Below are 144,179 nucleotides of genomic sequence, written 5' to 3' on the forward strand. Positions count from 1 at the left end.
TTAGTTGAGTTGATAAGTACATTTCGATTTAGTGTGGCTATATTTTACTTTCTGAATCAAAATTTAGGTTTATCGTGGAGATTTTAAAAGCTTCCGTGATTTTCCTTATGCTATTCCTGGAATGTTTAGGAATTCAGTGGTGATCGGTTTTGTGATTAAGCCTGGTGCTGTGAAAGATGTGTTCGAAGGGTAAGACTGCAGAATATGGGCTGCTTAGAAGGAATGCGGTTCCTAATTTTTTGGTAAGGTATTGAAGTAAGTATTCGAGTAAAGTAAGTTGGAAAGTGCGGAAAAAAAATTTTATTTGAAAAAAAATGGAAAATACATGTCCAGGCTAGATGCTTTTCGAAGCGGTGAAACGATCGAGAAAGCGACATTGTTTCGCACGTTCCTGCATGGAAATAAAGAAAATGGTAAGGAAATCAATAATGTAATTTAACAGAACATAGGAAAAAGTAATAAAAGTAGAAAAAGTAAAAAAAAGTAAGGCTATCTGTGCAGTTTCACGCGATGCCGTTGAACTTTATCCTTACTGCGGATAAACGTATCTCACTGCATTTAAAAGTTTCGAAAACCTGTCGCTTATCGCACAACACTTGAGCACACGGGAAAAAGCTCGTTAATTTAATGCCGGATGGCTACTTTGTCACGTTAGACTACCTTGGTTTTGTATTTATGCTAATGAAACCTAACCTAACAGACCTAACCTAACCTTATAGGCATTCCTCGTGAAAATAAATGAAAGCAACTGTTTTTAAAGAATATGACGTCGTAACACAAGACAAATGCTTATCGCACAACAATTGAGCACATGGGAAAAAGGTTGTTAATTTAATGCCCGATGCCTACGTTGTCACGTTAGACTATCTTTGTTTTGTATTTATGCTAATGAAACCTAACCTAACAGACCTAACCTAACCTTGTAGGCATTCCTCGTGAAAAGAAATGAAAGGAACTGTTTGTAAAAATATGACGTCGGAACACAAGGGGCCAAACTGTTGTGCGGAGAGGAAAACCCCGAAACAAATGAAAGCAACTGTTCGTAAAGAATATGGACGCGAACGAATTGACAAATGCATTGCTTTTAGTACCAGGAAAAACATTTTTACGCGTAATAATATAATAGTAATCGTAAAAGGAACACCGGAAAATGGATGTAGAAGGTACGTACTTTCAGGGGATATAAATTTTGTTCGTCTATTTAGAGGAAAACAGCAGCCCATGTTCTGCAGTGAGACCGATATCTCATTATAAAACTTTCACATGCGTCGGTTTCCTTCTACTCGTATATTGATTAAATACCATCCTCTAAGAAGTCTCAAAGCACACAGGTTGAGTTTGATCATTCTAAGCAAAAGTAGAAACTCTACATATTTTATAAGTGTGTGTGTGTGTAATTTAAATTCGTGTAGAATGAAATTTAAGTTTAGTTGGAAAATAAATCCTTCTTGTATCCTACAAATGAAGTTTGGCTGCATACATGGATAGTTATTGTTTTAATGGAAATCCTAGACATATTTACAACATTTTGAAATAGTAAATGATTTTTAATTAATGCCAGTAAGAAGAAGACAATGTGCAAGTTCAACGTTGTAGAATCAAACAAAAAGAACTTATATGGTCAATGTCAGAACGTTATAAATTCTTACAGTTTGACATTATGTGGCTAATTCTGCCTCTATATTTGCGTACGATGAAGTTTCATTGTAACTCCACAGTACAATATATATTTTTTTATAAATGTGCTGCGTTACGGGTAGTTTGTTATTTTAGTGCAAGGGGGAGATATTTCGATTCTATTATTGTTCATCTCATTGCATATCACGTGCATTGCAATTATGAAACTCCAAGGTAAATATTAGAAAAATCCTGAAATCAATTACAATAATGATCCATTAAGTAAGATGTTTAGTGTTAGAATTAAAATCATGTTTCTCGTCTTCGAATTTTACGAAAACCAGAATATGACCCAATATCATATACCGGGTGTCCGAGAAGTCTTTGTATTAAAACAAAAATTAACTGTATCCGCTATATGCAACATAGACATGAAAAAATAGTACCAAAATGTTCGAAAACTATTCAAGTTTTTTTTGTTTCAGATTTCTGTACCGTTGCAGTAGTGTAGCAGTGCCAGTGTCCAGCAAACCGGAAATGTACACAAATCAGAAAAAGGCTGAGTGTGTCCTGTGGTTTCACGAGAGCAGGTCACAAAAAACAGTGCAGAGACAGTTTCAAACATCGTGCGTATCTGGGGTAAAGAGCCCCCTCATGAGGTGAGGAAGTCGACCATGGGCAACCCGAAGGTGAACGTTTGGTGCGCGCTGCTGCATGACAGAATAATCGAACCATTCTTTTTCTGTGAGGAGACCGTAACATCTGGAGGGTATCTCGACATGTTGCAATTGTTTGCTGTTCCTCAATTGCTAGAATACCACCCAGATGTTATCTTTCAACAAGACGGTGGACCGCCACATTGGAGTCTGGAGGTTCGTTCCTACCTTGAACAGACATTTCCTGGAAAATGGATTGGTCGAGATGGACCGACGGCGTGGCCTGAACGATCTCCAGACATAACCCCTTTAGATTTTTTCTATGGAGTTGTGAAAGACAATGTCTACAGAACTCCTGCATCCGATCTTGCAACTCTGCAACAACGGATAACCCAAGTCATCACATCAATCCCTCCTTTGATGTTGGCTAATGCACGGCGAAAAGTTGAATTTCGACTAGATGTACTCCGTGCTACCAAGGGTGCTCACGTGGAGATTTATTGATTTCTTTCCTATTGCCAATAAAACTTGAATAGTTTTCGAACATTTTGGTACCATTTTTTCATGTCTATGTTGCATATAGCGGATACAGTTAATTTTTGTTTTCATACAAAGACTTCTCGGACACCCGGTATGTTTAGTAAATGTATAAGAAATTAGAATATTTTTCTAGATATTTCCTTTGGACAATCCAAGACTAGACTCCACAATTTTAATTATTCCTTTTTTAACTTATTACATTCCAATGAAAAAAGTCGATTTGCTTTACAAGTATCGAGCTCAAACATCGATATGCGTATTAATAGATAGTTCCTCACTGTTCGAGTACGTTGTCCTTCCCCGAAAGATGGCTCTGCTTGTACTGGGTATAAATAGTGTGTGGTTTGTAAGGCCTTAGAAAAGTGTTCGCACAAGTCAATGGAGAATATACTGAGTGTCCCATCCTGTAATAGATAATCCTTGATATTACCCTCAATATACACATACACAGTTCAGTTACATCTACTGAAATCTCTTAAATGTGCCCTAACATAGCCGTATATGGAGGGTTTAACGGTCCAAACACCTGCCACTGATGTCATAAATATTTCCCATTAAGTGAATCATCGAATCAACATTTCATCAAATCACTATAACACCTGAGATCATGTTGAAAATATAACATAATTCAAAATTGGTCCACAGGCATAATGAATGGTGTTGTTGTTTTCCTGAACAATTGAAGGGCTCGGGTGTAAAACATAGTAAGTGAAATTTTGGTAATCTTTGAGTTACAAACTAAAATGTGCCATGCTTCAATTTAATTTTCGAGTGAAATTGCCATGTCATAGAATTTGCATTGGACTCAGTGAAACCTTCTGAAATTGGTAAACACAACACGAAAACAATTTATCTACAGTTTAGTTTCTAATAACTTTTTCCTTAAGGAACTCAGAAATGACCAAAATGTCACATGTTACCATGTTTTACATCCGACCCCTTCAATTGTTTTATTTCATTCAAATCTTCAGAATAACGTTATCAGAATTCATTATGTTAAAAATAAAATGTAACAATGTAACTGCGACATGTTTTCAAATAAACTACAAAACCCACAGATATACTTTAATATATAATTTTAAAAAATTGATACTAAACCTAAATGTGTATAATGACGAATAATATTGTAATTGTTAATAGAATCAGTGCAATCCAACGGCGAGATATTTACAAAGTAACATTCCATTAATTTGCAACTCTTTAGACAAAAATAATGTAATTATTAACCGGTTTCCTGTTAGTCAATAATATCTATATTCAAATAGTTATTATTAATATTACAGTTATTCTGAGTTTACTATCTTGGGACTTCTGAAAGTTGAAGCCCGTTCATTATTTCCCTATAAATACAGCCGTGCTCTCAAGTCAAATATATGCACTTGCACAGACTATAAGACTTCATCAAAGTGGTCCAAATATATTGAAATAATTTATAACTTTAAAGCTTACGAATAGAAAGAGAAGGAATGCATTAAGATGGAACAAACCTTTACCAGAAGCACTGGGGCCTAATACATTTGTGACAAATGCTACACGAATACTGGCTTTCAAATGTTAATATAACTCGATGCCTTGACAATTGGTAAACCATTCACACATACATAGACTATAAGAATGACGTAGCCTGTGACATATTTTTCAAGTTAAGATTTCTTCTTACCGTGAACGTTGACCTTATTTCAGAGTCGTTCGTAATTAGAAGACTTTATAAATTAAAATATTCATATTTAGGATAGACCGATGTCTGTGTTCACCCGCTGTTGATTTGCGCAATACCTTTACACGTGTATGAGCTGTTAACGCTTGGGCGTACGTGAAATGGGCATGAGGGGGACGTAACTCAACGGGTCAACCAGCCTGCTCCTTCTCTGTTTCTCCAACAAGTTCTGTTATCTTGCAAAACAAATTACACACCATTAATTGTAATAAAATAAACATATGAAGACTTCCATGCGTTTTGCATTAATTGAGTTGGTGTTTTAAGTCCACTTTATGCACAGTAAGGCTTATTGGGACTGGACCTAGAGTTTAAGGTGTGGTCCGGAACACTATGTGCCTCCACCGGGTATCGAACCCGGGACCTCTTGATTACAAGGCGACGACGCTACCATTACGCCATCGGGGAGGACCTTTTGCATGTGTTTTATTTATGTTTCTGGCACATAATATAAGTGTTCATATATTTATATTATAACAACAAATACAAAAAGATGGAACAAAACAACGAAATCTCCTGGTGGAATTAGAAATGAGTAGTGGTAACGTTGTCGGCTTTTAATCAAGTGGTTCCGGGTTCGATACCCGTTGGGGGCACATAGTGGTTCGGATCCTACTTTAAACTAGGTTGCGATTAGCATTTGTGTGCATAAAGTGGACCTATAAACAAAACTAAAAAAAAAATAGAAATGACGCATTGCAATAGGGTAAGGACGGGGCAAACGGACACCCTAAGGATATATTGCAAAATAACTATCAAATTGTTTATTGAAAAAATACAATTATGGTCGATACAGAAAGTGTGAACATTGAGTTAACAAATAGTACAATGTATAATTCAAAATAATGAACGTTGGCTTCCAAATTGTTAAATGAATCAGTGTGTGTAGCAGTGTCCGTTTGCCCCACCATCGCGGGGCAAACGGACATGTGAGAGGGGCAAATGGACACTAGCTCATTTATGAACTGTCATCATTCTCACAAGAAGAACACACAAAGTATGGGTCATTTCCATTCGCAGCGCACTTTAAGTGGAACCAGACAGAACACCCTAAGCACTGCACCCAGTGTTGACCCTGCTTGTACACAACGTTGCCTACACGGCACACATCTTTTGCGGTGCGTTTAACATGCTTTCCCATTCTTGTTGTTTGATTTGCTGCAGTCAGTTTTTTTCTCTTTGAGGCGATCGATGAAAGAAGGATCCGTTAATAAGTGCAATTCTTCCGTTTTTCGTTTCCTGTTCGAGGTCCCAGAATTTGATGGCAAGGGGTTGAGTTCTTGAAAACTTCCTTGGGATGAGGCATCATCGTCTGTCGCTAAAGGTTCTGGTGATCGCTGATCTTGACCATTCACTTCATGGACAGTTCCAGGAATAAATGCGTGCTCAGGCAGGCGTTGTGGATTAAATGGATGTATCCCTCACGCATGAAACCCATTTACTGCATTCTCCACTGTGGCCGCACGATTCCAAGCCTCTGCAAAAATGCCACCAAAGTCCACTTTATTGATACCTTTCCCCGGATTTCTTGAACGTAAACTCTACAGCCGTCGTTGTAAAATGTTTTAAGTGGCCCAAAGAACGAAACGTCGAGCGGCTGACGTTTGTGTGTGCTGTGTGGAGGTAAACACAGAAGGTACATGTCATTGGCTAATGCCTTCTCCAGAGTTGGTGGATCTGAACAATGAGATCCGTGTCCATTAAGAATGATCACTACAGGACCAGGGGTTTTGACACTAATGAAATGGTCCATAAAATGAGCAAACTCTTCCCATTGCATGTAGCCACTATCCGAAAGAACTATTTGCGTCTAAGGAGACATGCCAATTTCATAGTTCTCATTATATCTTTGACCCTTCATGATAACAAAAGGAGGCACATACTGGCCAGTTGCAGATACACATGCCATAACACTTACTGTTTCTCCCTTTTCACAAGTCGTTTGGCTCACGACTTCCCTTTTGCCCCGCATTGATATGACTAGTTTTGGTTTGTAGATCCGTTGCAAGCCTGTCTCGTCACAGTTGTACGATGGCAGGTTTGTTCCACATATTGTGTTCGTCTAGCAACTTTGATAAATTATTGTAAACTATGTTAACATTTGCTTTAGATAGTCATTTAGCGCGAGCATATGACAGAGCCTCTGCAACACGCAAGCTGAGTTCCTTGTGACGAGCTAAAAATCCTTGTATCCAGTTCTTCCCTGCCATTTGTAGATCATTAAAGGAATGTGGCACACCATTTGTAAATGCATACCGATATACCAAACTGCGGAGTTCCTTATAGGTCAAACCATATCATATAAAATCAAGTTTCAGAAGGTGCTCCACCAGTTGTACCTCCACTGCATTTGAAAGCTTAGTGTGCTGGACAAATTTCGGAATTTGCACGTTGCTACCCACCCGTCTCCGTAAAGTGTTCCGAGGAACAGACAATGTTATTTCGGCTGTAGCTAGAGGCATGCCATCTTGTACTGCTTTAACAGCCCTCTGCATATTCTCATCTGTCCAGGAACAGCGGTCTGTGGTTCGTTCACGATGTCGCACCATCCTGTAACAAGGACACATTATTTTAGAAAAGCATACATCTGAAGGATAATACATGCATTACATACAATTCACACGTGCCCTTTCGATTTTGAGTCAAATGTAGATTAGTTGCTGAATTACATAATACCTTATAGTATTTAAATGATATGCACTTTATGCATGTCCGTTTGCCCCAACACAAGCCTGTTCGTTCGCCCCGCCTGTAGCCTTGGGCTTTACATTTTCGAAAAAGCTCACCACATGACAGCAGCATGTTGACACAGGCTGTGTATGTCGAGGAAGCAATGCCGTACCCACACTACAAAGCGCAACTTTGGCGGGACCACCATAATCCACGCAATCCTTATGTTCCGCACACAGATTCTTACTGTTTAGGTTTTTGCTAGTACAATTATCCTTACCTGGTCAGGTTTTACGGCTGGATTGGCGTTCTTCTTCAAGATTTCAACCCATGTTCGACACACCTTCTCGCCAATGTTCTGCTTCATACCACAACGCCAACCGATGCACTGTTGCAAACTTCAACGCCAAATTATTCTAATTTTCCTTAGGGACTGTCCGTTTGCCCCAGTGTCCGTTTGCCCCAGTGTCCGTTTGCCCCGTCCTTACCTATAAGGTGTATGCTCTAAATTTAGCATAGAACGAAGCCTAGCTGCCCTGCCTTAGGAGATTCCACGAATATTCTTTCACCTTAGCATCCAGAGAAGACACATAAACAGAGTTGTCAAATTTATCTTTCTCCCACGTTACAATTATTCAAGTTAACAATTTAAGCGTCTTAAAGTAACTGTCAAAGTAACTGTTGATATCGTTACTTCAATTACATAGAAGTAACTCTGTTGAACTTACTGCTTCTTTCTATTGCAAGCAGTTAGTTACAGTTAGAATTCTACAAAACATGTAACTGTTACTTTCAGTTATTGGTAATATTTGATTTGACGTGTATGCTCACAGCGTGCTCGATGATCCAGCGCGTTAAGTGGTCGGCTTTAATATCGGCACAGTTCCCTGCTTTGAGTCCCGACCTGGTCATTGGTGTTCTTTGTGAATGTCAATCCATTCACTCATTCTCATCGTCGCGATTAGTCAAAAGTAGCAGAAAACAACGCTAAATAAACAAGGGCATATTTATTGAGCCCAGGGGCTCAGAACCCTCCTGAAAGACTTAAGTACTAAAATTAAATAATGAAATTGTACTTGTAATAGTATTTGTTCTTATAATCGATGGTTATGTATTCCCACCGAACTTACACGAAGGCAATTACTACGAGGGACGTTCATAAAGTAATAATGTCAATATAGAATACTACAGGGTGAACTTGATGTTCTGGATTCCTTCGGCCTTGGTCTATGGCATGGTTCAGCATCTGCAAATGATAAGTAATTATCACTTTCATATGCCCATAACTTCCTTATCATTAAAGTTTTCATAAATCTGATTTCACCACTGAATTCCTGGCGAAATTCTAGCCCAAAACGACACCCCACATGCCCCCTTCCTATTTAGAGAAATGAAGTTGGATCCAAGGTGGCGGTCACCAAGATGGCGGACGTTGTCATGACATGCACCAAAGAGTTTCCCCCTAGGCCTAACATATTACTACCATGACCAATTGCAGCAATCTACACCCCATTTCCTTTTATAAGGGGTAGTCAGGGACTTTTGACAAAACACTAGCCTTTGCGAATGCATCAGCCTTTCTTCACATAAACTTCACCCAGAGTGATACACTTCTCCCATCGATGTACCAACTTTCGGACGCCGTTGTTGTAGAAGTCCTGTGTCTGGCTATCCAGGAAGTCATTCACCGCAGAAATGACGTCATCGTTACCATTGAAATACTTCCCACTCATGGGATTCAATTTACGGAAAGAGTAAGAAGTCACTCGGTAAAAGATCTGGGAAATAAAGAGGGTGAGGGTGAATTTTGAAACATAAAGTGCCTGCATGAGTCACTGTCTCCTGAGTAGAATGGGCGGGGGCGTTATCGTGGAGAAGCTGCACTCCTTTCGTCAGCACTATGTTATGCATTACATTATGTTAAATACTGACCAAAATTAATGTTCACTTCCCTTTCGATGGCTGCAATGGTAAAATGACGGGCTGTGAGAACGAGGGACTCCACTTTCTTCACAATTCCGGGTCCTTCACCTTGCAGACAAGTTCATCGTGGATATATTTTGCAATTTTTCCTTTCAAAAATAAAAAGCGAATCACACATCGAACTTGAGCTGGCTCCACGTGCGGCGCCATCTTAGTTTTCTGGCCCTCTAGCAGTGTTCCGCAGTACTACTACGCACGGAATGTGTACCAATCCGAAAGCTTAAAGACCAGAAGGTCTTTGCACAACAGTGCAAACTTACAAATAAATGGCACAATTTATTACTTTATTAACGTCCCTCGTATATTAGGTCACACGGCTTTGAATGTTTGAATGAGAGCACCAAAGAATATGTATGTGGTTATGTGTTTAAACTTTAAAGTAATGTTTCAAATAGTGTACGTACATTAATTAGAGACACTCTGGATATAGTCTGGTTGAGGCAATAAAGTGCCGAAAGTTTCTGCTCCAGAATTTCATCGCAGGGTACCCTCGTAAACAGACTTTAATATTTCGAGACCGAGAATCATGCTGGAAAATCGAGATGACTGATTGATTGATTTGGTTTATTTTTCTTCGCTTTTCGATCACCTTTGGCTAATCACGTACATGAGGATGAGTGATGATAAGGCCAATCAGGCAAACGAAGTAGACTTGAAATAAAATTTTGATTCACATTATTGTTAAATTGTGAACTCTTATTTATTTGATTTTGTTCACTAAGCTAATGGGAAACGTTTAGGCCCGTTAAATCTTAAACTTTTAGTTTCCTTTTATCGTAGATGACTGTCACTCTTTTGCATCCACGTCACGCTACGAGACTCACTACGGTTTTTCAAAAATAGATGACGTCTTACGACATAAGTTAAAGTATGGTGACCCACCTTTCTGACACCGCCTTGGAGAAAAAAAAACGCAAGACATGTTGAGTGAGCGTTTAAAAGAGAATGTTCAAAACACTGGAGCCGCTTGGAGAAAGCGAACGGCATCTGGAGAAAAATATGCCCGAGGCTGTTACATAATCAACATCGGCGTTGAAGAACGGGGTTTTGGAGGGGGCAAGAGCAAACACACCAGAGCCCAATATTCGGGCATTATGGTCAAAGGAAAGTGGTTGTAAGACATTCACGGACCGTGGAGCGTCGTTCAATAGGTCAAGGTGTGACTCTCCCGGGTAGACTTAGTCTTCTCTTCCTATAGACTGGGTTCTTGTCTATCCACTCATTTGAAGACTGTTGTGTGAAGATTGTTGACTGAATTAGAAACGATGCACTGGAAACTATCTGTAATAGTGATTATAGTGGCGTCTTTCAGTAGTTTTACTGAAGGAGATAGTGGTAAGTGATCTCTTTTACACTATTCTTCAATTATTGTACGAGGGTGTATCAAAAAGGAACAGGACCAATAGCATAATTTTAAGACTATGGTCTATCATCATTATCGATCTCCGTGGCCGAGTGGTTATCAGAGCGCGATACGATGATAGGGGTCCCGATTCGAATCCCGGCTTTGGCCTGGGTGTTCCTTGTGAGTGTCCCTTCATCATATCACCGCATCCTCTACTTCGCGATTAGCCAAAAAGGGCAGTAAAACCAAATTAATCAAGGGGTCACAGCTTACACACCAATATTTTAGAGTAGATTTATAGTGAAGTTCATCTTTTAATGTTTTTCTACTTTAATTTTATCTCCAGTTGTGGAAATGAAATTATTACTTTGTCTATTCATTAACTTGTTGCTATACGCAGTTGTTAAAGTAGTGTGTTACAAAACCAGACGCCTTTTGTGCGATTCCCAAGTTTGACATTCGTGTTAAATTGTCTTTTCTAAATATATATGTTTCGACTTAATATTCATCGTCATCGTCGCGATTTAGGAAAGTTAGAAAGAAACTAATCAACCAAAAATATATCAGTAGCAACAGTGAATCTGTGAAGCGTTGTTCCATGCATGAGAATAAAACCCCGTTTTGGAGGGCTTGTAGCATCGGAACGAGGTCTCAACACGTTATGACAACACCCAAATTTCAACTTCACCTCCACGTAGTACACCCTGAACTGCATTGTTGCAGACCAACGAGGCTCGTCTTGCCGTCTTGTGTCTATCCTTATGAACTGGGTGCTCCTTTAAAGCCTCAGCTTTTAAGTAAGTTAGGGTATAAATTTTGTTTGATTCACTGATTTGGATTATTTTACTTCGCTTTTCCGCCACTTTTGGCTAATCGCGAAGATGATGTTGAGTGACGATATGATGAAATTTATCAAGGGACACTCACATAGAACACTCATGCCCTGGCCGGGATTCGAACCCGGGACTCCTGGCGTCGTAGCGCGTTGTGATAATCACTCGGTCACGGAGGTAGGCGACTAGAATATAAAGTTTTTATACTCAGAGGAATTGATGACTGTAACAGTTTTAAAAATTGTGTGAGACAGTTTATGGCAGACATTTTATTTTCTTGTTAGGACCTTGTCCTTAAATTAGTTTTAGTTAAACGAATGATCTCCGTATTACGGGACGGGCAAAATAGCCTATGTGCCCATAATAAAGTAAAATAGCTTTCCAAATTTTGACTCCAACGTTCAATCCACTTGTCAAAGCAGTAATTCTTTGACAGTCTGTTTAGCAAACCCGAAACAACGTTGTTGAACTCACTGTCTGATTGAAATGGTGTTCACGATGCCCTTTTACCACAGCCTTTTCAATGGCATCAGTGTAGTAATGCGCAGTGACTAGATTGTTTACGAGCTACATGATCATAAACGATTCGAATTTCGTCAAACAGAAACCTGATTTCCACGCTCTGCTGTAGCTTCAAATCCATGCTGAGATCTTGAAACACATCCTAACAGAATGGCTGCCTCTCGCCAACTGAGTAGTTCCAGAACAGTGGCGCTTCTCTCGTCACGTCATTCAAGGTCACGCGTCCATGTAACAACTGACGAACGCAATCGCGCGCCGATTAAACAGAATAAAATTAGTCCCGTTCTTTATCGATACACCCTCGTAAGAAAAAAGTGAATGTGCTTGTGGTTTCTGGGAAATAGTTCATTTCTTCTGTGTTACGTAGTTCTGGTGTTATAATGCTCTACTACAGTTCGTAATATAAGTTTTTTTTTTCTAAATTTAGAGATGAAAGGGGGCCCGTTTCGCGTATTGTCGCTTCAGTGTTAGGGAGATTTCACATCCATGCGATGCGTGTCGCGTGTCATTTCAAGAATTTTACTTAGCGAATTGTACATCGTGTCGCGCTGCTACGGTGTGAAAACGTTGATATTCATCGGTTAATTTCAAAGTGAGACGTGCGACGTGTCGTTTGTCGCCTCGATCTGAAAGTTGCGTTAGATGCTACAAATTCAATGCAATCTAGGACCTTGAAGGCAGCTTTCATAGATCTTTCATACCGAAGCGACAAGCAACGCATGAATCTTGAAAGCCATCCTTCAGAAATAAATGCAACTTTTCAAACCGAAACGACACAGCAACCGGCACGTGTCGCTTGGAACTTCCCTCAGTACCGTCTCTTAGTCTGTTGTTATCCCAAGCGTCGTGAATGCTCTATTCTATACGGAAGGTGTCCGTGTCACTTGTCGCTTCGGCGTGAAATCTCCGTGTCGCTTCGATCTGAAAACTCCCTCGGACGTAATTGACAAGCTACACGGGTCCCTCCAGCCTATTGTAAAAAAACATTCACTGCGCCTGCGCGACCAGCAGACCGAGGCGGCAGCGACAAGCCACAAGCGTCACTTGGATATGAAAGGTTAAGGTTGCTTTTATTTCCGAAGCTTCGTTTCCAAGTGACACGTGTAGCTTGCCGCTTGTCATATCGGTCTGAAACCCCCCCGCAAACTGGGACCGCAAGTACGCCGCTGCTGTGTCTAATACTTGTTGCATAAGTATGCATTTAGCTTTACGAGCAGCTTATTTATACAGCTTCCACAAAAGGAACAAAACAAGTCATTGCCTCCGTTTAGGTCTTGAATGGTATGTACATTGTTTTCTTTTCTTTCGAGTATTATGCACAGGGTCTGTTACGCGGTGTCTTATGTAAATGATCATGACGGCACGTACGCAACAGGAATGTTTGTCGCTTATGCCTCTTTGAATTGCAAATACTACCCGGAGGAGCAGCCGTTCAATGAGCGATGATGTAAGAACTAAACACACGTGCATCATTTACCGTTTGTAGTGAATTAAGCATTTCCCTTGGGTTAACAACACCTGAGAATATAGGTATAAAAGGGGAGTGGTAACTAGAAATCCAGAGGTGCAAGCAGGATGCGAAATCCCGGAGGGGACAGGGGAGATCTTTTGTTTTAACAACAATATAAACAATGGGAGTCGAATATTCTTTACTGGAATAATATCGAAAACATACAAAAAGAACGGACAACAAAGAACCTAATCTCTAAGAACACTGAACCCCAGCAATCTCCAGAACAAGGAAATTAGTCCGACTTGTTATTTCTTCTCTATTTCTCATCGTCTTCGTCAGCTACCGCAAAGTGTATAAATATATTAATAAAACACGTAATAGCATTGAGATGTGAATTTTATGTAGCAAACTATTATCTTCATAATGTCTTTTAATTTTTGCTCCTCCACCTCAGTCGGTAACGCGTCTGACTACCATGCTAAAGGTCCCGGGTTCGATCCCCGGCCGGTTCAAATCTGGGAACTTTTCTAACGGTGGAAGCGGCCCCGGCGCCCACCCAGCGTCGAATAACATGGGTACCTGGGGGAAACCCTGGGGGGCAAAGGCGGTCAGGGGCGTGATGCTGATCACATCACCCCCACTCACGACCGGATCAAGAAAGTGTGGGGCGTTACCCCCACACCCACTATACGCCTTCATGGCGTGGTGCTAAGCACAGGGGAACACTTTACCTTTCTTTACCTTCACCCTTAGTCACACAAATCATTGTTCATATCATTCATAGTATCTAAAAATCTTCAATTTGTAATCGAATTTTGAGTGATGGACAGTCGATATAGTATATTGTATATTTTATTATATAATTGATTATTTAATAATTGACACACATTTAGCTTCTGTTGAGTTGAGTTGGTATTTTAAGTCCACTTTATGCAGTGATTTCGCACCCTGGGTGCAAGGGTTATTTGTTCCATCATACATTTAATCAGCTCATCAAGCATTCTCATCGTCGCGATTATCTCAAGAGCTAGAAAAGCAATGTAAAATTACCGAAAGCATAAAATTCTCCCTATCATACCGTCTTGTGTTGGAGTTACAAAGATTTTGACTGTCGTTCAGAAATTTTCAATGATGGCGCAATGGTAACGTCGCTCTGTAATCAAGAAGTCCCGGGTTCGATCCGCGGTGGAGGTACATTGCACAGTGGTTCGGATCCAACTTTAAGCTGTAGATCCACTCTCCATTAGCATATCAATGCATCAAGTGGATTTAAAAAAAGATCAATAACAATCTTTTCAATACTACAAAGGCAAGGAAGATAATACTTGTAACTAACGTTTAGTAAATAAAATAAATAAATATACATTTAACAAAAGCAAACATGAGTACATCATGTATCAGAAATATCGAGGTAAGTGGGTGAAGTCTAAGTGGTTACTTCGTTCAATTATGATTGGTGGAATGATGCCTTGTACGAAGCTGTTATTGATATTGATATTGATATGTTGTTTGAAGTCCACTTTATGCACAGTTAGGCTAATCGCGACTGGACCTACAGTTTAAAGTGGGATCCGAACCACTTGTGCCTTCACCGGGTATCGAACCCGGGACTCCTTGATTACAAGGCGACGGCACGAAGGTGTTGGACACGAAGAATGTAAATATATATGTTCTCTAACAGCTTGAACATAACTCCTACATAAACAAAAATAATCTTACATTTCGATACAAAACGTTCTGTGTTCGAATCGTGGTCAGTGAATTGGCGTTTTCATTTACCGCAATCCGAGTTATCCGAGTGTAAACTATATCCACATCCAAAATAGATCCGAGCTTGAATCTCGTTGCACTCGAATTATAAATGTTGGGTTGAATATCTGGATCCTGGATTCGATATCTGTTGCCGGAAACCTAAAACCCGAATTCGATATATTAAGCATGAATGTTGGATCGTATATCCGAGTCCTGAAAGAATCCTGGATCGATATCCGAATCCTTGATCCGATATCCTAATTCCAAATCCCGGATCGTTATCCGAATCCTGAATCCTGATCCGATGTCAGAAACCAGAAACCTGACACCTGGTTCAGATATCTGAATCCTGGATTCGATATGCGAATCTTCCACATATCTTTGTCTCCTTTGTTGCTGTTCTTTCGTCTGTTCCACCACTCATCAACATCGTTACGAATCGTCTGCGAGAGGTAGAAAAATGAAGTAAAATAAAGAGAACAAGAATGTATGCTTCTTTCAAAACACTAAGCTCATTTGCCTAGTGGTTACCATGTGGCGACCAATAAGAATTATGTCCTAGATTTGATTCAGTGAAAAAAAGATAAAATTAGCAGGCCAGAAAATAGAAATTGTTCTTTCTCAGTCGAAACATAGCATAAGAAACCTGAAATTTGAAAAAACAACATTCCAATTAACACTAAAGCCTAGATGCACGGTTACATGAACGTAGCGAAATAAAGAGATGAATATTAACAATGAGAAAGGTAACGCAATGGACAAAACATACAGGAAATGAAAGGAGGGTACAGCATAAATAAGTTCCAAGGGAACCGTCGTCCAAGTTTCGTTGGAATGTTCCAACCGCTCCTGGCAATAGGTCGTCCGAGCCTTAAACGGATATTTAATAACTTCACACTCATAATAACACAATCGTCGAATGATTTCGCAACTAAAAACTATTCAGAAGCACTGACGACAGTTCCGAAAGGGCTGATCACTTTATGTAACGTCCCAAATTATGTAACTTTCAACAGCAGACTAGCACAGTAAACTGGATTGTAAAAATGCATTTGTTCTAAATGTTCTTTCACTTATTCTTGCTTTCATTGTGTTCTTAATTCCGATAAATTATCTGCAAGTCAAACGGGGGCAAAATGATCAAAGCCTAAAAAAATACCATGTGCTTCCTGTACCCTCAATACCGAACCGTACCCAGGACTTTTTATTCTTGGATTCGAATCCGGGACCCCTGGTGTTCTAGTGCGCTGTGCTGAGCACTCCGCCACATAGGTAGATTGGAAGAGAAGATACGACATGTTGGAGTATTAGATATGGCCACCAACGCTATTGCAGCTAGAGCTAACTGTGCAATTGTAGAGTTGCAATATTATGGTCCAAAGTTACGAAAACAATTCAACTCGTCGGTATCATACTCTGTGCTCAGAAATGATTTTTTAGCAGGCAATTTCTTCCTCACTAAGGCATATCAATGATACGATTTAAAAAGTCAGATCTAAGTCAGTAAGCACAGTTACATTTTGTATGTGCAACAATTTTGCATATAGCTGTACAATGATTCACAATCATTTCACGGGAATTACTGTGTATTGCTAGACGGGAAGTTAACTCTGAAAATAAGTTGTAATATATTACGTACGAACTCCATAACGGTAAAAAACCTCTTGATTTACCTATTAGTACCAACAGTACCCAGTTACTTACCAGGTCTACGACTTGACACTTCCCCCACTTGACAAAGCATACCCAGAAACCAGTTTTCAACCTCACTTCAGCTAAAAAGTCAAATATCTTACTTGTACGCATGCAACAGCCTGTTGTCTGGTTAAGTCACAGGAGGTTTTAGATAATGAAAGCGAACTTTCTAGTGGAAAAACAGAACTTATCGTATCTTATGAATTCTAATGCACGAAACTTTAATTTGGCTAACACCACTGTTGTTAATAAATGCGACTTGGTCGTTTGTTACTAAAGATTCGTAAACATTACACCTATACACATGGGGGTCCGCATCACTTTTTCTAGGGAGGGGTAAGCAATGTAATTTTTCTTCAAGGGGGGCAAAGGATGCATAATAGTTTCCATAATAGTGATGTCCCCTCAAGAAACGCTATTTCAGTCTGAAATTATCATTTTCCTTCAACGCCCTTATAACAATTAAAATAAATTATTGTGACTGAAATGAAATTATGTGTTAATTTTAGGTGTACATTCATTTTCCATAGAGGAGAGCCCCCTTGCCCTCCTTTCTGACGTCCATGCCTACACGTGCTATAGATGTACTTTTGATGCATCAAAATACACAGAAATGCATCAAAGAATCAGGACATTATAATTTCCAGGAAACCGAAAGTACACTTTCAACACTTTTAAGTTACACTTTAAACGTTCTGTTCACGTTCACAATTAATTCGCAGCACATACTAAGTATCTTCTCTCAACCGACCAAAACAAATTGTTAAAATTGCTTTGCATTCACTCGTCTATTTCACTGCATTTCATGAAAACCTGTAGACCATATAATTTAATGAGCACTATAAAACATAGATGGCACTATTACACATTGATTTTAAAATAGTTACTTTGCTGTAATTCTTGGATAAACAACAATTTGCTTCTTTCAGATTTTAATGCCATTTGAAACTTTACGTATCATAAAAAGCGAAGGGTTTAATCTAGTGGTAACTTTAAAACGTCCTCAGCCACTTTGTTCATAAATGTGCAATTATTATTAAATTATTTGTTTATTTACTCTACGGTAGATGAAGTCATCAAATAAAGCTGGTTAAGTATTAATTCTTTACGTCTTTTGGAATTAGACAAATAGTAGAATCGGAAAAAAATCTTGGATAATGTCCACAACAAGAAAAAAAAATGAATTTTCCAAAGTACTTTTCGGGTTACTGAAAAGAAATTTGTCTAAAATGTATTTCTGAATATTTAAATTCGTCGAAGCGTTTTCATCTGTATCCTTGCATTATTGGGATATACATAGTGAAGAGGGAGATTAATGTTTGAGTTCTTAAGTTCACTTTATGCACAGATAAGGTTAATCGATACTGGAGCTACAGTTTAAAGTGAGATCCGAACCAATATTTGCCTGCATCGAGATCGAACACGGGACCCCTTGTTTAGAAGGCGACAGCATTACCTCTACGCCATCGGTTCACTAATTGATTGGCTTACTTAACTTTCTGCCATTTTGGGATAATCGCGACCATGGGAATAAATAGTAATGAGATTTTGCGAATGGAGGGACAATATCACAACACAATACAAACTCCACAGGAGAGGATTATACTGACTGTCGGTCCAGGCACCACAGAGCCTCTTTGGCCTAGAACATGAAGTCACCAGGATGTAGGGTGAAAGCGAGGTTGATTTTGGGGTGTTTTCATTGTTGAAGGTCCAGGAACCCATACAATATAATGGGTTCTACTGGATTCCGAAACAGGACCGGAATCTTTTTTCTCGCACAATTTAAATTCGGTCCAAGTTGTGTATTGTTTCACTTCAATACCGAACTTGGACCCTATTTAAACTGATTCGGACAAAAAGGTTCCTGGATCGAATTGAAATACTTTACAGATTAAAAGGTTCTTTACGGTCCAGAACCCATTTACGCTTGCTGATTTTCTCTCCTGGACCGGAATTGAATTTATTTAAAATTCCTGGACCTTTAACAACCCTGTATATACGTAGTGGCTCTAATATAGGGGCGGTTGGTTGTGGCTAGAACTAGGGGTGCCCATCCCCCCAAGGCCTATGACGCACTCCCCCCAAAAGGTACAACATTCGCCCCCCCCCCCTTTGTGCCGAATTATTTACTCAAATTATTTTGGTCAGAAAAAAATTGCCGAACAATATAATACAGACATATTTAAGCAATATATGTTTACTTTATGAATTTTAGGCTCACTTTCATGTTTGCTAACGTAAAACGTGCAAAACTGCTCACTCTCACTGCCATTGTTAGTGTACTGAGCCGTATTCTTAACAGTTTTTCTGCTCGACTAACCTTGTATTAATGCGAACAGCACGTCCGCCCCCCTTTCTAAACCGATTCTAAAGGCATAAGATGTGGCAGTGGTGGCGATTGGATTCCAAAACTAGGAGAGCAAGGTGTCAAAACTGGAGGGCTGGGCAAGGACAATTTACTTTCCCTTGGCAGATAAAGTTTAGCATAGTGCCGGAGCAAAAGTGCAAAACGTGGGGAGGGCAATTGCCCCCCCTAATCGCCACCACTGAGAGGTGGTGTTACATTTCAACCCCATCGCCGCGATCACCACAGGTAGGTAGAGAAACTGTACATAATAACCATAACTAAAAATCAATAACAAGTCAATCAAACGAAACGATCCCCCGCCATTTTTTTGTGACGCAGGCGTGTCATGAATCCCCCCCTGTGGGCACCCCTGGCTAGAACTAGTAGACTGAAGAAAGAGAAATTAATAGAAAGTGATATAAAAGGAAAGAAAGGAAGAAAGAGAGAAACAAGAAAGTAAATAAGAAGAGAGATAACAAGATAAACAGAAGAACGAATAGCCCCAGATACATCATATTAACTTCCCGTGAATCAACATGCAGAAAATTCCCTTAAGATGTACAGCCTCATTCAAAACTATGTTGCGCTTACATATGGTCACAAGGGGAGGCTATAGGGGAGGGAAGGGATGTCTAGGGAGCCATTCAAAGTTTTTATATATATATTTTTAACCATAACAAAATCAGAACAAGCGACGGAGAAATTTACACTTGGCAGAGGTAAGAGAAGAAGGAATGCATACAAGGTGTTCCTCGACTCTTGTCTCGATTGAAGATGTTTCAAGTAACGAAATAAGCCCTAGATACTTCCTTTGGGGAAGTTACCATGTGAAAATAAGTATCGCCATTCAATTCTGTACACACTGCTGAAATATTGTTTTCACTAAGACATAACTGAAATAACCTTAAATACACTAAACTTTTAAAATCAGAAATCCAAACTACGAATCAATCAATCAATCTATCTATCTATCTATCTATCTATCTATATATATATATATATATATATATATATCGATCAATCAATCAATCAATCAATCTCTATATATATATATAAATGGATGTATGTGTGTGTGTGGGTGTGTGTTGGGTGTGTGTAGTCTTTAAATATAAACTAAATTATATTTTCTTTGTTTCCTTATTTCAAAATTTGTAGGATCCAAACCACAATCCTGCCTAGTGCGCCAAAATATCTAGCTACGGGTCTGGACAACCTGACAATATTTCTTCCACATGGCGGCGCCACAGGATTTCAATCAATAATTCCAAATAACACATTCCGCCATTTGAATCTTACACTTCTTCTTGCAGATAATGTGGAGTCCGTTAGCAGGACGGTAAGAGAAGCCAATATCCATGACGTCAATGTCCACGTGTCCATTGTCCCACCTCGATTACCGAGGCCAAGGATCTTCGGAAGGCTTGGTGGGGGACGTCGCATAGCCATAGGCCCCCGCAGGGACCAGAAGAGAAGGCAACTGGTCTGCTACGGTGAGTACAACCGTGAAATATTCTACCGTCAAAATTTAGCAATCGTTTTCCTTTATGTAAATTATAATATTTTATTTTGAATAAAGATAGATAATGATTATATTTGTACGGTCAATAAATAACCTAATTAATACCTTGAAAAAGCGAAATAAAATGACAGTGCGATGAAATTTATGGGATATGTAGGCGAGGCTGGGGTACGCCACATGTCTGCGAGACGAGTTCCAGACCGCGTCGCTAGGTGGCAGCACTGGCAGGGTAGGGAGGTTGTGTATGTGCAATTTGCCTCCAAGGCGCCAGTCAGTCATTCAGTGAGGTCACAGTGTCAGGTGCCACAAAAGAGGTTCAGCGATCCGTGATATAGTTTTTTGACGGCAGAAGGCAACACAATAGTGAAGGTGTACATGAACAGTAGTGTATGCTGTATGCCGAGCTCGGTTGCACTCTGGTTTAGTCTAATCCCCCGACACTCCCGTATGAGGTCATCAACAGCAGAAATGGACTCATCCGTAATGGCATACTCCCCTGCGTTGTTGAGGCACCTGACACTGTGAACGCCATGACTCACCACACTGAAAGACTGACTGGCGCCTTGGAGGCAAATTACACATACACAACCTCCCTTTCCTGCCAGTGCTGCAACCTAGCGACACGGTCTGGAACTCGTCTCGCAGACATGTGGCGTACCCCAGCCTGGCCTACATATCCCATAAGTTTCATCGCTCTGTCCCTTTATTTCGCTTTTTCACGGCATTAATCCGGTTATGTATTGACCGTACCAAATAAATTACTGTTACGTCCACCATAAATGTGCATTTTTAGTGATTTGGGATGGAAATGTAATGTTGAATGTAACATAGTGTGATATGAAAGATAACAGCTCCCCCCACAAGGAATCGAACCATGGACGCATTGATTAACCACGTTGTACCCTAATTTGGGACGTCTTTTGGATTCCCTTACCCTATTACCCGATAATGGATTGTTCAAGTAAACTGAAAGAGGTTATAACTAGGTGTTTTTGTGTTTTTGAAGATCAGTGATTTATTTACAACCTTAGTGATAATGAAGTTCGACCAGTCACAAATATAGGAGTGCGTTGTGAAAGAAGGAGAACACATGCATATGCTGAACATATTTTATTCAGCAGGCTACATGGAACAAAGGAAAACATAAATTTCCGCTGCAATGCAGCAATGTATGGTGTCCACACAAAATAAAACATTTTCGTCCATCTACACGTGACATTGAAGTTCGACCACTGTTAGAGGGGATCCTGTTTACCATGGTGTGACGCCGCCAAGTCGGCGAATAACTGTGGCAATGCGTCGGGGCATGCTGCGGACGAGTCGTTCAAGGTATTCCACATCGATGCGGTGCCATTCCTCCTGCAGGCAGGGGATAAGAGCAGCCACTGTCGTGGGTCCCCTCTGTTGCACACGTCGCTTAAGAACACGCCACACATTCTCAATGGGCGAGAGGTCGGGACTCGATGGTGGCCATGGCAGAGTTCGCACGTGATGGCGAGTCAACCATTCTCTTGTCAGCCGCGCTGTATGAGGCCTGGCATTGTCGTGTTGAAAGATGAGACGCCGCCTGTGGAACAGGTGCCTTCGCACTGTGGGAAGATGCCGCTCCAGTATGCGTGTATAGGCGTGTGCATTCACAATGCCCTCACAGATGTGTAGTGGGCCAACCCCAGATGCCGTCATGCATCCCCATACCATCACTGACGCAGGTTTCTGTACCCGACGTGCATAACGTTTTGCTTCATTCTGTTCCTCCTTCCGACAAATGACTGTTTTCCGTATTTTCCCGTACACAACATTGAAAATGGATTCGTCCGTCCACAAAACCCTGTTCCACTGCCGAAATGTCCATCCCCGGTACATTCGTGCCCACCGTAGTCGATTGCCTTTGTTCAACATGGAAAGGAAGGGTTTACGTTTCGCCTTGTACACTCGGTAACCGCATCGCTGTAGGTAACGGCGAATGGTTCTGGTTGACACTTCAATGTGAAAGCGTTCTCGAGTCCACAGTCGTAATTCGGCCACAGAAACATGATTGTTGGTCTGGATATAGCGGCTAAATATCCGTAGGTCACGCACGCTCAGCAGGCGTTTTCGACCGGGGGCCTTACCTGGCTCTGTAGTACCCGTATTTTGGTGGTGTTTGATGATGCAGTGGACGGTTGACTTGGGTAAGTTCAGTTGGCGCCCTATTTCCCGTTCACTGGGTCCATCCCGTTGCAACTCCACCACTCTTCTCCTCACGGTGTTGTCAATAGGTTTGCCCCTGGCCATGGTGATGATGCACTGCGGTTCCTCGGTGCACAGCACGCGCTTATATACGGCGGACTCCCTTATCGTGTCCGTGACGTCATGCTTCCGTCGAATGCGCCACTATCTGGAATTTTTCCGTATGGGTCTGGTGCCTGGTCGAAGTTCAATGTCACGCGTATAGTTCCCCGATTTCGTTCTTTACGTGACCTTGGGTGCAACATGCTGGGATCACGATTCTTGCCTGCTCACACGCCTCCTCTTACACACATGCGTCACTTCTGCGGGTCACCCACTCCACCGCCTATGCCTCTGTGCATTTAATCACGTATTCCTTTCTGGTCGAACTTCACTGTCACCAAGGTTGTAATTATCGCTATTATTTCCCCCAAAATTCGCGTTTCTTATGTTAACACATTTCCTGCCATATATACCTCCATCGGGCTTTTAAACTAGTATTGTAAATTGTAAGTCACATGGCCAAAGCCTGTCCGTGACGTTGAGAAACTATTTTTGAGAAAGATTATTTCCCCACTATTTCTCGCTCGACAAATACCGATGTTGCGGCTCCCGTCTGAGGGTAGGTGCGCACTTGATCACCGCCAGAATCTCGCTACGCTCGGTGATGCAAAACTTTCCGATAGAAGGTGAACAATAGTGGGATATATCCATTTACACTTGGTTTCATGTAGTTGTCGTAATTTATCTATGTGTAACAACCACCATAGTCTTTTGGGGAGATAAAATGTTCGCTAAACGTGCACAGTAAACACTCGTAAATGTGGTACATTTTTATTTTTTTAAGCCTAAAATATAAGAGTGTTGGATTTTCGCAGTATTTTTCATTGTATAAGCATAAAATGTGTTCAAATTCGCGATTTTGAAAGGATAAAAGTGTGTTCAGTACATGCCATTGCACATTCATAAAGACTTTTTGTAGAAATTAACATTTTTCTGTGTTTGCGAGGAATCAAGGTCCCTAGTTATAACTAAATAATATTAATTTTTCACTTGCAGATGTCATTGGATGCTTCCACACCGCGAGGAACAGGGTGCTACCCGACCCTCCGGACTATCTGGACACCAACTTCCTGCTCTTCACCCCTTCCAACCGGGACGCACCCCAGACACTCGAGTACGACAGGTGGGAGAGCCTCAACGAGAGCAACTTCGACCCGAGCAGACCCACCAAGTTCATCATCCACGGGTACCGCTCCTCACCGGTAAACCACAAGCCACTCAAGATGAAGGACATCTTCCTGGATATGGTACGTTATGCATATTCTCTGACTTGCAGGCTAGACAAGTAAATTGGTTCTGCTACAGTACTTGATGTACTCTACCCATAGGCTTGCCTTCGAGTAATTACATTGGCCGCCAGTCCAATTGGCAGCTCTATCTGCCAATCGTCTTCCAGATCGAGTGCGCGTGGGTGACGTCAGTTGTGGAGTGTAAGCTGTACGAAGAACATCGTCTGTCCTGCAGCAACGTTGCCAAGCGTAATCCTGGTCTGTGCTTCTGTGTTAAGCGTCTTGTACACGATCAAATTAATCATGAACAAGTCGTTGAAATGAACGCAATTGAAAGTCGTTGAACAGCGTTCCTATTGGAAATCTTGAATGGTCTGAAATTGCTCATGTACACGATCAAAGAAAAATTGGACAAGTTCACATTTGACGAAAACGTGGCACTGTGTACGCATGGAAATAAATAAACAAGAGTAGTGATTAGCCGTAACAGAGGTAATTTTATTCCCAAAGGAAGATGTAGGACATATTAGAAACTCGAAAGAAGTCTGATATAGATGTATTTTCTCGAGTCCGCTTTAAACTGAAGCATTTCCTTCAACATTTTTGCTAGTATAAATGCTAAGTAAATGCTTCAAAAAGAAGTACGATACGTTCGATAGTACGTACTTTACACGAAAGCATTTCATGGAACATTTCGGCTTTTGCGATTACAAGGTATGATACATACAGCACGAAAGGCACATCGAGTTACACCATCTATGGTGAGTGCACGATGTTTACAATTGAAAAAAACTAAAATATTCTTCCATGTGTGTACAGTAAACGCTGTAAAGTATGTATATAATCAGCGCCATTCTTTTGTTCCTAAAACCATTTAATACGAAGCGTTATTCCTCTCAGTTGAATAGTTATCGTCTTTTAAAAATGTGAAGTGATGCATTGTTTACTTCTCACGCGGCCGCCATTACATCTGCATTCGTGACCTAGAGGTCGCTTTTCGATAATCGATTTCAATAGCATGTGTTCTGATTGGTCGAGAGTCAGGCTTGGATCGTGCTAATTAGAACCATTACTAAATATAAATTCTTTGACCGAACCTTGGATCCAATGAGAAAAATAGCTTTGTCTCTGACGTCATTTCCTTTTAAGCGTTCAATTCAAGGACTTGTTCGTGATTCATTTGATCGTGTACAATCGCTTTAAAATAACATACAATGAGCCAATATCCTGCGTTTACAACAGAAGGAGGGAGGAAGCTAAATTCAAAAAGTAAATTTGGCAACATAAGGTGTTTTCGAAGCTATAGGTGGACATCTTCGATGTCTCCTCACTCCCGCCCGACGACCATGTTCTGAGGTCAAGTTGTGTGCCAATAACGCCCAGACAAACTGGAAAGAAATGTGGAAATACACGAGCCATGAAGTACTTACACACAAAGCGTGTCACAGTTAATTGAGCACAAAAAGGGTACAAGTAACAGTATAGCAATCTATGGAACCCGTTTACAATCTTCCCGTCAAGAAACAACTTTCTCGATCGATAGAGTAAAGTTTGGAAATACTTTTATTGCATGCGTGATGTCAGCCAGTTGAGGGTTGTTTTTTTTTGCACTGTAGGGAATATGGCGAAACATCAGCCTATACAAGATTTCATTCTGACTCACTTACTCATCAACACGCAGACTATGGACCTAGAAATATGGACGTTCAGAGGATGACCATACGTCCCGTTTTGACCGGGACCGTCCCGTTTCAGGGGCGTGTATTGGTCGTACCGTCCGTATTATTAAAAAAACCACTATTTCTCCCGTTTTATAAAAGTTTAGGAGTTTACTTGAAAACCAAGTCTACATTTGAAAGACCTTTCATTCTAAAACAAATATGTCTTGTAGAATTTGTTATTTATAAAACAGTGAATATTCATTCAGTTTCTTAGGGCCTTTTCGATGTGTGTGGTAGCGTCGTCGCCTTGTAATCAAGGGGTCCCGCGTTCGATACCCGGTGGAGGCACATAGTGTTTCGGATCCCACTTTAAACTGTACGTCCAGTCTCGATTAGGCTTACTGTGCATAAAGTGGACTTAAAACACCAAATCAACCAACCAACCATCATGCAGTTTCTTCACGAATTTCAACAAGAATTTAAATTTGCTGCGTTTTGACACAAACTCAAAAGAAACATCTCGCGTTGTGTGTCTGATATATATGGTAAGGTTTTCGGGGAGATTTATTAAACGATTTATGAAGAATAAAGCTGCTCTCAAGAAGATTGGTTCTTCTACTAAATACTTCTGGCATTACTCAACTTAAACATCCTTTAATAAATAATAAAAATATGTTAACAATAACAATAATTTTAAGATTAGGCCTAACAGATTTTTCAGGAAAGGTGGGAGGTAAACTGTTCTCCTTGGGATGTCCCGTTTTTGGGTCAAAATAATATGGTCACCCTATACGTTCATATTATGGTCACCCTATACGTTCGGGGGTATCTTCTTCTTATGACCAACTAAAAAGAGGTTTTGCGAACTTCATATTCCCTATCCCCATATGGAGGATAGGGTGTTATTTAATGAAAAAAAGAAAGAAAGAAAGAAATTACAGCCCGAAGTTTGGATCTAGAAACCTGCAAGTTAAGGGAGTATTATCCTGTAATGAAGTAAGAACCCAATAAGGAGAGTATTCCGAAGTTCATTCCCCAAAATGGGCGGGGAAGGGTGTTAAAATGTTTATTATTGTCATACTTTACTGAAAACACTGGGCCTATACTCTATCCCGGGAATCTCTAGAGCAAGGTCGCGCACAACGGTAGCGAAGGGGAGAAAGCAAGTAGGCGGAGCGAAGGATTACACGCTGCCCCCTTCCCCCCACGCTATCCAGTTCCCCTGCACATGTTCATTGGTCGAACTCCCTCAAGTCACTACTTGCTCAGACTTGCTTTCGTCCGCTCGCTGCAGAGATTGCCGGGACAGAGTATAGAAACACGAAAATAATTATATTTTGTGACGTTCACAAGTCGATCATTTGCACGATTACATTTCGTTCATAAATATTTAAAACTAAAACGCGAAGGTGAAGATACAACTTCTATGGGTCTATTCTATTAGTGAAATAACTGAGCAATATGCAGTTCACTATTACCTATATTTCAATTTTTTTTCACACACATTACCACATAATGACTATTGATTCTCGTTGCTATAGCAACGTTAGAATTCCAAATATCTCGTTTATACAGCGTATAGTGCAATGAATAACATAAAACATAATTAACGTTGTACAAAGTAATAATTATACATTTTTTTGAACCGTTAATATAAAGTGATTTGTATAATATGAAATTAATAATTTCAATAAACATATAATTAATTATATTGTGAGGATCCACAGGACCGTCACAACATTCCCCTCCTCCGGGAAAATGAAAACTACGAAACAGCAAGGAGGAGTTTTCATTTAAAAATCAGTCAGATGTTTATCAACATAACTAAAACAAAGTTACAAATGCACAATATTATCTGACATTCGATAACAATGTGCACATAAACAGATTTGTGTCTAACAGGTAATAATAAGAAATCAGACCATAATAGAACATTCAATTGTACAGTGGGATCCATGAGTATTACCGTGCAAATTGTCCATCACCGTGTTCGTGCACTTTATTTGACCCAATAAGAGCTTCAAGAATTAAAAGAAAACTCAAAACAAGCTGTTGACAACTTCTGCACCAGCATACATAAAAATCCATTGCTTAAAAACACGTAGGATCTAAGAGAAAAATTAATCAAAATAGTCATGGACAATTTGCAGGGCAATACTCATGGATCCCACTGTACAAAATAATAAACAGAATGGTTTCATTTTTCCAGTACTCTCATAAATTTAATTTTCAGACAAGAGTTGATTCTTCTTTTCTTCCGAACAGTTAAACACTCGAAGATTTGAAAAGTTCACCTTGTCATAATATTGCTGGTTCATTGTGTAAAGAATTGCATTATTGTCCTTAATTTCCTTGACAAAGAATGGCCCCATATACAAGTTAAACAATTTATGAATATGGCTGTTAATTTTAGAACTAACTTGCCTATTTTTTATCATAACCAAATCTCCTGTTTGAAGTTTGATCGAGTTCAATGCATTCTTAATCTTTCTACTTCTTCTAAATTGTCTAGTCCTGATTTCTGCTAAAAACAATTTGCGTTTCCATGGGAAAGATTTAATTTGTTCTGGCCAGCCGATTTCTTCAAATATTGAGTCCTTCATACCTTCATGTAAGAAAAGTTCACTAGGAGATACTCCGGTAACTGAAGAGCATGAATGATTTAATAACTGAATAATAGAATTTATTTTTGGATACCAACTGGTGTGATTATCATTGCAGAATAATCGCAGTAACCTAACAATATCCTTATTGTACCTCTCAATAGGATTAGATTTCGGATTGTATGTAGTGGTAGTAATATGCTTAATTTTCCTTGAATCCATGTAGGCTTTCCACTCATTTGATGTAAATTGGCTTCCACAATCTGATAATAATACATTACATGCAGGGTAATGTTTAAAATATTGTTCTTCAAAACGACTGATAATTTCCCTGGCAGTCGCCTTTCTTAACGGATAAATCATAACAAACTTTGACATAACGTCTACAATTGTGAAGAGATATTCATATGTACGTGATCTTGGTAATTTTCCGATTAAATCAATAGAGAGGAAATCGTGAGGTCGGTGAGAAACGACGTGATATTCATCTCTCCGCAACGGCCGACATACAATCTTTGTTCGTGCACATTCTAAGCAATCTTTCAGGTAATTTCTAATTGATTTTCTCATGTACGGCCAAAAATATGCCCTTCTACAAGATGCTAAAACCTTCTGATAACCAAAATGTCCATTTAAATCATGCATTTTGTGCAATACCAAAGGTATAAGCTCACGTGGCACTACAAGTTCACAAATTTCATCTGAATTGGGTTTATAAAAAATAATTTTGTTGTGAAGAAGATACTTTGAAAAGTCTTTATCAGTTGTACTATCTTCCAGGTGAGAAATTATATTATTGCATTTTTCATCTGCTCGTTGAGCTTTTAACCAAATAGAAAAGGTATCATCTTGTGAATCTTCCACAATTACTTGATTGATATATAATTTATCATCAAGTGCAGAATAAGTAGTACAAGGCGGAAATCTGCTCAACGTAATCAGCAATATTATTCGAAACTCCTGTAACATGATATAACGTGAAATCAAAACACTGCAGTTTGAGAGCCCATCTCGTAAGACGAGAATTAAGTGATTGTGCAGTTTTAAGCCAAGACAACGACTTATGATCTGAATATAAGTTGAAATCAGTTATATAGCAAATTTCTCTAAAGCAAACAATATAGCTAAACATTCCAAATCGTGTGTACTATATGTAATCTCTGCTCCTTTAAGAGCACGACTGCCATATTGTATGACACGAATTTCATCATTATCAACTTGCCAAAGTACACAACCCAATCCTTTCTGGCTTGCTTCAACAGAAACACAAAACCTCAACTCAAAGTCGGGTTGACTCAATGCTGGTGCTGAAATTAGAGCATTCTTTAATAACAAGAAAGCTTCTTGACACTGAGGTGTCCAATAAAATGGCACATTCTTGCGTAAAAGATGATGTAATGGACTAGCGATATCTGAAAATCCCTGTATAAAACAATTCCTGCAATTTGCCAGTCCTAAAAATTTGCGAAGTGACTTTTTGTTTTGAGGAACAGGAAACTGTAGAATAGCTGAATCTTTATCATGATCAACCTTAATCTCGGAACCAGACACCACATGACCCAAAAACTTAATTTCCGTTTGGAAAAATTTGCATTTGGCAAATTTTATGTACATGTTCGTCTTCTGCAATGTCTTTAGAACATAATCAAGATGTTCAAAATGTTTCACTATTGTTGGGCTAAATATTAAAATGTCATCCACATATATCATTAGAAATGAATGAGTCTCTGGTCCAAACACCTTATTCATTCTTTCAACAAAAACAGAAACAGCTGATCTTATACCAAATGGCAAGTAACAAAACACGTGCTGTCGTCCTCGATACGAAAAAGCTGTGTACTTATATGAGTCGGGCGTAAGTGGTATTTGAAAATATCCACAGGAGAGATCAATCGAAGAAAAATATCTTGCACCCTTAAAATGTTGAAGTAGCTCGTTTATAGGTTCAACATGGGTAAGTGGTAAAATTACATGTTGGTTTAGGCGACGAAAATCTACTACTGGACGCCACTCACCGTTAGATTTTGGAACGATATGTACTGGGTTTAAATAAGGCGAAGACATCTCTTTAATTATTCCCCAGGACTTCCATTTCTCTAGTTCCTTTTCTAACGCTGCTCTTTTGGCAAACGGTACCGGATATATAGGTGCCTTGATTGGTTCCTTTGTGTCTAGTTCAATTTGATAAGGTTCTACGAATGCAGATCGGGGTCGATCAGAAAACAAACCTATGATATTCTATTATTAGATTCTCAAGCTGAGACTGCTGCTCCGTGTTGAGTGATTCACACGACCGCACCTTCGTTGTGATCTGATCCAGAGAAACGACAAGTAAATTTTCTGCTTCTTTGACTATAGTAACTTCCTGCATCTGGCAGCGATCCCTATCAGTTGTGATTTTGCTAGAGTTAAATGGCTGAACCAATTCGGAACCAGTAGACGCCATCAAACTAATTTCGTTTCTTCTAAAATCGAGTACAGCTTTGTATTGCCTTAAAAATTGTATTCCGAGAATTAATTCAGCATGCAGTTGCTTCAATACAAACATCTCCAAAGAAAAACTTCCGAGTTCATTGAAATACTTATAATCTTCCGACCAGCAACACGAAACTTCTGATGTCCTGCAAACGGCAATAACTTAAGTTGATCCACTGTATCCAGTTTGGCACTCGGAATAATTAATTTTATACTGCACCATAATTCATAACTGACTAAATTACACTGACTTCCACTGCCGATGACACACTGTAAGGTAATACCGCAAACTGTTCCTGTGATCAAAGGTTGATCGGTAATAGGAGTAGGTATACCAGTATCATTTAAAATCCAAGTAGGTTCATCTTCGTACCAATCTAATTGAAAAAATATTGAAAGTGGAAAACAATGATCAACTTCAGATAAAACGGAATTACTTAATACAGCATACTGACAAGTTGTGCCTATATTATCACTATGATTTAGACGGACCCTCCATTATGTTAGTGCGAGCAAACTGGTCCACGTTCACCCGCGACGTTCGTTTAATGTTGCTTCAGGGACAGAAGAAATTAACTGTTTACAAGAAGTTTCTCTTGGATCGAAAGATGGAGCATTTTCATTTAATGGAGTATTCTCCACTGCAGTTGCATTGCAACTGTTTCCCGTTGACAACTGAGAAGACGAATATCCGCAATTGGCACATACACTGCATGGTTGGAATGAGTGGAAATTATTGTTAGAGAATAAGAGTTAGGACGAGTGTAAATTGCTGTTGTTCTTGCTCGTTTCTGGCATTGAAACTGTTGCTCATAAATCTACCATTATTGTTGCAGTATCGTGAGCTTTGTGGACTTCTATTTTGCCGGAAATTTTGAGTTCCTGCACCATTACGCCTGTAACGATTATATGGTCTGTTAGTTAGGTTAGGTTTCCCAAAATTATTATTTCTACTAAATATCATCGTCTTCTGGCTGGAGTTTGATTGTTGGTTTTCAGCAACAAATGGAACATCTGTACGTGGAATCTTAATTCTTTTATTTTCATCGCTAGAAGAAACAAAATGAACACTATCATTAGGTCTTTACGTCTTGAACCTTGATTTCCATTAGGTTCATCATCTATCACAAACGATGAACTTTTAGCAACACTTTGAACTCTCAGTTTTGCCCTTGCATTATTATTGTCGGTAAAAACTTTTAGAATTATTCCCATCATGTCGGAAATTTTTTTCACGTACATTATCATGAACATTAAAACCCTTGTTTGATCTTGAATTCACTAAATCCAACCTCTTTAGTAAAGCAATTACATCATCCATTTTAACTAATCTAGCAGCTAATATTGTTTGTGCAATAGATGTGGGCAACTGATTGATTAAAATATCAATAACTTCTGCATCATTCGGACGATCAACTAAATTATAATATGCTGAATGCGTACGAATAGCAAAAACTTCCATACTACTCGTCGATTTAGGATCATATTTACGACTTCTCAATTCAGATAATTGAGCCTGAGTTAACGAATAAGACGTGTAGTGATTCAGAAATTCGTCAACAAACTGTTTGTACGATGTAAATGAATCGACATGAGTATTATACCAACCTTCTGCAGGTCCTTGAAAACAATTAGTAATACATTCCAGCCTTTCCATGTCAGGAACTTGCAGTAAGTCTAAGTAGGACGTTAAAGTTTTAATAAACTTACGTGGGCTTGATTTTTCAGGATCTCCAGAATATTTAGGAAGAACAGTAAGTTCATTCAATCTAACCAACCGTCGAGGTTCTTGAGTAAGCGAACGCATACAATTGTCAGGATAATCACATCGATGATTTTGCGGATTTGCTGACTTTTGGTTTACTTGCCTCTTTCTTTCCTGACCAGAACCATCAGAATATAAAGAACGGGTTAATTGGCAAAACTTGTTAGTATTACTAGTTCTCACCCGATTATTCCTAGAACGTTTGTGTCTTTGTGAAGCAATTCGATTGTGTTCATCATCAGAAACATTACACGCTGAAGAATCAGATGATTTAGGAGAGGCTAGGTTCCGTGCAGGAATAACAGGTTGACAGTTACTATTCACATGAGAACTGTAAACTTGTACAGGATTACTTGATTCAACATTAGTCGAAATATTAGATGTTAACTTAGTAATATTTTCCTCACATGCTTCCACGCGCTTAGTTATTTCGTCCTTGCTCACAACGGCTTCAAGTCTTTGAACTTGCCGAGACAACCCTGAAACATTGTTCTGCCATTCTGTAATCTGATCATTCAATCCAGCAAGTTTATCAGAATTCTCTGTACAGGTAGTGTTGACTTCCTCGATTTTCTCTGTTAGTCCTTGCACTTCTGTTTCTATTTCCTGATGCAATGAACGTGTTGCTGAATTTGCAAGACTCGGCAACTTCAGCTAATTCCTTTCCTAACGATGTACTCAATTCGTGGAAGTCAAGCTTGAGTAGTTGCTGTGAATTTTGAATTTCCTGTTGAGATTCCCTGATTTTTGTAAACTCAAGCTGATGAAACTCTTGAGTTTGCCTCATTTTTGTAAACTCAAGCTGTTGAGACTCTTGAGTTTGCCTCATAGAATCTTGAATTTGCCTCATTTTTGTAAACTCAAGCTGTTGAGACTCTTGAGTTTGCCTCATAGAAGTTTGAGTTTCCCTAATTTTTGTAAATTCCATTTGTTGTGACTCGCTGATTTTTCTTAACTCTGCCAGCAGATCAAACATTTGAAAAGGAACATTAGTTTGCCCCGTTGACGTCTCTGCCAACACAGAAGGACGAATGTCAATTTCTTGAACATTTTCTTGACTTCTTTTCCATTGCACGAAAGCTTCAATACGGAACGGATCATAAGATGGATCACAATCTGTACAGAAATAATTTTCATTTAACTGGTATAACTCCCAATGCTTATCGGACAAACCCAAACATTGTAAATGATACCAATGGCCACAATTTTCACAAGCTACCAACCTTTCCTTAACGGGATCTTTGCAGCACTTCACCATATTCATGGCACCATTCTTATTTTGTGATTCATCAGGTTCATCACCACAATTGATAGATCAAGCTGTAAGACTTGTTTTGGCTCTCAGATTATAAGGATTACTTGATGCGTACATAACATAAATTTATGTGCAAACTAGATTCACGAGAACAATGGTGTAAGTTAACACGCAAAACACATCACCCAAGATCGTGCTGATAACGTTCCACAATACTGGACCACCAATTATACTGTGACGTTCACAAGTCGATCATTTGCACGATTACATTTCGTTCATACATATTTGAAACTAAAACGCGAAGGTGAAGATACAACTTCTATGGGTCTATTCTATTAGTGAAATAACTGAGCAATATGCAGTTCACTATTACCTATATTTCAATTTTTTTTCACACACATTACCACATAATGACTATTGATTCTCGTTGCTATAGCAACGTTAGAATTCCAAATATCTCGTTTATACAGCGTATAGTGCAATGAATAACATAAAACATAATTAACGTTGTACAAAGTAATACTTATACATTTTTTTGAACCGTTAATATAAAGTGATTTGTATAATATGAAATTAATAATTTCAATAAACATATAATTAATTATATTGTGAGGATCCACAGGACCGTCACAATTTTAACAAATGTCCTCAATAGATAGCGCTGTGTGTATTACACTGTCCAACAAAATTGAAGTTTTTGTCTGTTAAAAGAGAAGCTGTGGGTGATTCTAATTGAATTTGATGTGCTGATTTCAAATCTAATTACAGAATTTATCCATCACCCATGAAATTTGAGAAACAGGGTACATACAAAATATCAGGTACATACAAATCTTATATAGCTTTATAGTGATACAATGCAATATTATTTACAATGGCATATCTAGAATGTCTTCAAACTTGATTTTCAGCTGTACTTTGCCTGAGGAACATCTCTTTTTAGTGTCCAGCAATAATCTGCCAACATATTTGGAGTCCATTTTGCCTGGTAGCCCCTTTCCATTTCACCAATTTCCTGGTGGAAATGTTCTCCATGTTCGTCGCTCATTGTCCCAAGGTTTTGCGGGAAGAAACGAGGTGGGAGTCTAAAACGTGTATCTTCAGAGACATATTACATCCCAGAGGATGATAGTTCTTAATCAAATTACTGATAAGTTCTCTGTAATTTTCTGACTTGTAGTTTCTGAGGAAATTTATGCAAACTTCCTTGAAAGATTGCCAAGCAGCCAATTCCAGCTCATTTAGGTTCTCTTCAAAATCATTATCTTTCATTAGTTTCCTGATTTGAGGGCCAACAAATATTCCCTCTTTTAGTTTCGCCTCAGTAATTCGCGGAAACCTCTCTTTGAAGAACATAAATCCACCACCCTCACGGTCCATTCCTTTTACAAAATTCTTCATCAGACCAAGCTTTATGTGGAGAGGAGACAGTAAGATTTTATCTGAACTTACAAGTGGTGGATGAACAAAATTCTCCTGTCCTGCGATGAGTGACTCTCTCTTCGGCCAGTTCTTTTTAACATAATGATTTTTTCTATCTCTGCTGTCCCATTTACACAGGAAAAGCAAAATTTGGTGTTACCTAGTTGCAATCCTAAGAGCATAGCATTAACTTTTAAATCTCCACATATCTGCCAAGAGTATTTACAGTACTGGATATTTTTTAATAACAGTTTCATGTTTTCATAACTTTCCATCATGCCCCAGGAATATGCTACGGGAATGCTTGGATATTTATTTCAATTGTGCAGTAGCACTCCTTTCAAACTTGTTTTCGAAGAGTCTAAAAACAAACGCCATTCTTCACTTTTATGGACAACACCTAGTGACTCTAATAGACCATCGATATTACAACAGAAAACAAGGTCCTTATCTTCAGCATACATATCTACTGTACAAAGTATTTTTGGCGTTGCCGGAAAAGAGTAACTCTAGTGTCACTCTCCAAAAAATGCCATCCTTTTAATAGCGATGCAAGCAGTTCTGCTTTACCATTACTTAACTCTAGATTTCGAACTAAATCGTTAAGATCCTCTTCAGTTATTAAGTGAGGTTCAGCCAACACTCCCCACAAAATCAGGATCATTATGCAATTCGTTACATTTGTTAGGAACACTTTTGCTTTCTTCCGTTATACTTACGTCATCTGGTGAAGCAGGTATGGGAACTCCAGGTCCATGAGGCACCGGTCGAGTTGATGATTCTAGTGATGGATATTTCACTGTATGCCTTGATTTCGAATTTATCTCAGATATATTTGTCAAGCAAAAATAGCAGTCTGTTATATGATCCTTAGGTTCCCGCCATATCATAGGAACTCCAAAAGGCATATAACGAGATCCTTTCAGCCAACCACTCAAAAGCGTTACACAGTTCGCACAACAGATATCAGGGGCCCATTTCTTGTTTGCGTCTATCTTATTGTCAAAGTATCAATCAAAGCTCTTCTTACACGAGGAGTAAATGTTCTCCTATTTGCATTTAAGATCAACTCATCACAGATATAACAAAAAATGTTCCTGTCGTTTACGCAACTTCTTGACATGATTCTGTCTTTGCTTCGAAACATTCACTGGAACTGAAGAACACTCAAAAAAAGCTTCTTTCCTCCAGACAACTTGCTATTGAAATGAGAAGTAGACATCAGTTAAATCACAGCATTGTGTTGAAAAGTTAATCGTTGTCAAATTTTTCAGTTGGATTGTTTAACAAGATCAATTGTTGTCATTCATGCAGACATCAAAGGCATAAAGTTACTAGTGTATTGTTGGAGCAAAGACATAAAAGTATTGCCTCCCCGGTGGCGCAATGGTAGCGTCGTCGCCTTGTAATCAAGGGGTCCCGGGTTCGATACACGGTGGAGGCACGTAGTGGTTCGGATTCCACTTTAAACTGTAGGTCCAGTCCCGATTAGCCTTACTGTGCATAAAGTGGACTTAAAACACCAAATCAACCAACCAACATAAAAGTATTTTAAATATTGCCTACCAATCAGCTAATTATGGACTGCATGCTGCAATAATAATGCAGAATTATATTTTTATTGTTACGAAAAAATGGTGGATGATTGACAATTTCTGACTTCATTTTCGGAATCAGCAGGTGGCAAAACATAAAGAACCGTTGAAATTTTACTTTTAACAAAACCATTGTTGGACTGTGTTATTCATCGCGATATGGCTAAGTTCTGTGGGAATCTACATAAATGGACTAATGAACAAACCTAATAAAGCACACGAATAAATGTAATGTTCACGAAGCCGTGGCCGGGTTCCTTGTATTTTAATATGTCCAAGTAATGTTAATATCCATAATTATGCATATAAAGCATACAATTGAAAATAATAACTATCGGAAATCGAGTGCTTAGTTTATGAAAATAATGGATCTCATTTCTTTTAAGGATATGTCTTAATCTGTTTGTCAATTTAAACTGCCATTACAGGAAGCAAATATTTTATTAGTAACCTACTATTAGCGTCTTCGTTAATAATTGTAAGTCATGTCTACCCGAACTTTCACCCAGGAAAAAAGGATTGTGCAACTGGCCCCGAAAACTTCTGATGTGATTAGCTCAGAAAAAAAAAATAGGGGCCAGTGTTTGACAGACTACCTCAAAGCAAGGCATCATCAACAAACGGAAACACTTTGTCGAAGAAATACACTTCCGGAAGTAATTAGTTTCATACAAAAAAGAAAACTATGCTTTTGAGTGACCAGTAAGTGTCCCAAAGCAAGATAGGCGGGTTTATGCCACCCATTATGGCCCAGCACTATTTTAAAATCAGAACGTCTTCTATATCCATTTTTTTTCAATCCCCTTTCTCTTCTTTTGCACTTCCTCACAGTTTGTTCTGAGGACAACAAATGTACCTACAAGTTCATTAAAGTGTTGATATTCTAAAATGAATGAATAGATTGTGAGATAATGAAATATGTGATGAGGAGTAAGATGTTATTGTAAATAACGTGTAAAAGAAATGTTCCTTTACGTTAACATATTGTGAAATTAAGAAAATACCAATGTATAACAGTGTTATAACTGACAATCGTTAATACTAGGGAAATGATTTTAAGATGCAAAATTATGTTCGAGAAAAGAAAAAAAAAGTTCTGAAAATGTCAAAAAGGTGCAAAAAAGGTGCTCTTTTTCTGCGCCTTCTGTATATAGTGCGCGCGGACAGCATGTGCATCAAGCCATTACTTGTATTAATAATGAACAAAATGAATATTGTGCAACTTAAACGTAACCCTATTAAGATAATAAATAAAACTCTCCCTCCTGCAGGGTGACTACAACGTGATCCTGGCAGACTGGAAGGTGGGTGCCCAGAGGGGCTACCTGAAAGCTGCTGTGAACACCGAGATGGTGGGAAGACAGGTCGCCTATCTGATTCAGCAGATGGTGAAAGCCGGTGCAGACCCTAAGGATGTCCATCTTGTCGGTGTGAGCCTCGGGGCTCACGTTTCAGGATTCGCCGGCGAGGCGCTGAAGTCGAGAGGAATTGCCCTGGGCAAGATCACAGGTAAGATTGTTTTTTTCAATCATTTGCGTTGTGACACGTTAGGTAAATCCTTACCAGGAACATGAACCCCGTTTTCAGAGCATATAACGATAAAAACAGCGCCTGAAGTGAAAAATGTTAGCTGGAGGGATGTTTGGTTGGTAGAGTCTTGGGGTTAGCTGAGGTGATGCTCGTATGGTTTAACTTTGTGACAATGAAACAGCTGTGGGGATGCTTTGCGAAAATTTTCCTGGCTGGCTAGGGAGATACCATCCCTCTGCATCCGCCCCTACTTCAAGTGCTGGGTTCTCGGTAAAAAAGGCAAAATTTTATGCTGTTCGGGAAAAGGTACATGAGTCACAATCTGCGATTTTCAGTTGTTCAGTCCGTAACATACCCCAGCGGTGCGGGTAGAATCATACCAAGACTTGTCTGAACTTGCATCTCGATTATGTTGAGGAGATTGGCTTTGACCGGCAGCGGCGGAACGCTGCCCTTAAGGGGAAGGTGAGTGAAGTTGAGTGAGAGAAAACAAAACTAGGAGGATCGAGATGAAAGGGGCCTTTTTGTTGGTCACCACAAGGAGAAGTAAGACTGCTGGAATAGAGCCTACTCGCACCGAACGGGGTAAGTTATTCCTTATTCCTGTAACCTGCCATTCTCAGTCAGAAGGGCTGGGACAAAACATCTGTTACGTTTTTTAATTACTTATGCTAGGTTATTTACCCCACCTCTGGCCCTTTTAGGGGCGTCGCAGCAAGCAAGTGTTATTATTTGGGAAATGAGCAACTTCTCCATTGGTTCGATCCCCCTCTTAACCGTAATGGTACAACATGGATATCATATCAGCAATGTTTGCTATTAAAATAATGCACATAATTAACTGTATGCAGTAAAATTGCATTATCACCTGCATATAGCGACATGCCGTGAAGGTATACGAGTAGAGGTGGAGGTGATGTGATCAGCACCACGCTTTGGCTGCCTTTACCCCAAGGTATCCGTTTATTAGAGGTTGTGTGAACCACAGACTCGCTCCTTGGAAGGGCATGGCTGATAAAATTTCCACCTGAAATCACTTACCCCGAGGACCAAACCCGGGTTTCCCGCGTGGCAGTTAGACACCCTATCGATTGTACCACCGCCGCTCTCTTTTACGAACATATACTGGTGAAATGAAAATATTGTTTCTCCATTTTTGCAGGATTTACTGAATAAATTCCCCATTATTTTAGATGTAACTGATTTGAAATAAAGAGTATTCAGGCATGTATCAAGAATGTTCCATGTGGATGGTGTGGAGTATGTTTTCTGGTGAGAGGAGCATTGCAAACATTTTGATGAGATGCTAGGCGGGAGTTTAAGGTTGGGTGGATAAATCACAAGTCTCAACGTTGACGAAAGGAAGTGAAAAGCAGGGTAAGACAGTTTAGAAGCGAATTTCAAAGAAATTCACAAAGATTCCAGAAATAATGCACAAAAATACCAAGTGAAACCATTCGTGACGTTTTAAATTGCACAGATAGTGTTGTCAACAGTGTCTGCAGCGTTTTGATCATCAGTTCGAAGAGTTGTGATAATCGTCGAGGTCAACATTTTTTAAAAAATTTGGATTAGCACGTTTGGATGTTTCTTAAACATTGCAGTATTTATTTATTCAATAAGTGTATACTTTTTTCGGAACTCGAATTGCACATAGAATGGTCTAGATCGAATAGATCATATGATCATATGATCTTAAGCCCTTTCTCTTCATGTGAAAATAATATTGATTCGAAACCATTCAGTAAGTTCTACGTTACCCGGATTATAATTATACAGGGTTATTAAAAATTAATTACCCAAAACTAAAGCTGAATATCTCCGAAAGTATTATTCATTTTTATTCGAATGTGGTTCTCAATACGTGCCATACCAAGAAGTTTCATTTCTAGGCCGCCAGAGGTCAGTCATTCTGTTACTGGTGATAAACCAGTTGACATGTAGTTTTACGGAGGTGCGGTGAGCGCAGAATGTTGTGCGTGGTTCCACGAAACACAGTCCGTAGTTACCGTTCAACGGCGTTTCAGAACTACGTATCAGAAAGTTCCCTCTCTAGCAAAGACAGTCAAATCCTGGGACGATCGTTTTATCAACACAGGCTGTGTTGCGGATATGGGATGAAGTTTCATACCGGTAGGATATTTGCCGAGTGACAAAAGGGAGCCATATCGAATATTTATTACAAATGTGAAGTTATGTAGATTTTATGCAGTATAAATTATGTAAGTATGTATATTATAGAAACTGAGTTATTTATTTTTAGTTTTAGGTAACTATTTATGAATTACCCTGTATAGGCTACTACATGTCCACATTGTAATCATTCTCTTCCAGGTCTGGATCCAGCAGGTTTCCTCTTCCAGATGCTTCCTGGAGGAGTGGGACTGGACAAAACGGACGCTGATTTCGTGGAAGTCATCCACACATTCGGAGGTTCCCTCGTCAACGGCAAGATGGGGTACCAGAAGAGCATAGCGCATGTGGACTACTACCCCAACGGAGGGTCCGGCCAACCAGCGTGCGACGGGGATCCAGGAAACGCTTTGGATGTCCTCATCAGCGTCAGTAAGTGCAGAAAAATTAGAACATTGAATTGTCCAGAATAAGGCCCGTTTAGACGAAAGCATTTTCGTTAGTTTTTTTCTTAACATTTACGCCATGACCAAAATGCTACCGTTTAAAGTGAAAAATATCATGACATTTCTTAAAAGATAGGACCGGCGCAATTTCCGTAACATTTTTAGTAGCGTAACCAATCATAAGCGACCTCTACGTCACGAGTGCAGTTGTAATGGCGGCCGCGTGAGATGTAAACAATGCATCACTTCACATTTTTAAAAGACGATAACTATTCAACCGAGAGGAAAAACGCTTCGTATTAAATGGGTTTAGGTACAAAACAATGGCGCTGCTTAAATACATACCTTACAGCGTTTGCTGTACACGCATGGAAGAGTATTTTGGTTTTTTCAATTGTAAACACCGGGCACTCACCATAGATGGTGTAACTTGATGTGCCTTTCGTGCTGTATATATTATACATTGTAATCGCAAAAGGTAACCGAAATGTTCCATGGAATGTTTCCGTGGAAAGTACTATCTGGTATAAGATTTTTGTAAGCATTTACATAGTATTTATGCTAGCAAATATGTTACTGGAAATGCATTCGTCTAAAGCCGGCCTAATCCATCCAAACGCACGGCCATGAAAATAGGCGGCTGGGCAGAATTGTCATCCCTCACCTTTCGAGCAAATACTGTAAGTTTGTATCACATGGATTACAAAGACCAATTAATTCTACAACGAGATCTTTCATTCTCTTAAACCTCCGAACACACGGGGTTGTGCTCCGACGTGGCATCAGCGTGAACTTCTACCACCCGCTTAATTTCATGGCCGTGCGTTTAATAGAACTTCGCCTAATTAAAGTTAGTTCCTATGATGTAAAGCGTACGTAAGTTGCTTACGAAAACCTGAAACTGAGAAGCAACTATATGTGGCAGTATTGCACAATGGAGATATCATAACTGGCCCAATCAGTGTTTCCATATGAACGGAAATTTCTCACGATACAGGGAAATTTCGAAATATTAGCCTCATACATGAAAATTAAATTTGGAAAACACACATTCCTTTCTTTTGTTGACTAAGTTATCCTCCTCAAAACAACCCACCATTAAAATTTTAAATTACGTTCAACCAAGTAGACGAATAGCCGTGTTCAAGTTCAGAAAATTCGACAAATGCCTGTCTGCGGCTTTTAACGTCATTTCATTAGTTAACACGCATCACGTGGTCTCATACACTACACCGCTCCAGAACGTGGTACAAACGGTGCAGACACCAAATACACTACTTGACCCCAAATCAACGAAGTAGACGAGTCGGTGTTGCACCGTGGAACCAACTAAAGCTAAAGCCATGAAAATTGTCCAGTCAAGGTCACGCCGCCCACATACAGTGTTGCCAATAAGCAACAATTTCAACCGACGAAATAAACCGCATACGTAAACGTGCGAAGTGTCAACTGAGCAACTTCGAAGAAGTGTGGCAACCGTGGAGGGCCAGGGGTGTGGAGGAGACAAGGGGAGACTCCGACCTTGACTGGTCTATTCCCGTGGTGAGAGCAATAGACGCGTGAATGCAGAAAGACTTAAAAAGTGCAGGGAACTATACGGGACTAGTGACCCCCTAACATCCTCAGAAAATGTTCTGTGGGCGCCAAGTGTTACTTAAGCGTAATTTCTGCGGAGTGGTTAACACAGGTCGCTATGACCCCAGAGGTCCCGGATTCTAATCCCCTCCTGGATATGGGTGTTCTTTTTGAGTGTCACCATAATTTTCATTACATAATCAGTCATCTGATTGGTCAAAAGTGGCAGAAAAATGAAGTAAAAGAAACCAATTCAATTAACATAATTGATTAGTGCTGTGTATAGCAAGATCATTTCCAAGGTTCATATTTCGTCCAACTTTTCCAGGTGATTTCCAAACATCAGTGTGCAGCCACTTAAGGTCGGTGGATCTCTACATGGAGGCGCTCATCTCAGAGTGCAGGTTCGTCGGAATCCCCTGCCACGGGGCCAGAAACTTCGACACGGATTTCGCCCACGGGAGCTGCTTCACTTGCCACGGGAGCTTCTGTGGAACGATGGGACACGATACCAGGAACTCAACGGCCAGGGGAGCGCTGTTCCTGATGACCAAGGACAAATCTCCATTCTGTGGTCAGTGCTTCACCATTGTTCTGTTCATGTATCTGTGCAATGGGGCCGTTCAGGCAAAGTAACGTGTAATTGGATGGCTCGGTGTGTCAAGTAACATTTAGAACGGTCAGCATGGCACGGTTCCGCAGATAACGGACCGGCATTGGTAAGTTAATTCCGGAACTACAAAAATGCCTCCCCGAAAATTAAAACCTATTTTGGGTGTTAGTCTCAAACGGTCAGTAAAATCTAGACCACGCTTCTCAACAACTATCTCTTCTTATGAGTTATTTCCACTGCAACTTCGGCTAGTCATGTGAAATGCCGAACTGTGTTGACCGTTTGTGATGCTGTCTAAGGTAGAAGAGTCATGTGAACGGTCAGCACGGCATGATTCGGCACGACGCAGCACAGAAGAGCATTGGCAAATTAGTCTAGAGGAAATCAATCCGGTTCAGTTCTGTACTTCTCATATCAACTCACATACAAGAGCCTCTGAATGCCTCCCCGAGAATTAAAACCGCGTGTTGGTGTTGATCACCAGAGACAAGCTATTTGTCTCAAACGGCCAGCAAAATCTAGAGCCACGCTTCTCAACCACTACTTCTTCTGATGAGCTATTTCCGATGTAACTTTGGGCTAGCCTCGTGCCCTGCCGACAATTTTATAATGGGTTATCTGCCTAAGGTCCAGCACAGGCCGGCATCTGTACTTTTTAAAAATGTAATGAAATGAGAGGAAACACATTATAATGCTCGGTTCTGTTAGGGACACTTCGCTTTGGCTCGCAGAGACGGAATGCCTCCCCGAGAATTAAAACAGTTCCTTGTCGTTCTTCCCCAACCGTCAGGAACCCGCATATAGAGCCAGAATTCACCGTTGTGTAGGCTGGTGCATCACAGGAATCATTAATATCATTATTAATAACAATAAAACCAAACTCCGTGGCACAACAACTTTTTGACGGGAAAAGCCTGCCTAAAAGTTTGCTTGAAATGCATTTTATGGTCAGTATAAAGTAGAATCCGAACAACTGTTGAATATGCCTCCACTTGGGATTGAACCCGAGACCTCTTGATTAGATTTCGACAGCGTGACCGGTATGGGAAAAGCTTTATAAGAACACACTATTTTTTTCATTATCAAGTAGCTCTTCCTTGGATCAAGAACAAAACTTTGGAGGTTCCTCCGGGCATAGGACTCGTAACCACTCTCACCAAAAGCAAGAGCTCTAACCGTTTGGCAACACGGGGGCTCACAATATTAATAACAACTTGAAGTACACTAAAATAATATTAAAACTACACAATCAGTCCCACCCATAAATATCTTTCCGAGGTAATCGTTGTTGAGCATCTTGCTGTACTAGTTTCCGATTTGTTATAGCTTCGTTTTAACTGTATATAATTTCACTGAAGTTGACAAAATGTGCCTCGTTAACAAATCTTAAGGGCAAGAGGGAAGGATTTCCGCGTGGCCGTCCCCTCTGCGGCGGCTAGAGCACTGTTGCCAACTTAGCTCTCTTTAAGCCAGGTCTGGCTCTTTCGTGCTCTCGTTTGGCTGTGACCTGGGGCGCACGCCTCCCTGCCCCACTGCATAGACAATTTTTGTCATATTGCACGTGATATTGTTATATTTGCTTCGTTGCACCACCACCTCTTACCTCCACAGCTACTTTTTTATAGCACCTTGGCTGACGTGAAGAAGACGTAATATTGTTATCCGGGAATCCTTTATTTTTTGTTTCATACGACCATCGGTGGATTACTGAGATGGGTGATGCCGCCGGATCTAGACGGTGAAAACTAAAAATAAATTGCCATCACTTTAAAGCTAACGGTATTAACAGCGCCCTCCCACCCCCACCTCCACTCATTGACACCTAAAATTACCCTATGAGGAACTTTATCCAGTTTCGTAAATCTAGTTCCGTGAAAGTTTTTACTAGTACATTTACGGTGAAATTTAGCTCTTTTATGCGCATTAGGTTTGGCAACACTGCCAGGATGGCCGTAGGAGTCAAAGGGAAATGCATTGCGCTTATGGAAGTATTATTTGATTTGTTCTTTTGGGAATATAAAACTTCCGATGGCATAGAAAAAGATATCAATGGAAAAAGGACAGACTGAAGTAGTAATTGGCATGCAGAAAAGTCGAAACTTCCACTTGATTAGCCATAACTTTAAGTTGATGTTGATTCCCCATCAGGAATACATTGGTTTCTGAAAATTCTTATTCATCATATTTTTCAAACGCTTTCACTTTCCATATGGGGAGACATTCATACTCTCTTCAACACCGGAGGTAAGACCAATTAAAAAAAAATAGATGTACCTTTGTCACAATAGTACCAGTAGATGCTAAAACGATCGTCACCACAGGCAATGCCAACTTTAGGCTTATTGGCACATAATAAGCAAGTTATTATTATGGATATTTTACTACATGCTGCCTAGCTTTAAAACTGTCTGTTGTCGTTAAAATCAAGTGAGGTATAAATATATTCCAAAGCAAATATTGAAGAAAAGCTATGTAAGATTATACGTTTTAACTATTATTAGGTGAGGAGAAAATGTATGAGTTGTTTCAGTTCTAATTCCTACTCAACGTGTTGTCAGGTACCTAGGTCTACCTTCTGTAATCATGATGTGTAATCAAAAATATTATGTTGAGTTAAGAATATCGCTGTTGATATTAATAGTATGATAATGATTTTATTGTCTTCCAGGGGAACACTACAGAGCTACAGTTGAGATATCAGAAGAAACTCTACTCACCAAAGGTAGACTCTACTTGGATATAAACTTCAACGGAACGGAAGTGAAGTTTGAGATGACATCTAGGTAAGGGTCACAAATATGAAATGTCATCTTCAGAGCATCCGTCCCTGTTTCTTGCCATAGCAGCATTGTTCATCACATCTGACTTCAACGCTGCAAAAAATTAAACACTTCACACATTAATTTGACAAAAGGAAAACATTTAGAGGATTCGGGAATACATTGAAATAAAAACACGCCATTTGTTTAGTTCACGGCAATGTGGAACCAGGAACATTAAAGGTGCCAGATTAGGGACAGGATGTGGGAATCATTTTACTCTTCTCTCTCTCTCTCTCTCTCTCTCTCTCTCTCTCTCTGTGCCTATATATATATATATATATATATATATATATATATATATATATATATACACGTATGTATATATATATATATATATATATATATATTTATTTATTTCTCTCTCCATTTTCTCCCTTCCATTTATCCCTTTATTTCATCTATCTTTCCAAGAGAGACAGAGGGCAACAAACGGAAAAATGAATAAATAATAGTTTATTTTCTGCTCTCTCCCTCCCTTGGAAAAAAAGAAGAAATCAAGGGACGGGAGAGAGACATAGGATTCCTTATCTACCGTAGTTTACGGTGCCAGAGAAAGGATACACATATTTTGCATTCAATTTAGGATTTACGGTTATTGCCAGCAATAATCAAAATCTAATTATTGACAACAACTCGTTTGAACCAGTTTCCAAATTCAAGTACTTAGGAGTAATACTAACAAATGAAAATGATATTAAAGAGGAAATAAAAAGCAGGCTTAATTCAGGTAATGTGTTACTTCTCTCTTCATAAACTTTTATCTTCTCATATAATATGTAAGAAAATAATAATAAATTAAGAGTATTGGAAAATGATATCCTGAGAAAATTTTTTGGACCTAAAAGGGATAATTTGTATTCATATCCAGATATTATTAGAATAATTATCAAGAAGACTTATGTGGGCAGGCCATGTGGCACGAATGGAAGAGGAAAGAAGAGTTTACAGGATTCTTGTTGGGGGCCTAATGGTAAGAGACCAGTAGGAAGGCAAAGACGAAGAGATATAACGTTGAGATGGACCTGAAGGAAATTGGTAGGGATGGGAAAGAGTGGATAGATCTTGCTCAGGATAGGGACAGATGGAAGGCATATGTTGATGTAACCATAAACCTTCAGGTTTAAGAAGGTTAGAGAGTTAGTTAGTTAGTTATTTTGGTTGTTTGCCAACATTTTATCATGTTTTAAACAATCACAGACTAGAAGATTTCTACAATGCAAGCAATGAGAACATTCAAGAATTGTATTTATGGGTATATTAAATGTGATCGCCCCCAAGTATAAAAATCAGCCTCACTCATCCTTTCCCGGTGACGTCACCGACAAGAAACCCTAGAACAGTTGAAGAAATATGTTCAGTCTTTCATGAAACCTAAAGACACATTCAGATGTAGGCATATACACAATACCAAGTGTGCATTCACTCAACAACTGGTCTCTGGATAGGCCGATTTGATCACAACGCCAACGAATCAGATAGGAGTATAATAACACTGGATGCCCAAGTAATGATCATGCAACTAGGTTACGTAATCACCAAACGTTCAACGTAGGTATGAAGGAACTAACACTTCTCATAACTCACATAAATCATAGATAAATGTTTAAGATTAAATCTAAATCCAACATTTCACTTCACGTACGGCCACAGGAAAGTATAACAAAGAAAGGAACATTGTTTAATATTTACTTGTCAGTTTGCAGACTGACTTTGACCAGTCTGGCTGATTTCCTGCTTCCGTACTTCCTGCATTCTGCCAACAATCTCGCGCATAGAATACATTCCCAGGAACAGTAGCTACCAGTGGCGGCGATTTAGTTCCAAAACTGGGTGGGTGCAAGGTGCCGAAACTAGGGGGCAAAAACAGTTTACTTTCGCTTGATACATAAGATTCAGCATAGTGCGAGGGCAAAAGTGGCGAAAAGTGTGTGGGGGGGAGGGGGCAACTGTTTCCCCACGCGCCGCCTAATCGCCGCCACTGGTAGCTAGTCAAAGTGAGTGGGGATGCGGATACCATACTTTTAAGCTATCTTTCTGAGTTAAATTAATTAAGTGTGTGTGTGCTTGCCTTACGTATATTAATAACAATAATTGGCTAATGCTCGGCGGTGAATGATGAGACTCGCTGAAGTACACAGATTCCTATCAGGTACAGGGGTAGTGTTAGGCAAGGACAATACTTTCACTGCACAGAGAAATAGAAAACACTAGTGCCGTAAATACAATGCAAATATACTTCGAACGAATGTGAGGAATTCGCCTCATCGGTGTCTTTGCTCAAGTATAACACATAACCTCAATGCGTAGCTATCGGCATACCTATGGTCGCATAGGGCTAACCTATGCCCGGAACTACCACACTAAGAGGTATGTAATAGCAATAACCGAGCCAATATCTGCTCTTAGCCCGTTATTCCAAATTGTTCTTTGGGCTGACTTTAGTAACTAACGTTGGCTGGTTGTAGTATTGTACATCGCCGGCCCCCGTGGCGGAGTGATTAGCACATCACGCTACGACGCCAGGGGTCCCGGGTTCGAATCCCGGCATGGGTATGGACGTTTGTGAGTGTCCATTTATCAATTTCATCATATCATCACTCATCCTCATCTTCGCAAATTATCCAAAAGTGGCACAAGAAGCGAAGTAAAATAAAGCAAATCAACCAATCAATCAGTATTGTACATAGCATAAAAAACATACAACACAATAAATATTAAACCGGAGATAGGCATTACAAAGAAGGTACTATTTATATACAATAACACAAAAAATAAGCCTTCTCTCACAAAAGGGTATTAACCAGTAACATATTTTTCAAGCGGTGAAGTCCCATTAAAATATGGATCATATCAATTTCACAGTTTAAATACTGCTGAATTCATTATTCTATCATTGCAAAATATTTGTAATACCTTTATTGTATGGTCATGATCATTGGGTTTTCTTTGTTTCTCATTGATCCATTATATCTGTGACAAGGTCTGAACGGCCCATGAGGCCGAAACACGCCTCCTTAAATATGTATTCTTTTCTGTTCTCTTCCAGGTCGAACGAAGTGATCCAGGGAGGCGACGAACTGAACTCCATGATAGCGGCGGACGAAGGGCTGCTGAGGGACTTGGAGAACGGAACGGCGTCAGCCAGCCTGTCTTTCCAGCCGGACTTCACCCTGAAGCTCATCGGAGGACCCAACCACATATTCTTCAACGCAGTTTCCGTCATGGACCTGGATGGAAACGGGTGAGGTTCAAAGGCTATGATTAGGGACCTGATTTCCTTTAAAAAAAAGAGAAATTCTACTGGCTTTCAGGTGTTGGTTTTACAAAAAAGAAATTGCTTTTACATCGTACTCCGCAAAAAATTATCAAGTTTTCAGTTGTTATCTACTGCTCAATGCAGAACTTGAGAACAAAAAAGAAAGTTATATAATCAACTTCATTGATTACCTACCATTTATGATTGATTGAATTGAAAATTTTGGGTGCGCCAGCACTTAGGCTATTTTGCACCCGTCACATGATCCGGGGTTCAGCCCCTTACCTTATATAACATATAACTAATAACACAACTGGAATGTCGGAGACTAAAATATTCTGACTTCAGTTAAAATCTGAGGCTGTAAAGGGGCACTCAGCACAAACAAGGACAAAACACAGGACAACACACACACACAGTCCTGCGAAGATTATACTGGCCGTAGGTTCAGACGCCAGAGCCTCCATTGTCTGCAAAATGCAGTCCAGGGTGTACTAGGTGGAAGTGATGTTGACAATTGGGTGTACTACGTACAAGGTCACCCCTTACACACCTCTACCATTTATGAATATGCCCGTATGTTATCCCCGTCTTGTTCGCTGCACTTTTTGACTCACACGTCTAGCTGGTTACACGGTGCAACACCGACTCGTCTACTTCGTCGATTTGGTGTCTGCACCGTTTGCACTACGTCCTGGAGCGGTGTAGTGTGTGTTGTATGGTCACGTGGTGCGTGCTAACTAATCAAATGGACGTTTAAAGCAGCAGACAGGCATTTGTTGGATCTGAACTTGAACACCGCTATCCGTCTGCTTAGTTGAACGTCATTCCCTTGCACCAGCCTGACACCGGGATACACTTGCGTTGCACCTAGTGTCAAAAAGTGCAGCGAACTAGACGGGGCTATTATGTTTTATGGTCACCTATATATCCGTAATGCATTGCCTCTTTCGGCATATAACAACTGTATTTTGCAGCCGCGTGGAACCAATAAAAAGGCAAGAGGAGGGAAGGGAATAAGTGATTTATTCCGGTATCCTGAAATTCGAGTCACTAGTCCCGAAATACTTGGATTATTCAATCTTATCGCGATTGCATTTCCTGAGCCACACCTTTGATAACGTTGGAAAATTCTGAGGAAAAATAGTACAGAAATAACAACTTGTCTGCTGCATTTATAAAATTCTAATTTTGCCAGAATGTAATGAAATACATAGCAGAAAATTTACTGTTTTCGCAGTGGTAATAGAATATGTGAGAAAATGTTAAACTCTCGAAAAAAATACTAAAACATGTAAAAGTGCAAAATTTGCATTATTTTGCGATTGATTAAAAATGAAAATATTTTAGTATGTCATTTTATCCACTTATAAACAATTCCACATATAAACAGCTATTAATGATTTTAGGTGTTATTGCAATTGAGAAAAATACGGTCCCTACATAGAGGACAACATTTGTGGATGGTTTACCTCTTGCATAACATGAAAAGCAGCAATGTTAGTCAACAACAGTGTATGACAATTTCTAATTGGCTCCCCCAAAAACATAAAGAATGGCCACCTTTGTTTAGGTACGAATTGCATTGTAGCTCTGTGCTCTTGAATGTCCAGGTCTTGTAAGTCTATACTCATTATCTACGCCAGTGGTTTTCAAAGTGTGCGCCGCGGCGCCTTGAGGTGCTTACAGGTGCTCCGCGAAATGTTCCAATATTTTCACTGAAATGGCACTTACTTGTTAATCTAAACATGATTTTAGAATCGGATCATCGATATATGTTCAGAATTGTTCCAAATATGTGTTTATTAAGTACGTTCTATACATAAAATGTTTCTGAGTTTTGACATATGTGCTTATTTACTTAAGACAAGCAACCTAAGAGTTGTAAGTGTTAGATAGGCCTACATTCTGACCTGGCCATTGCGGTAAAATCTTGAAACACTACACTGAAAAAAAAATATCGGTGTTAAAACAACACTGACAGTGGTCCCAGGAAGTCTACACCCCATTTTGGTCAACGTTTCACCTCAGTGGCATTAGAAAGGTGTTGATCGTTACCATTTATCTGTGTTATTTCAACACCACTGAGGATAAACGTTGACCAAAATGGGGTGTAGACTTCCTGGGACCACTGTCTGTGTTGTTTTAACACCGATATTTTTTTCAGTGTAAGGGCGCCGTGGAATGAAAAAGTTTTTTCTCCTCTGTAGAATAATTCCCCTAATTCTAAAGTTGCTCATTTTGCAATTTTTTTAGTATTCAAACAGTTACATCTGCTCATCAATATCCAAGTAATGTGCTATATCAGGTAGCTTGTCCTAATAGTGAGCTTCAATGCCCAGTAAACAAATATGGGTTGAAAACATGAAAAAACTGCATTTTGGACCCTCTTTGTTGAAGCATAACAATGGAAAGCAACAATGCCCCATCAACATAAGCAAACAGTCTTATATTAACAGAATATCAAAACAAAAGTTTGGGGTGTTGTTGCTTTCCAAAGATACAGTATTCCAAACTTATTCATGTTTCACTTTTCATTACCTTGAACTTTTAAAGTTTGTACAGGGAAGGACATTTTTTTCAGGGTCTCAAAATTGCACAATATTAATTTCTCATGATTTACTTCAACATATAAAAAAATCAAACAAAACAAAAAATTCCAACTATCTCACTTTGTTCGAATATCAAAATAATTGGCTCTTAATGGTTTACTTGTAACATATACGCATTAGCTACGTCTTAAACATTCAATTAAACAGTGAATCTCGCTTGCCCTTCCACACAGAGACTTATTAGCGTCCTCTTCACCAAACAGGACATTAATCTGTAACTTCTTTTCAGCTTATATTACTGCGGAAACAACACCGTACTACATGACGATCTGGAGAAATCAGTGGACATGATCCAATTTGAGTTGCAATCCACGCCTTGCTGACCACGTGACAATCCATCAAGCTCGAGGTATCATCATCATAGTCATCAAAGCGTTGTTTTGTAAATAGTCTGTGATACAGTGAACATGTGGGACTCCGTACAAAATGTCGGTTGCGGTGTAAGGAATGGCACAGCGCTACAGATCATCTGAAAAGTAGGAACTTCTTTACCAGTTACGAAAGCCGGTATTCCCTCAAATGAGGTTCTAAAAACAGTTTGTATTTATTGTTATGAAATAAAACAATTATATACTTTTAAAGGAGAGTTTGCATTTGGTCATTCCTGAGTTTCTTACTCAGGAGGGACTGTAGCCCCATCAGCTGCCCCTAGTCGAACTTCAACTACACTTACTCATATTTCATGGATCTCACCATCAAGTAATTTACATGCATTTGCGTTTCGAAGAATTTCTGAAATTAGGGTTTCTGCCACGAGATGGAGGGGAAGACGTAAATCAATAAAATGGTCTTGGTTTTATAAAATTGAAACTATAGTTAAATTTTGCTGTGAGAATAAATTTGTAACTTAATACCAGAAGTTAGCTTCAAATGACCGAGCATGCTGCAACTTGAGTATTCATTAGAACTAAACCTGACAGTTGATTTCACACGAAAAAACAACTTTAAAATCGTAAACCTTGTCAAGAACGAATTAAGACAGACAATATGTTATTAATTTTTGCAATGGAACACATGAGTTCCATTTTGATTGGAGAAAACAAATTTTAAGTTTAAAACCACCAAACACAGCGCTACGGCGCAAGAAAAATCCTGGAAATGGTTATTCTTTGTGAGTGTCACTTCATCAATTTCATCCTATCGTACTCATCCTCATTTTCGCGATTAGCCAAAAGTGGCAGAGGAGCGACATGAAATAAACCAAATCAACCAACCAGACTTTCAGTAATACGGGGCCGTCTTCAGTCACATCCATCACCTAACATGTCGTGAAAATCGGTTGCTAAAGCATGCTGATAGCACCAAACTTAACAAGAGTTCGAAATGAAAATTTTCACGAAACACAACGTTAACATGATCTCTTTTTTATCTCTGATTATTACAGCGACGAGATGTAAGACTAGTGAAATAACACGCTGTATTAAATTAATAATAGTTAATATTAAAATATTTACATCAATAAAATATTAAATAATATAAAATACGGTGGACACGAGTCTTGTGGAATTTTTTTCCCTTTTGCAAATTTGCGCGGATGGAGATCACGTCAGCTCACGGAACTGGGAAAAATTTCATTTATTATTTGACTGGTTTGAAATTTTGCTGGTAGGTAAATCGGACATAGAAGGACTGGAAAATAAAATTCAAGAAAAAAGGAACGACTGTAGATGGTGTGCTGGTTGCAGTTTCAAAGCTCCGAATCTGTCTTAAAAAAGCAATAACACAATGAGTGCACTATCATACAAGCAGTTTTAAGTGCGTTCTTCTAAATCTTAAAATCGATTTAAATCAAAGAAATCCGGTTTAAATAAAAAAAAACATCAAATATGATTTTTTAAATAAAATTCAATATTTTTATCCACTCTGGGTGAGCTCAACCAGTATGCGGTTACGCTTAAAGCAGTCCCATTACTATATTTAGTCTCTTACGTAGCCACGAAACTAAGGGCATGTAAAGAGCAGCCTAATTTTTATAAAGATCTTTTACAGGAGGACGATATCTCTGTCAGAACAATCAAATTCACAAGACACGATCTATCTATATATATAAAACTGAATGTATGTGTGTAGGTGTTTTTGTGTGTGTGGGTGTGTATATTTGTTTGTTCCGGCATAACTCTCGAACGCCTGGAGCAATTTCAACCAAACTTGGTACACGTATCACTTGCAATCTGCAAATAATACTATGGGGGAAGACACCCCTGGTACCCCAAGGTGTAGGGTGGGAAGGGGTGACATGTAAAAATAATCGAAAACGACGGATATTAAATTCCGCACAAACAGACATCCGTGACTCTATGCAATCCCGCACAACGATAGTGTTTTTCGGATTGTCTAACATTCAGGCTGATATGACTTTGTGTTGCGACAACCCGATATTTGTGTGGAATCCATAGTTTTCGGAGTCGCTCGCAGTGCCGTTCAACTCCAAATTCATCACCTATCGGCATGGGGGGGGGTGAGAGGGGATTAAAAATAAAATGCCACAAATGACCTAGATTAGTGTCGAACCCATAGTTTTCGGAGTCGCTAGGCTAATTGGTGACATTGACGATCTACATTTAAAATTAGTTATTTATTATTTTCCTGTATAATACAAGATAGGGATAAATAAATACCCAGCCAACGCCGGGTAATCAGCTAGTAAGTAATAATAATGACTAAGAAATAAAAAAGAAAAAACGAGAACCACAAGGCACAAATAATAAAGGCAACATACACGCTACCGTGTTTTGCTAACCCCCTTTGCGGCAACAATGTATTTCCACGTGTGAGCTTATATGAATGCTATAATATGTACTATTAAAGAGTATTAACAATTTAGAAAAAAAAATGTAGTGAATATCAAAAGAAATTAAACAATCGGGAACGATCCGTTGCCTTTTTTGTGAAGAGACGGAACGGAAAGTTCCACATATGCACCAACCAGAACGCAGTTTTGCGAAAATAAAATTTGTTGCTGATTTTTCGAAGAAAAAATCGTTTTTCGAATAAAAAGATCGTGCTTTCTTTTTAGTTTTCGAAAAAAGAAGTATTTTTCGATTTGTAAAAAAACCGTTCTTATCTTGCTTACTTACTTACTCGGATCCTCTTCTACCCAAAGGTGTCGATCCATTGCTATCTTCCTTGCTTCATGTCATTTAATGCCTCTTCTGGTCAGGGTCTGCTCAATGTTCTTGTTCCACGCTTGCCGTTGTCTTCCTTGGGGCCTCATCTTTCCTATTCCTCTTGATCTTGCCTCCCATATTTCCTTTGGTATTCTTCCATCCTTCATTCTATTAACATGGCAAAACAATCTCAGTTGTGTCTCGATGACATTTTAATCCACTGGTTTTGAATTTAGCGTTATCCTGATAGTTTGATTCCTAATTCTATATCTTCTTGTTTTTCCAACCACTCTTCTTAAATATTTCATTTCCGCTGTCTGTATCTGCTGTATCTGCCTACTTGTCAATACCCACGATTCTCTCCCTTATAGCATGGTTGGTAAATACGTTGATTTATATATTGCCATTTTTGTTTTCTGGCTTATTTCTTTCTTTCCTAGAAACCCCTGATTGATAGCATAATATACGTAGTTTGTTTGTGTTTTGTATTCTTGTATTTAATTCTCCACCTATTCTTCCATTGCTGTTGATGGTTATTCCGAGGTATTAAAAACCCTTAACTTATTCCAGTTCTTCGTTTTCAAACTCTATTATGCATGGTTTCTCTTCTTTGGCTATTCTCATAATTTTTGTCTTATCTTCATTTATTTTCATTGATTTATTTACTAGGCTATTATTTATAGTATTCAAAGTTTCTTTGTAAGTTTTCTGTGAGTTAGCAAAGAGAACTGTATCAGCTGCATACAGCAGCTCTGAAATATTTAGTGCTTTCATTCTCCAATATCCTACTTGGAAGTTCCTCATTTTTGTTTTAATTTCTTTTAGCACATCGTCCATTAAAATTATAAACAAGTAAGGTGATAGTATATCGCCTTGTCTTACTCCGGCTGTAACTTCAAACTCCTCTGATTTATTATTGCTTGTCCTTACGTAACTTCTGCATTCCTTGTAAAAACTTTGTATAGCTTTTATTAGTTCTTGCTTTATTCTCTTTTTTCTTAATATTTTCCATAACACATACCGAGGAACTCTATCAAAGGCTTTCTCCAAATCAATGAAACCTAAGTATAATTCTCTATCATATTCAATGATTCGACATATTCACCAACCAGAATGCAGTTATGCGAAAAAAAATAGTTGCTGATTTTTCGGAAAAAAAAATCGTGCTTTCTTTTTAGTTTTCGAAAAAGAAGTATTTTTCGATTTCTAAAAAAGAAAGTTCTTATCAATTTTGCGAAACAACTTTTTCTTAGCATTGGATAGTCCTACAAATACAATATTGGTCTCGTTTTGAAGCTCTTTACATCTGTTTTTAAAATCCATTATCATTGTCAATTCACATTGAGAAACCGATTTTATACAGATTTCTTTGTAATGAAGGGGTCCCGGGTTCGATACCCGGTGTAGGTATATAGTGGTTCGGATCCCACTTTAAACTGTAGGTCCAGTTCCGATTAGCCTTACTGTGCATAAAGTGGACTTAAAACACCAACTCAATCAATCAATCAATCAATTTATACAGATTTCTATTGAACGGAGTAAAAATGCATGTGGAACGTGGCACAAAACACGCTAGTGACAGCCAGCAGTTTGCACGGTTCAAAGAACATCGCTCATTCCAGTAAAAAAACAACCTATAAAAGAGTGGAAAGAATAGTATGATTGGAAGGAAAGACGTCCCTAGTCATAACATATAAAAATGTTCTTACAACGACATCTTAAACCTTTAATAATGAACTTGAACCTTATTCCTAGTTGATACTACCCGGACATATTTATCTGTTGGCCGAACCTCAAAGAAATCATCGAACTCAAGGCAACCTTAGGGCATAGATATCGCTTTTCGTTAACGGTTGCGGCGATTAGGAGCATGCGGGGGCAGTTGCCACCCACTTTTTGCCATTTTTACCTCCGCACTATGCTAAACCTTATGGGAAAGTGAAATGTTCTTGCCCCCCAGTTTTGGAACCCAATCGCCGCCAGTGATTGTTAGTATTATTACTTCAATATTATACGTTATATTATTATCATATTCCCAAAAATAATCGAACAATACTTGAGTATACCATTCTGTCCTGGAGTAGTCCCGAAAGACAAAATCTGCAATGATCAATATTTTACCATCCAAAGAATATAAAGAAATTGTAAGAAATCATTGAAAACAGAAAAATTAACGTGAAAAGAAAATAATTGTCCACATGGCTGTGGTTAAATTGTTTCTCAATTCTAGAATGGATCATATCACTCAGGCACGTATCTAGAAATATATTTCGAGGCAGGGTGGTCATAAGCAAGTACCTCAGAATAATATACATGTTTAAATCAAAATAATTGTATTATGTTAAAATTAAATTAATGTTAATTATAATATTAAATTAAAATAATATTGTATTGTTTTTATTACATGAATAGGTAAAAAGACGGTATACGTATATAACATCACGTATTCATTATCTAGCTTCCGTATTGTTAAGATGGCCAAAATATTTATAAAAACAACTGCCCGGGCAAAGGAATTACTGTCAAATAGATAAAGAATTGAATATTGACTAAAAACAAAAGAGAATGTTACTAATAGATCCGTGTAAAGTCCTAAAGGATGTACTGTTCACAACACTAAATAAATATATTTCTATTTGTGGAAAAGTAAAGCTCCTGATTTATACATTTATGCATAGTATCATAAGTAGTAGTGTGCATAAATCTTTTTACTGTACTTCAAAGGTATGTGATCCCAATGTAATCCTTGCCTCCCAATTCGTGCGGTTGAAATAAATAACCCTCTGGAGCCTCCCTCGCGAAATACGCCCTTGAAGACAAACGACGAGTCTTATATTGTAAGGGCGCAGTGGTAGCGTCGCCGCCATATAATCAAGGGGTCCCGGGTTCGATACCCGGTGTAGGCACATAGTGGTTCGGATCCCACTTTAAACTGTAGGTCCAGTCCCGATTACCCTAACTGTGCATATAGTCGACTTAAAACACCAAATCAATCAATCAATTATTATTGTAGTTTGGTTTCGCACGCCCTCTCTCTCTAGCTTTCATTTTCTTTCTCTCACTCTGTCCGCTACTTACAGTATATATATATATATATATATATATATATATATATATATATATATTTCTCTTACTCTCTCTCTATCTTTCTCGACTCCTATTGTTCTCTGTCTCTCTCTCTCTCTCTCTCTCTGGTTTCTTTACTTATCTTCCTTTCTCACGTTGTTTCTATCATGTATTTATTTACCTTCAATCCCTTCCCTCGCTTACTCTCTCATTTCCCTATTATTATTTCAAGGGACCCCGGGTTCGATACCCGGTAAAGGTACATAGTAGTTCGGATACTACTTTAAACTGTAGGTCCTGTCCCAATTAGCCTTACTGTGCATAAAGTGGACTTAAAACACCGACTCAACCCAACTCAATCGTTCCTTTATTTTTTTTAGTCTCTGCATATCTCTGTCTCAATTTCTTCTTCTTCTTCTTCTTCTCATTCTGTTCCTCCTCGTTCTTTTTTTCTTGACTCGCTCCTCTCCCTCTTGTTTTTTTTTCACTTTCTTAAAAAATTTCTATCTTATGATGACCCCTAAACTTTACATGGCGCGTAGCGGTTTTCAATATATGAGTGTGCGTGTGTGCTTAGCGATTCTTTTCTGACGGTACGCTGTACCGGGATCTTTCTCTTTGCACACACAATGTCTTCAATGTAGAAATTTCAACGAGAAACTCGCTCGACCAGGACTCGAATCCGGAACCTGCTCTACCAATTCAGCTAATGGCTTCTTCTGATTGTGTGGAATGTTTTCCGTCAGTACTTCCGCAGCAGGAGCTGCTTGCTGCCTTTGAAACAGTGTTGACGTCGACGGTGTCTTGTTTCTCTCAGTGTATAGTTATATTGATTGATTTGGTTTATTTTACTTCGCATTTCTGTCACTTTTGGCTAACCGCGAACATGAGGATGAGTGATGATATGATCAAATTGATGAAAGAACACTCACAAACAACACTCATGCTCAGGCAGGGGTTGGAACCCAAGACTCCTGGTGTAGAGTTGTAAATTACCCTACTATTTGGTTGATAGATTGATTGATTTTTACAATATTGGCACATCAGCACATAGGCTATTTTTGCTCGTCACAAAATACGAGGTAAGTCCCTTAACTAAAACAAAATTGACGACAGACCAGACAAGAAAATGAAATAGGTCTGTTCAAAACTTCCTAACTCAATTTTTAAGACAATTCCTTCATTCATTACTTAAAAAGAACTAAAACTATACTGTCTGAGAGGGCTAGAATCTTCTTACGTATTAAAATCTAAGGCTATAAAGGGACACTCAGTACACACAACGACAAATACAGGACAGCACGACAGCACAGAGGGTTCTCCTGGCCGTGCGTCCAGGCTCCAGAACCTCGTTAGCCTGCAAGAAGCCGTTATCGGGGAAGTGAGGTTGACCTTTTGGACGCCTTACCAGAACGTCATTCCTTACAAACGACCTTACTATTTGGCAACGGAGATATGGCTCCTTAGCAGTTGGTAGAGCAATTACGCGGTATGGCAGAGACCTGGTCGAGCCTGAATTTTACACTGCAATTTCTGTCTTTTCCTTAGTTCAGTGCTTCCCAAACTTTTTTGTTTCACGACGACCTTAAGACTGTTTCAAGGTTTTTCAGCGGCGTCGAAGTCAGAATGTAGGCCTATCTACCACTTGCAATGCTCAGTTAGTGTGGTTTTGTTGCTTGCCTTAAGTTAAAAAATGAACACACACTTCAAATTCAGAAACATTTTGTATGGGGGTTATTCCTGAGTAAACAAAAAAATATCGATCAGACAATTCGATTATTGATGGCGGGGAGAGAACTTCCGGTTTAGCGAATTTTCCAATGTAAACAAGTGGAATACAGATCGTCACCGAGCTTATTTTCTTATAAAAGATTGGAAACAAAATGGATCATTTGAAATGTTTGAGTAATATAGAGAAACAAAGGTACCTAGAAAAGATTGGCAATTTCCTGAATCCTTTGGATGCAGATACAAGGGACATTACTAGAGACCGGATGTTAGGCAAAATGCCTATTCTTTCCTGTTAGAGATATGATGAAAACTAATGTTGCGAAGGCCAGGGGGGAGGGATTAGCTTCATTTAAAGGCAATTTAATTTTGCCTATTTTGCCCTATTTGATACCATATTGCCTATATTATTTCATAAAGTTTCCTATTTTAGACATTTTCTTTAAAATTGGGACATGACTGAACTCTGTGCATACAATTTCCTGTTCCCAGGATTAGTTTCCGATGCTTCCAAGAAATTTAAAAATAACAATTAGCGAGTTATTGCAGCTAATAAGGACTTGGACAAATTAAGGGCAATTCAACAAGTTCTGAAAGGTGAAAATATACAAACTGAGTTAGATCCACATGTTCTCGCGTGCTTTAAGTATGTTCCGGTAACATCTGTGGAGGTTGAAAGATCTTTTTCAATTCTAAAAAATGTGTTGTCCGATTGCAGGCATAACTTGTCGGTTGATCACCTGAAGAAATACCTTGGTGTGATGTGCAACCACAATTAGTGCTTCTTATTCAGAGACTGCCAAACCATACAGTACAAACTTGAAATGCATTTAAACAGTTTCTTAGTTCGAACTGCTGTGTGGAATATATAGTGGAATTTTTTTTAACTGAAATAACCCTATGTGCAGTGATAAAGTGTACATTTAAATAATTTGCCTACTGGTTGGAAGTAGCCAACAATTTCTTTTGTCAGACTATTGTGTGTAGCCATTATACAATGGAAAATTTTGGGCTGACGTGACTCCTGTTTGCAGTGATTTATTAAGTACGATATTGGACTCCTGTCTCTAATGATGAGCTCCTGGTTTTTTTAAGCAACTATAAAGAATGTACAGCTATGTTTCTATATTTAAACACCTATTTCTTTTTGTATGTCTATCTTCATTATTTTGAGTTAAATTTCATTGTCTTTTTATTGCCTATTTGTATTTTAATGCCTATTTTACTGCCTATTTTGAAAATTATAAGTGCTTATTTGCCTGCCTATTTTATATGTTTTTAGTGCCTAAACATCCGGTCTCTAGACATTACTAATATTTTCCAAGGCAATGTTCATCTTCAACCAACAGTTCCGTTTTTGAAAATACTTCTCCAGGTTGAAATTAAGCTTACATTAATTATTGACATACTTCGATCACAACAGTAAAGTAAATAATAATAATTACTACAGTTAAAATAAAATTTTATTATTATTGTTGTTGTTGTTTATTATTATCATGCTATTCAATCCACAAGCCGAGTGAATATCCAGCCAGCGCAACTATTTTCCATTAATACTTTTACATTTCATAGTTACTATACTGAAATGCACAGTTAATGTATTTTGTTACTAACTTTTGCAAATGTTGTTCAAGAAAGGACTTTAGAAGTTAGAAAAAAATCCTGACAAAGTTTATATTGTGTGACCTCATCTAAAATGATAATTTGTCAAATTCTAAAAACTGTAGAACCATTTATTCTTTTAATTAAATGGTAGAATATGAAAAATATCCTGGTACCTGTATTTTTCACTCATTTTTTTCGATCTAATGCATATTTTACATTACGAGTAATTACTCTGTTCGAAAACTAACCAAGTGAACTTTATTTCTGTTATTAACAATAAAAATAACAAACTTCCTGCTTCTTTGCAACAAATGAAGGATTTCCAGAGGCGGGATGAGTGGTCGACTGACCTACCGACGCCCATGGAGAAAACGTTTATCAACAACCAAAAGGCAAATGCTATGATTATACATAGATCTAACTTTTAAATTTAATCAACACATGTGCGCTAGACGATTATAATTTTCGAAACACGTAAAATATTTTCATTTGATTTGATGAAGTGCCGACTGCAGAGCCTACTCCCTCGTGTTTGTGTCCAATCTTTTCGCTTTACTGCTTAAATCCACTGATCTTTCCGTATCGGGTCTGTGAAAACTACGCATAGATACCTGAGAACAATTGTTTGTTCCCTATCTCATGTTGAAACCAAAAGCCACACAAATATTGTCGCCTTTTCCGAAGACACTGCCATTCCACCTTTAAATTAATGTCATTGTTTTAAAAATCGGAAGTGCAGTCGCCGCCAGTGCCAAGAAAGCACAGAAATGTAAACATCCGGTGAATAGTGCCCATATGAAAAGTACTAAATAAGCACCTATTTAGAAGTAAGTGTCATTTCAGAGAAAATATGGAACATTTCGCGACGCACACTTTAGCAACCTCTCACTGCCTTAGTTGATGATAACACATTAAATACAGGCAGGGGCGGCGATTGGGTTCCAAAATCGAGGGGGGGCGGCATGGTCCCAAAACTGGGGGGCAATGACAGTACTATATTTCCCTTTGTAGATAAGGTTTAGCATAGTGCTGGGGCACAAGTGGGGAGGCAACTGCCCCCTAATCACCGCCACTGAATACAAGAGATAAGTACGAATGTAGCACACTATTTTCAGTATTTCTGATTACCTTTCCTATGATTTTCATAAAAAACAAGTGCATTCCATGTGTTCCTTATAATTTGTACCACTACAGCACTCGGGCATATTAGGAACACCGTTAACACTTTCGTCCAGAAACAGAGGCATAACCTGTTGATTTTTACACCCATAGAAAAATTTCATACGAGCGCTCATTACTACATATCTTATCTGAACCGCATGCCTGGATGTTATTAACCGCACTGTTATCGCTTTAGTCACGTGATCCGAAGAGATAAGCTTCTCTTCACTATTTTTTACAAATGTTTCTTATGCCTTTATGCTAACCACGCGACTTGAACTTTCGACGAAAACAACGATATACATCAGAGTTCAGATACGAAGTTCACAGACAAACAGTGCCAGAATCACAGCTGAGGCAATGTCGAAGAAGCTGAAGGCAGGCTACACGTATTGATCGTTCGCGGAATAACACGCAAGCTGAAAATAGCTTTACGAAGCCCCCACATCTGCTTTACTTGTGTTTTCGTGCATTGTCGTTCTCTCATGTGAAGTTCCTGCACCATGAACCTGAGCTTTGTCGAATCCTTTTTCTTAATTATTCTAGGTAAGTAGAGGTGTGAAGTGCATGGTGTTTAGTGTTTAAACCTGTAACTAGCGCCATTGTGGTGGGATGAAGCAACAGTGGCAATGTGAGCGATAGAAAGAGTGTTCACTCCTCGTCCAGTTGTGATAATGTGCGATCAATAACTATCCTATATAAAACAATCTATTCTTTAAAGATAATTGCAACGGATAAATATCAGAACATATTAGATGTCGTTCATTGATATTTTTCCGAAGAATGAATCATCTTCAATACATCATTCTTTTCAAATAATAACATTTTGTAAAAGTCTACAAACATATGATTAAAGTTCACGTTCTTAATCAACGTAGTTTTCAAAGTTTGTACTGAAAAACCGTTCTTGTCACTTGTCCACAAGCCATTCACGTACGAAAACATGAGTTCAGTTGGGGCATTAGTTCCAGGTAAACAGAGAGGAAACACCACTGTTCTAAGAAAATTGGAATATGGCACATTGTTGACATTAAAATGTGAAATAACTTCTACCCAACAATTCCATAGTTCATAGTAATAGTAGAGAAGGTGTACTGTTGCAGTAATAATTTGTCGATAAGCCATTGTCACAAAAATAAACATTTTGGTTTCCCGTTTTACGTTTAAAAAAATCGGGACAGACTCAAAGAAAGGGGACTCGCTCGGCTAGTACGGGACGTCAGGTCACCATAAACTAAGCAAAAGTGTAGGTTAGGACGGCCAGGTTTAGAGTTCTTAGGAATTAAGGTCTATATCACCATCCCTGAGACCTTCTGTAAACAAACGGTCTCACCGATTCGATGTATCACTCCGCGTCAGCTGATCCATGACCGCAATCATCTGCTGTTACACTCATAGTTCGCCGCACCTATTCATTTTATATAAGAGCCTCTGAATGTGAGAACCTGTTCTCAAAACATCAGACGAATATGCAGCCGCATACATTGTTACTCTCCCGGTCATTCTCTCTTTCATAACCCATAAAACTGCAGACACTGACACACCACTGCACTGAGATACCAACTTAACCACTTCATTTACTGGTTTCTCAGGATACTACTGACAGAAAGTTACATAAATATTGAGTAGAATCTGTTTCTCACCCCTTTTCAAAGGCTGTCCTTGCTGGTGTTTTGAAAACAAGCTCGGAGTAAACGGAGACTTTCCCTCACGCATAGAACTCGGCATGTTATTTTTCTAAGGCTAAGTCAGGCAATATTACTAAGTTGCACTACTTCCTTGCTGTTCACATGATTATTTTTAGAAAATAACCAATGTTATAAAATATCATTATGTACACAAATCTCTAAGCTCATTGAAAGTTATATTACTACAAAATGTTCACACTTATCTTGCCTTGCCATGTCACCAAGTTATTTTACGAAGTGCACTATATTTGGCGGAACAAAAATCGTTATTAGGATGCTTGTCAAAGTTTCCAACCGCAATAAATTTACGAACTTTTTGTCTTGTTTTGATCATCATCAATATATTTATTGGACTTACAGCAATGCATATGGCTGTTTATGCCCATTATATATTTTATTTACATAAGATACAATTTACATAAAATGTACAAACAAATTTCAAATACACTCCTATCTATATCAAACCTTAGAAATATACATTACCATGTTATATCATTTTGTCTAAAAAATGCAAGTAAAATATATTCAAAGAAAAAATAAGCCAAATTTATGGGAAATGATTACTGGTGCAAAGAGTTAACCATAAAGGTGAAGCAATAAGTAAAAAAAAGAAAGAGCATTGGGTTTAAAGTGAGACGTCATTTGCGGCAGCGTATCCCATACTACAAATTTGCCATTGTTTTACCTTACTTAATGAATCCTGTAACAACGCTGGATTTTCGTGTGGATTATTTTACTTCTATGAGTTTGCAATGCTTTCTGCATGCAGGTGGTTTTGTTTACAGAAGGTGTCAGGGTTTGTGATTTGAACTATAGTGTTAGTGACGTTTAGCAGTTGGATGTGTCCCGCACCATACCAACGACGGAGAGGGTAAAACGGGCGTTCGAGGTGGTGCAGAAGCAGGATAGCCAGATCTTTTCTTATGAACGAGACTTAATCTTCGATAAGGTCAGTAGCGTAACTAACACTTTCAGCTTCCCCCCCTCTCGCAACTTTCAGTTGTGTGCCCCTACTCCTTTAAAAAATAAAATCTTTCCTTTCTTAATTCACGCCTACATTTATATTAGGTACATAACTACAAACAGGGTTGTGAAATTACGCGTAAAAAAGGTTTTCTACACGACACGTAAAAACCCGTACAATTATGCATAAAACAAAGTACGTTAAAACTAGAATCAAACATAAACATTAAAAGAGAAGATGTTTTTTGCGATGGTTATTGTCATGTATGGCAGTTGGCAGTGTCAGAAAACAAAAAAAGTCTTTAAAAAACTTTATTTCCAAATTTGAATGTGCTATAAACAAGTGTATAACAATATTTTTCCCGTTCTTTCTTCCTTTTTGGAAATTCAAGACCACTTGAACGTTTGTTTATAAACATTTCTCACTTTATTTTCATTAACAATAACAACTACTTAAGAAACTTAATATCGGAACAGCATAGTTTCATCACAGAGAAATTCTCTCTGTGGTTTTACCAATCCTTGCTGAAACGCAAGTAGGGGCGGGAGTGAGTCGGCGGGCAGGGATGAAATCAGCGTTGCTAGATAATTTTCTTGCCTGTCGTCTAATTCGGCGATTTAAACAATGACTTGAACTATTCAGGTAATAAAGTTTTTCTTATAATCTGGTAATTCACTTTCTACTTTTCTAACAATTAACATTCTCTGTTCAGCATGAAATTCAATCCAATTATAAGCGATTTCGGGCAATAATTAAGCTCTGCTTTAACTAAACTAAACTAAAAATAAGTTACCAACATGAGGCAATACGATTCAACATTATCGCTTCAGTTATCCTCACCCCTCCCCCTTCACCTCTGAAAAACATGAAAACAAGCAAGGGCCAATCAATAGCAATTATTGTCATTTTCGTTTCAGCACCAGAAAATCTACAGAAAAAATCTACTTTTGTTTCTGTGAAAGTTGCATCTTGGGTAACAAAATTTCCAATGCTCAGATCGAGCAAAAAGATTGATTGAGTTGATGTTTTAAGGCCACTTTATGCACAGTAAGACTAATCGAGACTGGACCTACAGTTTAAAGTGGGATCCGAACCACTATGTGCCTCCACCGGGTATCGAACCTGGGATCCTTTGATGGCAAGGTGACGACGAGGAGCAAAAAAGATAAGTTGGAATCAGCATCTTGTTAAATTAATATTGTTGTCAGTTTGGAAAGAATAATCTAAAATGTTTATAATTGTCTAAATGTTGTTGACAACGGTTCTGTACTATCAATATTTGAACCTAATCATTGTCTAGCGTTCCTGTTACTCAGATCTATTATAAAACTACGTTTCCAGAAAGCTCATTCCCTCTCGTTTTCAAGTGAATAAAAACCTTCATTGCTCTGACCCAAATATCTTATAATCCATCCCTATGTAAATATCAAGCAACCCCCTCACTTTTGTCAGAAAATCTCAATACATAGGTAAATAACATTTACATAAGTCGTGGCTCTACAGCCCGACTGCTAGTCTTCCTCCCACAATCCTACCTACACAGAAAAAACTGGTTTGTTTGGAATTACCAAAAAGTTTTGGTTGAGCTGTTTGGTTATGCTTTTTGTTTCCGATAACCAAATGTTGATTGTAATTACTAAATAATTTTGATTAAGAATACCAAAAAATTTGGTCAGACGAAATATGGTACCCGTAAACAAAATGATACATATGTAAGTAAAGAGAAACAAAACGTTTGGTTAAATTTACTACGTATATGTGCGGGAGCGTACATTCGAATTTGAAATAACGATTGTCCAGTTTCGTCGAGTGTAGTATGAAAATCCTTTGTCGAAAATTGGAACTAATGTAGATAGATAATTACTCGAAGCGAGGCTTTGTTATTGTGTAACCTAATATTCTGAAAAAAAGCTCAGAATATACTTACTTTATACTGAGTTTCCTACACCGGCCGCTACAAGGTTCTGTCAAAATGTGTAGAAAAAACAACTTTTTGGACAACAAATAATGGTACGTTTGATTGTAATCATAGTGAAAAATTGTGCTTTAACACTCTTCAAAAGATGTGTGAACATCAAAGCTACAAATTAAAGAAAAAATGTACTGCAGTGAATAAAAGTGAATCTCCCATGAGCAACCTCTTTGATTCTAGACATAAAAGTAGAAGGTAAGTGTGTCAGAAAAACATTTTTTTTGAAGTGGATAGTTGACCTGAATTTTTTGTGCTGAATGTGTATTGTGAGATTAGTTAGTTTCTTAAAACTATCCACCCTAGCTAAAATTAGCCAGATTATAACATAATACATAAGTAGTTATGAATAAATTATTTAACAAATCGTTTGGTAATTTTGACTAAATTATTTGGTTTTCCTACACAAATGGGCTACATTTTGTTAGATTTACCAAAATAATATTTGGTTTTGGTAACCAAAAAATTGTTTACGAAAAACAAATAGAACTTGACCAAATATTTTGGTACTGGTAAACAATTGTTTGGTTGATGCCTATTTAAACAAACTAATTGTTCACCACTACCATTTTTTTGGTTAATCCAAACAAACATTTTTCTCTGTGTAGAGGTGTGGAGATCCTCAACCGGTAATGAGGTGACGTGGAGTCAGCACGTCAAACCAAAGACATACGTAAATATGTATAGACTCGTATATATATATATATATAAATCATATACATATTTATTATGTTAATACATACATAAAGTAATTACTAAATATTTTTAAATATATATTATTAAATATATAAAGTAATGCATTGGTTACTTTTATCAGATATTTATAAAGTAACAAACTAATCGCTTTTACCAACTGGTACAAAATTCAATAAATTACAAGAGGGTTGAAATGGTTTTATTATGAATAATTTTCTGTTTAATTTTTGCTTTCTATTAATATAAATCAATAAGACTTCATAGTTGTATTTATCCTGCATTCTTGTAGTACAGTGGGATCCATGAGTATTACCATGCAAATTGTCCATGACTATTTTCATTCATTTCTCCTCTTACATCCTATTATTTTTAAGCGATGGATTTTTATGTATGCTGATGCAGAAGTTGTCAACAGCTTGTTTTGAGTTTTCTTTTAATTCTTGAAGCTCTTATTGGGTCAAATAAAGTGCACAAACATGGTGCTGGACGATTTGCACGGTAATACTCATGCATCCCACTGTACTTCTATTGTGCATATATTGCTATTGGTGTAGATTTCTAAATAGTCTCTTGAAAGAGAGAGAGTTGGGGAGAAAGCATGCAATACTTACAAACGCACACAGTTCACTCTTTGTGTGTGCTTTCGACATTATCCTTAGTAAAGTACTATATATAAAATCAAGGATAATTGCGTAAGTTTTTTTCTTAAAACAAAAACTCTCGGAATTTTTAAATTTTTTTAGAACAAGGTTGTTTTTGGGAGAAATCCCCCTGCCCTCTAAAAAGTTTGCATTCTGCCCCAAAACATCTCATTGGACAACGAGTTTGTATAGCCACAGACAATTCTGAATTGCAATGATCACATTGATACTCAATGAGATTGTTTCAACCCTGACTGTATAGCGGGAATCATGAATATTATTAAGCAAATTATCCATCATCATGCTCATGCACTTTGTTTTTACCCAATGAGAGCTTGAAGAATTTAAACAAAATGCCAAACATGTTGCTGAAAGCCTGTGCAACAACATAGTAAAAAAACATATTCTTTACAATACGTAGGATGCAAGAGAAAAATTAATTAAAATAGTCACGGACAATTTACCAAGAAATACTTGTGCATCACACTGTACGTACATAAGGATAAATCGATATATATCTCCAGAAAATAAACTCCTAATTACGATAATGGCCCCGCAAGCAGTTGTTTTTTGTATGTTAAAAACCTTCTTACTGCAACGCCCTCCAACAAATTCTCTTTCTACGTATATGCGCCCTCTTCTTGGTGGGCTTTGAACCACCCCGGTCCCCCAGTGCATGGACGTAACTTGAATCTTAACTTGGGGGGGATTGCAGAATTAAACTTTCGGCTTAACTTTGAGGAGAAGGGGGCAAAATCAGAAAGTTTTCTAACCTATAAAGATAACGTCCAGCATTATTTTGATAAATAACTGTTACATTTAAGAAATTATAAAAAATACTTTTCTCCTCGGGTTAACTAAAAATTATTTAAAGGTTAAGTAAAAAAAAATACCATTAACACTTAAATTTTAATGAACCTGAAATTTGGGGGGTCAGCAATTAACCCTCATTCCACCAGCAAGTTACGCTTATGTCCCAGTGGCACAACTATTATTTTTTACATTCTCTTCTTAAAGGAGAATAAAACTAGATACGCACTATTTTCTCTCTTGATTCAGACACATTTATTCGCTTTCGATAAATTGCTGCACGATATCCTTATTGCGGTATGTCCTATTAGTTACGTTACTGGCCGCTTGATGTCGCTAAAGACGCAGTAAAAGAGACGGGAGACTTGCGAACCGAATGCCACCTACTGGTAAAGAAAGGAACCAACTCGTTATTCGAAAATATTACGTTATTGAATGAATGAACGATTTGTTGTTTTATGTCTACTTTATGCACAATAAGGCTAATCGGGACTGGACCTACAGTTTAATGTGGGATCCGAACAACTATGTGCCTCCACCGGGAATCGAACCCGGAACCCCTTGATTACAAGGCGACGACGCTACCACTGCGCCAATGGGGAGGCCTATATTACGTTATTGAAGATATGTCTGGCGGTGTTTAAAGAAGTAAATTAATTGATAGTAATTTGATTTGTAATGATTGACATATAGTAATTTCACAGAAGTAAACGTAACCACCAAATTGTGAGCAGATTTAAATGGGTTGAATAACATTGTTTTCCAGCAGATTTCACGCAAGCACTTTGTTCACTAGAAATTACGAGAGAGGGGTCCATCAAATGTTTCCCCTCCACTGCGTCAACCGATCCAAAAGATCAAAATTTTCTTACCGCTTAAGCATACATATTTCTTCTTCATTCGAAGCAGGACCTAAAAAAAATAATCATTCATTGGAACAAGCATCGACTCCGTAGTGCTACATTGATCCTAATTGAATGGTTGAAATGAAAATGGATGTGTCAGCACTTAGGCTATTTGCACCCGTCACATTATACGAAGCCAATTCCCTTACCGTAACTAAGGTCAAAATTTGCCTCTGAGGAATGAAATCCCTTTACCCAGGTAAAACACTGAGGCTGTAAAGGGACACTCAGCACATATGACAACACACAACGTCACAGAGGATTATAATGCCTGTAGGTCCAGCCGCCAGAGCGTCGTCGGTCTGGGCTGTACTACGTGGAAGTGAGGTTGACATTTGGGATGCCTTCACAGAAGGTCACTCACATCCCACATTGGTACTTGATTTCATATTGTTGTAACTAGTGTGTGTTATCCGTCTTAATGTAATATTGCTAATAAAATCCGTGTTTTTTAGACAATCCAGCACTAATTTTCAGGCAAGTAGTATCAGTGACTTTACCGTATGTATAAAAGTAAAAATTCAGGTAAGTTTAATACAGTGGTTCCCAAAGTATGCGCCACGGCGTCCTGGGCGTACTGGGGCGCTGCGAAATGTTCTAACATTTTCACCGAAATGACACTTGTTCCAATGTATGTGCTTATTTATTACTTTTTATATGTAGAATGTTCCTGAGTTTGAAATATGTGTTTATTTTTTAACTTGAGCAAGCAACCTAACCACATTAACTGAGCGTTGCAAGTGTTTGGGAACCCCTGAAATAATAATTAAACTTTTATTTATTTATTTAGAAACTCCAAATTTTACATACGAATGGTATTTTCTATTACCCAGTGTTTGGTGGTATCCTCTAAATTGGGTGATTTCAAACTCCAACCCTCTCTTTTCCAGGTTTAGTATGTCTTCTTCGTTATGAATTCCGGAAAGCTTTCGTTCGCGTCAAGAACTATGCATATCCAGATCCAGCAGACTTACCATCTTTCCTAACCAGCGAAGTTTGTTATGGTAAGTTCTATACTGCACTTAAAATATTCACATATATAAGAATTAACAAGTACCCTCCGCCCACAGAATGAAAAGACCTTTCCAATACTGTATTGGTTAGCTGACGCCTTGTAATTAAGAAAACCCGGGTTTGAAATATATATATATATATATATATTAAACTAACTAACTCTCTAGCCTTCTTAAACCCGAAGGTTCATCACTGCAGCAACACAGGCCTTCCATCTGTCCCTATCTTGAGCAAGATCTATATACTCTTTTCCATCCCTACCGATTTCCTTTAGGTCCATCTGAACATTGTCCCTCCATCTTCGTCTTGGCCTTCCTACAGGTCTCTTACCATCAGGTTTCCCAACAAGAATCCTTTAAACTCCTCTTTCCTCTCCCATTCGTGCCACATGGCCTGCCCACCTAAGTCTTCTTGATTTAATTATTCTAATAATATCTGGACATGAATACAAATTATGTACTTCTAAATTATGTAACCTTCTCCACTCACCTGTCTCCTCATCCCTTTTAGGTCCAAAGATTTTTCTAAGGATCTTATTTTCAAATACTCTAAATTTATGTTCCTCTTTCAATGTAAGGGACCAAGTTTCGCAGCCATATAATACTACAGGCAAAATTACGGTTTTGTATATTTTAACTTTTAGTTTCTTAGATATTAAACGAGAAGACAAAAGTTTATGAAGAGAGAAGCATTTCCTGCATTTAGCCTACTTTTTATTTCCTCTTTAATATCATTTTCACTTGTTAATATTACTCCTAAGTATTTGAATTTGGAAACTGGTTCAAACGAATTGTTATCAATAATTAGAGTTTGATTATTACCTAACACTTGGTTTCAGCCTGTAAGCATATATTTAGTTTTCTCTTTGTTAACTTCCAAACCTAACTCTTGAGCAGTTTTGAAAAATATTTTTTAATTGTATTATATCATCCCCTAATAAGTCTACATCATCTGCATATGCTAACAACTGAGTCACACCATTTAATTTTAGTCCCTTGTTAGTTTCTTTTACCTTCCTAACAGCATATTCTAAGGCAAAATTAAAGAGCAATGGATATAATGCATCTCCTTGTTTTAACCCATCATGAATTGTAAATTTGTCAGACACTTTAATACCCACACGAATTTTACTTTCTGTTTCACTGGTGCATACTTTTATCATACAGTAGAGCGTCGATTATCCGAAGTAATTGGGGGACATGGGTGTTCGGAAAACTGGTTTGTTCGGATAATCGAACTGTACATGTTTATTTGCCAAAAAGAAGTACTGTACAGTAAATTTATTCATAAAAACAGGCATCTCTTTAAGTATTACAAAGTAACGTACAAAGGCAACTTTAGTAGGAATATATAGTATGTGGTACAGTTTATTAAACAAAAATATGTACATATTACATACGCATTTTGCATGAACAATACATACACCGACAGAAGTGTGCTGATTGTTGAAACACAGCGACTGGCGGCTTGGCCGGTCAGCAGCGCCTTATGAAGGCCCCATTAGAAGCAATGTTCCGCCAGCGGTGGCTCAGTGCGGCGACTACTGTGGGAAACTTGGTTTGGGAGTGAGGGGGATGATGGACGGTAGGGTGGGAGAGTAACAGGTGCGAGCGAGTACACAGTTCGGTTAAGCGGTCGTTCGGTTGACCGACGTTCGGATAATCGACGCTCTACTGTACTAACAATCTTCTTAGGTATTCCAAACTCTACTAATATATTATATAATTTATCTATTTTGACCGAATCATATACTTTTTTGAAATCAATGAATAGCTGATGGACATTTTGATTATATTCCCACTTTTTTCCAAGTGCCTGTCTGATGTGAAGAATTTGATCTGTAGTTGATCTGTTACGTTTAAATCCACATTGATAATCACCTATAATTTCATTAGCATATGGGGTTAGTCTTGTTAAAAGAATGTTAGATAATATTTTATATGTTGTGGAGCTTAGAGAAATTCGACGGTAATTATTGCAGTTCATTTTATCACCTTTCTTAAACACAGGAACAATTAAGGATTCTTTCCAATGTTGAGGGATTTCTTCTTTATGCCATATTAAACAAATTAATTTATGAATTTGACATATTAACGAATTTCCACCATATTTAATTAACTCAGCTGGTATTAAATCAATGTCAGGTGCTTTGTTATTCTTCAGCCTTTTAATAGCATCTTTAACTTCAGTCAAGTTAGGTTCTGGAACTAAAGGTTCTGCTGTGTGTACTTCATTTACTTCTGATTTATCTCCTACATGAACATTTAAAAGGTCATAAAAGTAGTTCTTCCATCTATTTAGAATATCACTTGGGTCAGCTAGAAAATCACCATCTTTATCTTTTATCAAGTTTATTTTAGGTTTCAACCCCTTTCTAAACTCATTTACACCTTTATTTAAATCTCTGATATTTTTGTTTTTGCTGTTTGTTTCAATTTCGTTAATTTTGCTTTTCAAGTAATCTCATTATTTACTTCTAAACGTGCAGTTAACTTCTCTCTTTATTCTATTATAATTGCTTAGATTTCTATCATCAGAGTTATGTAATCACTTAAGTCTAGCCTGATTTCTTATTTCTATTAGATTATGACATTCATTATTAAACCATGATTTACTTTTTCTTGGTTTATGGTATCCTATACTTGCTTTAGCTGCTGATTCTATTGCATTACGTATGTGCTCCCAATTCTTATTTACGTCTGTTTCATTTATATTTTCATCATCATTTAAATCCTGCAAAACATCAAATCTATTTGACAGTTTAATTTGGTAATCTTTCTTAATTCTTTCATCAGCAAATTTTCCTGTATTAAATTTTATAACTTTTAGATTTTGTTGCTTATGACTTATCACTGCGGGTCTTTCTCTTAATTTAGCAATTATGAAATAATGGTCACTGGCACAGTCAGCATTTCTATGTGTACGAACGTCAATTATACTAGTATGCCTTCTCTTATAAATGAGAATATGATCTATCTGATTATTAGTTTTACCATCTGGAGAAGACCAGGTATATTTATGGATATCTTTATGTTTAAAAGTGGTACTTTTCACAATTAAATTCTTTGAGGTTGCAAAAGTAATCAATCTTATACCATTATCATTACTTAATTCATGAAGACTTTCTATACCAGTCGTGGGTTTAAATGTCTCTTCTTTGCCAATCTGTGCATTACAGTCACCTAACAAAATTTGCATATCATACTGGGAAAATTTATCAAAGACCTGTTCTAATTTTGCATAAAAATCATCTTTAGTATTATAATCTTTATCTTCCTTTGGTGCATGTATATGTTTATTATAATAATTTTACACCACCTACCCTGTAAAACTGCATATGATATCCTATCATTAATAAATTCTACTGTTTTAAGAGCCGAGATAATTCTATTATTTATGGAAAAGCCTGTTCCAAAATTATGATTTTCAGTACCACCATAAAAAAAAGTATAATTTTTAGTTATACAATTCCCTTCTCCTGGCCATCTAACTTCCTGGACAGCTACTACATCTAATTTATACTTAACTATCTCATTAACTGTACACTGAAATGCCCCAGGCCGGTAAAGGCTCAGAACATTCCACGTGACTAATTGAATATCCTTATTCCTAATGTAGATCTTATCCTTAGTCCAGGGACCTCCCAACGTAGTCCCCACCCGGAGATCCGAACGGGGGACTATTTTACCTTGGGAAGATCCATGCCCTCATATTGCTGTTTCTTGACATGTCCTTTTACAGTGCAGAGTTGACAGCTCTACGCCTAACCCCCAATATGAATGGAGGACCGCACCTGTCGTTGGTCAGCGGAACCCTCAGATCTAGATGGGAGGATCACATTGTAGTCCACCAACCATTGTGTGTGTGTATGTGTGTGTGTGCGTGTGTGTGCACAGTGGATCCGATCCCTCTTGACGACCTCCGTGGCGGAGTGGTTAGCACATCGCGCTAAGACGCCAGGGGTCCCGGGTTCGAATCCCGGCCTGGGTATGGTTGTTTGTGAGTGTCCATTCATCAATTTCATCATATCATCACTCATCCCCATCTTCACAAATTAGCCAAAAGTGGCACAAAAAGAGAAGTAAAATAAAGCAAATCAATCAATCGGATCCTACTTTTAGGCTGTAGGTCCAACCCCGATTAGCCTGTCTGAGAATGAAGTAGGGATGGCGAAATCCGGTTAAAATGTTATCAGATATCGGACAATTTTCTAGCCGGATTTCAAACATTACATCCGATTTATCTGGATACTTAGATTATCCTAATTTTGGATTTTGTGCCCATTCCTAGTATGGAGTGGGCTTGAATTTTGAAACCAAATGAAGAGTCACTACAAAACAGAACTGATACGTCTCACTTCATTGTGTTCTAGGCTCGGATTAAAGGGGGTATTGGGGGCTCAAGCCCCGGCCCTTCATTTGCAGAAAGGTGTCCACTGAGTAAATTACTTTCAAAAGAGCCCTAAATGGGTGAAAATTAGCCTATGAAATGTGGTAAATGCATAAAAATAACAAACCTCCTGATATTACTTGCCATAAAAGTTTTACAGATGTTATATAAAGTGGCGCTAACTTATATGGGACCATGGGGCTCGATCCCACCCAATAATTTGTGTTGTTGTTATATTATCATTTTTATTATCATCATTACTGTTATTATATTTGTCATCGTGTTTCGGGGCGGATTGCTTGTGAAATTTAAATTATTTTTTTAAAAAAAGGGGGGAATGGAATGTAGGCTGAAAAACTAGTCAAGAAACGGACCAGAAGGAATAATTTTTTTAAAAAAGGGAAAAATGGGAAATGTGGGCTGAAAAAGGGGGAAAAGGGAAATCAAAACCATGTAATATTGTTGGTGGAAAATAATTATCAACCCTGTTCTTGCTTATTCCATGATCCGTGTTGAAAAAAAGGAATTCCATTTGAAATCCCATCTCTACTTATTATGTCTCCTACAGGTGACCTGGGTTGCTTCTCCACCGAGGGCACATTTGCCCACACAGGCTACCTCCCCGATTCCCCAAGCTCCATAGGAACGAGGTTCTGGTTGTATACGAAGAAGAACCCGGATGATGCAGACGAGATCATGTACAACGCGCCCGCCAGTCTAGCAGCATCCCGCTTCGACCCCAAGAGACCCACCAAGGTCATCGTCCACGAGTTTGGGGGCAACGGCAACTCCTCCTGGGTCAGGAAGGTCAGAGACAGGTTTCTTCTCCAGGTGAGATTCTGCGGTTGAAATCTTAGCCTAGTCAGAACTTTTGGCGTGTAATGGATTTTATAGCAGTAGCCTATCGGTTTTTGCATGATTTAGCGGTTTCAAAACCCTGTCCATTATGCATGTGTATTCAGGTGATTTATTTGAAAAACGATTCCTCTTGTAGCACCAGGGTTATTATAGGTCCAGAAACCCATAAATTCCCATATCTTCTATTGGGTTCCGCAACAGAACCAGAACCTCTTTCCTCGCACAATTTAAATTCGGTCCAAGTTGCGTATTGTTTCATTTCAATAGAAACTTGGACCCTATTTAAACTGATAAAAAAAAGGTTCCCCGACGTATTTAAAATGATCCGGAAAAAGTTTCCTGGACCGAATTTAAATTGATCTGGAATAAAGTTTCCTGGACCGAATTGAAATACTTTAAATATAAAAGGGTTCTTTACGGTCCAGAACCCATTTACGCTTGCTACTTTTCTCTCCTGGACCGGAATTGAATGTATTTAAAATCCCTGCATCTTTAACCCTGACGTAATACACCAATGCATGCGCTAGAATCGTAATGGTGGATAGTACGTACAACGGGAGAAGTATTGCTCTGCAAATTGTCCATGAGTATTTATATTATCTTCTCTTCTTGCATCCTACGTGTTTTTAAGGACTGGAGTTTTACGTAAGTTGTGTGCACAGGTTGTCAACTGTTTGTTCGGGGTTGTGTTTCAATTGTGCTGTTCATCGCCAAACTTTTCCGGTGGCGGCGCTACGTGGAAAAGTAAATGATATCACATGAAAAAAGTCAGTTATTAAAAACAACTATAAAAATAAAAGTACAGTCGCGTGGAATTATTATGCATTATTCCTTACCGGATTCACAACAATATGTCACTTAAATTGTGAAAATTGCAAGTGACGTAAAAAAAGTGCTGTGCAATTTTTAAGGCTTTTTTGAGTTCCGATATCTTTTCTGTTATTGACAATCGTCTTTTCAAAAGTCTTATTTTTACAGCGCTGATTATTCAACTATCATGTTCAGACATCATTTCCTAGGTTAAGATTATATTAAACTTGCAATTTAATGTAATAGCAGCACGTTCGGCATTAAATTCCCCATGTACTTAAATGGGAGAACAATTGCCGATCAAAAGCGTGGGGACACAATAGGGCTGCTGCCACCTACAATAGTTTGCTTTGACCAGGCCCATTCTTAAATTCCTCATTCCGTAAAAGAAGGACAATGAACATAATGATGGACAATTTGCTTGGTAATACGTACGCATCCCAGTGTACATAGCTGCCTTCTAATGGGGGGCATACACAAAAATAGACTATATTTCTTGTATTTAAAACTTTCTTCTCTCAAAAATTGCTATCGGAGGTCATTTCACTCAGAATTTTCCTCAAGTTTTTCACTGCTTCTATTTGAAAATGGTGATTTTCTCATCATTTTGGAGGGGGCTGTAGCTCCATCGGTCCCCTCTGCGTACTCCAGTGTCTTAGCACATAAGTACGTTTTTGATGAAACGTTTAGGAGCGAGCAAACTCTCCCTTAATCAGACATTAATTTGTAGTATTAAAAAATGTTACAGTTAACGTTGTTGAAACCTAACTACCGAAGCTGAAAGTTCTCATGTTCCAGTAGCGCCCTTATAATAATTGGGAGAGGATTTTAAGGTGCAAAATTATGGTCGGAAATGGAAAAGAAAGGTTCTGAAAATGTTTTCAAAAAGATGCAAAATAAGGTGCTGAAAAAATGCCTTTATTCAACGCTCTCTTTTTCTGCGCCTTCTGTATATAATGCGCGCGGACCGCAGAGAGAACTGTGTATATAATGAGCGCGGACCGCGTAGAGAACTGTGGTTCTGCCGAATAGGTTTTGTTGAAGTTTTTGTTTTCTCTCGTGGGTTTTTGCTGTATTATCTTGGTAACTATTGGGGCTGCAGTGATTATAATTACACCATTTTATAGCTCTTGTTCTGCTCTACAAAATGAGACTATGGGATTTTATGTAGCTGCTCAAGAAGAATGAAAATTATTTATTTCTCTGTCCAATTTTTTAAGAAAACATGAAAGAAATGGAAGGAAAAAGGTGCTGAAGCATCAAAGAGGGTTAAAAATTGGATAAATGTGCTAATTTCACGAAAAGGTGTCAAAACGTGCAACAAAGTGTGTTCATTTTACTTGATTCCATGTCCTAATATACGTATCTCAAATGATCGTATGAAAGCAGCTATATTTTTGGAAAGGTGCTGCACCTTAAAATCCCTTCCCTACGACTGATATGAAATTATATGTCTCTTACGGGCGTCAGTGCACTCCCTTTATTTATCTTCCTGTCTCTACCCGGTGGAGGCTCATAGTGGTTCCGATCCCACTTTAAACTTTAGGTCCAGTCCCAATGAGCCTTTCTGTGAATAAAATGGACTTAAAAACAAAAGTCAATCAATCAGTCTCTTCCTCCCCCCCCCCAACCACACACACATTCTATATTTTAGTGCGCAAGTATATATAGTAAGGCCAGTGAACTAAAAGAGAAACTAATGTAATATTACACATTCATTGATTTTACATGCAATTTCCGCCAAAGCATGATAGATCATGTAAATGCCTGTGTCATTCATTCTCATAGCCAACCGTAATAAAGATAATACAAAAGAAACTCTGAGCTTACAAAGTAAATACCCTCCTTTTTCTAAGCAAACGCATTTGGTCTTTCTTGTGCCAAGTTATGTGCATGATATAGAAGTTCGAATAATTGATGTTTTACTGTATACAATTTTCAAAATTTGCTTCCTTCCTTCAGAGCGACGTCAACGTTTTAACGGTGGACTACCGAGACGGTGCTGCATATCCTGACGGTTGGCAATGCACCGCTAACACAGAGGTGGTTGCCCGACAGTTGGCAATCCTGCTGCAGCACATGATGAAGCTGGGGAACGAACCAGGGACCATGCACCTGGTTGGTTTTAGCTTGGGAAGCCAGGTTGTCGGACTCACCGGTTCTAGAACCCAGTTCCTCGGGTTTAAGGTCGGTATGATCACAGGTGAGTTTCCTTTTCGATAATAAATTTTGATTATTCAAGTGAGGGCAGAATGGGATGAAATGGTAAGAAGGGGGAATACGACGTGAGTTTTTGTAACATATGTCACGGCTCTTAAAAACTATTGACCACAGGGGCGACGTCATTGGGGGTGCAAAGGGAAGCTTGCACACCCCTTAATCCTCCTCCGCGCTCCCTTTTTAAAGCCTATTTTCAATAGAAAACACTATCAACTCATGTAGTGTCATCTTATGTTATTGAAACCATGTCGTCAGATTGAGTCGTCACCGCCTTGTAATCAAGGAGTCCCGGGTTCGATTCTCGGTGGAAGCCAAGGTGATTCGGATCCCCCTTTAAACTGTAGGTCCAGTCCCGATTAGCCTTTCTGTGCATAAAGTGGACTTAAAACAACAATTCAATCAATCAATCAACCAACCAACTCGTCAGATTGAGCGTCGAATGTTAGGTGTTGAAGTAAGACACCTTTTTTGCATACAACAGACATGCTATTGTTCCTAATTTGAAACAAAATCTGCATTTTCTTTCCTGTGTACATGTGATTGCTTGTTGTGGTTAAAATGAGCAAAAATGAAGCAAGTTAAGAAAAGTTTTCAGTTTCCTTGGGCTATTTTCAAAGACACCTTTAAAGTTAATCGGTATTTCATACAGTTTTCACGTTTTCTTTATTTTCAACATCGCACAGCCTCAGCACCCCTAGCATTGATATATGCCCTGGTGGGGATGCTAAGGTAAGGCTCAGCACATTCACAATCTCTGCCATTTGTGAAGGTGATGTAATTAGGACCACGATCAGGCTCGCTTTATAATCCAGCGTTGCCCCCAGGTACTCATTTTCTAGAGGCTGGGTGTACCCCAGAGCCGCTCTATGGAGGAATATTTGAGGGGGGAAAAGGACCACCTGAAAAATTTTACTCCGGAAAGCGCACCCGGGTCTCCCGCGTGGCGACGCGCTATCGACTGAACCACCGCTGATCATAGATTAAACTAACTTTAAACTCCATTAAAGGTTACCGAAAACGTATTATATTTGCAGTTCATTACTTAATTCCTTGTTGAATGAATCTTGGATAACAGCTACCCATGAAAATGGTTGTTGCAAAACAAGGCATTGTTACATCCAAAGAAAACTGGAACTTACAAGAAAAATTAAAAGTGATGATTACCTCTGTCTTTTCTTGGAATCCATCTACTCTTGACACGTGTAAGAGAGTTCCCTACAAATGACAAATGACCCACATTAAAAAAAAAAAGTTAGCTCTTCTCAGAAGTGAATATGAAAGTGAATCAACTTTTCAATTGCACTCGCTACTCCGAACTCCTGCACATGTGCTTTGTGCGGTGAGGTCCAGGGGCGTGACGAAGAGTATCATCCTCGTACGCTGACCGAATGCAAACCATATAATTTTATACACTCTTTCTTGTTGCAACTAAACATACGTCTGAAACGAAGAATACCACGTCACCTATATTATCTGGAGACTTTATGTACCATTCTCGTATCCAACCCTCTAAATATACGTCGTTAATATTTTTTTCATCTGTTTACGTACAACCTAAATGGTAATATTAGATTACCAACTGGGATGGCAAAGCTTTAGATATGACAGTGATAAATAGAAGAATACACCTACACTTTATATATTCTACGATTCACAAATGACCCACATTAAAAAAAAAAGTTAGCTCTTCTTTACGATTCACTTGTTATTTATGTTCAAAATGTACTCAAACAACTATTGAATTTTTCTGTACTTTTATCTGACATAACATCGCATAAACACTTAGACGTGCCTTTGAAAAATATGCAAATTTCGATTTAGTAGGTTCTGAATCACTAAACTTTGATAGATGCTGCCACCTGTTGAGAGTTATACAAAATGTAACCAAGAAATTTGTTTGGGGGTTCACAGAACACCTGTGTGTCTCATTGACGCAAGCAGGGGAGGCTCGAGATAAAATTTGCGGCCGGGTGAGGTCGATTTTTAGCGCCCCCTACTTTTCACCTTCTTTCAATAAAAAGAAATGACAATCTTATATATTTAATGTATTAATGAACATTTATTTGCTGGTTTAAAAGCCAGAGGCCTTACTTTGAAGTCTTCGGTAGAGTTATATTAAATCAGCTCATTATTCATCTTCATCGTCATCGTCGTCATGATCGGTACACGACATTGGCGTACGCAGGGTGGAGCTGATGGGGCAACATGCTATCCCGAAGTTTTGAAGAAAACTAAAATTTCAATTGAAACCAGTGAAGAACTCAAGTCGTAAGAGTACCCTTTTTTTATTTGAAGGACTTTTAAAATGAAGTTTGAAGATGGTAATTACCAGTGACGGCGCCTGCCTGAAATAAGTGAGGGAGCTAAAGATTTCGGAATCAAATTCTGGGGGGCTAACTTATACCAGCTAAAAGATATTTACGTAAAACGTTTCTACGATATATTTTCACCAGTGACATATTTTACAGTTAGATCCAAAGATAAATCACTGCATTTTGTTCCATCACACAGAAAAGTACTTTTAGGCACGGATCTTTCATGCCAAGTAAAATGCAATAATTCTATTGTTGTCTCTTCCAAAGCGATTTTTGAGTGGAATAATATCACAGATATACTAATTGCCATTCATATAAACAGTACAAAATACGTCATAAAAGCTATGGATAAACATATAAATATGTATAAACTTAACACGATTTATATGTAAAGAGTTTGAGTATTTTGCTAAAATGAGAAAATGAACCACATCAAGAAATACGATAAGATACGTATATTTTCATGAGCAGCTACAACCTTGTTTAAATCCAAAGATTTTGCAAGCTCTTTCTCAAAGAGAGAATACATAGAACACTCAACCTCTCGTTACAAATTCGATTACGAAAATACCACCTGATTTGCAGCAAACACCCGTTGATGGGTATCTATGTACATTTCAATAACACAAAGCTTGTAAAGTTCGTAAAAGGCAGTTTTTAATGTTTCAACCATTGCAAGGAGGTGCTGAAGGGTCTTTATCTTTAGTCCCTTTCTACCTCATAGTGTGCCATAACTCTAAATTGTCCGAATCACAACAGGGAGCTGCAAAAGATTGTAGATTTTCGTGCTTCAGAAAAGTGGCATTAACTTAATAAAGTAAGCATGAAATAAACCACACCATCCTTGAATATAAAATGTGTTAATGATATTATATACTCTGTTGTAATGATGAAATATCTTACGTTTTCTTGTTCAACGACTGAAATTCAGAACTTGGGGCTAAAAATGTGGAGGATACAAGAAATACCGTCAACATAGGAGGTGCCACTCTCAAGGAACAAAAATGTTTTCACCTCCATTAGGAGACAGATATATTGACATAACATCAATTAATATAGTTGTAACCCTTGCTCTGAGCATTTTGATTAGTGAAAATATTATAATTTTATTTCAGAATATGTTATGCATAAATACTGATCCGAATTGGATCAAAGATTGATTCTCCTGCACAGATACCACTATGACGGTACTGCAGAAATTGCTTTCTAACCTCACAATGATAATTAATTAACATGTAGGACTAAGAGTACGAGCAATAAAATTGCCCAAGCATGCTGATTTTCGCACCGTATTGCAATGATTAGTTGATTGTCCACAATATGCACAGAGACCTACAGTTTCTAGTAAAATCCCAACCGAACCACTTAATGAAATGTTATACCTTAACCGGGGATGGAAGCCAGGACCCCTTGATATCAGGTTTACTGCTAGACTATCGGGGCTGGGAACACAATTTTAATGTTAGCATTTAAGAATCAGGTAGTTTGTGTACTCTTTGATTCTTTAACATCGTATTTTTTCCCTCTCGAATATTTGCAGCGATAAGAATAGATAGATATAACGACGAAAACAATGAGAGAACATCGCTAACACTCGTGCAATTGCCGTTTCCCCAATGAGAAATTAACAAACAGAAAAGAAATATAACGTTTCTTTAGATTTTGAACGTCGCCCTACTTATTAATGTAAAAAATATGCCAGCAATCAAAAAACAATCTCACAGTCATTGAATACGTTCACCTACCAGACAGGCATCAGATTTCGTAGCAAATTTGGCGACTCGATTGGCCAATTACTTAGTATAAAATAAATGATCAGTGACCACTGTTATTCAGGCATATCTGCAGCTGTTCCCCCTTATTTAATTTTACAACACATCATAAATAAGGTAACCTTCATCTAACCGAACTAGAAAATGCATTTGAACATTGTACTTGCCTCAATGGAGGTTTTATAATGGAAAATGTAAAGTTCCACTTTTTTTAAGTTTTCGATCTAAATGCATCTACCGTATTACAAAAATCTAGGCGGGCTACAGTTTTGGGAAACACCAGTTTTGGGGGGCTTCAGCCCCCTGTACACCCCCTGTAGCGCCGTCCCTGGTAATTACTTAATATTTTATTGTGTATCCCAATTGTAACATCCATTTTTACAATTCCAATCCCATTTTTTGGTTGGGGCGGGAATTTTTTTTAAATCCCGACCTTCAGGACGGGAAGAATTCGCAATTCTCCGACCAAGTCGGGAAATTTTCGGGACGGGAAATGTTAAAAATTTACCGATGCTGGGGAAATCATAAATTTTACACGTAATTTTCCCTTAAGCTTTTTTTCTGAAATTTCTTAAACAAAAGTGGCCGCGGTGGCTCAGTCGGTAACGCGTCTTCTGACTACCATGCTCAAGGTCCCGGGTTCGATCCCCGGCCGGTTCAAATCCGGGAACTTTTCTAACAGTGAAAGCGGCCCCGGCGCCCACCCAGCGTCGAATAACATGGGTACCTGGGGGAAACCCTGGGGGGTAAAGGCGGTTAGGGGCGTGATGCTTATCACATCACCCCCACTCACGACCGGATCAAGAAAGTGTGGGGCGTTACCCCCACACCCCCTATACGCCTTCATGGCGTTGTGATATGCACAGGGGAACACTTTACCTTTTTAAAGCTAACAATTTCTGAGAAGTGTCAAGACACTTACAATGCAAAAAAGCATCAAGAATTAACCACTTTCAATAATGACCATTTGGAAGTTCCCGACTTTTCGGGATCCCGAGCACTCGCAAAACACCGAATGGTCATTTTAAAAAGTCGTTAATTCTCGAAGTTTTCTGCATTGTAAATGTCTGGAACTTCTCGGAAAATTTTAGTTTTTATTCCAGAAATGCAAAAACAATCACTTAAGGTGAAAACAACGTGCAGAATTCGAGATTTCCAGAGCTTCGGGAAATTTCGAACATTTTCCATCCCGAAAATTTCCGAGAAATTGCGAGTTTTTCCCGTCCCGAATGTCGGGATTTGAAAACTTCCAGTCCAGATTCCGTCCCCACCAAAAGAAAAAAAAATTGTCCCGCACAACCCTCCTAACTGATGACTCAGTCGGGAAGTGATCTTATCTTGTTCAGCTCCCAGATGCTAGGTGAGCATTGCTTGAATATTTAACGCGCCCCGAGTGATATGATGATTCTTATGTGTGGAAGCAATCTCTATGCAGCATATTTGCTACGGTCGATGCTATACTCTTCCCAAAAAAGAGGAAGACATTCACCGATTTCTAAGAAATCCGCCCGAACGCCGGGCAGACACCTAAAAAGGAGGACATGTCCGGATAAAAGACGACATCTTGTCACCCTAACTTATAGCTCAATGTTTTTTTAAAATTTACTTCTGCACGATCTCCTTGCCATCTAAACATAATAATTGTATGCTATTAATGATTATCATTATTAACGCGTGACGTAACGTGAGAAGCGAATTACGTAATGGCTAACAGATAAGAGAAAGAGATATGGCGAGACGACTACGAGCAGAATACCTTGCTTTCTCAGTTAGTGCACGGACAATAAAGATTCTAGATAAAAATTACTATAACAATGTAAGCAAAAACTGTCCCTCAAAGACCATAAAATGTGGTCCATTGTCTTTTTCCCTTTCTCATTTAAATATAGCAATAAATGAAAAAGGGTTGATGACCGGATCTCATAGATAACCTTTTTGTTCTTAATTGCTGGTAATTTCAGTTTTATGGGTGTTCTTGTCTTTCAAATTAGAAGAATATAGTTGCTTTATTTCTTTTCCATGCTTCGGTGAACTCGTTGGTGAGGAGTGTCGCAAGAACTCTTGCCTTCTAAAATTGTCTTCGAGGGTGTTTTCAGCTCTTCGAATTTGAAATTTGAACATTTGAACAGAGTGTTCAAATACTACAAACTATTGATCATCTCATAATATTCTAATGTCTTTCCTCTTTACAATGAGCCCAAGCACGCTACTGTATCTTCATTCGTTCCCGAGATATACTTAATTGAATGTCTGTGGAAAAATTAGTGTTTGAACACCTGTCATATAATGCGCAACAGTCCTATATTAGCAAAATTCTTTCACAAGTGTGGATTTCGGAGCAGAGGAAAGGTGTGTATCGTCTGTATGTGTGACTATGAGGGTCAACTCCTGCCTAATTTGGCATGGAATGACCAACATATACATGCAAGCATGTGTGTGTGTGTCAGTCTGGCCAATGTGTTTGAGGTTAGCAGTTAATACATTAATTCAATTCAGTGTTAATTATAGGGGTGTCAGGGGTGTCATAACTCTCTTTTATGTTTCTTGTTAACAGCTGGTTACCCATGGAAGAAACAGAAAGGGTAATCCATTGTTACGGGCGGGACACGCGGACTACATTTTTTATATTATAGTAACTATTCTACTGATAGTTAAGCAACCTTTTTTTTTCAGTTTCTGTGCAATGAAATATGAAACTAAACACTGGTGATTAGACATAACTACTCTTAAAATACTTTCCCAGATGGTTAGCTATAAGTGAACCATTTTGTGTCACGGGTGGGATAGACGAAACACTCCCTCTTTACTTAAGAAATGTATTTAAATTTCTGTGAATTCGTAACAACCTATAAAATCATTGGCAAAATTAAGTACAAAGAACTCCAAATCCTAGACATTTAGCCATCACTTTTCCAGACAGGAAATATCTAAAACCATCTGAGGAATGCCTTGTTAGAGCTTCCTTGATCGCCATCGTTGTAAACAGATGTAAACAATTGCAATCAAGGAAGAGACTGCAGGTAACTGATTCGATATTATTTAGTAAATTCGATCGGAATAAATGTCTGGGGTGAGTGGTCAGATACAAGCATTGCGAAGAGACAGGCAGAAGTACGATTTGGGGATGGACGTGTTGGAGCGAGTCGCGAGTCTGACTATTTTGTACAGTCACGACCATAACCATCCTTCGCAGAACTTCAGCTGCCATACAGAAACGGGTATACCGTTTTCCTTTAGCCATGCAGAACCAGTCTTTAGGAATTTAAACTCAAATGTTGTGTTGCCATTCATTTAAGTGTATCATTGAGGCGGTCTATGGAAATTAGGCATATAGGTACTATATGCCCTTTTTCCAGATAACAGTTTATTTGATGTCCAGAAGTGTGAAGAATAAATGCTGAAAATTTGAACACGATACGTCAAACACAGAGGTTGGTACAACTGTTTGTGTGCGCGCTTGCGGAGTTGATTTTCGGTTGGAGAAGCTCGTTTCTTGAGTTCCTGGCGTTTGTTTGCGCACCTAGACGTTAAGAACATCATGGAGTGTGGAAGCGGTGGTGAATATAGTGAATTTTCTGGTAAGAAAACATATATTCAGCGGAAGAATAAGAAAAGGGAAGAAATTAAGCAGAAGAAAGTGCGTGGAGAGGACTATGTAAATTCAAGTGGTAAAAGCGGCAGGAAGAAATTCAGTTACTGTACCAGTTGTTGCTCCACACAGTGTTGGAAACAGTTTTCTGTTGATGATCAAAAGGAATTGTTCGGCGTTTTCTACAGGGGGTGTAATAAGGAACTGCAAGACTCGTTTCTGGCAAACTGTATGCAAAGATGTAATGCAACAGCTGCAAAGAAGACAGTGAACCCAAAAAAGAATCGTCTGCACACATGGAACTATACGCTATCAGTGTCATGCCACTACATATACTTTCATTTCATGTCATTTATTTTCTGGCAGAATGTTTTTCAAATCAAGGAAGAAAAGAAAATACAAGACAATAAGCAGTATAAGGTGTATTTTCGTACATTCAAATACATATCGTTACTTCTATAGTATTTTGGATTACACTAACCCAGGTTTTTTACGTTTCATAATGTGTCTAATGGAAAAAGGGCACATAACATGTTTCTTTCAGAATGTAATTATAAACTCGATTTCTCACGTACCAAGCAAATATACATATATATACTGCTGGACAAAAAAAACCGGACACTTGCATTTTTTGTGATAACGCAATGGGTCGATAAAAGCTCTGGTACAAGGGCTAACTAAATGTTGCAGAAACTGAATTAAGTACGAATGCATAAACAAAGTCCGAGCCTATGAATGGTGCATATGGTACTACGTGATCTGCCGAACATTCTGTAATATACCTGCGAGCTGTTATTGCAATTCAGATGTCAAATATTAAAGTGTCCGGTTTTCATTGTCCAGCAGTATATATATTCCTTTAGAAGAAACCAAATTTATTTGTCAATTAATTGTTTCCTTCTACTATGCTTCAGTCTCTTTCAGTTCAACAATGAAAACTTTCTCGGCGATTTTCTGAAAATGCCATTTTCTCGTATATGTCCTTTTTCCATAGACCTCCTCAATTGTTACCTCCCGCACCTCACCATCAAGCTAACCATGAACAGCGAGTATGCCAATAGTCAGGATGAATGAGCTACATCACCCATGTGTTCGATCCCACATACCGTAGTGTATGTTACGAATTGTCAAATGATGAAAAATAAATTATTTAAGAAAAAGAGAGAAGAAAATTGACCTTTCAATATTCTAGTGGAGTTGAAGGTGGAATGTAACAGTTAATGAACAAATTAATGTTTCACGGGTGGGACACAACAAAAATTAAACGTAATTCAAAAAGTTAAAACAAACGAACAATATGTACAATACCTACTCCACTTACAAGATTTGACAAAGTAACAGCATTGTATTTAATTTTAAATATCGAGGTTCACGCACAGTGGCGGCGCCAGAATTATTCATCTGGGGGTGCTGAGGGGGTGCGGAATAAAATTTAGGGGGTGCAATGTTGAAAATAAAGAATACATGACAAATGCATGCATGTTTTAACAGTGGCGCAACCACGAATTTTTGTCTTGGGGCCGCAAGTACCAGGATAAACGTGCCAATAATAATAATAATAATATATTAGTAGTAGTAGCATAGTAGTAGTAACACTAGTAGTAGTAGTAATACTAGTAGTAGTATTATCAAAGACGTTATTATCCTCGTAAATCACGCGAAAAGGGGATAAGTCGGTGCTAAAACATTTGTGTTGGACACACTATATGAAATAGTTTTTAAACACGTTCAATTTTCCATTAGCTAATAATTGAAAACAAGCATAACAATCTGTATTTTTGAAAGACAGAAAATGCATGACAAATATAATTCCTTTTGTACATATGACATGTATAACTTTCATGAACAACATGTGTTTTACACATATGCAACATGGAGCGACGTAAAGAATAAGAAAATACATATGCAACATGTTAACACTAAATTGTGTACGTATTCAAAGTTTCTTTAAAACACACATATATAACAAATTATTTAAATGCATTACATAATCAATTCATCAACCTCATAACAAACCAACAGCAAAAATGATATAAATCTCTCAAATGTTACGTATGAAAATAAAAAGGCGGGGAAACCGATCAAATTCGAACAACTGACGTCCTGGTTTATTTAAAGGCACCAGGACTTAAGCGCATGCCCTCGAATGTACGCGGAAGGAGCCGGGCTTACTTCGTGGGTTCCCCCCTCGTTAATATGAATGACACTGTAAGAGTTAATGTTTTCAACATAGGATTAGATTAAGGGGTGCTGAAGGGGGTGCGCAAACACCCCTTTTATTTTTTAACATCTTCTGATGTCTGTTCGCTTTCTAGGTCTGGACCCACCCCATACCGTGCACTATGAGTATCTTAAGGGCCATGCGCACCATCTGGATGCTAGCGATGCAGACTTCGTGGAGATCATTCACACCAATGGCGAATCAATGTACACATGCGGACTGGGGACAACCGTGGCGACGGGACACGCCGACTATTTCCCGAACGGAGGAGTGTACCAACCCGGTTGCTCACACGTCGCAGTGGAGACAATCTTGTATCCATTCAGTAAGTACTTCGACAACGTTTGGATGAATTCTAACGGTAAACAGCTATAAACAGCAATAAAAAGTTAACTCAAATTATGCAGATCGCACATTTTTCAGTAACCTTGTTTTAAACACCCTGTACTTTTAAAAATAAAGTACAGGGTGTTGCAAAGTTTCTGGAACAGAGTTTCATTTTCCAATAGAAGTAACATTGAGTGGTTAACACAAGGGCCCCGGATTTATATCCCGGTCATGGGTGTTCTTCGCTAGTGTAGCTTCATCAATTTCATCATATCGTCACTCATCGTCGCGATTATCCAAAAGTGACAGAAAAGTGAAGATAAATAACATAAATCAAACTAATGAAGAAGTAACATCGTCAACAGTTACTTTACGACACTCAAATTGCTACTAGTTACTAATTATGCAGTTACAAGTAACAGTCACTTCTTTTTATGAATTCTAAATGAAACTAGGTAGCCATACTTTTAGAATTAAGCAATAGAGTTAGTTTTTTGCAACGTTATCAACAGTTACTTTAAAGTTATTTTATGACAGTTAAATTGTTAACTTGATAATTTGTAACTTGTGGAAAGAGCTAAATGTGACAATCTTGTATCCAATGATCTCTTATAGTTCTTGAATTTCAACTACAACACATTCTGCTTATTGTTCTGTATACGAAATACATAAATTAGTCGTAATAATGTTTATATTTTAATCATACAGGATACCTGTAAGTCGGTCTAAGGAACAAAAATCTCTGATTTTTCCAGATTTCTTACAAACTTTGGTTATAGGTCCCGGGTATATTGAATGCCCTAGGAACTGCACTAATTTAGGGCCGGACCTGATCGCACGTATCATTATATATTTCAGCAGGATAATGCTCGACACCACCTAACAAGTTTGTTCTACTTTTGTAGTGGAAGAAAACGCCGAAATACAATGCCACCACAGGAGAGCCGTGCATTTCTTCATGGAATCTTTGCTTCCTGGTTGTGAGTTCAAAGGGTTCTCCTGCCCTACGCTTAGGGACTTCAAAACCGATTTTCTCAAAGGGCCCGACTGCTTCTCCTGTTCCAATGGTGCCTGCGAATCCATTGGACACAAGCCGGAACATGTGGGCAACTCCAGGTCGCTGTATTTAGTGACACACGGCAGCGTACCCTTGTGTGGTAAGTGCATTATAAAAACTACCAACTAATTATCTAGCCTTCTTAAACCCGAAGGTTTAAGACCTTCCATCTGTCCCCATCCCGGGCAAGATCAATCCAATCTTTTCCATCCTTACCGATTTCCTTTAAGTTCATCTCAACGTTATCCCTCCATCTTCGTCTTGGTTTTCCTACTGGTCTCTTACCATCAGGTAAACTCTTCCTTCCTCTCCCATTCGTGCAACATGGCCTGTCCACCTAAATCTTCCCTTAATTACACAAACTGGTTGGCATGGAAACAATGTTAGTTATAAAAACACTACGAATACAAAAAAAAAAAAAAATGCAGCTGATCTGTAAGTCACCAAGTAGATAAATTTTTGTGTTGACTAAGTTCACTTTATGCACAGATAGGCTAATCAGAATTGGACCAACAGGTTAAAGTTGAATTTGAACCACTGTGCAATGTGCCCCCATCGGGTATCGAGGCGACAACGTTATACTACGCCATGGACAAGGGGGGAACCTAGTAGATAGGATTTATAGAAAAAATAAATCTAAGTAAATGTAAGGATACCGATTACTAAGGGTGAATTATTTAAAAAATCAACACCAAAATAATAATACTTCGGTTATTATGAGTCATTATACATATAATACATATATATATATATATATATATATATATATATATATGTGTGTGTGTGTGTGTGTGTGTGTGTGTGTGTGTGTGTGTGTGTGTGTGTGTGTGTGTACAGAGTGTTCATAAAGTCCCGGTACCATTACAAAAGAACATAGCTCGGAATGGTACTTTATGAACATATATATATATATAATAGTACATAATATAATGAATAGTTTATTATTATGATCATCTTCGAGCCAAATTTAAAGTAGAGTTGAGGAAAATTTAGAGAGTGTTAAGGGTTTTTATGTGTGTGTATGTGTGGAGTAAACATCGTACTCACTAACGTTTGTGTAAGTATTCATGAAAAGTAAGAAAAATTAAAGACGCTGGAAATTGAAATTTTGAAAGCTATATATAAATAATTGAGGTGGAAATCAGTATGTATATATATATATATATATATATATATATATATATATATATATATATATATATAAATAGATAGATAAAGTGCATTCACAATTTCAAGAATTATTAACGAACCGTGGTAGAAGAAATTCTCATTAATGTTCCCAATATACAGTAACTGATTGATTTTTATGGGATTGCCCGTTATCCTCAGAAGAATTAAAAATTCTTCAGTCATCGCACATAATATTCATTTGTCCAATTTATCAAACTGAAAATTTCCAAGAAATAACTGGAATTGTAACAGATGAGAATATTGCAAGTTATCCTACAAAGTTGCATATGTATTATAGTTTTCTCTAACTGGACTTTTTGTATTTTTTCCTAATAGAGTTTCTTTAGTTTTATAGGAAACCTCATAGATATGGATCATCACTATAATCTGGCTAACTGATCTCTAAGTGGCAGTTAAGAAAATTTTAGCCAAATCCATTAACAACGTTACCCGTATTTTTGTATAACTGACAGTACAAGAACAACGTACTTGTAAATATACAATACACAATATGTAATACGAATACTAGAACACAATACACTTTAAACAAAGCTGGGTTAACGTTCTCAGGTGTTCAGTTTGTCTATATCCTTAATCGTTTCATCTATCACACTACTATTTATACTCGGTAAGCTTCAGACTACTTGAGTACAAAAAGAAGTTGACTGACTTACCATAGGAAGAAATCTGAGATATCATCTTATTGTAATGTAACCTGAAACAAGAAAAGAGTATTCAAAGTAATATAATTGATTTTGAATTGAAATTCATATTGAAACAATACCCAGCAGAAATGTTTAAGCATCCCAAATGATTATGCAAGTTCAGCCATGCCAATATAAAGTCTAATCATTACATAAGACTCAACGAATTACTATCACATGTGAACATATTGCTTTATATCTTCGCCGACAAGTAGAAATCGTGCATGGGACGCAACCAATAAAATATCATATACCTACTTTCTCCTGAGATTCTCATTTTGTTTGTAGGTTGGTCAACATGTGTTCCCCGTTTTATTATAGTTGCATTTTCAAGCAATAAACCATTGCATGTACGTGTCTGCTTAGGGCTTGTGAAAGTATTCTGTTGGCTGTAATGCAATCATTATTATATCAATCCGTATCCATATTTATTTTAGGTCAAGTGAACGAAACTGTGTTTGATTATAAGTAAGACGCTAACATGACTAAAAATTCAAAACGTATAAATTTTGAATATAAAGGTATATGATATTCCTCGAGTAACATATACCTGCAAACTCAGAAAATTGCATAAACTTGAGAATACAGAAAAACTACGAATCAGTTGTCCTTATCCACGGCCAGGGTGGATTGATTTAAATCAAGTTGATTTAAATCACTATTTAAATCACTCTAAATAAATAATTTATAGAATAATGTTCATAAGCATTTTGTAGATATCAGAAACACTTTTAGTGAAAGTACACTAAGCTCGTAATCATTTAATGGTGATTATTAGGATCTAAGATAGGAAAATAAAGGAAATTAAATATATGTACTGATGGTGTGAAGTCATACCAAAGGAAATGTAAACATAGGATTTCTCTTGATTTAACATTCAATAATTTTTATTGGCAAAAATAGCAAACATTTTGTGTACAAGAATGTACAAAATACTAATTATGTTAAACCATAAATAGTGTCAATATCATTAAATTGTAAATAAACATGGCATCTGATATTTTTCGAACTATCATTAAAAAAATCTCCAAAATTCAGGTACAAAGACTAAAAATATTTAAGTTAATATTTTAAGTTACAATTATAGACTGCTTCCAGAATGTTTTAGTTTCACTGGAAGAAAAGTTACTGAAATTATTATTAGTTTCATTAACTAACTCAACAAACATTTCCATAGTGGTTACTGTATCAGAAACAGAAAAAATGTATGTTTAAGTATATTTTTTAATTGCTTTAATCAAACTGTTCAAATATTTTACAGGGTCATTTACTAGAAAAAACCTTTCTATAAAAAACATATATCTATATGTGCATGGTGCCAAAAGCCATGCAAGCAATTTTAAGCGTCTTTAAAAAAAATAGATTTAAGTAAAGAAATCCGATTTAAATAAAAATCAACAAAAATTATTTTTTAAATAAATATCATAATTTTACCCACCCTAGATATATAGCATCTCGAAAAATTAACTTTTCCCGTGGATAAGCAGAAAACTAAAATTATCTTGGATATCGCCTGAAGAACTAGATTCAACTTCTTGCGCACAAGTCTTAAGAACCTTGTTTATCCCTGTATAATGGTCTGAATATTTGCTTTATTGCTAATAAAAATGTTGAACAAAGGTTTGTTAATCTTAATTCTTTTACGGTTTTCAAATTCTTCATCATCTGAAGTAGTTTTCTTCGTTGTATCAAAACTTAAATTTGTAGACTAGTTCATGTATATTCCAAAGCGAAAGTTCGTGGACATAACATTTTCAAATGTGTAAATTTTCAGTAACTCCAAATGTTGTGCATTTATCAAATTGTAATAAGTAGCCAGGATTCAAGGTAAGAAAACAGCGTTCCTGTCTTATATCCAAAGTACAAATTGTATTGTCTAAAATAATCAACTACAATCCAAAGAACCAATAATTAGTATACAAAAGTGTGTAAGGTAAAGTGTTCCCCTCTGCTTAGCACCACGCCATGAAGACGTATAGGGGGTGTGGGAGTAACGCCCCACACTTTCTTGATCCGGTCGTGAGTGGGGGAAGTGATTAGCATCACACCCCTGACCGCCTTTACCCCCCAGGGTTTCCCCCAGGTGCCCATGTTATTCGCCGGGGCCGCTTCCAACGTTAGAAAAGTTCCCGGATTTGAACCGGCCGGGGATCGAACTCCACCGCGGCCACCGGTGAAGTGATTGATTGATTGATTGATTTAGTTTATTTTACTTCGCGTTTTGTTTTGTGCCTCTTGGCTAATTTGCGAAGATGGGGATGAGTGATGAAATTATGAAATTGATGAATGGACATTCACAAACAACCAAGCCCGACCGGTATTCGAACCCGGGACCCTTGGCGTCGCAGCGCGATGTGCTAACCACTCGGCCACAGGGTCGGGCACCGGTGAAGTGAATTTAAATTATTATTAATTCATAAATTTGCCATATCATTAACACAATTGTAAAGTAGTAAAATTATTTTATTCTTTAGGATTCCAAATGAAGGTTCAGCTTACTGTGTCATTAGCCAAAACGCCAGCGTATGGCACTTTGGAAATCGAACTTTCAGATGGGAGCAAGAAGAGGTCGATACTAGTCACAGAGTACGTATTGCAATTTGTCCCTTCATATGGTTTGCTGTGCAGTGGCGTACGAACGTTTTTCATTTGGGGAAGGTATAAAATTCGACCTATTCACACACTCATGCGTGGGGGAAGGCATCAGAAATTCCATCACAGATGGATTTCTTACTTTTGATAGAAATTTGCATGCCTTACTTTTATTTGTTCAGAGTTTTATTGTTATTTTGAAGTTATGGTTATTTTAACAGGGTTTAAAACAAAACTCCCTGAACAGATGAAACTTCGGAATTCATTCTAGATTTATTTCAAATTTAATGAAACGGAAAACCAGAAGTTTGTAATATAAAAGTTGCAAGCAAACGTACATCTACTCATGTGAATGTCTAGGAAACATCCCTGCTCAATTTCAACTAAGAATGCTGTCGAGATGAGGTCCCTCAAGTTATTGTCTCGAGTTGTAAATATCTGCTCTCGTTCTCTAAGACAAGAGAAGAGGTTTAAAGCACTAGACAATGGATGATGTCCAAATAATATTGCATTTCTACTTGACGCCTCGTTTCAACGCTGCGAACACTCGAAATGCAGGATTTCATCCTGAATACACGAAAGCAGGCAGAACAGGATCACAGTTAATCGTAAACTAATTCTTACAGTAAGGATGGGAAAGAATTTTACCCGGTGACTATGTGATATCCAATGCGCCAATCAGAGTACTCCACGGCGCCAGAATGTGCAGTAACAACACCGGCCAAAAGAAATCGTTCAGGTGAAGACGAGAGAAGAGGCGTTCTCTCGATTGGTTAATTTTCTTGGATTTACTGCGCTTTTCTGACACTTTTGGTTAATCGCGAAGACGAAGATGAATGGTGATAACTTGAGATGAATGACGTAACAATCACATACGACACAAGACCCACACAGGATTATACTGGCTGTAAATTCAGACGCCAGAGTCTCGTCAGTGTGCAAAATGTAGTCCAGGGTGTACTACGTGGAAGAGAGGTAGGTAGGGATGTGGCTGCCTTTCCAAAGGGTACTCCTTACTTACGCTCAAGTGCTTTCTCGAAACGTTGTTGGAGAAGGTACAAGAAGCAGAAGCACTAGACAATTAAGTTCAATTAACAATGCATGTTAATAAAGAATCACTGTTACTAATATTCAGAGAATAAATGTACATTCCTCGCTCTAATTGCAGTTCCTCAGAAGAAATAACACCAGGAACCTTGTACCGGGTGGGAGCAACAGAATATCCTCCTATCCACCTCAAAGCACCAATCAAAGCACGAGTTTCCTTCGAGCCTTACAACAGTTGGTTAACGAAATCAGCAACGAAAGTTAGATTCAGTCAGCTATCAATAACAGATGAAGAAGGGAACAGGTAAGATCATGTGGCAACAATCCTGCCTGAATTGAATGGCGTATATCCTTATACAAGGTGAATAATTAACGTTTCCCTAGTCAGGGTCCTCTGTACCTCCTTCGAAACATGTAATTCAGATTAAACTTGTTAAGAGACTATGGAAACCATGGGGAAGTGAATGCTGATGAAAACAATGGTTCAAAATTTCCCCACCAGGTGGAAATATGGCGCTTGAAATTAAATTTCTCCTACTCAGAGCCATCTGGAGCCCGTTAGAAGTATAATATTCCAGTGAAACTTGGTATAGAGACTTAGGAAACAATGGGGAAGCGAATGCTGATTTTAAAAAAAATAGTTCAAATTTTCACCACCAGGTGGAAATGTGGCGGTTAAATAACAACAACCAGAAATCAGACATGCAAAACTTTATTTTCAGTTTGTCAGTACAGCAGTGTTCAATATGCGCACCGTCAACGGGAATTACCATTTGGAAGTGTAAGACAGCGTGATCAATGGTCTCACGAAGCTTGTATGTTATTCACTTTGCACCAAATTTTAGTGCCATTTTTCCACCTGGTGGTGAAAATTTGAACTCTTCTTTCTCATCAGCATTGGCTTCTCCATGGTCTTCAAGGCCCTTATACCAAGTTTCACCGCAATCCGATGCTTCGAACGGTCTCCAGAGGGTTCTCACTAGGGGAAATTTAATTCTGATCACCTGGTACGTACATTCAGCCTCAATGAGAAAGAAAACAAATAACGGTTGTCTATATCTCAAGGGTTAATAGGATTGCACGAATTTATTTATTAATTTGCCATCAACAGAAAAAAGCATATCCAAATAATGTGCTAATATAAAATAAATAGGTAAAATTGATATGTTTCAAGAAAAATCACAAACACTATAAATGTTACACTTATTATTATTTATTATTAAAGTAGGGTTACAATCAAGCTTAGAATTTACTTCACATTGATTCTGTAACTACAGAAACAGCTTTTTGCACCACATGAATTAATATGCAGTTATGCCTTTTGTTTATAAGTATACATACAATGGAATATTGTAAATTTATATAATTAAAAAATATAAGGAATAGAAGAAAATAAACATTTTACTAACTACGTTATATGAAGGAGGTAATGACACAGAAGATTAGTATTAATACTATTATGTACATAATAGAAAATACATGAAGTTATGTTATAATATCACCATCTTAATTAAATGGTATAAAATATTATCAAATACTAGGATTTATGATTTGCTTTATTTTAGATCGGTTTTGTGCAATTTTTGGCTAATTTGCGAAGATGGGGATGAGTGATGGCGTGATGAAATTGATGAATAAACATGCACAAACATCCATGCCCAGGCCGGGATTCTAACTCGAGACCCCTTGGCGATGTGCCAACCACTCCTCCACGGGGGCGGCATCAAATACTATGATATTAACACAACAGCAAGAGGAGAATAGTATGTGTGTGGCGGGGAGGCGGTGTTGTGTGTGTGTATCTGCATAGGCTATATTAATTATGCATGCCCTTGTAGGTGCTTGAAACAAACTCTTACAGGTGCAAGAAAGAAAACATGCTGGTTGCAAGCTTTCTACATGTCCGTACCCATATCAAACATCAAAGTTTTTTTTTGGTTTTAACTTCCTTGTGTCTTTCAGGGTGAGTTACTGTGGACCAGAGGTCACCATAGATGCCGGAACGGAGGAAAGAGGCGAGGCGACCATAATACTTCAAGAGAAATCATGTTAGGCGATGAATACCTATGTTTTTATACATGTTTTAAATAAAAGTTTATGTTTTGCAATTGTATGTTTTCTTTGTGGAAGGGCGGGCATGATCTCTGCTTGGAAATGGAGTCATATCAATTATATCTCCAGGGTTCGAATCCGGCCTGGGCATGTGCTCCCTTTATGACTGTCCCTTCATCAGTTTCATCATTCTATCACTTATCCTCCGCTTGCGATTAGCCAAAAGTGGTAGAAAAGCGACACCAAATCAATCAATCAATTATATTACATATGAAAAGTTAGCAAAATGCATTACAAAACCTAGGTTTGATTGATTTATTGTTGATGTAAGTCCACTTTATGCACATAAAGGCTATTCGGGACTCGACGTACAGTTCACGCACAGAGAAAGGTAATGGGCAGACATTTATCTCAGGCAGCAAACTGATGCATTTTTAAAAGCGCGCGTGTTTTGGTAGCAGAATTCCGTGACATTATCGCGTAAGCACTTACCTTCCATCGCCAGGCGTATTATATGGTAGCGCATTGGAGGCATTGTTTTCAATTAATATTCAGACCTATATGGATGCAATTGCAAGGCAGTTGCGGATTAAAGACGTTCTCTCGGAGGTGGCAGACGCTTATTAAGGCGCCCAGCGCACTTCCCTCAAACTACGGTCCTATAGGACTATAGGAAATCACTGTCGTAACTAAAACGCTGGAGGCCCAATACATTTGTCTGTGGTTCAAAGTATGATCCGAATCGCTGTGCCATGTCCTCCAGCGGCCATCGAACCCGGAACCCCTTAATTACAAGGCGACGACGTTACCACTACGCCATCGGGGAGGCTCCTAGGTTGGATTCAGGTCTCGAAATTAGACCTCGATTCTTAGGTGCTATTTTTAGAAGCGTAGCCACTGGGGGGCAGAATTCTTTAGAAGTAGACCACGACTAACACACACACACACACACCCAATCACACACACACACACACACGCACACACACTCAGAATGACAGAAAAAGAACGAAGCACGGAAACATAGACAAGGCCATCGAAAATAGAAAAAAGAGAAAGAACAAGCCAGTTTTCAGTTTGTGTTTTAGTCCTTTTTATTGGACCGCGCGTACAGCACCCGCAAGGAGCCAAGAAGAGGGGACCTCGCAACGTTTTCTATGTACTCTTGAAATTCCGTATAATACCAGAAGTTCAACAGAAAATTTTGCTTATGTGGGAAAATTAGATTTGCGAGACATATGTCACGTATTTGTGTGGCTGTGAATGTACGAATTTACTGTCTTTTTAGAAGGGGAAAATACGAGTAGTAAACCCAGTGCGGTTAAGTTTAGCTGGGAAAAAAATGCCACAATTGTTCGAAGCGAGCACTGAATAGAAAACCCTCCTCTTGGTTAATGTCGGTGGAGTAAAAGGATGTATAGGGTGTTGCACGAAAAGTAGCCCGGGTCATCAGCATATGCTACTGACTGGGAATACTTTATCGTGCGCCACCCGGTATAAGCAGGGAACGGAAGTATATTTACTAAAAAAGTGTTCGATATGGAAATAGATATTTATTTTTTTAACCAAAATATGGAATAAAAATGGATTTACAATTGTGAAAAATGGCAATTTGTATTAAGCAAGCGTCTCAACTAAATAAAATTCATTACCCTTACATGACATTAATTGTAATGCAAAATTCAAATACAAAGCGTGCTTTATTTTATGTTACAAAAATAATTTATTACCAAACTTTATTTTACGCGCTGAAACTTGAATCTTCTACTGTAGTCCCAAAGACAGAATTAAATTGACAAACTGCGTTCAATATCGAATGAAGTAATGGGCACACAGTATTTAAAATATGCAATGGTTTTCTACGAAAAAGCAGGATTTTGCAGATACTTTTTTAATGATATTTATTTTTTATATTTGTTATTTAGCGTCGTTTTTCAGCCACTTTTGGCTAAGCGTGAAGATGAGTGATGATATGATGAAACTGATTCATTAATTGTGTTTCAAGACCACTTTATACACAGTAAGGCTAATCTGGACTGGACCTACAGTTTAAAGTGGGATCCGAACCACCATGTGCCTCCACCGGGTATCGAACCCGGGACCCCTTGATTACAAGGCGACGACGCTACCACTGCGTCATCGGGGAGGCCTTCGTAAAGCTGAGAGTTCATTTCCCTGTCGCTAGCCGACACTCAAATCACCCACATCACTCACAGTGTGTTGTGCAATGTTTTGGTCGCCAATATCACCGGACCTTACAATTTGTGACTTCATTTGTGGGGTTTCATCAAAGACAGGGTATTCGTCTCACCGATGCCGCGTGACATCGCAGCACTAAGCGATGGACACTATCGACAGGCCCATGTTGATGCGAGTGTGGCAAGAGCGAGACTATCGTATCGATGTGTGCCGTGTCACCCGTGGTGCACACATTGAGCATTTGTAGGTGTTAAAGAAAACTGTTTGTGTTCCTCGTTCTTTCTGGCCTGGTTTCATTCATTGCCATAAATATGCCTGGTTTCATTCATTGCCATAAATATTTGTAACCCCTCAAGTATTTATGAAACATCCCAGTATAAACTGAAGGGCAAGACCCGATTAGTTCGTGTACACAGTGCATCTAAAGTAAACTTTGCCATCTTGTTTGTTTTGTTTGTTTTTTTACTAAAAACTGGCATTTTTCATCCTTGTAATTTGTCAGAGTACGTAGGAATTTCATGTCTGGACTCTCCATTGTTGCGTCCTATCATTTGATTACAGCATATTCTCTGCCCTTCCCACAAAACAATTTGGATACGTCAATGGTTGGCGGCGACCTTGGTGTTCCATAACAAAGAGGTTTGCTCGGGAAAGATCAGCCAAATAAGCGTTAATCAGAACTTGTTTTGTTACCGCCACAAAGCTACTAATGACGTAAAATGACGAGGAAAAAAAATTAAGACCCAGTGTTATGCAATGCATCTCTCACGTCATTGAAATGATTAGTCATGGGGAAGGCAATCGGGAAGAGCTGAGACGAAATTTGTCATTGTGTCGGTCTCGTCTTAAGTTGGAAATGCCAGCCTTGTACTCGTCTCGTGTCTCGAAATATACAGCTTGCCACGACAGAAATTTTTACAACGCTTAGTAAACTCTCAGTCCTGAATATTATGCAACCACACAGCACAGATTCAACCTCGGTGGTTCTCAAACTTTTCCAGTCGGGGATCCACCTTGAAGGATATTACACTTCCTGGGACCCATTAGCATGGGCTTCGGCAGAATTACTTGCAGGGGTGTGCACCCAGTTTGCAATCTTGTTTTTCCTAACATCGAGTACTTTTAAAGTGCCCCCTTTTACACGTACGTCAAGTGGAAATCGCCACATATTAATAAATTATGAAATTATATATGTGCACATCGTTTGCACATGAAAGCACACTATTTATTTTAATAAGCACACAACTATTAATCAAGGTATTAATGAGTTTATTGTGGCGATTCTGGCTTCATATCAAGATAAAATCGCCACAAATCAAAAAATATTTTTAGCAACTAAATTGTACTACATTTTAGGTCTTCGTTCGCACACGAAATACGTCCCTTTTACACTTGCATAAACAAATCACACATTATTCATTCTAGAAAAGTAAACATGTAAACATGTAAACATGTAAACCGCCGCAAGTCATTTGTTCATAAGCGGTTAGCTTTATAATCGAAGCTGTCTCGATAGCAATGTGAAATGATGACAGTTGACACACCTCGGCAACCGCACACACAAACACAGGCGGGTCGGAAATATCAAGAGACACCTTGTGACACACATAATTAAGAACGCATTGCTGTAACCAAAAGGAAAACGACAGATAACCGATTCCCTTGAGTTAAACATCAGAGAGATGCCGGTAAAAAGCCATGGCAGAGCGCTAATAACAGAAATGTAGAGTTTAGACTAGGTACAACACGTGTTGAATTTAAATTCTTACAACAATATGATATATTTTAGTTATTTAAATGTAATAGGTTTTTAAGAGACAGTATATACATTTTTGAACCCAACTTCGCGACCCACCAAACGTCCCCTCGGGACCCAACAGAGGGTCGCGTCCCAGAGGTTGAGAAACGATGCTCTAGTGAACAGATTTTGCTATTATCATAGACAAAATAATGACTTTAAAAAAATCGGGTACATATTCACTTCGTGTGTCTAAAAAAGTTGCATAGTGAAATAAATTTGCTTCTCGTAAAATTTTTATATCGTACCAAAGTCTAGAAACTGACCACACACTAATTCTGTGTCTTGTCTCGACTTTCCAAAGGTCAGTCTCGTTTTCGTCTTGACTTTACGAGCCGATCTCGGTCTCGCTACCACCCCTAATATTGACAGATGACTCGCGGTCATACCCACCATGGGCGTCGTCAGAAATTTTTGTTGGGGGTTGGAGGGTGTCAGGCCATTTAAGAAACTTGGGTTGAGTTGGTGTTGTAAGTCCACTTTATGCACATTAAGGCTAATCGGGACTGGACCTACAGTTCAAAGTAGGATCAGAACCATTATGTGCCTCCACCGGCTATCGAGCCCGGGACCCATTGATTACAAGGTGACGACGCTACCACTGCGCCATCGGGGAGGCCCCTTATGAGACCTGAATAGTATAAATGATGATAATATTTATTATCATCATAGTTATGGTTTATTATTCCAAAATAATAATAACAATTTATTATTATTATGATTGTTATTATACTATTATCATTGGGGGAGATTTTCCCACACGATTAATCAGATGAGTGAATATGAAGTACAAGTGTTTCTGATTATATTCTTACATTTTTTACAGTTCTTGTACTGAAATGCATAGTAATTCTATTTTTTCATTAACATTTACATATTTCATTCAAGAAAACCTTTAAAAGTTAGCGGGAATTTTTAGTCATAAAGTTAATGTTGTTGCGTCCCTTACATAAAACTCTGATTTTTGGAAACTTGAAAAGTTTAACCATTGGTTTAAACTGTAGAATATGAAGGGAAATAAAACTTGTTACTGAATATTTAACTCATTTTTTCGTTTTAACGCAGTTTTTACTTTGCCTATTCTGTTCGACTACTAAGGAACTGATCTCTTTCTGTTACCAACAATAAAAATAATAAGCTCTCTCCTTTTTTATAACTTGAAATGAACGATGCCAATTTCCAAGGGGAAGTCCACGGACCTGTTCGAACCTCACCCTCCCGAAGCCCATGTTACCCGCAAAAAACATCAGCACGGTTCTCATGCTTGATGGAGATTAGGACCAAGCTTTTTTTTTTTGGAGTAACCAAAGTAATTGATTGATTTATTGATTTGCTATATTTTACTTCGCTTTTGTACCACTTTTGGCTAATTTGCGAAGATGGGGATGAGTGATTATATAATGAGATTGATGAAGGGACTCGCAAACATCCACGCCCAGGTCGAGATTCAAACCCGGGACCCCTGGCGTCGTAGCGTGATGTGCTAACCACACTGTCACGGGGGCTGGCACTAAGTAAGTGAGGATAGGGACTTAATGACATGTTGATTGATTGATTGAGTTATTTTTTTAAGTCCACTTTATTAATGACATTTGTTATGTGATATATAAATGTATACAACGAAAGTCTGATTTCAATCAACCAATGTATTTCAAAAGTTGGTCCCACTGAGTTCTTTCTAATACTGAGAATTATTTGTGAATACTAAACAAAAAATATGATAAAACATAATATAGTCTTAGAGGTAGAGCTGGTTTCTCCAGTTAGAAATGGATTTAGAAATAAAGAATCAGTCCGTAAGAAAATCCAATGGAATCCCTGGCTTCTGCCCACCTTTCAAGGCGAAAACTCATCAGTGGAGGAGTGGATAGCGCTCTGACGTCAGAGCATGGGCGTGGAGAGGGGGTGTCGAGGCCGATCCGTCGATCCACCTTAGAAAGTGGCATGGTTCATTTCAAGTTATAAAATAACATAAAGCTTGTTATTTGTATTGCTAATAACAAAAATACATTTTTATTAGTTGGTGTGCGTTAAATCGAAAATATTGAGTGTAAAATACAGGAACTAGTTTATGTTTTCATATTCCACCAGTGGCGGCGATTAGGGGGGCGAGGGGGGGCAGTTGCCCCCCTACTTGTTGCCGCTTTTGCCCCCGCACTATGCTAAACCTTATCTACGAGGGAAAGAAAACTGTCTTTGCCCCCCCTCCCCAAGTTTTAGCACCTTGTCTACCCTAGTTTTGGAACCCAATCGCCGCCACTGTATTCCACCATTTAAACCGAAGAATCAATGGTCTCATTGTTTTCGAAATTCAAAAAATAGAGTTGTATGTGAGCCATCACGCAACATAAACAGTATGGATAAAATTTCTCCCTAACTTTTAAAGATTTTTCTAGAACAAAGTGTGCAAAACTTAATAACAAAATAGGACAACTATTAATTTCAGTACACTGTCTAAAATGTTCCAAAAAAATATTAAAAAACGGTTGTGCTCGCCATTCATTAATCTGGTGGATCGAGTAGAAGTCTCTTCCCACGGATATAATAATAATAATAATATTTTTGGAATAAAATTACTTCATCTTTCTTAGTTTATAATAGTTATTATTTTATAATAATAATCATAACCATGATGATAATTATTCTTGTTACTATTTATACTATTTAAGTTTTTAATTATTGGTCTGACCCTCCCTATAAAAATTTCTATCGAACCCCGTGCGTCAGAGGTCTATAACCATATACATGTGGGGTTTAGCAGTTTATCCGACATATGGAAGCAATATAGTAGTCATGTGACTTGCGTGAGGTGGAAGGAGTGTGTGGTGGCTGACTGTTGGAGCCTGAGCAGGGGAGTAGAATGGGTAGCAATAATATATTGGGTTTAAGTGTTTATTGTTAAAATATGTTCTTGTAATTACTTAAAATTGTATTTAAGTAACTGGGAGACTTCATTCACTTCTCTGCTTGACAGGGGAAGATCTAACGACTACTCTGAAGAGAGTGGCGAATACGTCTGCTAAAGGAAGCGACGGAGCTTACTGCTCTAGTGCTTTCTGGCAACTGGTTCCACAGCCTCACAGCGGATACGGAGAAAAAGTTGGAGAAAAAAGTTTGATCTGTGGACGGGGATAGAGAGAGATGAGTAGCTGCGTGATCTGGTGTCGCGATCGTGAAAAAATTGGAAGCAAGAGAGGAGATAGGAAGGTGACTTGAGGTTGAGAACTTTGTGAAGTAAAATCAGAGCGTGCAGCGTTCAGGTCATAGGTCCCTAGATTGAATACCGTCGTGGCATGAGTGTTCTCTGTGAGTGCCCCTTCATCAATTCCATCTAATCATCCTCATCGGCGCGATTAGTCAAAATTGACGTAGTACCAAATTGAAATAAACCAAATCAATCAATCATTGAAAATGCATTTTATAGCTTTACGAGCTCCCGATATATGAACACACTCACGAAATCACAGAAAAGCATATGGCCAATATTCCATTCACGGATTCTCCCTATAAGACATGCAGATGTGCAAAGGTTGTTGTAGTGACCATATGCATAATGCAAGAAAGCTTTCAGAGACAGTACATGTACAAAACCTGCGTGTCCTTCGATATTACCCCCCCCCCTCTCTCTCTCTCTCTCTCTCTCTCTCTCTCTCTATCTCATCCTACATCATCCGCTATGTAGGTCAGATGAAAACAAAACATGTGTGTCGCAGAAGTCGATTCATTGCAGATCGTAGTTCCAGAGAAGCCCACGCACATTTCAGCAAAAGTCTCACTTATCGCACAATTCTCTGCACCTTCTTTGTCAAGCTCCGCCCTTCGTCGTCTGACGTCAGGCTATACACAATCATTGTTACGTTAGGCATTGGATCTCTTAAAGCAAATAATACCTTTTTGGTCAAGCGCCGAAAAAAATGCAACGTATTTGTGCTAATACGAGTAGATGTAAACCTAACACTGGAGATGGACGATATCGGCAATTTGATATCGCGAGATCTTCTCCGTATCGTGATATGGGCGATATATCGTCTCCACGATATATATCGTTAAAATATCGTAACGATATATCGTCTCCACGATATATATCGTTAAAATATCGTAACGATATATCATCGACACGATATATATCGTCAAACATCGTGACAATATATGGCCGACACTATACAGGGTGTCATTTTAATGGCGCCCACGGACCACAGATTCGTATAGAGGACATCAAAACAAACAACTTTTCTCCGTAACATTTTTCTTATAAGTGCGTCTATTCGACGCTACAGCCGTTCAAAAAAGACTGTTTTGCCGCCTGGATGCTGGCAACCCAACACAACATTTGATCGTATCTGTGACGTAATTTCCTGAGGCGAAACGGCGCACGGCAGGGTTGCAAGGAACACACAAATTTTGTGAAAATGACCAACTACATTATTAGCTGTAAAACGAAGCGAGAAACACGTCCAGTAGACCGAACATCATAGCGTACCAACTAGATGATGAGCAGTCATCTCAGGGGAAGGGGGAAGTGAACCAACGATATGAGAAATGGTAAAAAAGTATTCAAAATTAAGTGTCAATATCGGATTTTGTCTCAGCCTACATGTCAAATATCAACAACAATAAATTTTATTGGACTTACAGCTTACATGTGGCTGTTTACGCCCAACTACATGTCAAATATTTGCAAATCTAATTAGTTGCAAATTTGATATCTACAGGTTTGTGTCCAGATGCCTTGTGGTACTTTTGTGCTGATAACGGAAGTATCCGAGATTCACGTTGTTGCATAACGGCTAAAACACGTACAACCACAGTAGCAACGTAATGATGAATCAGTAACGAATATACTGCCCTGTTCGCAGTTGTAAACTAATTATTACATGTTTATCCGGTGCATAGATAAACACAGTCGTCAGAGAGCTTGTATTACTAATACTTATATCCCTGTCTTTTCAACCAATTTTGCCACTTGCCTCATAATGCCCTGAATATAAATTATATTATGTGTTGCTTACCTTTGGAATTTTGAGTTCTTTCATTTCTATTTTGTCATCTGTTCAGTGTGTCACAGACAACTACGAGGGATGATCGAAAAAAAAAAGTTACAAAGCCTATTATGGCGTATGTGTTAGACATAGCTGGAAGATCAACACACCTGATGATGGAGGGCACTCAACACTAGTCCTCGATGTAATCACCTTTTTTGTTCAAGCACTTGTCACAACGGTAGATGAGGTTTTCCATACCGGTTGCACAGAAATCCGCGTCAAGTTCTCGTAGCCACCGTGAGGCAGCTCTTTTGACATCATCACATGTCAGATAATGGTGGCCAGCCAAACAAATGGTAGTCCCAGCTCAGCTGATATTGAGCGTAATGTTCTTCTTCTGTCCTCACGAATACACTCATCCACAAGAGCACAGTTCACGTCAGTGGTTGAGGTACTGGGCTTACCGCTGTGTCCAGGGTTGTCATTAACAATACTGGTCCGTCCTTCTTTGAAGGCACGACACCACTTCGCTACATGTTGCCTTGAAATTGTACCCTCCCCATACACGTCCACAATCTGCCTATGAATGTCAGCAGGTGTAGTGCTTTTGGCCCACAGGAACCGCACCACTGCCCTCATTTCTACTCTTGACCAATTTTCTAGATGAATCACCATTTTAAATGTCCGCTTCTCGGGTATACATGGTCAGAATCCGAAGTCCTCAAACTCGCAACAAGACAAACATGTTATTAATTTACACATAAATTTTCGTTACGTTACAGTGAATAAAACAAAAGTTATATGCTTTGTAACCTTTTTTTCCGATCATCCCTCGTAGTATCAGAAGGACGAAGTGGATAGACTAAATTGTAGATTCCAACTTGGTAACTAGATTTGCAAATATTTGACATGTAAGCTGAGACAAAATTCGATTTGACCACTTCCACATGAATTATATTTTCTTTCTAACATTTTTCGTATCGTTTGTCTACTTTCTGTTAGGTTACAGAATGTGTTTTCTCATTTTGTTTTACGGTACATAATGTGGCTGATTGTAGCTATGTCATTTTTCATAGAATATGTGTGTTGCTGGTAACCCTGGAACGCATCGCTTCACGACGGGATATGACGTCACAAATGCAATCAAATGTTGTGTGTGGTTGCCAGCATTCAGGCGGCAAAACGGGCTTTTTTTAACGATTGTAGCGCCGACACTACGCACCAACGAGAGAAATGTTACTGAGAAGTTTTCTTTGTTTTGATGTCCTCTATACGAATCTGTGGTCCGTGGGCGCTATTAAAATGACACCCTGTATATATCGCCAAAATATCGTGACGATATATCGTCTAATTGAAATTGCCTGGACGATATTTTCTTAATATCACGATATATCGTCTGGCCGATATATCGCCCAAATCTACCTAACACGCCTAACCCAACAACGAAAGCAATCCGCGCTTACGTCAGAAAGCGAAGAGGGAGGCTCGATCAAAAAAGGTGTTTGAGAAGTGTGCGATAAGAGCCACATTTCGGCTTATCCTCGCATCACCACAGGGCAACTTTCGATTCTGCACTCTCCACGATTCTCTTTTGTTTGCTCTTTAATTGCTGGTTCACGCTGTTGGTGCCGAACCTATCGCCGATAAAGCTTATTGTTCCTGTGCTGGCTGTTAAAAGGTATCGCAGCTGGTTGCAGAAGACATGGTGCAACCAATTTAAAAGCAACAATTGTAGCTTTGAAATAGCGATTAGACAAAGAACCTTTTGTGTAAACCTGCATATAGCCAGTTGAATACCATTTTGTCGTATGTCCATCTGCACTAATTCTTCAGGAGAGCTGATTGAAGTTGGATTTATGTGGTTTTTGGAATACATTACACGATTTGCACAAACATTTTATTAATGCTGATATATGTCGATTCGGAACGAGATGCCTTAACACGTAAGAAACACGATGATGTCATCAACTCATTTCTGACGAAAAGTGGAGATGCGACCAGTATACAGTAGTGAAATAGGTGCTGCCCCGAGTTCGATTCCCGCTACGAACGTCCAAAATTTCGGCGTTGACCCAGCGTGACGACAATTAGGGATCTACTTGAAAAGAAGTAGCGGTCTCTCGCCTCGAAAACCAGAAAACAGCGGCGATGGGACTCTATGCGATGGCCACACGTCACCCAATGAAATGGCCGCTCCGGCAGGGCCTTGTACTTAAAGGGCTGTTGCGCCATGGAGATGCAGGGGTGAAATATTTGCCGATTTTAACTAAACTCCTTGTGGCCCAACAGACATTTAACAGCCAAGGTTTATCAAGCAGCTTCTTATTGGGTAACGCGTGGTCATCGCATTGAGTCCCATCGCCGCTGTTTTCGGATTCTCGAGACCGGAGTGTGTGCTTTCACGATGCCGCGTCAGCACCGAAATTTTTTAGCTCCCTCCGGGTTCGAACCCGGGACAGATCGCACCAAAGGTAAGAGAGCACTAAACAGTCGGCTAGGTGGGAGCTCTAGTTAGGTTCATGATATTGTGTCCGCTATTCTCGTAATCACATGCATATGTGTTGGAAATTCACCTATCTCTATTGGTTACTGTTGGAAAACTAATGTACAGTAAAACCTCGTTAATCCGGACTAATGGGGGATAAGTTGACCGGTCTAACGAAAGTCCGGATTAACTGAAATAACCTAAAAGAACAGTAGAAAGTGCATTAAAACTCCGTTTATAGCAACAAAGCACGTTTATTATGGTGTATTTAAAGGGCATAGGTTTGTACGGCCACGTATTATAGTGACCAGAGTTTTGCGAGAATATGCCGAGGGTATTCCTGTGTCAATGCGGCTTCTTCCCGAAAGTCTGAAACAGAATTTCATCAGTGGTTGACTGCCTTTATTTGGGCAGTTTCCCATGGACGTTGGATGTACGTATTCTTAGCAGTTACGCAATATGACGAATGCGATTATTGACTTCCAGCCACATTTAAAACCTTGCATTCTGCTTTTTTTTCCTTTTGCTTGTCCGGATTAAGCGAAGTCCGGCTTATCGGGGTCCGGATTAACGAGGTTTTACTGTACCTGGAGATTTGTTTTTAAAAAATGAGTAACATATAAGAGTACTCATCATGTCGGCATGTCAGAGGCGAAAGAAGTAACGTCAGTGTACTAGTGGTTGTCTAACTTGGTGCACTTTATGCACAGAGAGGCTAATCGGTACTGGACCTGAAATTTCCAACCCGAACCGCTATGTGCCTCCACACAAACTATCGAACCCACGACCCCAACGACTACGTTCAACCAAGTAGACGAAAAGCGGTGTTCAAGTTCGGAAGATTCAACAAATGCCTGTCTGCTAATTTAAAATTTCATTTGATTAGTTAGCACGCACCACGGATCATACACCACCCACTACAACGCTCTGGAACGTAGTGCCGACTGTGCAGACACCAAATCATCAAAGGTGACGTGTCAGTGTAGCACCGTGAAAGCAATTAGACGCGTGAGTGCAGAGAGAGTTAAAAAGTGCAGCGAACTAGGCGGGGCTACTGATAACAAATTATATATTTCATTTGGACAAGAATAGTCCTTTAAAAAGCAGAGTGTAAAGAATCTGAGTTCGTTTTAAGTCCACTTTATGCACAGATAGAATAATCGGGACTGGACCTACAGTTTATTTCAAGTGAGATCCGAACCGCTATGTCCGTCCAGGGGATATGGAACTTTGGACCCCTTAATTACAAGGAAAAAACGTTACCAGTACTCCACGGGGTAGGCGAGTCGTACGAGTTTTCCTCGAACAAAAGTAGGTCACGTGGTTTTCCCCGCAACAGCAGGCAGCACGAAATATGATATAGCGGTGTTTCTCAACAGCTGCTTGGTACAGGGTCCTGTCTGGCCTGAGAGGTTCTCCTTAAATTTTTTGACTTGCAGCCCGAGCTGGCAACCACCTGAAAGAACTACCTTTCGTTCGGGGTTTACCAGCAATAAGACAAATTACTTTTTCGCCTGTGCTGGTGAGAAATCAAAGCCTCTGAGAGGGGACTGTCCCCCGTGCAGCCCCCAAATTTGAATTACAACCGGGAGGTCGTAGTCGAGTTAGGGCCAGAAGGCTAAAGTGACTTGCAGCCAGAGCTGGCAAGCACCTGGAAAGACGGACTTTTGTTCGTGTTTAAACAGCGATAAGAGGAAATGCCCTATTGACAGTGGCGGTGAACGATCAAACGATCTGAGTGGTGTTGCCTCCCCCTTACAAATTTTGACGGACGGGCACCACGCTTAATTTAGTAAGCGTATCAATTTTCATGAACAAGTATACTGAAGTGGAAATATTCTAAGTAATTGGAAGTTTTCGGTGTTCGAAATGGAACATGCCAATGAAATCAACACTTACCAGGTTAATTTTATTATATTGATTGATTGATCGAGTTGGAATTTTAAGTCCACTTTATGCACAGTAAGGCTATTCGGGACTGGACCTACAGTTCAAAGTGGGATCCGAACCACTATGTGCCTCCACCGGGTATCGATTGGTTGTATTGATTACAAGACGCCGACGGTACCACTGCGCCATCAGGGAGGCATACAGTAATTTGATTATATTGAACAGAAGAAACAAAAATTTTCCGTTAGATTTAGACGTTGTCAACTAATTTAAACCAAATTTTAGATTTCTCAACAAGCCTTTGCGTAATCGAACTAATACTCTCTATGATTATGTTATAATTTATTAATTAATATTATATTTCAATTAATTAATTAATTAACGTATTCAGTTTAAAAAATTAGAAAGTTATATACTAGCATATTTGTTGGGATCATCTGGTATATATGTTGTCTGCCTCTTCGCAGGGAGCATAACACGATATTGCAGTTGAATTAATTTAAGAAACGAATTTTTCTTTCAAGTGGCCGCGGTGGCTCAGGTCGACCTCCGTGGCGAAGTGGTTAGCAGAGCGCGCTACAACGCCAGGGGTTCCGGGTTCGAGTCCCGGATAAGGCATGGGTATTTGTGATTGTCTGTCCTGAAAAAGTCCTGAAATAGAAATGTGAATGAAATGATATGAGTGAATGTGATGGGGGAAGCTTCCGCTTAGGGGGCTTTCCTTTAAAAAAAAAAAAAAAAAAAAAAAAAAAGTCGGTAACGCGTCTGACTACCATGCTAAAGGTCCCGGGTTCGATCCCCGGCCGGTTCAAATCCGCGAACTTTTCTAACGATGGAAGCGGCCCCGGCGCCCACCCAGCGTCGAATAACATGGGTACCTGGGGAAACCTGGGGGGTAAAGGCGGTCAGGGGTGTGGTGCTGATCACATCACCCCCACTCACGACCGGATCAAGAAAGTGTGGGGCGTTACCCCCTATACGCCTTCATGGCGTGGTGCTAAGCACAGGGGAACACTTTACTTTTTTTTTCTTTCATTATTTTTTTACCATAACCAAAATGAAAGGGTTTTACACATCGATGAGAAACAAAATGTTTTAAAAAACTTATGAAAAGTGACGTGAATGCAAAATAAAGGTGAACCAGAACCAGAAATAAAATTTCACTGTAATCACTTTAAATTTACCATTCCTGTAACCATGGGCGTAAGTTAGGACCTAACTTTGTGGAGGGGGGGGGGGCGGCAGAATGAAATAGTTTTCTATCCCATAAGTAACAGTTATCTAGCTATTTTGCTGTTAGATAAAAAATAGTCAATACTTTCCTCCCAAGATTTTAGGAGGTTAAGAAAAGTACCATGAACTTGTACATTTTGACAAAGCCAAAAATTTTGGAACGGCAAGTGCCCCGCCAATTTACACCTTTCTTAAATTGGGAATGAGTTGCACAGAATTAACCTATTTTCTTTGAAAATTCGGGACACGAAGCTCTTTTCCCGTAATTTCCCTGGAAATCCCGCATTTATAGTGTCCCTAACCTTAGATGCATTAAGAAATTTGCATCTTACGCGTGTAAATCTCCCCAAAGAGATCCATTGAAACAAAACATTCATTATCCTTGCACAAGTCCCATCTTGAGATTTACCTCCAGAGATGGCGTACAAATCAAAATTGTTGAAGGGAGACGAAGAAGCGGGAACATCTGGTACTTATAGTGCCCCTGTCCGTAGATTATCGCATTAAAAAATTTGCAACTCAAGATTAGAAATCTCCTGATTACTATTATCCACGAATTGGATAATCCTTACAAAACAAAGCATTGCACTTGCATAAAAATTCTCATTTTGACATTTACCTCAAAGTAAAAGTAGCATTGCTTCACTTGATAGATGTACAAAAACGAAGTTCTTGAAAGGAGACGAAGAAACCAATATTAAAACGCAATAATTACGAGCTTTCGAAGAACAATAAAACAATTTTACGACTTGCGTAAGAGCAGCATCGCAATCTTAACCTTGCATCACGGCTAGAAATTGTCACGTGGCCACTGGCCATTTTACGATATTGTACGTACATGACACCAGTAGCTTTCTGACCTACACGGGATTTTGCAAAAAGAGAGAGGTGAGAGAAAGAAGCATTCGAAACATAAACGTGTCTTCACAGTCAATAATTAGGCTAACATTAATGCATATGATCTGCACGTAAAATAAGCCAGCAATTAGTTCTGTAACAAAGTTAGCAAACACTTGAGGTATGACGAAAGCGATTAAAACTACAAAGGCACGAAATAGGGATTAGTTGCGAAATTGAAGTACTGGAAGTAAGATGAGAGGAAATTTGCACACTACGGATCAGGTAAGTTGATATAGGATAATTACTAAAAATTAATTTTACACGGCATAGTATGGTATCATATGAATTGGAAGCAGCATTTGCAAACTGTAGTTCTGAATATTGTGGTTTTGTGTTCATGCATTTAGATGTGGGTTCAGACTCATCAGCCCCTTCATTCTGTACGCTCTTGTATTGGGGAGTCTATATCGTGCAGGAGATAGCACGAGGAAGCTACCAAAAACTGAACAAAATCGAATTCGTGAACATTTCTGTACATGGGATTGTATCGTAGTTCTTACTGTTTTATCCCCGTGATTAGAGAGCAACTGGGTTGTCGAAACTTTATTTCTTTCCTTCTCCTCCTCCTCTCTCTCTTTATTCTTTAATTCTTTTTTCTCTCTTCCTCTTCCTTGTTCTCTTTCTCCCTCTATCTTTCTCTTCTTTCCTTTATCTCCCTCTTATCTTCTTTGTTCCTTCATCACTATTTCTTCCATATCTTTCTTTTCTATCTCGCTCTGTCTTCTCTCTCTCTCTCTCTCTCTCTCCATCATTTCCTCTCCTTCTTTTCTATCTCTCTCTTCCTCTCTCTCTTCTCTTCTTCATTTCTTCCATCTCCCCTTATGACTTTCTTATCCTTCTCTGCTACTATTCTCTGTCCTGCTCATCTCTTCCATCTTTCCATATCTCTTTCTTTTACTTTTCTGCCACTCTTCTCTGCCCTCTTCATCTCTCTTTATCTCTTTCATTTCCTTCTCTGCTACTCTTCTCTCTCCTCTTCATCTTTTCCATCTCTCTTTATCTCTTTCTATTCCTTCTCTGCCACTCTTCTCTCTCCTCTTCATCCCATCCATTTCTCCTTATCGCTTTCTTTTCCTTTTCTGTCACTCTTCTCTCTCCTCTTCATCTCTTCCATCTCTCCTTCCTTATCCCTTTATTCTCTGCTACTCTTCTCTGTCCTCCTCATCTCTTCCATCCCTCCTTATCTCTTTCTTTTCCTTCTCTGCCACTCTTCTCTCTCCTCTTCATCCCTTCCATCTCTCCTCTCTTTTCCTTTCCTGTATCTCCCTCTTTTCCTTCCATTCTTCATCTCTTCTATCTCTCCTCTTTTCTCTTCCTTTTCCATTGCTCCTTCGTCTCTCTTCCATTTCTTTCCTTCTCTTCTGTCACGTGACGCTCATCTATTTTTCCTCTCTCTCTTTTTGCCCTCTCTTTTTGTCCTCCATTTTCTCCCTCTCTTCTCTTCGATCTGTTTCTTCCATCACACTCTCCTATCCCTCCCTCTCTCTCTCTCTCTTTTCTCTGTTTATTTTCCTATCCTCTCTCTCTTTCTCTCCCGTTCTTCATCTTTCTTTTTCTCTCTCAAGAGAGAGAAAGAGAAGTGTAATGTAGGAAATTTCAATTTCTCTCTGTCGCTCATAACAACTTCAGATGCTGGGAAACGTCTATTTGAGATAGTGTGTGCGACCTTGAGAGGAACTACCGTGGTTTTAATCTCGCCTAATATCGATGGGTGCAACACATCCGGATGCAGTTACAGCAACTGGCTCGCGGTAACAGCGAGGATGCACGTTTACCCAGTCGTAACAAGCAACAAAGATATTCACAACGTATTGTTCGTTGTCAAGGTCAGTGCGAGGGTTTTTGAAACACAGACATTACTTTACAGTTCGGTCAAGTTCAAGACCAAGAAATTTTTACCAAAGTTCCGCGTTGCTGCGAACTCAAATTCACAACGTGTGTGGGGGGGGGGGGAGGGTTCACACACGGAAGCGTCATACAACACTTGTTATTCCGGATTCACCGATCCACGTAGGTTTGTTTCTTCGACTTGTCACATCGCTACGTTGTGAATCGTTCGTGTTGATTATTTCGTTGATGCTGTACGTGTGTTGCTTGTCGTTCCAGATCTTCGTTATGGAGCTTTCAGACCCAAGCGACAAGCGACAGAAACACAACGAATAAAATCCCGAAGTGGAAGGAAAATGATAAGAAGAATAATTTGGAGTAGGAGCTGTAGCCCCATCAAACCCCTCAAAACAACTAGTTTAATTCTCTCTCTGACTACATGACACTGTAAGGTAAGAAAAAGTTCCCCGTTCACAGAGCACCGTGCCATTAAGGCACATTTCTCGATCTCGGCCATTTTGGAGGCCATGTGATCAGCACCAAGCTCCGGCCGCCTTTACCACAGAGTTGCCCCATGTACCCATTGATTTGAAGCTGGGTGATCCCCACAGCCGCTTTATGCGGGGACAATTTCGACCTTAGATCGGGCATCCCGGGAATCGAACCCGGGTCTCCGACGTGGCAGTCAGACGCCCTACCAGCTTTTTTTTTTAGGAAGACTCCTAAACGGCAGCCTTCCCCACACATAAATTTTTCTGAAATCTCTCTTTCATTCAGGACAGACGAACGCAAACATCCATATCTGAACCGGGATTCGAACGCGGGACATCTGGCATCGTAGCGCGCAACACTACTAGACCACACGGCACTGTAAACGGTTCCATAAGACATTGCTTTTCCAGTGTTGTGCAGTCGGCTCCGCCCAAAGTAAAGTTTGCTTGAGGTGCAAATTATATAGTTAGGTTTCATAATTAACAAGTTTCTCATTGTCATGTTTGTCCAGCTATCATGAAGGGCAGGATAAGTGTTGCTTGTTAAAAGATTTAAGTTTATGGCAGTTGAATCAAACCTTTAGGTTATTATTATGTAATTATTATGTTACATAAAAATAAAAAAACAAAAACTGCGCCATAACTGACATGAAATGCTATAAATCACATTTGGAGAAAGTCAAGGTAAGGAATTGTATACAAAAGGTTGACAGAAACATGAAATACATGGATAATTGGCGTTACTAATTCTTTCCTTTTTTCCTTTGTAATTCATTGAATTCGGTTTTTGACCCTAAGTTGCATGTCGCCATGTAACCAGTTTTGGCCACAATACAGCTCCAGAAATTTGGTTAAGTGCGAAAACAACAACATCTCTCTTATAAAGTAATGTAAGAATTGGTGAAATAACAGGAACCATTACCAGTAGAAACCTTAAAAATTATGTCAAGCAAAATTTGTGCTTCGTTAAAACAATTAACAAGGATTAATTAAAGCTATTACCGAAAAGTCCGTATCGTTTACGTAACTTTCCCAAAGAGTATGACTGTAGTTAAGAAATGATTGACATTCCTAAGATTCCGTTGAATTCTCGGTGTAGTGAATAGCAATCATATGTGTGCTGTAGGGACTGGTATATTCATAGGCTGAATAAAGTATTCTTGTCAGCTTCTCGTATACTAATTTCGTTGAATGACTTAAAACTTTCTCCATTGTGTTTGCATGTGTAACACACTACATAGAGATTCTATCCATAACATAGATTGCATGTCGTATAATGTTCTACAAGAGAGGGAAATGTGGTTAGCTGATAATACGAAACCCTGCAATATCTGAAGAACGCGTCTTGTGATGGAACTTGTCATTTGTGTATTAGTTCGCCCTGAAGGTCATAGGACCAGCTAGTCATTTGCGTAATGGTGGATGTTCGAGAAGTTTTGTCTTTCGTCGATTTTGAAACCTTAGGAAAGGTATGTAAAATCTCGTTTCTCTGCAGCTTTTCGCAGCTTTTGATGATTTACAGGTGACGTTTAAAACCAGACATTTTATCTCCACAGTAGCGGCGATTGAGTTCCAAAACCGGGGAGGGAAGGTGGCAAAAGTGGAGGGGCAAAGACAATATTTCCCTTTGTATATACGGTTTAGAAAAAGTGACGAAAAGTGGGGGGCAACTGCCCAGTAGAGAGGCAGCACTTCGTTCCTACGCGTCAGCAAAAATTCGATGCGACTGGTGTTATGTTACATCCGGTGTAGCGGGGTACGAGCTGTTTTATTGTTGAGTCAGCAGAACGTGTCTGATCACGTTGAAGACATCGGAAGCGGTGGGGGAAGGGGGTCAATGGATTTGTCACGTTGTTTCTTGATGTATGCTAACCTAACACGTGCGTATGTTTGTGTGTGTGTGGAGGAAATGCGCGCGCAACCATTGCGTATGATTCAAAGACATGAAGAAATGATTTAAAGATGGCGCCGAAGGTGCTTTACCCCGAAAGCTTAGCGGCTAAGGTTATTGCTGTGTAAAACAAGAGGCGTCGAGGGTTCGATTCCTGGTAGAGTCAATATTGATTGATTGATAGATTGAGTTAGTTTTTTTAAGTCCATTTTATGCACGGCAAAACTAATCAGGATTGGAGCTACAGTTGAAAAGTGGTGATTCGGACCACTATGTGCCTCCACCGAGTATCGAACCTGGGACCCCTTGATTACAAGGCGACGATGTCAATATTGAATGGTCTCGATTAGCCTGTGTGTAAATAAAGGCAACAAAATGGTTGAGTTCGAAAATCGAGTTGGGTTAGTGGTTAATGTTGTCACCTGGCAATGAAGAGGTCGCGGGTTCGATTCTCTAGGTAGTTAAATTAGGCCAATTGTTTAGTCCCGCCATTATAGGTCCCCGATTAGTCCATCTGTGCATAAATAGTGTTTGAATAAAATCAATATGACGGCCTTGGGTTAGTGGTTAATGTTGTCGCCTGGTAATGAAGAGGTCGCGGGTTCGATTTTCTAGGTAGTTAAATGAGGCCAATTGTTTTGTCCCGCCATTATAGGTCCCGATTAGTCCATCTGTGCATGAATAGTATTTGAATAAAATCAATATGGCGGCCGCGTTTTGTGTTTAGCGGCGGCGGTGGCGGCGACCGGGCGCGGCGCGGCGCGTGGCGGGGCGGGGCGTGGCGTGGCGGGGCGGGGCGGGGCGGAGCGGAGCGGGGCGGCGCGGGGTGTTTTTTATTCCGCGAGATGTTTTAACCAAGTGGTTGAGGGTTCGATTCCCAATGTTGGTGAAAATTGGATATATTCAATTGTATTTGTTTAAAAGTTCCGATTAGCTTTTTGTGCACAAAGAGAAAATGAACTAATTGAAAATAGGATGTTTATGCTGTAATGAAAAGGTCCCCGGGTTCGATTCACAATGTCAAATTGGCTGATAATGATGTTGTTTTTAAAATTAAAAAAAAAAGAAGTGTGTTGAGTCCCCATTAGTATTTATGCAGGAACAGATATTAAAAATCAAAACAAAATGGCTGTGACTGGTGTTTAGTACTCGAAAGGTTCCAGGTTCGAGTCCAAATGTTGGTAAATTTTTAATTTAATAGTTATAATTTTTTTTTTAGTTTACAGAATTTTTTCCCATTTATTGCATTTTGGCGAACATGTCCCCCCTTTTGTGGCATTTGGACATGATGGAGATATACATAGAAATTGTTGTCAAAGTGCCTAATAATGATTTTCTGTTTAAATAAAAAAAAAGTGTGTTATCAGTCCCGATTAGCACGAACAGATATTCAAAAACAAAACAAAATAGCTGATATTGTTGTTTAGTATTCAAAAGGTTTTGGGTTCCAATGCTGGCAAATTGCAGAATAACATTGATTTGTTTAAAATCTATTCCCGATTATCCTTGATACACAAATAGAAAATGGGGTGATTTTGGAGTTTTGCAACCAACGGGGGTCGAGTGTTCGATTTTCACTAGGGGCTAATGTTGGCGTTTTTTACGCAGTCCCGATTAACCGTAATGCATAAAGCTGTTTCAACGAATATCGAACCTGGAACCTTTTGATTACAATGCAAAGATTTTACCACTAATGTATGCTATGTTTTAAAACCAAAAATAAATAATAGTATCGTATTTTTTAAAAGATGCGTTACCACTCTCGATTAGCCATTATGCACAAAGAGATGTGTTTTGAAACCAATGGGGTCGAGGGTTCGATTCCAACTGGGTATGTGTGTTGAGGAAACTAAAGGTCAACAGGCATGGAAAGTTTTTACTCGCCATCTCAAAATAAGTTCTTGGGCTTGGTACAGGTAGCTTTTTGTAGAAAGCCCCACAACGGCATCAACGTGGCTACCATCTGTGGGGGCCTCTTTTTTTTAAGTTGGAGAGGGGCACAAGGCCGCTTGTACCATACAACCTTGTACCGAAGAACCAACTTGTCAACTAGTCACTCACTCCATCATTAAAGTGCACAACATAATATCAGATTTGCACTGATAATAAGCAAAGAATTATAGCGGCTGCATAATTATATTTCAATGACAGCAAATGGTTTCAAATGAATGGTTTTCATTTTATTCTTTACTAAGTAACAGATTTGGTAATGAAAAGCTTTAACATTTGCATATAATATGAGATTTCTTTTGGTATCCAGTTTGTATGTTGACCAAATCACAGATATACTATTACTAAGGATAGCATTAACTTAATCTATTAAAAATATATTCCAGTGCATTACAAAATTAACTCATTCTGTTTTCTGTTGTTTGAATCCATATGGTAAAGTCTCGAAACTTGATGCACATCTTTTTCTTTTGGTATATACCACCTGAAAAACCCTTATTTCCGGCTTACTAACAACGGAATGTGTTTTTGTGCGTACGATTTTGTTCGAGTTGAGTAAAGTTAAAGAGGAGGTGTTGTTGAGAATAGCATTGGTGAGTGATTCGAAATTAATTGTGCTGCTGTTTTTATGGTTTAGACATATGCCTTTCACTTTGCAAACAGTAGTAACATTAGTATTGTCTGGATTTACTACCTCAAATGCATAACTTTTCGGCCCACTGGATGAAAATGCTCTGATATAAGCATTTTTCCCATAGAGTTCTAGTTCATCTGTTAACTCCCCTAGGTAGTCTCCAACAGGCAGATCAACATCACCTGGCCTTTGAATATAAATGACACTATCGGTATCATAGTACAATACATTTTCGCCTAATGTATCCAAATATTCATAAAGCTCTAATCGTGCATGTGTTGTAGTGTATGCTGCAATAACTACATTTACAGTCGATAATGGAAGTGCAGATTCTTCGAGATATTGCCAGTGAACTATCAACATATCTTCATTTATAGGTATAACTTGATGTACTTCAACATTGGGACTTTCTAGTTTATCGAAAAAAATCCTTAGGATTGTTGATAATACTAACTTGACCAGGGTTTTCTCTCTGTCCAAATTTACCCCAAAATGAATTCAGCATAAGTTTTGCTAAGCTTCGTAATCCAGGATTAGCACATATTCTGTTTTCATCCAACAACACACCCTCCTTTTCAAAATAGTCAGCTATGTATTTTTTTTGGATTCTTCATCAATACACCACAATGGCCAGCCGCTTGCTTCAACTTTTGCTTTGAGAAATGTATTGATGTACTCTGCAAAAACACCACCTGATTTTTTTGCAGGATCATATTGTTCAACATTATATTCCCATACCTCATGTAATTCTAAAATTTTGTATTTCTTTTGAACTGCCTTCTGAACTTCATCCACAACCCAGGTTCCAGTTATAGCTCTTTCCCTAGCAGTATGGTTACATTCCGCCTGGTTTATTTCATCGGCACAAGTTCTACATAGAGGGAAAGTTAATTTTGAATTGGTTCGATATGGTAACACAGGATGGTACAGATCTCTCGGTGGAAGTATTGTTGCTTTGACAAGCCCTTCAAAAGAATAAATATCAGGGCATTCTTCCCCCACAAAAATTTTCACCGGATGGCCAACTGGAAACTTTTTAACTTTGCAACAATAAGGGTACAGGCTACATACATCCTTATATTGAATTCTTTCATTTTCTTTCACAGTGTAATGTAGTTTGGTAGCATTAGTTCTACCACCATAAAACGCCTCCCGGGGAATTATGGGAGCTTTAATTGATAACGGATGTTTTTCAACATAATGTTTCGTGGTTTTGTTATTTCTCAACTGCTGATGAAATTCGCACCCCCACATCTCATGGACAATGTAGTTAAGTGATTTTAATCTGGTAATTTTATTTTCTGTTCTTTCATACCGAAAAGACAAAGTATCATATGGGTCATCATGAAGAGGTTCTGTACGTGAAGTAGGGAAACATTTGACACAACCATGTGTTCTGCATCCTTGATATTCAAATACATGCTCTTGCCCCTTTTGATCTTTAAAATATCCATCTACTTTCAAGTTTCCTCCAACTTTTACTTCTGGTCCTCTGGCTGCATGTTGGATTTCGATTTTATGTTTTTTTTCCTCCCATACCAACCATTGAATAGCCTCTATAGACTGAATATCACACCATCTGTATCCGTTTTTAGGAATAATTCCTATATGTTCTGCTTTCAAAAATCTTTTACGGAATACTTTATTACAAGCTGAAGCGATGGTGATGGCTTCCAATAATGGGTTCACTGTTGTTTCTTTTTCAAAAGTGGTCATGAATTTCAAACAGGCAGCACGTAGTACATTAACATCTTCTACACAGTACTTTCTCAACTCCTTCTGCATATCGAAAACTACCCCTGTTTTCTGTTGTTCACTATGCCATTCCAAAAAACTGGTTCTCTGATTCTCCATCATAGAATCAACAGCGTAAAATTCAGTACCAGGGACACATCCGACATATTCTTTATTTTTCAAAGTATTAAAAAAATGAGGAAAATACCCTTTGGACATTGGGAGATCAAATGCTTTCGGTAATTTGTTGAGCGCCATTGGAATAAAGTTGAGAGAATCTATGAAATGGATATTATGCATCTTCAAAGATAATATTTTGGCTCCATTCATGATAACAGACGGTGTCCATTTAATTTTTTCGATCATAGTTTGCAGTACGAAGTGCGAATCATACCCTCTACTATTGTGTGCAATACACACAATATTGTTAATTTTGGTGCGGTGAGCTGAAACAAATTGCAGAAAATTGTAAACAGGTTCTGTACTATCAAAAATGTGCTGTTTTTTCCCGCATACACTGCATCATTGAGACATATCTTTGTTCTCAATGCAATTATAGCATACATTTTGGCATACCAAAAGATTTGGAATATGCAGAAAATTGTTTTCAGTGCCTTCTAGTTTTGTGTCCTGACTCGATTCAATATCGTAGAAAACAAGCATTGCTTTTTTGATATAAGAGAAGATATTTGTTTGCCATATTTTTTTTGGATGTACATAGATGTTCAGATGGTACCATATTTTTACAGCTGACACAGAATTTCTCCCCACATATATGAGGGATTTCTGTTTGTACGGATAGCATACGCTTTCATGCATTTTTCACAACATTTTACTGTCTGACAAAGAGAGTTTTTTCTATTGTAACATGTTTTATGATTATTGTAACACTTTTGACCATAGAAAAATCTGTTACAATCAGTGCACTTTATTTTGGTTTCTGAAACAGTACATTTGGGCTTCTCTTGGCATTGTGAACAAACAGCTGTACAGGATCCTAGGTGTCTAGAAACATGATCATATTTCTTATGGCAAGTTTCACAATAGAAATTAGCGGAGAATGCAGCTGTAAGAGATGTTATAACATTAAAATGGTTGTTTATGTACACCAAATTTAAAGTTTCGCGCCTAGGTAATAAAGGACCTTCATATATCACATCACTCCCGGAAAATCCATTATATACGGTAATTTTGAAATCAGATAAATAGTCCTGAAATTTTTGAATTTCGATAGTTCCTCCACCACCACTCAAATTTTCCCCAGCTTCTCTGCACAGTTTATCCACTTCTTCTTCCATAACACATTTATGTTGTCTAACATACTGATAACGTTTTTTAGGTTCATTTTTGTAAACATTAATACCTCTTGCCACAACCAACGCATAAGCCAAACACCTGCTATCGGAATTTTTAATAGTTATAATTCCTTTTTTTAGTTTACAGAATTGTTCCCCATTCATTGCATTTTGGCGAACACGTCCTCCCCCTCGTGTCATTTGGACATGATGGAGATATACATAGAAATTGTTTGTCAGAAAGAAATGTTGTATTGCTCTGCAATACTTTTTCCAATGCTGCCCACAATATCTCCATATCTATCGCCTGTGCTTCCCGAAAAAAATATAATGTTGAACAATATGATCCTGCAAAAAAATCAGGTGGTGTTTTTGCAGAGTACATCAATACATTTCTCAAAGCAAAAGTTGAAGCAAGCGGCTGGCCATTGTGGTGTATTGATGAAGAATCCAAAAAAAATACATAGCTGACTATTTTGAAAAGGAGGGTGTGTTGTTGGATGAAAACAGAATATGTGCTAATCCTGGATTACGAAGCTTAGCAAAACTTATGCTGAATTCATTTTGGGGTAAATTTGGACAGAGAGAAAACCCTGGTCAAGTTAGTATTATCAACAATCCTAAGGATTTTTTTCGATAAACTAGAAAGTCCCAATGTTGAAGTACATCAAGTTATACCTATAAATGAAGATATGTTGATAGTTCACTGGCAATATCTCGAAGAATCTGCACTTCCATTATCGACTGTAAATGTAGTTATTGCAGCATACACTACAACACATGCACGATTAGAGCTTTATGAATATTTGGATACATTAGGCGAAAATGTATTGTACTATGATACCGATAGTGTCATTTATATTCAAAGGCCAGGTGATGTTGATCTGCCTGTTGGAGACTACCTAGGGGAGTTAACAGATGAACTAGAACTCTATGGGAAAAATGCTTATATCAGAGCATTTTCATCCAGTGGGCCGAAAAGTTATGCATTTGAGGTAGTAAATCCAGACAATACTAATGTTACTACTGTTTGCAAAGTGAAAGGCATATGTCTAAACCATAAAAACAGCAGCACAATTAATTTCGAATCACTCACCAATGCTATTCTCAACAACACCTCCTCTTTAACTTTACTCAACTCGAACAAAATCGTACGCACAAAAACACATTCCGTTGTTAGTAAGCCGGAAATAAGGGTTTTTCAGGTGGTATATACCAAAAGAAAAAGATGTGCATCAAGTTTCGAGACTTTACCATATGGATTCAAACAACAGAAAACAGAATGAGTTAATTTTGTAATGCACTGGAATATATTTTTAATAGATTAAGTTAATGCTATCCTTAGTAATAGTATATCTGTGATTTGGTCAACATACAAACTGGATACCAAAAGAAATCTCATATTATATGCAAATGTTAAAGCTTTTCATTACCAAATCTGTTACTTAGTAAAGAATAAAATGAAAACCATTCATTTGAAACCATTTGCTGTCATTGAAATATAATTATGCAGCCGCTATAATTCTTTGCTTATTATCAGTGCAAATCTGATATTATGTTGTGCACTTTAATGATGGAGTGAGTGACTAGTTGACAAGTTGGTTCTTCGGTGCAAGGTTGTATGGTACAAGCGGCCTTGTGCCCCTCTCCAACTTAAAAAAAAGAGGCCCCCACAGATGGTAGCCACGTTGATGCCGTTGTGGGGCTTTCTACAAAAAGCTACCTGTACCAAGCCCAAGAACTTATTTTGAGATGGCGAGTAAAAACTTTCCATGCCTGTTGACCTTTAGTTTCCTCAACACACATACCCAGTTGGAATCGAACCCTCGACCCCATTGGTTTCAAAACACATCTCTTTGTGCATAATGGCTAATCGAGAGTGGTAACGCATCTTTTAAAAAATACGATACTATTATTTATTTTTGGTTTTAAAACATAGCATACATTAGTGGTAAAATCTTTGCATTGTAATCAAAAGGTTCCAGGTTCGATATTCGTTGAAACAGCTTTATGCATTACGGTTAATCGGGACTGCGTAAAAAACGCCAACATTAGCCCCTAGTGAAAATCGAACACTCGACCCCCGTTGGTTGCAAAACTCCAAAATCACCCCATTTTCTATTTGTGTATCAAGGATAATCGGGAATAGATTTTAAACAAATCAATGTTATTCTGCAATTTGCCAGCATTGGAACCCAAAACCTTTTGAATACTAAACAACAATATCAGCTATTTTGTTTTGTTTTTGAATATCTGTTCGTGCTAATCGGGACTGATAACACACTTTTTTTTTATTTAAACAGAAAATCATTATTAGGCACTTTGACAACAATTTCTATGTATATCTCCATCATGTCCAAATGCCACAAAAGGGGGAACATGTTCGCCAAAATGCAATAAATGGGAAAAAATTCTGTAAACTAAAAAAAAAATTATAACTATTAAATTAAAAATTTACCAACATTTGGACTCGAACCTGGAACCTTTCGAGTACTAAACACCAGTCACAGCCATTTTGTTTTGATTTTTAATATCTGTTCCTGCATAAATACTAATGGGGACTCAACACACTTCTTTTTTTTTAATTTTAAAAACAACATCATTATCAGCCAATTTGACATTGTGAATCGAACCCGGGGACCTTTTCATTACAGCATAAACATCCTATTTTCAATTAGTTCATTTTCTCTTTGTGCACAAAAAGCTAATCGGAACTTTTAAACAAATTCAATTGAATATATCCAATTTTCACCAACATTGGGAATCGAACCCTCAACCACTTGGTTAAAACATCTCGCGGAATAAAAAACACCCCGCGCCGCCCCGCTCCGCTCCGCCCCGCCCCGCCCCGCCACGCCACGCCCCGCCCCGCCACGCGCCGCGCCGCGCCCGGTCGCCGCCACCGCCGCCGCTAAACACAAAACGCGGCCGCCATATTGATTTTATTCAAATACTATTCATGCACAGATGGACTAATCGGGACCTATAATGGCGGGACAAAACAATTGGCCTCATTTAACTACCTAGAAAATCGAACCCGCGACCTCTTCATTACCAGGCGACAACATTAACCACTAACCCAAGGCCGCCATATTGATTTTATTCAAACACTATTTATGCACAGATGGACTAATCGGGGACCTATAATGGCGGGACTAAACAATTGGCCTAATTTAACTACCTAGAGAATCGAACCCGCGACCTCTTCATTGCCAGGTGACAACATTAACCACTAACCCAACTCGATTTTCGAACTCAACCATTTTGTTGCCTTTATTTACACACAGGCTAATCGAGACCATTCAATATTGACATCGTCGCCTTGTAATCAAGGGGTCCCAGGTTCGATACTCGGTGGAGGCACATAGTGGTCCGAATCACCACTTTTCAACTGTAGCTCCAATCCTGATTAGTTTTGCCGTGCATAAAATGGACTTAAAAAAACTAACTCAATCTATCAATCAATCAATATTGACTCTACCAGGAATCGAACCCTCGACGCCTCTTGTTTTACACAGCAATAACCTTAGCCGCTAAGCTTTCGGGGTAAAGCACCTTCGGCGCCATCTTTAAATCATTTCTTCATGTCTTTGAATCATACGCAATGGTTGCGCGCGCATTTCCTCCACACACACACAAACATACGCACGTGTTAGGTTAGCATACATCAAGAAACAACGTGACAAATCCATTGACCCCCTCCCCCCACCGCTTCCGATGTCTTCAACGTGATCAGACACGTTCTGCTGACTCAACAATAAAACAGCTCGTACCCCGCTACACCGGATGTAACATAACACCAGTCGCATCGAATTTTTGCTGACGCGTAGGAACGAAGTGCTGCCTCTCTACTTGCCCCTCTCGCCCCCCTAATCGCCACCACTGTATCTACATGTTAATTTGTAAAATGTTTACGTGTTTACGTATATTTAAACTTGTTCCTTTTTTCATAACTCGCAATTTCTTTTCTGTTCCCAAGATCGCAATTATATTTTGGACCCCCAAGGTGTTGGTAATATGAAACCGCGATCCATATTATATATACGTTTTAGAAAGGTTTCTGTGACAAATGTAGGTTCAGCTCCGGAGCGAGGCGACAAGGGACGGGAGACACGTGTCGCTTGGAAACCAACCATCAGAAATAAATGCAAATTTCCGAACCAAAGCGACACGACAAACCGCACGTGTCTTTCGGATTGGGCTGTTTTCTCAATGCCGCGCATCTTGTCGCTTCGGTCTCTTCGCGCATGCGCGTGAATGTTTTGCTTTCGACTGAAGGGACCCATGTTGCTTGTCGCTTGAGTATGAAAGCTTCCTAAAAGCAAAACTGCTTCCCAAGCAACAGATATCAAAACATAAATATGTAATGTAACCCGCGGCGCAACAGTCCGTGAAGGCCAGGGCCTATGTACCGATTGCCAACCTCAGCACATCCAACCAGTTACGGGGTGACGTGTGATCAGCACGACGAAATCCCAGTCTTAGTTGTAGGTTTCCTCACATTGGTGGGACCCATATACTGGCCGAAATCTCTGGAGCAAAGTTGTTACGCTTCCCCCAGGACTCGAACCCACTTCCGTCCCGCAGCCCGATCCCAAACATAACGCCTTAGATCGCACGGCCACGGAGCGGCATATACCGGATGATCCGTTTGACATGCCAGAAAAGTAAACCTTTATACACGAGAGGTTAATGTACGTATCTCCGAGAAGCTTGTTGTAATATAAGCAGAAAGGATGCAAGTTTCGAATGAGTGGAGGTTTACAGACTTCAGCTCTATGGCGGCGCTAATGTGCATGGTAAGAAAGGTGGTGATCACGACACAACAGCGCACACAGTATGTCGTATGGTATGCGAAATTTTCAAGTATTACATGCATGCTACTGCCGCCACGCAGCTGAAGTCAGTAAACCTCCACTCATTCGAAACTTGCATCCTTTCTGCATATATTACAACAAGCTACTCACAGATACGTACATTAACCTTTTGTGTATAAAGGTTTACTTTCTGACATCTCAAACGGATCACCCTGTATATCAAAATGTACAGGGCAGGATCTTCGAACTGAACATCTCTCAAAATAAATCTTCTTCCAAGTCTGCCGCAAAACTGGTAACAAGTAGGAACTAGCGGATAATGAGTGCATTCCCCCACACGCATTCATCGTCCAACTGCATCACGTATTCTATTGCAAATTCTTCGTGAAATAAGAGCTTTGCGGAGGAGAAGGGATAATAAGGTATTACGTCACTTCTTCTTTTGCGATCACGTAAGTTCTGCAAAAATCGAGAGCGAATTTTGAGCCTGACAAGACATCCACCTCTCACTTTAACAAGGCCTTTATACAACAGCCTTCACTTACATAACACTCGCTGTGCTCATATCTACCTAGGTACATTCTTGTAGAATAATGAATGAATACGCGGCCACCATGCGTATATGTTTAAACATTTATGTTCGTGTGACCTGTAATAGAAGTTGGCGTTATATCCTTCGGTACTATTTAAAAGAAATACTGTGCTATAAAGTGATAACCAATACTCAGACTGTAATGATAAAATTTCATCTTCTTATACCTAATAGTTTCTGTGAAAAATGAACATAAAGTTACGACAATAAGGTTAATATTGTCCAGATAGGTAACTGAATGAGTCTGCGTACGTCCATATATATTCTTGTCTTCTGTGCATTGAACTATATACTACTGAACCATTAGCCATTATTCACTCACACTTAAACCTCCTCTACTTTACCCCTCCCCTCATCTCCCTCCAGCAGTTTTTCTCCAATTTGTTACAAATAGTGTTGGACGATATTGAAAAAATATCGTCCATGCGATATCAACTAGACGATATATCGTCACGATATTGTGACGATATATATTGTCGGCGATATATCGTCACGATATTTACCGATATATATCGTGTCGGCGAAATCTCTTCACAATATTTTGGCGATATATATCGTGGAGACGATATATCGCCGATATCACGATACGGAAAAAATATCGTATCGTCAGCGACGATATATCGCGATATAAAATTTACAATATCGTCCATCCCTAGGTTCACACAAAAGTTTTTGTTTTTTTTTTGTTTTTACTTTTAAGCAGAAGTTAGCTAACCGGCTATGTTCAGTCGCCGGCAAACAAATGGGCTAGTTAGCTAGTTCCTGAAATAATCGCTTCCCTGCAAGGCGTTACGTGGGTTGTATAACTCTACGGCGGTGGTAGAAGTTGCCATTGAAACTTTGCTATTAAAAATCACTTATCGCCGTATAGTTCGCCTTGCAGGGGAGCAAGTATTTCAGGATCTAGCTGTCCCATATTTTTTGCCGGCGACTGTACCTAAAGTTAAAATGGAATCGCAACTAACGTACTGTTCTCCAGTCCGAAATCAAACCCATGACTCTTGATTTCAAGGTAACAGCGTCAGTCGCGTCCGCCGTTTCCTGTGACTGCAGGACGATATTACTCTGTTGCCAACCGATATCTGTTTTGAGAACTGTAAGACACCTCACGTCACGTTTTCGTTAGTAGTTCAGATTCATGTTACCAGATGGCGCTCATATATACAAAATTACTCACTGATGTCATGTCTTCTTCTTGCGCTCCTCAGAAACCGTAACATGAATCCAGAAAAGTACTATCTGTTGGCCGCTTTGATTTTCTGCTCTGAGTACTTGAAGATTTATTTTTATTGGTTATTTCCGGCAAATATAAAGAATACTGTAGTTAGGCACTCATTATTTTTCTTTATGTCACCATAAAGCACTGTCGTCATTCGTTCTGAATTCATATATCTTCTTCCGTGGGAAGCGGCTCCCCGACAGAAAAATACACCACTTATGCTGACCAGGACAGTCTATAATTCAGTACGAAGAGAAACAATATAGAAACATTTTAACATCTCAATTCTCAATCAGGGTCTTCCTGAGACTAGAAACCAAACTAAAACGAACTAAAACATTTTAGTTCAGACTTGAAATGAAACTAATATGAACTAAAACATTTTACTTCAAACTTGAAACCAAACTAAAATAAACTAAAACATTTTAGTTCAGACTTGAAACAGAACTAAAATGAACTAAAACATTTTAGTTCAGACTTGAAACCAAACTAAAACGAACTAAAACATTTTAGCTCAGACTCGAAACCAAACTAACCTTCATTTTAGTTTGGTTTCAACCCTGAGGAAGACCCTGATAGGGTTGAGATGTAACGTTGTTTCAATGCACACCTCATTATACCCTGCCCAATGGTAACAATTCGACCTTGCACACTTGAAAGCCCTTGTAAGTGTTTGGTGTTTTCTTAAGTCAACTTTATGCACAGTAAGGTTAATCGGGACTGGACCTACAGTTTAAAGTGGGATCCGAACCACTATGCGCCTCCAGAAAGTCCTTGTACTTGAATAAATAATCAAGCAATGCATATGCATGTGAAAGTCTATTCTTCCCTCATTGATCACATGCCAGTGACCGATACTAAATCAGTAGAAACCACTGGCGTACGCAGAGAAAGGGGGAGGGGCCGAAGGGGCTATAGCCATCTCCGAAATTTTCAGAAAATCAACATTTTCAAGTTAAAGCAGTAAACAATTCGGGAAGAAACACAGTGATAAGTGCAAACACCCTTAAAATCAACTTCGATTATGAGCTATGAGAGTGGAAAGTTCCAAATATACGAAATCTCTACCCCCGTATCGTACTAGTACTATACACCTTTACCAATTCCAGTCCCTCCCGGAAAAAAATCCTACGTACGCCAGTGATAGAAACCATGACATTGTTCACATTTAGCACCTTGCAGACCAAACAGGATTGGCATTACTATATTAATATTACTTCTTTGCACACCCGCCGGCCGAACTCTGAAGAATTGTAAATCTCGGCGGGCGCTCCTCGAGATCGACCAATGACCAGCTTTCCAAGAGGCGGCCGGCCTTGGCGGCGCAACGGCTTGATCTTGAGAAGAGGGGAAAACAAGCAAGCTTACACCGTTCCCAGGCAGGTTAGTCTTTTCTGTGGTGTGTGATACAACGTGTGGAGGTCGCGCGGGCTGGAGAAATGAATTTGCTGGAATCGCTTATTCTTCCGTCTTCCAGTAAGTCGTTATGCATGTGAACTTTCTGACATTTGTATAGTCCACTGACAGTGTTAAGTTCTCTGTATTAAAGCATAGGACTCTCTTCTTGTTCTCAGAGCAGATTAGAATTTCGCCATACCCGCATATAAGTACCGTGGATTTTCTTTTAGAGTCTTTAACTGCGTATATCATTCTCGGGATTCGAACTCGCTGGTTTCGCAAGACATGTGTTTATTGCTGCATCCCGGCGGTCACTAGTGCTGTGGCTTGTGTGTTTGTAGTTTTGTATTGCCAACCTCTGTGGCGGAAGGGTTAGCGGAGCGCGCTACCACACCAGGCGTCCCAGATTCGAATCCCAGCATGGGTGTTCTTTGTGAGTGTCCTTTCATCATTTTCATGATATCATCTCTTATCTTCATCGTCGCGACTGGCCAAAAGTGGCAGAAAAGCGTCGGAAAGTGGCATAGTTCAATAAATCAGCAAGAATTATATATATATATTTTAATATTTCACGTCGCTCTCCTGCCACTCTTCCATCGCGACGATGACGATGAATTGATGAAATAGATGCAGAAACAGATGAAACGTCCAAGCCGTGACCAGTGTTCATACCTAGGACCCCTGACTTCGTGTCACGCCAGTGAGAGTGAAGTGAATTATGCTTTTTTCCGTTGCTTGTTTTGTACCGAAATTGATATCGCGATGACGATGACTGTGTAACGCTATCCACTACACCAAAAGAGGCTGTCAGGGTGAGTTTTTAAAAGGAATATTCTAATATTTCTGACACAAGAGACCTAATCTACGCCAAATCGTCTTGACAGTGAAAGTTTGCGGGGTGTAACGGGTAGCCCTTTCATAAAACACCCAAATGTCAAGCCAGTGTGGGACCGGTTGCGTGCTGTCCTGTAGTTTTTATTTTCCATCTCATCATATCACCATTCATCTCCATCGTCCTGATTAGCCAAAAGTTTCCTGAAAAGTAAAACAACCCAACTCAATCAATCCATCAAGCAAGCAAATGGTTAAGGTGCTGCTACTATAACATGTAAAAGAATAGTGGTGTAAAGTATGACTTGTATGAAACTTACTGTCTAGTGCTTTGAGCAAGAAACGGGAAACAATTATTAAAATCAGAGTTGCCAGATACACTTTTATGAAAGTGGAACTACGTTTACGGCATGAGGTAGCTGCAAGTGGTGTGCTTCATTTGTACTTGTTAAGTTTTTGCATCCTACTTGTCAGTTCGCTTCATTCCTGAAAAAATATTATAGCGTCATTGGACGATAGAGAACGTCTATATTAACTTGTGTTTATACCTCCACGGATAAAGGTTTTTTCGGCACATTAGGACGGAAAGAAGAACAGATTTAGTCCGTATTAGAAGTCCAAGACACGAAATGCATCTTTTATAACTTATTCGACGTCTAATTCCTACCTGTCACAGGCAGTCCAACAGACTAATCCTGACTATTCCTAGTGTTATTTTAATTTTGTCTACTTCGTGCACAGATAGGCTAATCGGCACTGAATCTAGAGTTTAAAGTCGGACCTGAACCACTATGTTTCTCCAATGGGTTTCGAATCCGGACCATTGGATTACAAGGCGAAGACGTTACCACCATACTCATCGGGGAGGTACTGCGTTTATATTATGGCAGTAGCATTCGCATAGGATTTGGTAGGGAACCTTAACCTGAAAATATTATTTGAGAAGTTTTTTAAAGTAAATATTACATTCAAATAGACTAATTGAGCTTAGACATACATTTTAAAGTAGTTTCCGAAATATTGCACAACCTGGACTCGAACCACTGGCCGCTTGATTGCAAGGCGATTACAACATAAAACGCCGACCTCCGTGGCGGAGTGGTTAGCTGCGGCACCAGAAATCCCGGGTTCGGATCCCGGCCTGGGCAGATCTTTGTGAGTGTCCCTTCATAAATTCCATCATATCATCACTCATCCTCAACGTCGCGATTAGCCAGAAGTTGTAGAAAAGCGACGCTAAATGACAGAAATCAAATCAAACAAGATTAAACTTTTGATAAAGAAGAAGAACACCTCCTTGGAAATTCTCTGACACGCCATTGTATAGTATTTGGTAGCCGTAATCCACCATCAAGTTTTATCTTTCCATCACTTTTAGTCCCTAGAAAATTGATAGCAATCTTGAACAAAGTCAACAAGAGAGTTGCCTTAAAACCTTAAAAGGTGCTGGAGCCTGCTTCGCTTGCAAACGTACTCGAGAGAATCACGTGACAATAACAGAAAGACTTGGAGCGAGCGCTGGAGGCGTCGAACTCGAGATCTAATTATTGTTGGACCCGGTATTAGAAAGTTACGTTCGTAGACAGCGGGATGAAACTCCGACGTTGGTTCACAGCTAAACATTCGCCGCTAAACGTCCACATTCCTTGCACTACAAGCCAACGCTAATTGTTTTAGCCTCGGGGGGACCATAAATTCCACGCAAAAGTGAATACAACAAAGGTCACACAATTCTTCGCGTGGACGTTTTAAAAAGTCTGTTTAGAATCCGATTTTCTAAATTCTCCATGAAATTCCTAGTTCTAGATAGCATCAACACTGTACACAACATGGCCCATGTTGTTCTTTTCTGTATGGTGAAAAAAGTCTTCATGATCTTTCAAAGTAGATCAATTTCAAAATGCAATGAAACCAAAAAATCTACAGTGGCAGAATGCACATTTGTGGACAATTCTGTATGGTGAAAAAAGTCTTCATGATCTTTCAAAGTAGTTCAATTTCAAAACGCAATGAAACCAAAAATCTACAGTGACAGAAAAAACATTTGTGGACGATTCTGTATGGTGAAAAAGTCTTCATGATCTTTCAAAGTAGATCAATTTCAAAATGCAATGAAACCAAAAAAATCTACAGTGGCAGAATGCACATTTGTGGACGATTCTGTATGGTGAAAAAAGTCTTCATGATCTTTCAAAGTAGTTCAATTTCAAAATGCAATGAAACCAAAAATCTACAGTGGCAGAACACACATTTGTGGACGATTCTGTATGGTGAAAAAAGTCTTCATGATCTTTCAAAGTAGTTCAATTTCAAAATGCAATGAAACCAAAAATCTACAGTGGCAGAACACACATTTGTGGACGATTCTGTATGGTGAAAAAAGTCTTCATGATCTTTCAAAGTAGTTCAATTTCAAAATGCAATGAAACCAAAAAATCTACAGTAGGAGAATACACATTTGTCGACGATTCTGCATGGTGAAAAAAATTTTCATGACCTTTCAAAGTAGTCCAATTTCAATATGCAATGAAACCAAAGATCTACAGTGACAGCGTTCATGTGCCCAGGACTCCGCATGGTGAAAAAAGTCCTCATGCCCTTTCAAGGTAGTCAGATTTCAGTATGTAAGAAAACAAATAAAATTTACAGCGAGAATAGGTATTATATTGATTAAATTTCATCGTTATAATACAGCACTCACGTTCTCGCGTATTGTTGCATGAAATTTGGCTGTCACATTACGCACTAATTCCGAAATATTTAGTATCGTCACGGACTACGACTCTTGGCCTTCCAAGTTCGAATCCTATGTAAGGTACGGATGTATCACGGTAGCTCAATAATTAAATCGATTAAGAAAGGGGGTAAAGACAATGAAATGTCGATGTCTTGTCAATGATTAGAAATGAAGATACCTGTCCTTCTACCTTACGTAAAAACGAAAAAAACATGGAACACACCAATAAAGAATCATTCCGTCTTGGTGTCGAACCTAGCACCAGTAAAATACACTGTAAATAGAGCAATGAAGAAAAATGTACCAAATTGAGGCTATAAATAGAAAAGCAGTGTAGAATATAAATTAAGAAAAAAGATGGCAAACTAACACTAATTCTAGGGTGTTCCGGAAAAGGAGCATAAGTCACAAGCTGAGATTTTCTGTCAGGTTTCATCTTAGTCACACTGAATCAATTTAAAAATATATTTTCATTATATTGTTATACTGATCATGTGCAAGGATTACAAACAGTGATGATCCATCATGATTATAATATAATGTTTGATATTAAGAGAATGAACATTAAAAAAACTGTAAAATTGCATTTTGTGACTTTTTCCCGAACAGCCTAGAATTAGGTCCCGATATCTGGTAATATTTCCGTTTCATTTTTATTCTTTTGTTGCTTTGGGCAAATCTAGAGAAGCAGCTTTCCACGAACGCCACAGGCGCCACTTAGTTGTGTTTTAAGTTGTTGTTTCTTTGTTTTTTTTATTCCTCGTCCTTGTACGGTGCACATTATAGAAACCCTCCTGGTGTCGAGAATTGTGCAATGACGTCAGTGTCAAAACAATCTTCGTTAATTCCTTTTTCCTCTCTCTATCTCTCTCTGTCTCGCATTCTTCATTGACATTTCCCTTGAAGAGTCAAAAAGAAACATTTCCGTGTGCAAGAAGTGTATTTCCTGAGCTTCGTTGTCGTATACAAGTGCAATATCCAAGTTCTTTAACCTTTCAGGAATATACAAGGTGTATTTGTTCCTTAAGAACGTTCAGATTAGTATCTTGCAGATATATTCATCAGCCAGTCAATGTCCTGAGACGAGATCAGTTTTGGTCTCATTCCAATTTGAGATAGAGACTTCGTGCACTGTTCGAAGACGAGACCAAAAAACAAGACAGATCGCCAAATGCTAAATTGTCGGATCTCCACTTTTGTCGGAAATGAGTAGATGGCCTTATTGTTTCGCGCATGTTAATGCGTCACGTTCCGGAGTGACGCAAGTGGTTGTCACATGACGTGAATCACCAACAATAATAAAATGTTTGTAGTGTATTCCAAATCCAAATCAGTTCGAAGTTAGTTCAGATGGACATACGACAAAATAGTATTCAGCCGGCGAGATGTCTAAAAAATCGATATGGAACAGAGACTTATTGGCCTAAAATCTGCTTCCGTTTTATATTTTAATAAATTAGAATTCGAATTTCGAATGAAAATTTCGCATAAATGGAAAATAATTTGTTTATACTTTTTGAGATATACGTGATTCACAATAAAATCTCTTTATTTTGAATTGTGAATTTAATGTGAATCTTTGTCTGAAGACCCTGTTAGAGGGTTGAAACGTTACGTTTTTAGTGTATATATTATGCAAAAAAAATTTAATGTTTTATGAAGAATTTCAATTGTATAGATCCATGTTTTTTTTCTTTGCCGAAAGTCGCAGAAAAGCGACGTAAAATAAATTATTTTTCTGTGCATGGTACAAGGTTCTTTCCAGACCATAATAGTAGAGAATACATTCCTAACGAAATTATGCTGCGTGTATTGAAACTATGAAAAAACAGATACGGAAGTAGCTTGTTTTACAAACTCACCACTTTAAAAAGAAAAAAAGAGAGAAGTGTTGCATGTGTCATTGAATCATTCCCTTCAGACTCCGTAACACAAGGACAAGCTCATCAAAAATTGCAGGAAGAAATCTTACTTTTTTATAATACTGACGAGGGATCATAGACAAGCATACATGCCGTAAATGTCATAAAACTTAAGAGAGGCTTCAGTGCACTGGGTCGTATCAACAATAATAATTCCATTTCAACTGAATGCATGCACGAACAACATCTTCTTTCCGCTATTGCAGTGGCATTTCCAAGGATAATCATGACAAGGTAGAAAATTGTTCTTGTGTAGGTGACAACTATACAAACAGAATTTAAGATCGCTGAACTCTTAATGAGACTTCTTTGAAATGGTCGTGCCTGATCTGTTCAATTGATGAATTTTCACGCAACAGTAGCAGAAGAAAGTACACTTTGGTGCATTCTCTCTGTGCATTTTCACATACCAAAATTATATTTGGCAGTTTATGCGCTTAATTTTGCCTTAGAATATGCTGTTAGCAAGGTAAAAGAAACTAACGAAGGACTAAAATTAAATGGTATGACTCAGTTGTTAGCATATGCAGATGATGTAGACTTATCAGGGGATGATAAAAAAACAATTAAGAATAATGCTAAAATATTATTCAAAGCAGCTAAAGATATAGGTTTGGAAGTTAGCAAAGATAAAACTAAATATATGATTACAGGTCGAAACCAAGTGTTAGGTAATAATCAAAATCTAATTATTGATAACAACTCGTTTGAACCAGTTTCCAAATTCAAGTAGTTAGGAATAATACTAACAAATAAAAATGATATTAAAGAGGAAATAAAAGGCAGGCTTAATTCAGGAAATGCATGTTACCTTTCTATTCATAAACTATTGTCTTCTCGTTTAATATCTAAGAAAGTAAAAGTTAAAATATACAAAACAGTAATTTTGCCTGTATTATTATATGGATGCGAAACTTGGTCCCTTACATTGAAAGAGGAACATAAATTGAGAGTATTTGAAAACAAGATCCTTTGGACCTAAAAGGGATGAGGAGACAGGTGAGTGGAGAAGGTTACATAATTTAGAACTACATAATTTGTATTCATGTCCAGATATTATTAGAATAATTAAATCAAGAAGACTTAGGTGGGCAGGCCTTGTGGCACGAATGGGAGAGGAAAGAGGAGTTTACAGGATTCTTGTTGGGAAACCTGATGGTAAGAGACCTGTAGGAAGGCCAAGACGAAGATGGAGGGATAACGTTGAGATGGACCTAAAGGAAATCGGTAGAGATGGAAAAGAGTATATAGATCTTGTTCAGGATAGGGACAGATGGAAGGCCTGTGCTGCTGCAGCCATGAAACTTCGAGTTTAAGAAGGCTACAGAGTTAGTTATGTGCTTCATGTGTCTACTAATTTTAATTTCTTATTGCTTTGTAGTAAAATGTAGGCTTTAACGTTTTGTGTTCTTTCGAGGCTGATAACCAATTTTTTATACAGCCTAGAAGTGCCTATTTTATAGTTTAATTACAATTTTTATAGTCTTGTCTAAGAGCATCTCTTTGTTTGTTTGTCTCTTGCTTTGTTTCCACAGGTCACTATAGAATGAAATATTATTTTGTGAGTGTCCCTTCATAATTTGCATGTCCCGTCATCATCGTCGCGGTTATCTAAGAGAGATAGAGAGAGAGACAGAGCTCTCCCTTTCCCTCTTTCTATCCCGCTCTCTCAGAGATGGAGAAAGATAGAGCAAAGTAGTTTTCTCCTCTCTCTCTCTCTCTCTCTCTCTCTCTCTCTCTTGCTATTTCTTTATCTCTCTCTACTTCTGTGTACCTCTAAGACCTCTCTCTCTCTCACACACACACACACTCACTTTATCTCTCATTCTTTCTCTCTATACCCTCTCTCATTTCTTTCCCTCTTGCTCTGTCTTTCTCTATGTTCCCCTCTATTTTGTCTTCTTTCTCGCTCTCCCTCTCTCTCTCTTTTGCTCCTTCTTTTGTCTCTCTCTTCCCTCTATCTACATCCCTTCAAAAGTAACTTAGTGTACGCAGAAATAGCAAAACAATGCAATAGAAATATAAAAGAAGTAAAGTCAGCAAGTGTGGAACTAAGAAAATAAATAACACGCTCCTGTCCGATTTAGTCACAATTTTATTTCATAGTGCCTTTATAGTGCCTATTTTCATAATTTTTACTACCTATTTCCCTGCCTGTTTTACTAGTTTTAGTGCCAATTTATACGAGTATAAATGCTTTTTCTTGTGCTTTCTGTAACCACTACACCATTCGCTCAAAGTGTGTATGCTACATGGCGGGTTCACAGTGGTTCAAGAAATGAACCATTCAAAGAGAAATAGATAACCGAGAGAGAGAAGAAAAGAAATAGAGAGGGCGAAATAAATACAGAAGCTAGAGGAGGAAAGAAATAGAAAATCAGAAAGCGACAGAGAAGGAAGAGGGATAGAAGAAGATCGATGGAGAAAAGTAATCAAGAAAAAAGACAAACAGAAGGAAAGAAATAGAAGCAAGAAAGTCAGAAAGAAACAGAGAAGGAATAGGAATGGAAGAATATCGGAGGAGAAAAAGAATAAAGAAACAGACAGACACACATGCAATGACTAAATCGACAATATCTGGATTCCTTCCGTGCCCTCATGCCATGTAGTAGAAGAGTTTCGTAATTAATGTGGGGAAAAAGTTTAGAATCCTTCCGCGGTGATGACGCAAATCAACTTAATTATCAAGGTTATGATGCAAAATGTTTACCACCTTCCAATTAGCAAAAAAAAATTATGGGAGTTTCTGCTCGCATACATTAACTTCCAGACATCGTGTAATTCTCGTCACGATAATACAAGGTTAAGGTCTTGTTATGGTATCCCTACAGGATGTTGCCTGGGACACAAGGGAGGTGTAAGTATACACGTGAGAAAGTTATTCATGGTATCACACTTCTTAAGATGAGAATGTGCCAACACCCTGATATTGTTCGTCACCTTGTAGTATTAGCAATTCCAGATATTATATTTAGAGGTGAAGAAGGGGAGCACGTGCTCCTTCCAAAAATCATAGCAGGCTACGACGCCAGAGGTCACAAGTTCGAATCAAGCTTGTTAAAGGTCCATGAAATTTAAATAAATTTAATTCCGGTACAGGAGGGGAAATCAGCAAGCGTAAATGAACCGAAGAGAACCTTTTTATTTGTAAAGTATTTCAATTCGGTACAAGAACTTTTCTTTCGGAACAATTTAAATACGGTCCTAGTTCCGTATTGAAATGAAACAATACGCAACATGGATTGAATTTAAATTGTGCGAGGAAAGAGGTTCTGGTTCTGTTGCGGAACCCAATAGAAGATATTGGAATTTATGGGTTTCTGGACCTATAATAACCCTGGTTCGAATCCCGTCCTGGGAATGGGTGTTTTTTGTAAGTGTCCCTTCATCAGTTCCATCATAGTTATCATCACTCATTTGGCAATTAGACGAAAGTGGCAGAAAAGCGAAGTAAAATAAACCAAATCGCTCAATCAAAACCTTTCCAAAAATAGATGACTTAATATTATTATGAAAATGATGATATGATTATGTCATATTCATGCAAATTAATACAATACCTCAACAGCTCTTGAAGATTAAAACCAAGTTTACTACAAATAGGTTAATCCAAGGGTTACCGACATTCTAACGTCCGCCATTCACATGTCACATTTTTCATACAAGGTCTGACAAACCATTAAGAAAGCTCAGATTTTATTTGACGGTATAAAAAAAAAAGGCATTTACTCATCTAGGCCTGGACACCAATGGAATAACAAAAAATTGCATACCCCTTCATCCTCTCTGCCTTTTATTTGTAACACTTTGTTTCTTCCCATATAACTTCATTCTAGCTTTCGATACTATTTTCTCAGTTTTCGTACTTCTTTCATCGTGTTTACTTCCTCTTCTTGATCGTTTCTAATTACATATTTCCCCTCCTATTTACTGCTTTTCTTTTCTATTCTTTCTCTCTATCTATCTTCTTCTATTCCTCTTCCTTCTCCGCCGCTTTCTAATTTTCTTGATTCTACTTCTTCCTTTCTCTCGCTTCTATTTCTCTCGTTCTCTTATTCTTTCGTTGTTCTATTATTATCTTCATTTCTCTCTCTCGCTTATCTATTTCTTTGTCTCTCTTTGGCAGACTTTTCACTAGTCAGTAAGCCTATGCAATACACTACACATCATTGTGCCTTCTTCCATTTTTTTATTGGAACTTCAAAATAAATTGTAGTACATAATATCTGGCAAATGAAAATAAAAGTATTACACACCTTGCCCACCCATTTATCTGTCTAGACTATTTAAAGCGTGCACAGCTAGCGAGCGCATTATTGTTTTACATTGACAAGGTTATTGCCACTGTAGCCTCCCCGATGGTGTAGTGGTAACGTCGTCGCCTTGTAATCAAGGGGTCCCGGATTCGATACTCGGTGGAGGCACATAGTGGTTCGGACAATTCAATGAATCAAACAACTGATGCCACTGTAGTAGTAATAAGTCGTGTTTTGGGGAGAGAAGAGAGTAAGGTATAATTAAGTGCATCTTGTTAAAGAAGGTAGCAATAGGAAGATTTGGATTGATTTGTTGTTTTAAGTCCACTTTATATGTTTGGAGTGCGTAATGCAAATTATCTCTAATATCCGAGACTATGAATCTGGTAATCCCGGGATTTCTGGACGGCAGAAAGGATGCGGAATCCTGGGATTACTACGTTCATAATCTTCAGTCACAATATATGATCCATATTTTGCCATTAACATACTGGAAAACGATGACCACCGTATTTTTGGGGGGGATTTGAGGATTTGTCTGAGGGGATCTAACCAGATGTCCCACCAAAACATACCATTGCACCTTTGAGACTTGCAAAAAACGACATTCGTGCTAAAACAAAAAGTTCCAACCGCAAAACACCATTATGCTTTTCGTGTTTGTGGGTTCGAAGGCCTCTTCAGTCATTATACCCTTAGGAGTTTCTGTTGGCTGCTAAGGCATGCAACAAGTGTAGAAGCTACTTCGAAAACTTTCTCGTCTTTGACAAACATTTCCTTTCTTCTGTGTGTCTTCGCAGGTCTTCTCTTTAACACACTTGCCCTAACGAGGTAGACTGTGCTCCTCCACCCACTATCCTTTCATTTTGCGCACTTCTGCCCAACTTTCTATATATTAAATTCACTTCAACATCCAGCCTGTCTCTGAGTGTGAAACGTCACGTTGTCGAATGCTACGTGAACTATTCCTTCCAAAATGTCATTAGCAACGCGTGACGACCGCTTTCGTCTTGTAAATAACGGGTTCCGGGTTCGATTACCTTTAGGGGTGCTTTATTTATTCGATTTAAACTATAAGTCTCTCCCCGATGATGTAGTGGTAACGTGATCGCCTGGTAATCCAGGTGTCCCGGATTCGATACCCGGGATAGGTGGTTCGGATAAGAAAATCAGTCAATGCCTACAACTACACATGAGATTAGATTTGATTCATGGCGATGCTATTCCCTGTGGTTGTCAATGCTTCCTATACTAATATTTGCCGACCTCCATGGTGGAGTGGTTAGCGGAGAGCGCTACGACGCCAGGGGTCCCTGGTTAGAATCCAGGCCTTGGCATGCGTGTTTTTGTGCGACTGTCCCTCTTCACTCATCCTCATTTACGAGATTAGCCAGTGGAAGAAAAGCGAAGTAAAATAAACCCAATCAATCAATTACCCTAATATTTGTGGTAAAGGTAGGTAAAGATACAGCAACCCCCGGCACATTGCAATATACCGAGGAGGTTTACGGAGGGAGGGTGAGGTGAGGTCTTAAGACGACGACATTCTCGGTCATTTTGTGGAGGTAATGTGATCAGCACCACGCTCCGGTCGGCTTTACTTCCCAATGTGGCCATTTACTAGAGGCTGGGTAAAGACCAGAGCTGCTTCGTGCAGTGACCTTGCTGGAAAAATTCCAATGGAACACGGGTCTCCCGTGTGGCAGTCAGACAACCCCCCGTACGGACACCGCTGCTGTAGAATGTATCCTTCCGCACACGGAGAGGTAAAGGGAAAGTGAGACAGAGAGGGAAAGGATGAAACAGATATAAACTGAAAGTAACGGAGAAGCAAAGAAAGAAATCGAAGCAATAAGAAAGAGAGAGAGAAAGTGGAAGAGAGAGAGAGAGAGAGTAAGAGAGATGGAACTAAGGAAAGAGAGAACGATTGATTGATTGATCTGGCTAATCGCGGACATGAGGATGAGTGATGATATGAAATTGATGAATGGACACTCACAAAGAACATCCTTGCCAGGGCCGGAATTCAAACCTCGGACTCCTGACGTCGTAGCCCGCTGTGCTAACCATTCCGCCACCTCCATTCTCTCTCTGTATTGCCCATAAACATTTTGGTCGAATGTACTTCATATATAGGGAATAAAATAAGGACTTAAAATTTATGGGTGTGTCGACACATATGGCCATTTTGTACCCCTGAGCCCAGACAATATACGAGGAGAAATCCCCTTATATAAAATTCTTACCTGAAAGTTTTAAAAAATGTAAAAAAAATATAGGGGGTGTATAAATCCACCAGAGGAAGATTAAAAGTTCAAGGTTATAAAGGGATCTGCATAAACAAAACATATTAAAAAGACAAGGATACGCTAAAAACATCCTCAGAGGCAGTGTAAATGACCCGTGCTTCTCAAAGAGCTAAAAACTGTCATCATCTCTTGATGGATGACAAAGAGTCATGAAGATAAAAAGTTTGTCTGAGGACATTAAAATCTTCACATTCGCTGAGGATGTGCCGAAGACTTAACACAGCTCCTTTCACGGTTATAATACGTACTATCGTAACTAAAGAACCAGGTGTCATATTGCAGAAACATTAACCTTCATCTGCCCTTCAGTCAGTGGCGTGGACGTGTTTTTTTTAGGGTGGGTATAATTTAAGGAAAGCTTCTTTTTATGTAGTCCTTTATGTTAAACCCGACCTCCATA

General features: G+C 38.7%; 3 protein-coding genes across 5 annotated transcripts in view; all 3 read left to right on the top strand.

Moving 5' to 3' along the window:
* Nucleotides 1-10,250: 10,250 nt before the first annotated feature.
* LOC145978965 (inactive pancreatic lipase-related protein 1-like) lies at nt 10,251-52,489 on the top strand. Its single transcript, XM_083112041.1, has 9 exons — nt 10,251-10,518; nt 20,444-20,623; nt 23,920-24,170; nt 38,200-38,437; nt 40,793-41,023; nt 42,941-43,186; nt 45,894-46,008; nt 49,094-49,288; nt 52,145-52,489. The coding sequence occupies exons 1-9, from the start codon at nt 10,449-10,451 to the stop codon at nt 52,236-52,238; spliced, it is 1,620 nt and encodes a 539-aa protein (XP_082968167.1). The 5' UTR covers nt 10,251-10,448; the 3' UTR covers nt 52,239-52,489.
* Nucleotides 52,490-62,812: 10,323 nt separating this feature from the next.
* LOC145979028 (pancreatic triacylglycerol lipase-like) lies at nt 62,813-98,421 on the top strand. Its single transcript, XM_083112125.1, has 9 exons — nt 62,813-63,128; nt 71,146-71,259; nt 76,227-76,489; nt 79,289-79,529; nt 89,538-89,768; nt 90,676-90,927; nt 95,176-95,287; nt 96,462-96,644; nt 98,303-98,421. Exons 1-9 carry the CDS (start codon nt 63,086-63,088, stop codon nt 98,391-98,393), a joined length of 1,530 nt encoding a protein of 509 aa, XP_082968251.1. The 5' UTR covers nt 62,813-63,085; the 3' UTR covers nt 98,394-98,421.
* A 15,418-nt stretch (nt 98,422-113,839) lies between these two features.
* Nucleotides 113,840-144,179, top strand: part of LOC145996373 (inactive pancreatic lipase-related protein 1-like) — a 102,536-nt gene continuing 72,196 nt past the window's right edge. The window contains exons 1-2 of one of the 3 annotated variants that reach the window (XM_083132809.1): nt 113,840-114,098; nt 115,983-116,155. Coding sequence is in view for 1 of the 3 variants with exons in the window: in XM_083132805.1 (XP_082988931.1) it covers nt 131,766-131,802 (37 nt within the window). In the remaining 2 variants the exon portion in view is untranslated. Of the gene's footprint in view, nt 114,099-115,982; nt 116,156-131,687; nt 131,803-144,179 lie in introns of those variants that run through there. The other 2 variants (XM_083132810.1, XM_083132805.1) reach the window with 2 other exon arrangements.

This window comes from Lepisma saccharinum, chromosome 1, assembly GCF_977018435.1.
Source record: "Lepisma saccharinum chromosome 1, izLepSacc3.1, whole genome shotgun sequence".
Classification (NCBI taxonomy): domain Eukaryota; kingdom Metazoa; phylum Arthropoda; class Insecta; order Zygentoma; family Lepismatidae; genus Lepisma; species Lepisma saccharinum.

Coding starts and splice junctions, on each gene's coding strand:
- LOC145978965 (XM_083112041.1), top strand. CDS start 10,449: ATGCACTGGAAACTATCTGTAATAGTGATTATAGTGGCGTCTTTCAGT. Junction 38,438..40,792: donor TGCCCTGGGCAAGATCACAG/GTAAGATTGTTT, acceptor ATTCTCTTCCAG/GTCTGGATCCAGCAGGTTTC. Junction 43,187..45,893: donor GGACAAATCTCCATTCTGTG/GTCAGTGCTTCA, acceptor ATTGTCTTCCAG/GGGAACACTACAGAGCTACA.
- LOC145979028 (XM_083112125.1), top strand. CDS start 63,086: ATGAACCTGAGCTTTGTCGAATCCTTTTTCTTAATTATTCTAG. Junction 89,769..90,675: donor GACAATCTTGTATCCATTCA/GTAAGTACTTCG, acceptor CTACTTTTGTAG/TGGAAGAAAACGCCGAAATA. Junction 96,645..98,302: donor ACAGATGAAGAAGGGAACAG/GTAAGATCATGT, acceptor TGTGTCTTTCAG/GGTGAGTTACTGTGGACCAG.